General features: G+C 36.5%; 14 protein-coding genes, 1 non-coding gene and 2 pseudogenes across 18 annotated transcripts; 10 read left to right on the top strand and 7 right to left on the bottom strand.

Annotated features, from left to right (window-relative positions):
* Positions 1-18,758: 18,758 nt before the first annotated feature.
* Positions 18,759-18,867, top strand: LOC148294155 (small nucleolar RNA Z279/snoR105/snoR108). Its single transcript, XR_015836917.1, has one exon. It is a non-coding gene; the product is annotated as a small nucleolar RNA Z279/snoR105/snoR108 (small nucleolar RNA).
* An 864-nt stretch (positions 18,868-19,731) lies between these two features.
* Positions 19,732-22,169, bottom strand: LOC110767936 (G-type lectin S-receptor-like serine/threonine-protein kinase LECRK3). The gene has a single exon (XM_021971601.2). It carries the CDS (start codon positions 22,167-22,169, stop codon positions 19,740-19,742), a length of 2,430 nt encoding a protein of 809 aa, XP_021827293.1. The 3' UTR covers positions 19,732-19,739.
* A 943-nt stretch (positions 22,170-23,112) lies between these two features.
* LOC148294154 (G-type lectin S-receptor-like serine/threonine-protein kinase LECRK1) lies at positions 23,113-27,311 on the bottom strand (annotated as a pseudogene).
* An 8,208-nt stretch (positions 27,312-35,519) lies between these two features.
* On the bottom strand, positions 35,520-39,442 carry LOC110767930 (mediator of RNA polymerase II transcription subunit 15a-like; annotated as a pseudogene). Its single transcript, XR_015836563.1, has 6 exons — positions 38,662-39,442; positions 37,000-38,350; positions 36,536-36,881; positions 35,962-36,156; positions 35,784-35,860; positions 35,520-35,659 (listed from the first exon to the last, which is right to left on the bottom strand). The product of XR_015836563.1 is annotated as a mediator of RNA polymerase II transcription subunit 15a-like (transcript).
* On the bottom strand, positions 38,706-41,330 carry LOC148294153 (uncharacterized). Its single transcript, XM_088254959.1, has 3 exons — positions 39,731-41,330; positions 39,534-39,642; positions 38,706-38,736 (listed from the first exon to the last, which is right to left on the bottom strand). Exons 1-2 carry the CDS (start codon positions 40,924-40,926, stop codon positions 39,639-39,641), a joined length of 1,200 nt encoding a protein of 399 aa, XP_088111085.1. The 5' UTR covers positions 40,927-41,330; the 3' UTR covers positions 38,706-38,736; positions 39,534-39,638.
* A 2,593-nt stretch (positions 41,331-43,923) lies between these two features.
* On the bottom strand, positions 43,924-51,675 carry LOC110767931 (nucleotide-sugar uncharacterized transporter 2-like). The gene is made up of 7 exons (XM_088254740.1): positions 51,597-51,675; positions 45,567-45,706; positions 45,188-45,396; positions 45,000-45,093; positions 44,705-44,892; positions 44,414-44,584; positions 43,924-44,322 (listed from the first exon to the last, which is right to left on the bottom strand). The coding sequence occupies exons 1-7, from the start codon at positions 51,673-51,675 to the stop codon at positions 44,031-44,033; spliced, it is 1,173 nt and encodes a 390-aa protein (XP_088110866.1). The 3' UTR covers positions 43,924-44,030.
* Positions 51,676-57,939: 6,264 nt separating this feature from the next.
* LOC110767935 (histone H3.2) lies at positions 57,940-58,661 on the top strand. Its single transcript, XM_021971600.2, has one exon. It carries the CDS (start codon positions 58,037-58,039, stop codon positions 58,445-58,447), a length of 411 nt encoding a protein of 136 aa, XP_021827292.1. The 5' UTR covers positions 57,940-58,036; the 3' UTR covers positions 58,448-58,661.
* Positions 58,662-59,698: 1,037 nt separating this feature from the next.
* LOC110767933 (G2/mitotic-specific cyclin S13-7-like) lies at positions 59,699-62,534 on the top strand. The gene is made up of 9 exons (XM_021971597.2): positions 59,699-59,883; positions 60,364-60,493; positions 60,575-60,635; positions 60,749-60,976; positions 61,060-61,188; positions 61,273-61,521; positions 61,616-61,777; positions 61,879-62,060; positions 62,185-62,534. Exons 1-9 carry the CDS (start codon positions 59,706-59,708, stop codon positions 62,330-62,332), a joined length of 1,467 nt encoding a protein of 488 aa, XP_021827289.2. The 5' UTR covers positions 59,699-59,705; the 3' UTR covers positions 62,333-62,534.
* A 2,476-nt stretch (positions 62,535-65,010) lies between these two features.
* Positions 65,011-67,860, top strand: LOC110767934 (G2/mitotic-specific cyclin S13-7-like). The gene is made up of 9 exons (XM_021971599.2): positions 65,011-65,171; positions 65,653-65,782; positions 65,855-65,912; positions 66,008-66,250; positions 66,354-66,482; positions 66,574-66,822; positions 66,915-67,076; positions 67,193-67,374; positions 67,501-67,860. Exons 1-9 carry the CDS (start codon positions 65,129-65,131, stop codon positions 67,643-67,645), a joined length of 1,341 nt encoding a protein of 446 aa, XP_021827291.1. The 5' UTR covers positions 65,011-65,128; the 3' UTR covers positions 67,646-67,860.
* A 381-nt stretch (positions 67,861-68,241) lies between these two features.
* Positions 68,242-76,186, bottom strand: LOC110767924 (uncharacterized). 2 transcript variants are annotated; one of them, XM_021971587.2, is made up of 18 exons: positions 76,042-76,186; positions 75,869-75,959; positions 75,712-75,765; positions 75,556-75,608; positions 75,404-75,437; positions 75,187-75,277; positions 74,680-74,771; positions 74,222-74,296; positions 73,315-73,406; positions 72,692-72,821; positions 71,818-71,907; positions 71,550-71,615; positions 71,188-71,279; positions 70,489-70,554; positions 70,319-70,385; positions 69,817-69,905; positions 69,341-69,467; positions 68,242-68,744 (listed from the first exon to the last, which is right to left on the bottom strand). In XM_021971587.2, exons 1-18 carry the CDS (start codon positions 76,101-76,103, stop codon positions 68,700-68,702), a joined length of 1,416 nt encoding a protein of 471 aa, XP_021827279.1. In that variant the 5' UTR covers positions 76,104-76,186; the 3' UTR covers positions 68,242-68,699. The 2 variants fall into 2 exon arrangements, with proteins under 2 accessions (XP_021827279.1, XP_088111891.1); XM_088255765.1 differs by lacking the exons at positions 68,242-68,744; positions 69,341-69,467; positions 69,817-69,905 and having other exon boundaries at positions 70,321-70,392.
* Positions 76,187-78,199: 2,013 nt separating this feature from the next.
* LOC110767929 (uncharacterized) lies at positions 78,200-80,551 on the top strand. The gene is made up of 2 exons (XM_088254090.1): positions 78,200-79,583; positions 79,773-80,551. Exons 1-2 carry the CDS (start codon positions 78,200-78,202, stop codon positions 80,549-80,551), a joined length of 2,163 nt encoding a protein of 720 aa, XP_088110216.1.
* Positions 80,552-89,332: 8,781 nt separating this feature from the next.
* LOC110767925 (beta-glucosidase 12-like) lies at positions 89,333-92,983 on the top strand. The gene is made up of 13 exons (XM_021971589.2): positions 89,333-89,508; positions 89,669-89,738; positions 90,335-90,393; positions 90,510-90,585; positions 90,755-90,832; positions 90,940-91,027; positions 91,120-91,375; positions 91,499-91,614; positions 91,744-91,961; positions 92,051-92,082; positions 92,189-92,291; positions 92,373-92,481; positions 92,593-92,983. Exons 1-13 carry the CDS (start codon positions 89,344-89,346, stop codon positions 92,753-92,755), a joined length of 1,533 nt encoding a protein of 510 aa, XP_021827281.1. The 5' UTR covers positions 89,333-89,343; the 3' UTR covers positions 92,756-92,983.
* An 8,857-nt stretch (positions 92,984-101,840) lies between these two features.
* Positions 101,841-103,746, top strand: LOC148294152 (cyanogenic beta-glucosidase-like). Its single transcript, XM_088254739.1, has 7 exons — positions 101,841-101,844; positions 102,322-102,380; positions 102,523-102,598; positions 102,799-102,876; positions 103,014-103,101; positions 103,193-103,448; positions 103,606-103,746. The coding sequence occupies exons 1-7, from the start codon at positions 101,841-101,843 to the stop codon at positions 103,744-103,746; spliced, it is 702 nt and encodes a 233-aa protein (XP_088110865.1).
* A 565-nt stretch (positions 103,747-104,311) lies between these two features.
* Positions 104,312-105,809, top strand: LOC148294151 (uncharacterized). The gene is made up of 2 exons (XM_088254738.1): positions 104,312-105,430; positions 105,804-105,809. The coding sequence occupies exons 1-2, from the start codon at positions 104,312-104,314 to the stop codon at positions 105,807-105,809; spliced, it is 1,125 nt and encodes a 374-aa protein (XP_088110864.1).
* A 2,031-nt stretch (positions 105,810-107,840) lies between these two features.
* Positions 107,841-115,806, bottom strand: LOC148294150 (uncharacterized). 2 transcript variants are annotated; one of them, XM_088255757.1, is made up of 18 exons: positions 115,659-115,806; positions 115,486-115,576; positions 115,329-115,382; positions 115,173-115,225; positions 115,003-115,036; positions 114,786-114,876; positions 114,279-114,370; positions 113,821-113,895; positions 112,914-113,005; positions 112,291-112,420; positions 111,417-111,506; positions 111,149-111,214; positions 110,787-110,878; positions 110,088-110,153; positions 109,918-109,984; positions 109,416-109,504; positions 108,940-109,066; positions 107,841-108,343 (listed from the first exon to the last, which is right to left on the bottom strand). In XM_088255757.1, exons 1-18 carry the CDS (start codon positions 115,718-115,720, stop codon positions 108,299-108,301), a joined length of 1,416 nt encoding a protein of 471 aa, XP_088111883.1. In that variant the 5' UTR covers positions 115,721-115,806; the 3' UTR covers positions 107,841-108,298. The 2 variants fall into 2 exon arrangements, with proteins under 2 accessions (XP_088111883.1, XP_088111884.1); XM_088255758.1 differs by lacking the exons at positions 107,841-108,343; positions 108,940-109,066; positions 109,416-109,504 and having other exon boundaries at positions 109,920-109,991.
* Positions 115,807-117,815: 2,009 nt separating this feature from the next.
* On the top strand, positions 117,816-120,167 carry LOC148294149 (uncharacterized). Its single transcript, XM_088254062.1, has 2 exons — positions 117,816-119,199; positions 119,389-120,167. Exons 1-2 carry the CDS (start codon positions 117,816-117,818, stop codon positions 120,165-120,167), a joined length of 2,163 nt encoding a protein of 720 aa, XP_088110188.1.
* An 8,781-nt stretch (positions 120,168-128,948) lies between these two features.
* On the top strand, positions 128,949-132,594 carry LOC148294148 (beta-glucosidase 12-like). The gene is made up of 13 exons (XM_088255349.1): positions 128,949-129,119; positions 129,280-129,349; positions 129,946-130,004; positions 130,121-130,196; positions 130,366-130,443; positions 130,551-130,638; positions 130,731-130,986; positions 131,110-131,225; positions 131,355-131,572; positions 131,662-131,693; positions 131,800-131,902; positions 131,984-132,092; positions 132,204-132,594. Exons 1-13 carry the CDS (start codon positions 128,955-128,957, stop codon positions 132,364-132,366), a joined length of 1,533 nt encoding a protein of 510 aa, XP_088111475.1. The 5' UTR covers positions 128,949-128,954; the 3' UTR covers positions 132,367-132,594.
* Positions 132,595-133,467: the final 873 nt, after the last annotated feature.

The raw sequence follows: 133,467 nt of genomic DNA, 5'->3' as shown, positions 1-133,467 counted from the left end.
GCTCAATGCTTATACATTAACACTCCCCTTTAAGCTTTGAGCTGATATAACTCCAAGCTTATCTATGAGATAGTTGAATCTGTCCTTGGGCACAGCTTTGGTAAATATGTCTGCCACTTGATCTTTGGTTGGACAATATACCAGATCAATAACACCCTGCTGCAGAGCATCCTTGATGAAGTGATATCTCCTGTCAATGTGTTTTGTCCTTTGATGAAACACCGGATTCTTTGTGATTGAAATAGCAGAAGTGTTATCACAGTTTAGGGTAGTTGCTTCTGTTTGCAGCTCACCAAAATCCTCCAAAACAAATCTGAGCCATATAGCTTGAGTTGTGGCTTCAGATGCACTTACATATTCAGCTTCAGCAGTTGAGAGTGCAACACAATTCTGCTTAACAGAAGCCCATGAAAAAACTCCACTGCCAAAAGAAAAAGCATAGCCGGATGTGCTTTTGCTATCTTCAATAGAACCTCCCCAATCACTGTCACAGTATCCAATCAGCACTGCCTTCTTGCCTTTCTCATACACCAAGCCATAGTCTATTGTTCCCTTTACATACCTTAGCACCCTCTTAGCTGTTCCATAGTGTTTATTAGAGGGACCATGCATATATCGTGCTAGCAAACTTGCAGCATACATCACATCAGGTCTGGTGGCAGTGAGGTATAATAAGCTTCCTACAAGCTTTCTATAGTTCTCTTCATCAGCAGCACCACTTCCATCATCCTTGATCAACTTGTCTGTAGCCACAAGTGGAATGGAAACCGATTTGCATTCTTTCAATCCAAACTTATCCAACAAGGAAGAGGCATACTTCCTTTGATGAATAAAGATGCTAGTTTCGGTTTGGATCACTCCCATTCCAAGAAAGTGGTGAAGTAGGCCCAAGTCTGTCATCTCATACTTCTCTTTCATATCTTTCTTGAATTCATCTAACATCTCTTGATTGTCTCCTGTGTATACTATATCATCCACATAGATGGATACGATTAGTATATTGCTTTCTCCCCTTTTCTTGGTATAGAGAGTAGCTTCACTCAAGCTTTTCTCAAACCCACATTCTGCAAAGTAGCTGTCTATTTCTCCATACCAGGCCCTAGGTGCCTGTTTTAACCCATAGAGAGCCTTGTGCAGCCTATAGACTCTGTCTTCTTTGCCTTGAACCACAAATCCCTCAGGTTGCTCAACATACACTTCTTCTTGCAGCCTTCCATTTAAGAATGCTGACTTGACATCTAGTTGGAATAGCTTCCAACCCTTTTGTGCAGCAAGAGCTATTAAGGTTCGGATTGTGTCCAATCTAGCAACCGGAGCAAAAGTCTCGTTATAATCAATTCCTGGTTTCTGCACATATCCCTTAGCCACTAATCTTGCCTTGTTCTTTTGCACAGAACCATCTAGGTTTAGTTTGGTCTTGAAAACCCATTTCACTCCAATAACTTGTTTGTCACTTGGTCTGTTCACAAGTTCCCAAGTTCCATTTTTCTCAATCATAGATAGCTCATCCTCCATTGCTTTTATCCATGACTGATCCTGAGCAGCTTCTTCATACCTCTCTGGTTCCACAATGCACAGATTGCATTGTGTTAGAATATCACTGATGTTTCTCCATTTCACTGGTGTATGATCATAAGGAGCTGTGATCTCACCAGTTTCTTGGATATTCCTTTCCTGTTCAGCAGCCTGAGATGGAATGCAAGGACTGGAACAATTGTTTTCTGTCTCTGTCACTTTATGGAGGTTGGAACCATTCACAATACTTGATTGTTCCTGAGTAATTGTCACTGCAGTAGGTCTCTCTGGCTGCTCTTTCCAGCTCCAAGTCATGCTTTCATCAAACACAACATCTCTTGATAAAATCAGCTTCTTAGTGGAGGGATCAAACACTCTGTACCCTTTCTCACAAACGGCATATCCAACAAATACTCCTTTGACACTCTTAGCATCTAATTTCTGCCTTGTTTCTGCAGGTATATGAACATAACAAAGTGATCCAAAGACTTTGAGATGTCCAATACCCGGCTTTCTGCCACTATATGCTTCAAATGGGGTCATATTCTCAAGTGCTTTGGTAGGTGATCGATTGAGAAGATATACTGCTGTGTGAACAGCTTCTGCCCACAGGAAATAAGGCATATTCTTCTCATGGAGCATTGCCTTGGCCATTTCTACCACAGTTCTGTTTTTTCTCTCTACTACCCCATTTTGTTGTGGGGTGTAGGCTGTGGTTAACTGCCTTTGAATCCCTCCTTCCTCGCACAGTTTGCTAAATTCACTAGATGTGAATTCTCCCCCCCTATCACTTCTCACACACTTCACTTTGAGCCCACTTTGTAATTCTACCATCGATTTAAACTTTCTAAAATAGTTTATTGCATCAGATTTATAACGCAGAAAATAGACCCAAGCCATCCTTGTGCAATCATCAATGAGGAGCATAAAATACCTGTTTCCAGCTATGGATTCAGTCTGCATTGGACCACACAGATCTGTATGTATCAGATCAAGAGGTTTTCTTGCCCTCCAAGCTTCTTCTTTGGGAACCCTGTCTCTATGTGTTTTCCCAATTGACACCCTTCACACACACCCTTGGTTTCTTCTATATGTGGGAGACCATGAACCATTTCTTGATCTCTCAATTGTTTGAGACTTCTCAGATTTAGGTGCCCCAATCTCTGGTGCCAAATCCAAGTGCACTCTGTCACATTTGCCTTCAATGCAATGTGATCATTTTGCATTAGAGATAAGGGATAGCATCTGTTATTTTTCATTCTGACCTTGAGAACCATTTTTTCAAGTGACGGTCCATCAAAAATGCAGCACATACCTCCACCAAAGAGCAAATAATACCCATGCTCATCCATTTGCCCAACACTCAACAAATTTTCTTTCAGACCAGGCAGATACATAACCTCCTTGATGTATTTCCTTCCTGTACTTGTATCAATCATCAGAGACCCTATGCCAGCAACATCCACCAACTGTCCAGTAGGCATTTGTACCTTGCCAGTGACATTTTCCCTTACATCAACTAGCAAGTCAGCATATCCAGTCATATGGTTGCTGCACCCACTATCAATGTACCAATTCCCATTCATTTTCACTTCAGTAGTGGCACTGTTAGCATAAAACAGATTTCCATTCATTTCAGGTTGATTTACACAGTTTGCCTTTTGAGTAGCCTTTCCTGCTGTGCATTCCCTAGCAAAGTGTCCAAATCTATCACAATTAAAGCATTTAGGCTTCCCCTTATACCTACACTCACCAAAGTGAAATTTGGAACACACCTTGCACTGTGGTTTGACAGTATCCTGATTTGTTTGCTGTGGTGAGCTTAATCTGGAATTTGGTGCAAAATTATTCTGCTGAGACCTTCCCTTTGATTCCCATGGTTTCCCCTTAGGATTCCAATTCTGTTGAGATTTAGAGCCACCAGACTGAGAGTTGCTCTTGTTATGCTGCCCTTTTGAATTCACAGAGAAAGAGGCAAATGCCCTTTCAGTTGTGTTCACATTATGTAAATCAAACCTCTGCTCTTGGCTTTTCAAAATAGCTATCACTTCCTGCAATTCTACCGTCTCCAAACTTTTGGTATTTTCAATAACCAAGCATATAGGATCATATGGCTTACTCAGACTAATTAACACTTTCTGAACAAGTCTTTCATTAGACAGAATCTCACCAAATGTTTTCATCTGATTTATCAAATCATTTAGCCTAGTCAAATAGCCAGATAAGGTTTCATCATCTCTCATCCTAGCATATTCAAACTCACGCCTCAAATTTTGTAGTTTTACAGACCTTACCTGATCACCACCATGGTATTCTCCATACAGCAAATCCCAAGCCATTTTTGCTGATTCAGCATTAGCAATTCGTGGGAAAATCTGGTCCGAAACTGCAGTTTGAATAATGCCCAGTGCCTTAGCATCTTGCATATAGACAGCTGCTGTTTTCTCATCAACTTCCTCTTCTGAGCTTCCTTCAACCTTCTTCTTCTTTGGATCTGAGATCGAAATCCCCTTCTCAACCAGCTTCCATAGCCCGTGCGACTTGAAGATCGTAGTCATTCGGATTCTCCAGAATTCGTAATTCTCACCGGAGAAGATCGGTGTTCTTACTTCAGAACCACCAGACCCAGCCATTGCTAATCTCAGATAACCAAACCCCGATTTGTTTCAGATGTCAAAACGAGCTTCAATCGATCTCCACAAACTTGAGTGAGCACTGATTAGCTTGATTCCACAGATCTAAGAAAACGCCCAAATCAATTGATCGAACCTGGCTCTGATACCATGTTAGAATAGACAGTATTATCAGATTAAGAAAATGAAGGAGAAGAGGCAGAGAAAGAATATGCAAAAATCGCTCAGCTCAGCTCTCTAAGTCAGAGAGAGGCTTTTTGTATATATCAGTATATTGAACACGCAACAAGCACTGTGCTCTTAACCGTTAGGCCTTAGCTGTACACTCACACACAACATCTCAGCCTTACACTTGTCATCTTCTAGGACAAACTGATTACATCCAATTAAAACAGGGCTTACTTATTCTAACTACCAATTAGCTCAATGCTTATACATTAACATGGGAGGCCTCCATAGCCGTGAATCAATTCTGGCTTTCATCAGGATGTAACTAACACTTCACATATCAGAAGAGAAGACATAATTTTTTCTTTTTCGTATTATACAATACATAACACAAACTTGATCACACCAAACTTAAAGGAATTGAGATTTCAACACTACCTCCATGCCATTGTTATAGCTTTTCTTTCTCCACTTCTGCTGAAGTCGTCCGAAAATTTTGTCCCCTTTTGTGTCTTCTTGTCTCTATTATTTTTCGTGTCCTTCCTAGTTAGTACTAATGCAAGTAGTTTGAGCTGCAATGAACTCAATAACCAATCATAAATTAAATCACCTGCAGCAAGACAAAATGCTTAACTGCAAAATGTTTAACTAAAAGAGCAATTAAATTGTTTCTAATTCTGGGTCCTACAAGAAATTTGTACTTATGCTCTTGTTTTGCCGTCCTAACAATAAAAAGACCCTCTCACAGTCACCGAGCTAACAGCCACATACATTATGGCGCTAAAATGCCAACAACAAAAAAGTATTCTTCTTCCCTTATGCAGGACATAATATTATGGTTGGATAGCAAAATTCTTACTAGCCATCATTATCACCAATTTAATTTGTTCTAATGTATGTGCATTCGGAAAACTCTAGAAGATGAGTCACTACATGCATTGGAGTGTATATGAAGAAGTGTGGCTTTATTGCTTTGCAGAGGTTGTGATTCTTCCGACGATCATAATACGGCACATATCAGAAAATGAGAACAGCAACCATAACCAATTTTACAAAAGTCTAGAAGATGGAACACGTATGAAACAAAACTCAGTTTCTATTATGTATGTTTTGAATGTTTTACGTACAGTGTCTAAGTAACTATGAATAGTATACTATCTTCAAGCAGGGTTCTTCAACTGACATATTTTTCATGTTTGGCTCCAGAAATCCAGTTGTAGAACCTGCAAATTGATACTTTTGATACGAAAGACTTATCTCTAAGGTGCCTCCTCTGCTTTTCATTTTCTTTGCATATTCACAGGCATTATTATTCATTAATATTGTCAAAAGATCTCTAAGAGGCCCAAACATTTAGCCACCAGGATCTCTTTAGGAAGTTAGCAGCGCAACAATCTCATGAGTACTATGTGTACAATACTTCGGAAAATTCAGCCACCATATTAAAAAGATTCAAGACATAATATGTTCACATCCAAACAAAACTTATGAGTACTGTGTACAATACTTCGGAAAATTCAGAGCAACAATCTCATTTAACAATCATTGGAACAAAATATGAGACAAAAATATATCAAGAATATGAACCGCCTTTTCATGAGGAACTCAGAGCCGCTCCTTCACCTTCGACTCAAATTAGGTGGTGTTTTGGCAACTATCAACAATACATGTAGTCCACCCTACAACTCTTCTTGCAACAAACTATAAATAAACTTATGCCTCTTAACTAAACTCTTAACTTAACTATACATGTAGTCCACCCTACATCTCTCCCGACGAAATTTCGTCGGCATAAGTAACTTTCGTCGGGAGATGTCTAATCCGACAACGTATTGTCGGCATAGACTCTGCCCGACGAAATTTCGTCAGGAGAGATGTTTTGTTTTTAATTGTGAAAATATAAAATTAGTTTCTTTACTTTTGTTTTTTGGCCAACTTCTTTAGTTTCAACTATGTCATTAAGTAATATCTTAGCCTTTTTCATTTCGGTATATATTATTTGATTTTTTTTTTCTTGAGAATAGTATAGCCGTTCGGCTATACTAATTTTGACACGTGGCGCCTAATCCCAAGGAGGGTCATCCTTATATTTATACATACTTGGTTTTTTATTTTCCTTTTTGTTAAAATAGTATAGCCGCTCGGCTATACTATGTGCGGCTATACTCTGTGTTAGTGTTTCTTCCAAAATAGTATAGCCGTGCGGCTGTACTCAAAATTATAATATTTTAAAGTTTTGCCCTTTTACTTTTTTTCATTTGGATCCCTCTTTTTTAATTACTTGGATTAGTAGTTGTGTTTTGAGTTATTATTTACTTAGTGAATATTAATGTAAAAAAATATAGAAAAATTGAACTACTATTTATTAAGTAATATAATTCACGAAGTTAATGAAAGTATTTGATACTAATTACTTACTAAAGAAATAATAATTAAAATAGAATTACTAATTTAACTAATTAGATAAGGCATGATATTATTTAATTACTAAAAATACATTTTTTAAAGATTAATTAACCTAAACATACTAAGTTTATATTCTTTTTTTTTTTTAAAATCTCTCCCGACGAAATTTCGTCGGCATAAGTAACTTTCGTCGGGAGATGTCTAATCCGACAACGTTTTGTCGGCATAGACTTGCCCCGACGAACTTTCGTCGGGAGAGATGTTTTGTTTTACTTTTTGTTTTTAATTGTGAAAACATAAAATTAGTTTCTTTACTTTTGTTTTTTGGCCAACTTCTTTAGTTTAATATATGTCATTAAGTAATATCTTAGCCTTTTTCATTTCGGTATGTATTATTTGATTTTTTTTCTTGAGAATAGTATAGCCGTGCGGCTATACTAATTTTGACACGTGGCTCCTAATCCCAAAGAGGGTCATCCTTATATTTATACATACTTGGTTTTTTATTTTCTTTTTTGTTAAAATAGTACAGCCGTTCGGCTATATTCTGTATTAGTGGTGTTTCTTCCAAAATAGTATAGCCGTGCGGCTGTACTCAAAATTATAATATTTTGAAGTTTTGACCTTTTACTTATTTTCATTCGGATCTCTCTTTTTTAATTACTTGGATTAGTAGTTGTGTTTTGAGTCATTATTTACTTAGTGAATATTAATGTAAAAAAATAAAGAAAAATTGAATTACTATTTATTAAGTAATATAATTCACGAAGTTAATGAAAGTATTTGATACTAATTACTTCCTAAAGAAATAATAATTAAAATATAATTACTAATTTAACTAATTAGATAAGGCATGATATTATTTAATTACAAAAAATAATTTTTTTAAAGATTAATTAACCTAAACATACTAAGTTTATATTCATTTATAAAAATAAAAAAATCTCTCCCGACGAAATTTCGTCGGCATAAGTATCTTTCGTCGGGAGATGTCTAATCCGACAACGTTTTGTCGGCATAGACTTGCCCCGAAGAAATTTCGTCGGGAGAGATGTTTTGTTTTACTTTTGGTTTTTAATTGTGAAAATATAAAATTAGTTTCTTTACTTTTGTTTTTTGGCCAACTTCTTTAGTTTAATATATGTCATTAAGTAATATCTTAGCCTTTTTCATTTCGGTATGTATTATTTGATTTTTTTTCTTGAGAATAGTATAGCCGTGCGGCTATACTAATTTTGACACGTGGCGCCTAATCCCAAAGAGGGTCATCCTTATATTTATACATACTTGGTTTTTGATTTTCTTTTTTGTTAAAATAGTATAGCCGACCGGCTATACTTTGTGTTAGTGGTGTTTCTTCCAAAATAGTATAGCCGTGCGGCTGTACACAAAATTATAATATTTTAAAGTTTTGCCCTTTTACTTATTTTCATTTGGATCTCTCTTTTTTAATTACTTGGATTAGTAGTTGTGTTTTGAGTTATTATTTACTTAGTGAATATTAATGTAAAAAAATATAGAAAAATTGAATTACTATTTATTAAGTAATATAATTCACGAAGTTAATGAAAGTATTTGATACTAATTACTTCCTAAAGAAATAATAATTAAAATAGAATTACTAATTTAACTAATTAGATAAGGCATGATATTATTTAATTACTAAAAATACATTTTTTTAAAGATTAATTAACCTAAACATACTAAGTTTATATTCATTTTTTTTTAAAAAAAATCTCTCCCGACGAAATTTCATCGGCATAACTAACTTTCATCGGGAGATGTCTAATCCGACAACGTTTTGTCGGCATAGACGTGCCCCGACGAAATTTCGTCGGGAGAGATGTTTTGTTTTTAATTTTGTTTTTAATTGTGAAAATATAAAATTAGTTTCTTTACTTTTGTTTTTTGGCCAACTTCTTTAGTTTAATATATGTTGTTAAGTAATATCTTAGCCTTTTTCATTTCGGTATGTATTATTTGATTTTTTTTCTTGAGAATAGTATAGCCGTTCGGCTATACTAATTTTGACACGTGGCGCCTAATCCCAAGGAGGGTCATCCTTATATTTATACATACTTGGTTTTTTATTTTCTTTTTTGTTAAAATAGTACAACCGCTCGGCTATATTCTGTGTTAGTGGTGTTTCTTCCAAAATAGTATAGCCGTGCGGCTGTACGCAAAATTATAATATTTTAAAGTTTTGCCCTTTTACTTATTTTCATTCGGATCTCGCTTTTTTAATTACTTGTATTAGTAGTTGTGTTTTGAGTTATTATTTACTTAGTGAATATTAATGTAAAAAAATATAGAAAAATTGAATTACTATTTATTAAGTAATATAATTCACGAAGTTAATGAAAGTATTTGATACTAATTACTTCCTAAAGAAATAATAATTAAAATAGAATTACTAATTTAACTAATTAGATAAGGCATGATATTATTTAATTACTAAAAATACATTTTTTTAAAGATTAATTAACCTAAACATACTAAGTTTATATTCATTTTTTTTTTTTAAAATCTCACCCGACGAAATTTCGTCGGCATAAGTAACTTTCGTCGGGAGATGTCTAATCCGACAACTTTTTGTCGGCATAGACTTGCCCCGACGAAATTTCGTCGGGAGAGATGTTTTGTTTTTAATTGTGAAAATATGAAATTAGTTTCTTTACTTTTGTTTTTTGGCCAACTTCTTTAGTTTAATATATGTCATTAAGTAATATCTTAGCCTTTTTCATTTTGGTATGTATTATTTGATTTTTTTTCTTGAGAACAGTATAGCCGTTCGGCTATACTAATTTTGACACGTGGCGCCCAAGGAGGGTCATCCTTGTATTTATACATACTTGGTTTTTTATTTTCTTTTTTGTTAAAATAGTATAGCCGATCGGCTATATTCTGTGTTAGTGGTGTTTCTTCCAAAATAGTATAGCCGTGCGGCGGTACTCAAAATTATAATATTTTAAAGTTTTGCCCTTTTACTTATTTTCATTCGGATCTCTCTTTTTTAATTACTTGGATTAGTAGTTGTGTTTTGAGTTATTATTTACTTAGTGAACATTAATGTAAAAAAATATATAAAAATTGAATTACTATTTATTAAGTAATATAATTCACGAAGTTAATGAAAGTATTTGATACTAATTACTTCCTAATGAAATAATAATTAAAATAGAATTACTAATTTAACTAATTAGATAAGGCATGATATTATTTAATTACTAAAAATACATTTTTTAAAGATTAATTAACCTAAACATACTAAGTTTATATTCTTTTTTTTAAAAAAAAATCTCTCCCGACGAAATTTCGTCGGCATAAGTAACTTTCGTTGGGAGATGTCTAATCCGACAACGTTTTGTCGGCATAGACTTGCCCCGACGAAATTTCGTCGGGAGAGATGTTTTGTTTTACTTTTTGTTTTTAATTGTGAAAACATAAAATTAGTTTCTTTACTTTTGTTTTTTGGCCAACTTCTTTAGTTTAATATATGTCATTAAGTAATATCTTAGCCTTTTTCATTTCGGTATGTATTATTTGATTTTTTTTTCTTGAGAATAGTATAGCCGTTCGGCTATACTAATTTTGACACGTGGCACCTAATCCCAAGGAGGGTCATCCTTATATTTATACATAAATGGTTTTTTATTTTCTTTTTTGTTAAAATAGTATAGCCGCCCGGCTATTTTCTGTGTTAGTGGTGTTTCTTCCAAAATAGTATCGCCGTGCGGCCATACTCAAAATTATAATATTTTAAAGTTTTTCCCTTTTACTTATTTTCATTCGGATCTCTCTTTTTTAATTACTTGGATTAGTAGTTGCGTTTTGAGTTATTATTTACTTAGTGAATATTAATGTAAAAAAATATAGAAAAATTGAATTACTATTTATTAAGTAATATAATTCACGAAGTTAATGAAAGTATTTGATACTAATTACTTCCTAAAGAAATAATAATTAAAATAGAATTACTAATTTAACTAATTAGATAAGGCAAGATATTATTTAATTACTAAAAATACATTTTTTAAAGATTAATTAACCTAAACATACTAAGTTTATATTCATTTTTAAAAAAAAAAAACTCTCCCGACGAAATTTCGTCGGCATAAGTAACTTTCGTCGGGAGAAGTCTAATCCGACAACTTTTTGTCGGCATAGACTTGCCCCGACAAAATTTCATCGGGAGAGATGTTTTGTTTTTAATTGTGAAAATATAAAATTAGTTTCTTTACTTTTGTTTTTTGGCCAACTTCTTTATTTTAATATAGGTCATTAAGTAATATCTTAGCCTTTTTCATTTCGGTATGTATTATTTGATTTTTTTCTTGAGAATAGTATAGCCGTTCGGCTATACTAATTTTGACACGTGGCGCGTAATCCCAAGGACGGTCATCCTTATATTTATACATACTTGGTTTTTTATTTTCCTTTTTGTTAAAATAGTATAGCCGCCCGGCTATATTATGTGTTAGTGGTGTTTCTTCCAAAATCGTATAGCCGTGCGGCTGTACTCAAAATTATAATATTTTAAAGTTTTGCCCTTTTACTTATTTTCATTCGGATCTCTCTTTTTTAATTACTTGGATTAGTAGTTGTGTTTTGAGTTATTATTTACTTAGTGAATATTAATGTAAACAAATATAGAAAAATTGAATTACTATTTATTAAGTAATATAATTCACGAAGTTAATGAAAGTATTTGATACTAATTACTTCCTAAAGAAATAATAATTAAAATATAATTACTAATTTAACTAATTAGATAAGGCATGATATTATTTAATTACAAAAAATACATTTTTTAAAGATTAATTAACCTAAACATACTAAGTTTATATTCATTTTTTTTTTTAAAAATCTCTCCCGACGAAATGTCGTCGGCATAAGTAACTTTCGTCGGGAGATGTCTAATCCGACAAATTTTTGTTGGCATAGACTTGCCCCGACGAAATTTCGTCGGGAGAGATGTTTTGTTTTACTTTTGGTTTTTAATTGTGAAAATATAAAATTAGTTTCTTTACTTTTGTTTTTTGGCCAACTTCTTTAGTTTAATATATGTCATTAAGTAATATCTTAGCCTTTTTCATTTCGGTATGTATTATTTGATTTTTTTTCTTGGGGTTATTCGCAACAATGGTCCCTCAACTATACCCATATTTACAGTTTGGTCACTCAATTCAATTATTAGTTGTAGAGGTCACTCAATTAGGTGTTTTGTTGCACCGTTAGTCCTACCGTCAAGTCTCTCTAACGGTAGGGACTAATGGTGCAACACAACACCTGATTGAGTGACCAAAATGTAACTCCGAGTATAGATGAGGGATCATTGCTACAAATAATCTTAACTGAAAAGTCACATTTGCCCATCAATAATTTAAGAGATGCTTGCCACGTCATCATTTTAAACAGAAAAAGTAACTGACTTGACGGTAGAACTAACGGTGCAACAAAACACATAATTGAGTGACCTCTGCAACTAATATTTGAGTTGAGTGACCAAAGTGTAACTTGGGGTATAGTTGAGGGACCATTGCTGCGAATAACCCTTTTTCTTGAGAATAGTATAGCCGTGCGGCTATACTAATTTTGACACGTGGCGCCTAATCCCAAGGAGGGTCATCCTTATATTTATACATACTTGGTTTTTGATTTTCTTTTTTGTTAAAATAGTATAGCCGCCCGGCTATACGCTGTGTTAGTGGTGTTTCTTCCAAAATAGTATAGCCGTGCGGCTGTATACAAAATTATAATATTTTAAAGTTTTGCCCTTTTACTTATTTTCCTTTGGATCTCTCTTTTTTAATTACTTGGATTAGTAGTTGTGTTTTGAGTTATTATTTACTTAGTGAATATTAATGTAAAAAAATATAGAAAAATTGAATTACTATTTATTAAGTAATATAATTCACGAAGTTAATGAAAGTATTTGATACTAATTACTTCCTAAAGAAATAATAATTAAAATAGAATTACTAATTTAACTAATTAGATAAGGCATGATATTATTTAATTACTAAAAATACATTTTTTAAAGATTAATTAACCTAAACATACTAAGTTTATATTCATTTTTAAAAAAAAAAATCTCTCCCGACGACATTTCGTCGGCATAACTAACTTTCGTCGGGAGATGTCTAATCCGACAAATTTTGTCGGCATAGACTTGCCCCGACGAAATTTCGTCGGGAGAGATGTTTTGTTTTTAATTGTGAAAATATGAAATTAGTTTCTTTACTTTTGTTTTTTGGCCAACTTCTTTAGTTTAATATATGTCATTAAGTAATATCTTAGCCTTTTTCATTTCGGTATGTATTATTTGATTTTTTTTTCTTGAGAATAGTATAGCCGTTCGGCTATACTAATTTTGACACGTGGCGCCTAATCCGAAGGAGGGTCATCCTTATATTTATACATAAATGGTTTTTTATTTTCTTTTTTGTTAAAATAGTATAGCCGACCGGCTATATTCTGTGTTAGTGGTGTTTCCTCCAAAATAGTATAGCCGTTCGGCCGTACACAAAATTATAATATACTAATTTTGACACGTGGCGCCTAATCCCAAGGAGGGTCATCCTTATATTTATACATACTTGGTTTTTTATTTTCGTTCTTGTTAAAATATCGGCTATACTCCGTGTTAGTGGTGTTTTTTCCAAAATAGTATAGCCGTGCGGCTGTACCCAAAATTATAATATTTTAAAGTTTTGCCCTTTTACTTATTTTCATTTGGATCTCTCTTTTTTAATTACTTGGATTAGTAGTTGTGTTTTGAGTTATTATTTACTTAGTGAATATTAATGTAAAAAAATATAGAAAAATTGAATTACTATTTATTAAGTAATATAATTCACGAAGTTAATGAAAGTATTTGATGCTAATTACTTACTAAAGAAATAATAATTAAAATAGAATTACTAATTTAACTAATTAGATAAGGCATGATATTATTTAATTACTAAAAATACATTTTTTAAAGATTAATTAACCTAAACATACTAAGTTTATATTCTTTTCTTTTTTTTTAAATCTCTCCTTACGAAATTTCGTCGGCATAACTAACTTTCGTCGGGAGATGTCTATTCCGACAACTTTTTGTCAGCATAGACTTGCCCCGACGAAATTTCATCGGGATAGATGTTTTGTTTTTATTTTTGTTTTTAATTGTGAAAATATAAAATTAGTTTCTTTACTTTTGTTTTTTTTGCCAACTTTTTTGTTTAATATATGTCATTAAGTAATATCTTAGCCTTTTTCATTTCGGTATGTATTATTTGATTTTTTTTCTTGAGAATAATATAGCCGTCCGGCTATACTAATTTTGACACGTGGCGCCTAATCCCAAGGAGGGTCATCCTTATATTTATACATACTTGGTTTTTTATTTTCTTTTTTGTTAAAATAGTATAGCCGATCGGCTATACTCTGTGTTAGTGGTATTTCTTCCAAAATAGTATAGCCGTTCGGCTGTACTCAAAATTATAATATTTTAAAGTTTTGCCCTTTTACTTATTTTCATTTGGATCTCTCCTTTTTAATTACTTGGATTAGTAGTTGTGTTTTGAGTTATTATTTACTTAGTGAATATTAATGTAAAACAATATAGAAAAATTGAATTACTATTTATTAAGTAATATAATTCATGAAGTTAATAAAAGTATTTGATACTAATTACTTACTAAAGAAATAATAATTAAAATAGAATTACTAATTTAACTAATTAGATAAGGCATGATATTATTTAATTACTAAAAATACATTTTTTAAAGATTAATTAACCTAAACATACTAAGTTTATATTCGTTTTAAAAAAATATCTCTCCCGATGAAATTTCGTCGGCATAAGTAACTTTCGTCGGGAGATGTCTAATCCGACAACTTTTTGTCGGCATAGACTTGCCCTGACGAAATTTCGTCGGGAGAGATGTTTTGTTTTTATTTTTGTTTTTAATTGTGAAAATATGAAATTAGTTTCTTTACTTTGTTTTTTTGCCAACTTCTTTTGTTTAATATATGTCATTAAGTAATATCTTAGCCTTTTTCATTTCGGTATGTATTATTTGATTTTTTTTCTTGAGAATAGTATAGCCGTTCGGCTATACTAATTTTGACACGTGGCACCTAATCCCAAGGAGGGTCATCCTTATATTTATACATACTTGGTTTTTCATTTTTTTTTTGTTAACATAGTATAGCCGCTCGGCTATACTCTGTGTTTGTGGTGTTTCTTCCAAAATAGTATAGCCGTTCGGCTGTACTCAAAATTATAATATTTTAAAGTTTTGCCCTTTTACTTATTTTCATTTGGATCTCTCTTTTTGAATTACTTGGATTACTAGTTGTGTTTTGAGTTATTGTTTACTTAGTGAATATTAATGTAAAAAAATATTGAAAAATTGAATTACTATTTATTAAGTAATATAATTCATGAAGTTAATGAAATTCAGGGCAGTTGATGAAATTGTGTTGTTTCCATTGGTGGTTGGGGTCAGCCTTGTCAAATCGATAAATAGGACAACACAATATTGAGACAAAAATATTACTGCCTGCAACTACACAAGAAGTCCAACGAGAGTGTCGAATATATCCAAAAGTTGGGGATTCGGGTAAAGTCGCCCAATTCCCCACATTTGGGTCAAACGTCTCGAACCCCCCTGTAAAAGGATCCCGAGCCCATGTTTTTAAACAGAGAGTAGAGAGCACATACAATTTGCCGTCATGTTGCGCCACATGGGGACAAGACTTCCCTCGTTGAAGGGTACTGTTGTTGAACACGTCGCAGGGGTCTTTGATTGGGTCGTTGGGATCCTCAGTCTCAAAGACATACATATCTTTACTTGGACATGATCGGTACTTGTAGCCGTCGTATATGCTTTCACAACCGCCTGCCAAAACTATTTTGGATCCGAAAGCACCTATCCCCATATCGGGGCGAAGACCTTGACCAATTATATAAACCCCCAGTTGTTTGATATTTACCTTGTGAAGACCAAAATCACGCAAACGCAGCGCTTGAATAGTATAAGAAACCATACCTTGCTGATTATACTCACCGAAACACAAATACAGGGTCTTATCAACGCCCGCCGCTATCATCTCCTTCTGGTCCTCCTCCTCCATATCACCGCCTAGCCTAGGTTTGCCTAGGTTTTCGGATTGGACGGATGAAAGTTATCTTTTTTTCTAATGGCGGTACAATAAAAGGATGCGTGCTTTGCTTGCTTTCTTTCTTGTGATAATTGAGTAGAGGGATATTTATATTGATTCTTTAATTAATTTAGGTTTGGATTAGGAGATCCCCTTTTATCAGGAAAACTAGTTTCCCTTTTTCCACTGGGAAAACAAATCAGTCTTCGCTTTGAGGAGGAGGGGTTCCATTATCAAGTTAGAATTTTATTACTTTTTCAAATGTTAGCAAATAATTCAGGAAGTCACTTTAGTATCCTCTTAAATTGTTTCTTTTCCTATTGCAGATCCATAAATTCCTAAGAACCTCACTTCATCGGCTCATGAAAGAGGAAGCATATATAAAAAGCAAATATAGGAAATCTGTGTTATGCTATATGAAACATTTGTTTGTTTTTTGAGCAAAGATGCAGTCAAACAAAGTATATGAGAATTTTCAGGTATATTCAGATATGTCATATATGCTCAGATGTCCTAGATATGTATTCTTATTCATAAAGAAGTACAAAGATGTGTTAACCCTAAATACAATAGGAAATAAATACAAATTACAATAGGAAATAAATCTCAATTACAATATATAAGATTAAATAAATGGGTAAGTGACCAAAATCTTAACTAAGTAAGCACTCACCTCAACAAAATCATGAGTCTACTTAGGTGAAATTCCAATTAGAGCTATTATCTTATTGTTTTCTTTTGAGGGAAGAATCAATTTTATTATTTCCTGGGGTTAAATTTATCTTTGAAGATTGTTCAATGACCTATAAACGCATCGTTAATATAAATCACATCGTTAATATTAACGCACAGAATTTGTTTTCATCAACTGAATTGATTTTGGGGTTAAATTTCATTCTTTTTATTTTTTGGTGTGAAACAAAATAGGTTTGCAAACCTCAACTGAATTATGTACAAGAGCCTCTTTGTTAATTAGATTGAATCATAGCCAGTGAGGTTCAGCTGCGGTGGTTTGGCAGCAATTTTCCCCCCTCTCCCCCACATTGGCACCCAAGTTCGACGCTTGATATTGGCAAAACTTTGTAGAGAACCAATTTAACTGATATACCCCCTCCCCCTCCCAACGATTGGGAAAAAAAAAAGATTGAAATCATACTTTTATAAACTATAAACGCACTTGAGTTTGTACCAACATGATAGTTGGTGGTAGTAGAAGTGGTGAAATCATATCTTGTGAATAAAATTAATACATCTATCAAAATCTCTGGGGGGAAACAAAGATTTGTTATGGCGTAAAATTAGTCTATTATCAAAAGAAATCCACCACTTTTTGTATTTCCTTTAAAATCAATGAGTTTTTTAATACACCCAAACTTTTATGAAGTCTTTTAAAGTTGTGATTGAATACATCCAAATTTGAATGAAGTTTAAAAAGTATGAATTGAATACACCTAAAATTTTAAACTTCTTTAAAATCTTTTAACTTTTAAAATCTAAATTGAATACACCCCCCTAAAGCTTCTCGCTCCGCCATCAGAATAGGGCAGCTTTGATTCTCTCTGGGTTCCTCTGTTCGAGAGATAGGGATTTATATTTATAGAGATTGTTTAATCAAATCCAGTTAGAATTAGGAGATTGGCTTTCATCAGGAAAACAAATTTTCTTTCCTTTCTTGTAAATTATATCTCCACTAATTGTTGATCTTTCCCTTGGTCACCAAGACTTGTATATATCTTCTATTTATTTCTACATTATTTATTTAGATTATTATAAATAAACCCAATCCTAGGCATGTATTTATAAAAAAACCCACACACTATTTAAACATAGAAACACACCCAAAATCAACCCCAAAATCAACAATTGTATATTTTTTGGGTGTGTTTATAAATGAGTTTTGAGTGTGTGTAATGATGGGTTTTGGGTGTGTTTATAAAGTGTTTTGGGTGTTGGGTTTTTTTATAATTTCAGCCCCCATTTTGGGTGTTTTAGTGAAACCCCCTTATTTATTTCCTATTAAAAAAATAAATATTATACCCATAAATATACAAAATTTTACAACACATGTAAACCAAATCATGCTTTATTGCTTTTAAGTTACAAGGCGTTACCAAGTGGACATGAATTAGACAAAAACTAATGTGGTAATTTCATTCCGGGGTTTTAATGGGGTAATTTTGTTTTGTACATGACGTGTGGTTGTCCCATTTGACATTGGTAGATATGGGACAATTTTGGATCTTTGACTCGTTGATGATCGTGACATGGTTGAAATCTCCAAAATCAAACGTTACTACTCTAATTCCAAACTTCATCTTAAATCAATCCTTATTATATATAAATCCAAACATTGAAATCTTTAGTTGCAAGAAATTGAAATGATAGAAATCTAAATTCCGTTATTTTAAAATTCTATGTAATTTTCAATTTCTTCATCCAAACGGAGAGCAACTAAATTATGTACAAGAGCCTCTATGTTAGTTACAATGAATCGTACTTTTTATAAATGCGCTTGAGTTTGTACCGAATAATATATATATATTTTTTTCTGCCAAAGTGTTTGTTCCAAAATTAAATGGTTAGAAGTTAGAACCAATGTTATAAAAGTGTGGACGATTAAAAGTGTAAAAAAACACAAATTAGTTTGTATTATTTATGTCTCGGATGTTTACATATACGTACAGTGTCTAAGGAACTATATATGCATACCATTTCAGTACAAAATGAAAATGGAACAAGATACGCATGAGTTACAGTAATTAGAGAGAGTAACGGGGTGAGAGAGCAGTCCCACATCGACGTGGAGATAGAAGAGAGGTCGAAATGGGTTGTATAAAAAGGCGAAAGGAAGTTGAAAGAAAGCATGATCCTTCAGGCAGAAACGGGATGTGATGAGTGGTCAGTATTCGCAATAATTATGCGAGAGATGGGTGTCCGCCCCAAAGCCTGGTTACGACAATTGGGCACCCTAATCTTTGTACCATCTGATCCCTATTCTCTCAATAAGCACCAAACACTAATTCAGTTTTTAAACTTTTTTTTTTTTTTTTTTTTCTTTTTCCATTTTTGTTTTGGAAAATAATATTTTGTTTTGAGTTGCAAAGTTTGTTGCTTTGTATTGATGAATTACATGCATTTTTTTTCTTTTTTGTTTTCATCTCAATGAACAATGAGTGGTAAAGCAAAATAGGGAAGTGAAGCTTCAACTGTATTCCTTGAAGCATCAGCATGAAATGAGAGGGGTTTTTTATTTTTTATTTTTTATTTGTTGGAAGGCGCCAAATGGCAACCAGAAAAACTCAAAACACCAGAGAACCTTGTTTGTGTTCTCCCTCAAATACCCAATAAGTCCGAGAAGATTCTTCTTGTGGTGTGTTTTGGCCTCTGACTTTAACCTCAGCTAGCTTTCTTTAAAGTTCAAGCACAAATTTCTAACATGTTGGCAGTAACAGGTCTGGGAATTGGGTGGAATCCCTGTGGACTGGAGACGTAAAAGAGGCACGTAATTGAATTTGAGAATTGTATTGTCTGACTTCGAAGAATTTGAATAATTTTCATGTATGAATCATGAACTGCTTATTCTTTGAGTTTCTGCGCTTGACCATAACTGAGTCAGATGATTAAATAAACACGGGGGGTTTAAACTTTTTTTTTTTTTTATAACTATGTTCCTGATAACACTATTACTTGTCTGATATAGCAAGGTGTCATGAAAGCATCATTTGCAATGTCTGGAAAATACTTTATACAGCAGAAATGAGAAAAAGAACAATTCCGAGATTTAGTTGACACACTAAGGACTATCTGGCTGACCATGGTGGTATTGAGTCCACGATCAGAGACAGAAATATAGATATCCAGAAATCAATAATAACTGCGATCACTCTGATTGACATATAATGAGGATGGATTTGGTGGGACAGAGACTTCAATAGTTCCTTCAAGCATCTGTGTGACATTCTTCATGGTGGGTCTTAGTGATGGATCCTCTTGAATGCACCAAAACGCGATCATCGCATACTTCTCCATCATCTTGATGTCACCTATTTCCTCACCATTATCATTCTCCAATAACAGGTGTAGTGTCTTTTTCTTGTAGCAAGCATAAGCCCAATCAGCTAGTATCATTTGATCTTCATCCTCTATTTTTGGTTCATAATGCTTCCTGCAGCAAATTATCTCTAGTAACAAAATGCCAAAGCTATAAACATCCACCTTCACTGTGACAGGAGAGCTTTTGAACCATTCAGGGGCCATATACCCTTTTGTTCCCCTGAATCTAGTAGTTGTTCGAGTTTGATCCGTTTGCAAAAGCTTGGCTACTCCAAAGTCAGCAATTCTTGCAGTGAAAGAGTCGTCTAGAAGAATGTTTTGAGGCTTAATGTCACAATGTATGATTTGGCTGCTACACTCTTCGTGCAAATACAAGAGCCCTCTTGCAGTTCCTAAGGAAATTTCCCTTCTTTGATCCCAGCTAGGCATTGACTCTCCAAAGAGGAAGCTTGCTAAAGAGCCATTGGTCATAAACTCATACACAAGAATTCGGTGCTGCCCTTCGTTGCAGAATCCTAGTAGCTGGACCAAATTTCTGTGATTTGTTCTGCCAATCGCACTCACTTCAGCTTTGAATTCCAAATCATTTTCTCTGACCATACTGTCCAATCTTTTTACAGCAACAGATCTTCCATTATCGGATGCTAAAACTCCTTTAAAAACTGTTGCAAAAGCACCACGTCCTAGTTCTTCCTTGAATTTGTTGGTAGCTTCTTTTAGCTCCATGTAAGTGAAACATTTCAAATTAATGCTGTGAACAACTGGATAAAGTTTACTCACCTTTGCTTGCTTAGAATAGATGTGAGAAGCAAACAAATAGGTTATTAGAGAAACAATCAAATAGCTTATTATTATCATCAACACTGATCCAACGAGGATCAAAGCCGAATTCTCTTTCTTTCTTGCACGTGGGACTTCTTGTCTATAAGTAGAATTGTCTATCCGTACTTTGATCAGGGATATCCAGCCAACGCCCTTGTCGATCCTTCCATTTGAAAGGGGAATTCCCTTCTTCAAACAACCCCCAGTCGCTTTGTCAAAAACGGCAACGGCACAGAAACAATCACTTAGGCAACTTTGCCTGCAAAAATCCTCATTTACTTTCAGAAAATGCTCATAATCTCCATTAGGCCAATCTGTGTATAGCATCTCTTGAAACCCGAAATGATGTGTTTCTGGTGAGGTTTCATCGCAATTTTGGGGAACGAAGTTTTGCTTGCATCCTTTGCGCTCATCATTTGTATCAATGTATGTGTAATTCTGTGGGCACTGGCAAATAATTTGTCCTTCATCCTCATGTTTACATAAGCTGTTGAAACCACATGCACCACCACCTATTTTTTCCGAAATTGCAGTGCAGATATTTGGAGGTTTGAAGGACACAGTGGACCAATTCCTGGTCCCCTTTCCCACACTTGAGCCATTGCTTTTGGGGTAAATATAGTGCCTCAAAACTCCATCAAAATCAAGAGTTGCTCTCTGGTAGTAATCGTGCATTGAAACCTCCTTGTTTGATACCATGCTAAGTAGGCTTCCATTAATGTCTGTAAGGTAAATATAGCCAGACTCATTGAAGATGACTTGAAAGCCAACACCCTCAGTTTGGGTTGCCCAGTAACGAAAGTTAGGAGATTCGAATGGAAAATTTGCTGTATAAAGAGCAAGAATCCCCTTAGACTCTAGAGTAAACAGGAACCTTCCTTTTGAGTAATTTGTTTTCGTGTAGCTACCGTAGAGTGTGCTGTTTCGGTTTAGAGTCTGTGTTGGTAGGATTGTATCAGTTGGATGATTGAAACTCTCCCACAAATTGATTGAATTTCGGTTGGCCAAAACGAAATTTCCTGAATCAAGCATGGCTGCATAGGCAACCCCAGTAGCAGCAGCCTGCTCAGCAATGAACATTTGTGTGCCATTTGCAATATCATTCAGCATAAACTGGCCATCTGCAGTGAGTTCAACTGTAGATCCTTTTTGCACTAGATTGTTGCCATTGGCTGACCATACAATACTTCTTTCGGGAATCTTGTTAAACCAGATGGCTAGTATGAAGCCGCCATCATTACCAATCTTTTGGAAACCGAAAGCAAACTCCCCAGATGGTGAGAGCCAGGAAGAGTTATCGTCCTGAGCGGTGAGGGCTGAGCCTAAAGATATGTTATTGTAAGTTTGAGAAGTTGTGTGAAATGGCATTTGTAGAAGGGTAAGTAGAAAGCATAAACAATATGGTAGTTGAAACGCCATGGTAGGAAGTTAGATGAGTTAACACTGAAAGAGTAGTCTATGAACACCATTTCCATAGTAATGTATATGCCAATATTATGAAAATATTTTTCTTCGTCCAGCTTTGCAAATCACCTATATTCAATCCATTAAAATCATCGAGTATATGTATACATTAATGTCAACGACAATCCATTAAACAGAGACTTGTTTTCATATATCTGGCTTCTCTTACTAATGAAAAAAGTCAGCAGGATTGCTTGGCTTCCAATGTGCCAGACAATATGTTAACTTAAAGAACAACGTTTGATGTATTTTTATTTGACATCTTAATGGCAATCTCTGGTTTGTGTGTATGCGCCAATCGATGCTTTGTTTGGCAGATTGACAAACTCTTGAATTATATAATGATTTCCTACAAGATATAGATGGTGTTGCCTGCTTTGTTTATCTTTCACCGCCCTTTTAAATTTCTTCACACAATGACCTTCGTCACTATTGGCTTGTCTGAGTTAAATAAGCGTGTTGTATGATGTATTTTAGTACTTTTTAGATGCATATTAAAAATAAAAAAATCATGCAGAGTCTTTGAGATTTCAGATGGTGTTATGGATAGTTCAAAGCTTAAAAGATCAAGCTATGTTGTCACTTAAACATAAAAAGTCCCCGGTATATTGAGACCTGGGATTATTTGAACAAATCTTCTGTAAGATTATTTGTACAAATCTTCCTCAGAAAATTAGTCTACCCCGTGTAGTTGAATCTTGAAGCCAGGAAAATTATTTATAGAGCAGAAAATTTATTACTAATTTCAAAGCAAAAATGTGGGGAATAATAAACAAGAATATTTCTACATTTTGTTGACACAATAAGGACGATAGGACTAAACAAATATTGGTGGTTTTGAGTCCTTCATGATCAAACACACACAAAGTTTGATATCCGAAATCAATTGTTTTTATGATCACTTAGATTGAACATATAATGAGGATGGATTTGGTGGTATTGAGACTTCAACAGTTCCTTCAAGCATTTGTCTGACATTCTTCATTGTGGGTCTTACTGATGGATCTTCTTGAATGCACCAAAATGCGATCATCAAATATATTTCCTTCTCATTGATGTCTTCCTTTGCCTCCTCATCATCATCAATCTTCAGTAACGAGTGCAGTTTCTTTTGTTTATAGCAATGATATGCCCAATCAGCTAGTACCATTTGATCTTCATCCTCCATCTTTGCTTCATAGTTCTTTCTGCAGCAAATAATCTCTAACAGCAAAATTCCAAAGCTTTAAACATCCACCTTCGCCGTTACAGGCAAGCTTTTGAACCATTCAGGGGCCACATACCCTCTTGTTCCCCTGAATCTAGTAGTGGTTTAAGTCTGGTCGATTTTCAAAAGCTTGGCTACGCCGAAGTCAGCAATTCTTGCAGTGAAAGAGTCATCTAGAAGAATATTTTGAGGCTTAATGTCACAATGTATGATTTGGCTGCTGCATTGCTCATGCAAATAAAAGAGCCCTCTTCCTAAGGCAATATCTCTTCTTCTGTACCAGCTTGGCCTTGAGTCTCCAAAGAGTAAGCTTGCTAGAAAGCCATTGCTCATAAACTCATATACCAGAATTCGATGTTGCCCCTCATTGCAGAATCCTAATAGTTGGACTAAATTTCTGTGATTTGTTCTGCCAATTGAGCTCACTTCAGCTCTAAATTCCAAATCATTCTCTCTAACCATAGTGTCCAATCTTTTGACAGCAACACATTTCCCATCATCGGATGCTAAAATTCCTTTGAAAACTGTTGCAAAAGCGCCACGTCCTAGTTCTTCCATGAATCCATTGGTAGCTACTTTCAGCTCCATGTAAGTGAAACATTTCAGATTAATGCCTTGAATGACCGGGTAAAGCAGACTCACCTCTGCTTTTCTGTGATAGATAATGCACAAAACAAGCAAATAGGTTATCAATAGTAAGAAGAAGTTGAGAAACGCCGAACTACCTAGGAGCACCTGTTCAATGGCGATGAAAGCTGAATTATCATCCTTTCTTGCATCTGTAGAATTGTCTCTCCTTATTTTTATTAGAGCTTTTGAACCAACAGTGGGGTCAATCCTCCCGTTAACAAGAGGAATTCCCTTCTTCCAACAGTCATTGTTTTTTAAAATGACAACTGCACAGAAACAGTCATTTAGGCAGCTTTGCCTGCACCAATCCTCACTTACTGGCTGAAAATGATCATAATCAGAATTAGGCCAATCTCGGTTTGGCAGTACTTGTAAATCAAAAAGATATGTTTCTGGTGAGGTTTCATCACAACTAAGATGCTCATCTTATATTAGATTTAAAGCAAGGTTCGGTGATCGGTGGGTGATAATACGACTACCTCCTAGTTTAGCCTTTGTTGAAACAAAAAATTCACAAAAAAATTTGGATTGTGTTTGGCTAAGCCCACGTCCAACAAGCTCATCTAATATAGATGATAAGTGTTTCAAAACAAAAAAACAAAAAAAACAAGTAAAGCCAATTATCCAATAGGCTTTCCAAGTTTCAAAGACAAGGGATAAAACAATTCAAAGGTGGTAATCGGGCGTATAGCTAGGCGGTAATCGGGCGGCAAGCAGGGGCCTAGTACCTAGAGGAGTAATCAGGGCCTAGGCCTTTCTCCTTTATATATATATATATATATATAATTATTTATAATTATTTATAATTATAAATTTATACCAAAATCATGCAAAATAAAATGATATATAAATTAGAGACCTAAATTAGAAAGTACCATAATTTATATAAAACATGGGGGAAAAGTTAAGCATAAAGCATATAATAATACTCTATTACTCAATTAACATATTCGTTACAAATATTATATTGCAACTTTTGGGTATAGAATAGACCGAAAGGGTTTTTGTTTGTTGGGCCCATAAACAATACGTATAGCTTAATAACTCCAACCCACCAAAACGATACGTATAGCTTAATAACTCCTACCCAACAAAACGATGCGTAGAGCGTATTCCATTAGGTCATCTTCTCCGCGTTACCACCTGGTGCTGCCGCCCCGCAAGCTCGTGGAGCAGATCCAGCCAAATCTTCTTCGCTTAGTTTACCACATGGTGCCGCCTAAAGCTCTCAGAAATGAAGGATCCGCCCAGGCACCTAGACCCGCCCAGGCCACGCCTAGGCCGATTTTTTGAACACTAGCAGCATATGCATGTGTATGATATTAAAACACCAATTGGTAGGAAATGGAAGGTGATGAATGATTCTGACACAGACAATGTACCACATGAATATAAATTAATGCCAAAATATGTCATGGGCAGAGTGATACAGAACTCGTCACAGGCAGAGCTGGAATGCTGGATAGAAGAGCTGGCTATTCCCTTGCATTAATATATATGTAGAGAGAGAGAGAGAGATGGTACAATACCATTCATGTTCTGCATATTTTATGGTTGATTGTACAATGCATCCCATGACTGATAGAATTCATAGTTTCTGTAACTTATATTTTGTATTTTGGATCTGTTTGGGAGAAAGGAAAACAAACTTAGATGAGAAAAAGAGAGAGAACGTTGCTCTGAATTTAGAAACTGAAGAGTGTGTACTGTTCATTCTATTTCACTAAGCAAATATATCTGTTGAGGAGAGAGAGAAGAGAGATTCTTCTCTAACTGCCTTTACACAAGATTTGATCCTAGCGGTTAAAACTATCATCCTATGAGATGATTACATCTGTCACAATCTAACACAACACTTAAGAAGCCACTTGGACTATGATCCAACGGCCCATACAACCAGCAGAAATAGCATTTAAACTAAAAGAATAAAATTCAAACTGAGAAAAAAGCTTTGGCGCCAAGGACTCCAGCTCAAAGGGTTATACATCAACACTCCCTTCTAACCCTTTGGCTGACTTTACTCCAAGTAGATCTCTGAGATGCACAAAACGATCCTTGGATAAAGCTTTGGTTAGGATGTCTGCAATTTGATCTTCAGTTTTGCAGTAGATTAGCTCAATCTCCTTTGCTTGGATAGCTTCTCGGATGAAATGAAACTTTCTGCTAATATGCCTAGATTTCTGATGAAAGACAGGGTTCTTTGCCATTGCTATGGCAGAGGTGTTATCACACAAGATTGGTGTGCCTTCCACTTGCTCCTCTCCAAAGTCTTCAAGCACAAACCTTAGCCATTTAGCCTGTGATGTTGCTTCAGCAGCACTCACATATTCTGCTTCTGCAGTGGACAGAGCTACTGTATTTTGTTTAATTGAAGCCCATGAGAACATACCAGATCCGAGAGTGAATGCATACCCTGAGGTACTCCTTCTGTCATCTTCACTTCCTGCCCAGTCACTGTCACAATACCCTATCAAGGTGGCTGCCTTCCCCTTTTTAAACTCAATTCCATAATCCAGTGTGCCCTGAATGTATCTCAAGACCCTTTTGGCTGTTCCCATGTGTTTCCTAGTAGGATTGTGCATGAATCTAGCAAGCAAACTAGAGGCAAACATTATGTCCGGTCTAGTAGCTGTCAGATATAGCAAGCTGCCTACAATCTGCCTATATTCACTCTCATCTGCCATCTCACTTCCATCTTCCTTGCACAACCTTTCACTTGCAACCAATGGAGTTACCACAGATTTACAACCTTTCAAACCAAATTTCTCAATCACTTTCATTGCATATTTATTCTGATGAAGAAATATATGCTTATCTGTTTGTACTACTCCTATGCCAAGAAAATGGTAGAGTAGTCCAAGATCAGTCATCTCATAATGTTTCATCATGTCATTTTTGAATTCTTCAAGTAGCTTTGCACAACTTCTAGTATAAACAATATCATCCACATAAAGAGAGACAATAAGAATACCTAAACCTTCATCAGTTTTGATATAAAGTGTAGCTTCACTAGGACTTTTCTTGAATCCTGCTTTGTTGAAGTAGGAGTCAATCTCATCATACCAGGCCCTTGGGGCTTGTTTTAGTCCATACAAAGCCTTGTTCAGCTTATACACCTTGATTTCTTCATTCTCCTTCACAAAACCCTGTGGCTGCTCCACATATACCTCTTCCTTTAAGACTCCATTCAAAAAAGCAGATTTGACATCCAGTTGGTACAGATTCCACTCCTTCTGTGTGTTCGGTTCATTTTTACACATGATTTTTCATGTTATTCACCCACTATTTTGAGTTAGTTCTTGACATTTTATAGCTTTTTACTTCCTTTTTGTGTTTTCTTAGATTTTACCTTGGTTGGAATGAAAATGAGCTAAAAGTGCATTATTAGTTATAAATTTTGTTTTTGTTCATTTTCGTAGGTCAACTTCTTGGCCTGGGATCAACATGCTCTAGTGCTCGGATGAGGTCATGATCTTCATGAGACTTGTTCCAATGGATGTTAACTACAACATATCCAAATTTGAGCTCCATTGGACAAGTATTGCCTATCCAACCAATCCAGCATGTTACCACAGCTCTGGAAATCCGGAATTGGCCAGCTTTTACCTCCATTGTGTCATCTTGATTATTCTTGTTACCATAACACTTGGTAACAAGAATTTACCTTAGTAGATGAGATATTTTCTGAAGCATTTGGCATCTTTGTGAGGACAAGGCTTCATCATTTGCAAGGGGACAAGAAGACAATGGGTGAAGACTTTGCATTAGAATACTAAAAGTAAAGCTGGAAAGGAGGAGAGAGGGAAGCATTAAGGAAGTGCAATCTGATATTGGAGAGGTTTTTCAACGGGGGTATTGGATGATTCCATCATTTTCCACAATTGAGCAGCAGATTGGAGAGCTAAAAAGCTAAGGAAGGAGAAGGAGGTGCAGCCGAGGAAGAAGGGGGAAGACTTCCACCATTGAAGACTTCAAGCTTTCATCATTTCCAAATCTGTAAACTCTTTCTAGTTATATTTCGAATTTGTGTTTGAAATGATTATGAGGAACTAAACTCCATAGCTAGGGCTTAGGTTGAAGCCCTAAACATGATTACCTTATTGTTTTGATGCTTGAGTGTATGAATTTCTAGATATTGTTGATGAATTCCAATTCACCAAATTAATCTATCCTTGATGTGTGTTTTTCCTTGGTTGGCCATCTTTGAAAGCATGCTTCTTGAGATTGTTGGGATTATGTGTATCTTCATGTTATCCTAAGCAATAAATGGATGAAGTAAGAATCATCCATGTGAATTGGTTTCTTGAATACCTAATGTAAACACCATGCTATTAGGATTCTTGTGATGTTCATATTCTCTTTGAACTTAATGGGTTCTCCTTGTAATTGAATCGAAGTACGAACCATACCTAGGTTCGGTTATGGGGAGGGCACAAGTATTGTAGCACGAACCATGCACTTTACGTATATTAGAGAGAATCAATGCGTCTTGAGCCACGACCCATGGTCTTGATTGCGAACATCTTCATCAATACATTTAGAATTCATCACTTGAGTATCCATGAACATGGGTAGAATTGTTTAGGGTGGATTCCGAAACCCTAGTGTTTGTTACAATTTGTTTCCACTTTTTGATAATTCATCTCTGCCATTCTCATTTAATTTCAAGGTCCATTTACTTTCATGCAATAGAAATAGGTCACTTGAACCAAACCAAACCCCCCCCCCCCCCCAATGTGTGTGTGAGTTGTGTGTTTGATACGTTGTGTGTCTTGTTTACTGAATTCTGTTTATTTTCGTAACTGTTTTGGACTTTTGGTCCGCGTTGTGTTCTTCGTTTTTGTGTGCTGAATCTAACCGTATAAAGAACTTGAATTTTGGACAAACGGTTGGAAAGTTATAAGTCAAAAACTGGACAGAGGTCGAAACTGAAAAACAGAGTTTCGACTCTGTACTAAAACGACCGGTCTCCCTGTTCATACGACCGGTCGCCAATCACTGTTCACGACCGGTCGCACTGTTTATTTTCACTGTTTATGGTACTGTTCACAGGTGATAAATAGGTGATAAAAGGGTGATAGAAAGTGTTGTTTGTGTTTTTCTCTAGTTTTCTTGTATTGTTTCATTTCTTTTACAATTCTTTACTCATTTTTAGTTTCCATTTTGCTTTTGTGGTGTGTCAATTAAGTGTTCTTTACGTACTCAAATTAGAACTTATAGGAAGCCGACAAGTTCTTCGTGGGATCGACCCCGTACTTACATAATCTATACTTCATTAGATTCGTGCACTTGCGGGTATTTTTAATTGGTTGTTTGCACATTAATTTGTGTCCTTTTAGGAATGCAACACTGTGCAGCAAGAGCAATCAAGGTTCTAATGGTGTCTAACCTTGCCACTGGGGCAAAGGTTTCATTGTAATCAATCCCATGCTTTTGTGAGTAGCCTTTAGCCACTAAACGAGCCTTATTTTTCTGCACAGTACCATCGAGATTAAGTTTGGTCTTGTAGACCCATTTTACACCAATGACAGGTTTATTAAAAGGTCTTTCAACAAGCTGCCAAGTGTTATTCTTCTCTATCATTTCCAACTCAGCTTCCATTGCCTTTCTCCATGACTCATCTAGATCAGCCACATCAAAATTCTCAGGTTCCACAATGCACATATTGCACTGAGCCATAATGTCATTAATACTTCTCCATTTCTTTGGTGTATGATCCATAGCTTGAGAACTTCCACCAATGCTTTCATCCTGCAAAGTAGTAACTTCATCTATTTGTGTTTGTGTATCCAAGCTTTGACTTGGTTCATCTTGTAATGTGATTTCTTCATCTATTTGTCGTGGTGTATCCAAGTTTAAACTTTGAGCACAATCTTGGTTTTCAGTAGGCACACGAACTATCATTTCTCCTTCTCTAGCATTCTCCCATTTCCATAAACCATTTTCATCAAATTGCACATCTCTGGACAGAATAACCTTCCTAGTACTTGGATCAAACAGCCTATATCCCTTTTCACAGAGACCATAGCCTACAAAAATACACTTGTGACTATTTTCTTCAAGCTTATGCCTCAAAGCTGAAGGAATAAGCACATGACAAGGAGATCCAAATATTTTTAAGTGTGCAATTCCTGGTTTTCTGCCAGTATAGGCTTCGAATGGTGTTACCTTCTTGAGAGCCTTGGTGGGACATCTATTCAGCAAATAAACTGCAGTATTTACAGCTTCTGCCCAAAATTCATAAAGTATACCTTTCTCATGCAACATGGATTTGGCCATTTCCACCACTGTTCTGTTCTTCCTCTCAGCTACTCCATTTTGCTGAGGGGAGTATGCCACTGTTAACTGCCTTTGAATGCCAGATTCTTCACAGAACCTGTTAAATTCTCCAGATACAAACTCTCCACCCCTGTCACTTCTCAAGCTTTTTATCTTGAACCCACTTTGCAGCTCAGTCATAGCCTTGAATTTTCTAAAACACTCCAATGCACTTGACTTGTTTCTAATGAAATACACCCATGACATTCTAGTGCAGTCATCTGTAAAAAGCAGAAAATACTTGTTTCCAGATAATGATTCTGTTTTCATTGGTCCACAGATATCTGTGTGAACCAATTCCAAAGGACTTGTTGCTCTCCAACTGGATTCCAAAGGAAAAGAGTCTATGTGCTGCTTACCTTGCATACAACCATCACAAACCACTGAAATCTGCTCCAAATGAGGTAAGCCATGAACCATGCCTTGATTTTCAAGCATTTTTATGCTCCTTTCATTTAAGTGTCCCAACCTCTTATGCCATGTCTGCAAGCAGTGTGAAACACTTGTTCTCAAAGCCATATCCCTTGCAGGTATCATTGTAAGTGGAAAACATCTGTTGTTTGTCATGTGCACCCTCACAATCAGATTTTCCAGTGACTGATCATCATAGACATTCACCATATTTCCTCCAAACACAAGATCGTATCCATGCTCCATCATTTGCCCAACACTAAGCAAGTTTTCTTCAAGACCAGGTACAAGCATTACTTCATGAATGTGCTTCTTACCCAACTTGGTTTTGATCACCAGAGTTCCTTTTCCAGCAACTGGAACTATGGAACTACTTCTCCAGTTCCCATCTTCACCTTAGAGGTCAAATCCCTTTGAATATTCACTAAGAGTCCCTCATCTCCTGTCATGTGGTTACTACAACCACTGTCAATATACCAAGAGTGATTTACCTTCACATCAGTTGCAGCATTACACACATAAAACAAAGCACCAGTTTCTTCCATTTCATTTGCATAATTCACCTTATGTGCATTCTTATTTCCATTGCAGTCTCGGATCATGTGTCCAAATTTTCCACATCCATGGCATTTAGGCTTGCCTTCAAACCAACATTTGCCATAATGTAGCTTATCACAATGCTTACAAGCTGCTTTGTTTCCATCATTAGGCTTCCAACTTTTCTGAAAACTCTGATTTCCAGAAAAACTTTCATTCTTAGACTTCTTTTCTTCAATATTCAGACTAGCAAAGGCCCTCTCTGAAGAGTTCTCAGTGTGCCTATCCAATCTGAGCTCAAAGCTCTTCAAGGAGGCAACCACCTCTTGAACTTCAAGAGTTTCAAGGTCCTTAGAGTGTTCTATCACAGAGCATATAGAATCATATGATTTTGGCAGACTAAACAACAGTTTCTGCACAACTCTCTCCCTAGATAATTCCTCACCATAACTCTTCATTTGATTCAACATATCAAACAATCTAACAAGGTAGACAGATAGAGATTCACTATCCTTCATGCGAGTATATTCAAATTCCCTACGCAACCCTTGCAATTTTACATTTCTTACCTGTTTATCTCCTCTGAATTCCAGCTTCAGAATATCCCAGGCACCCTTTGAGGTCTCCTTATTCACAATCCTGGGGAATAACTGATCTGAAACTGCACTTTGGATCAATCCAAGTGCACGAGCATCCTTCATCAGAATCTGAGCCATCATAGATTTCTCAGTGTCCACAGCCTCCTCTTTCTCCTTCTTCAGATCTTTGAACCCATTCTCGACCAAATCCCACAGACCATGCGATTTCAGAATAGTCTTAATCCTAATACTCCAGAATTCGTAGTTTTCTCCATTGAAAACTGGTGTTCGAAGCTCAGCTGCTCCCGATCCTGCCATATTAGACACCTAGATTCAAGAACTCGCCACTTTGATCTTCGAATCAGCTCAACGATAGCTCGGATCGAGCTTGATTCTGAGGCCATGATAGAATTCATAGTTTCTGTAACTTATATTTTGTATTTTGGATCTGTTTGGGAGAAAGGAAAACAAACTTAGATGAGAAAAAGAGAGAGAACGTTGCTCTAAATTTAGAAACTGAAGAGTGTGTACTGTTCATTCTATTTCACTAAGCAAATATATCTGTTGAGGAGAGAGAGAAGAGAGATTCTTCTCTAACTGCCTTTACACAAGATTTGATCCTAGCCGTTAAAACTATCATCCTATGAGATGATTACATTTGTCAAAATCTAACACAACACTTAAGAAGCCACTTGGACTATGATCCAACGGCCCATATTACAACCAGCAGAAATAGCATTTAAACTAAAAGAATAAAATTCAAACTGAGAAAAAAGCTTTGGCGCCAAGGACTTCAGCTCAAAGGGTTATACATCAACAATGACATTGTTACCGAATTGAAGATACTCATGCTTTATATTATAAGTAAAATATAGGGGCTGATGGGGTTTGTGATCCGGTGGTGGGGAGACAATGCATAAACATCGCTGATATAGTTTTTGGATACATATCGAAATCACGTTGTGACTGATTCAGCTGTGAAGAGGATGAGTTGCTCTTGTCACCCGAACCGTGCGCAGAAGACGAGGAGGTGACATGAGCTTCATGAATGAGGTTAGAAAATACCTTGCCTCTACGAAGGATGTCAAGAAGGCAATGAACAAGGCCTTCAAGGTCAAGGAAAGTTAGGGAACCGACAAAAACCATGAAACTCCAGCTGTGATCAACATGTTGAAAGAGTTAGATGCAGTAGCTGTTGCTGTGTTTGAATCCTTGTTGTCCTTCATAGCTGGTTCAAAATCGAAGTCAAGCAGTTGCTCATTAGTTTCCAAGCCAGTGCAGCCCAAAAGAGTATCTTGTGAGGGTGAGGAAACTGCAGATACGAATGAACTTGAGAAGGTGGATGCTGCATTGAATGCCCATATTACTCACGAGTCTAAGAAATCTGATTACGCAATGCAAGTTGAGAATGTGCAAATTTGGCTCCAGGATTTGGCGGCAAACATTCAAGATATAGAAGAGGGACTTGAGTGCCTGTTCAGGCGCTTGATAAAAACCAGAGTCTCTCTTCTCAACATTTTCAACCATTAGGGATGAAAATCATCCAATTTTGTAGACATTGAAACTTGTATATGAAAGAGATGTATGTGTATTTTCTCATCAGATCCAAAACAAATATACTCCTTTGACACAAAACATATATGTTCTATGTCTCGCTTTGTCCATCTTTTTTAATTGTGCAATCCTGATAACAGATTAAACAAAAAGTTAATTCAATTTCCCATGCATAAATAACTCATCATACAAAAAGTTAAACAAAAAGTTAATTCAATTTTAGGGTAGACATACTGCTTTAAAACTCCATTATATTCAAGGGTTGCTCTTTGGTAGACATCTTTGAATGACTGTGTGGTGGGTTGTAGTATATCCGCAACCTTTGTTCCGTCTTTGTCTGTAAGGTAAACAAAGCCAGACTGGTTGAAGAATACCTGAAAGTTTCCGACAATTTGAATTGACCAGTAAGGATAGTTAGGAGAATCAAGTGGGAAATTGGTTGTATAAAGTGTAGGAGTTCCATTAGAGTCTAGTGTAAACATGAATCTTCCTTTAGAGTAACTTGTTGGCGTATGGCGGGCAAGGAGTGTGCTGTTTTGATTAAGTTTTTGTGTGGGGAGGATTGTATCAGTCGGATGATGAAAAGACACGTGGGCCCCTATTCGCTAGGCTGGTCCTCGTTTTTTTTTGTTTTTTATAAATAGTATCGCCCTGTGGCTATACTCAGTTTTTAAAATGTTTTTTAAAAATTAGTATAGCCGCGCAGCTATAATGTTTCTAAACACGTGGGCGCCTAATCGCTAGGCGGGTCCTATTTTTTTTTTTAAACATAAATAGTATAGCCGCCCGGCTATATGCGGTGTTTTTTCATTTAAAAAAAAGGGATAGCCGCGCGGCTTTACTCGACACCTTTTAAAAAAAATGTTGTTTTAATATATATATATGTGCCGGGATCCTTTTTTTCTTTTAAATTTTTTCCTCGATTTTCTTTTATCAATAAGAGTAGTTTAAAACATTATCCATTATCCAAAATGGTCTTCCTAAACCGCCTGCTTAGACAAATTTTAGGGAGGAATTGAAAAAATACAACTGCAACCATGCTCTCTATCCACCTCCTAAAATAGGGAGACCTCTAGGAGCTCCTAAATCTGAGGAGAGAGAAAGGACTCCTAGTGGCTCCCTATAATTTAATGTTGCTTTGTTTTATGCATATTTTAAACTTTTAATTAATGCAAACTATTTTTTTATATTATTTTGTATAGAGATAGATCAATTATATTGAATTAAAAAATAATTATAGTATTTATGACTCTCTAAACTAAAGAGTATGATTAGAGTTCAAATTTTATAGAGAGCTCTTAAAATAGCTTTTGTGTATTTTCAGCTAAATTTTAACCAAAAAATAGTGAGCATGATTGTAGATGCTCTTAAACATAAACATACTTCTTTATAGAGAGCCTGTGCAACTGACATTGCATTGCATCCTTTTGCTGATTCAAATAGAAGAGAAGGTGTTCCAAATTTTGTTATCAAGTGCTACACGGACTCCAAAACATCCTCTGCCCACCCTAGCACATATGCACCTGGCCCCGACCACGGCCCCAAGCCCGGACAGATCGGATAGGGTCCATCCGATCTGACCACAAGAAGGTCCTCACTCAGATGAAATTCTTCTTATTTCTCCAGGGATATCCATCTTATAGAACCACCAGGGGAAGGGGATGGGAATATTGATACAATTTGTCACAAACAGACAGCAGCCAACTGCATATAATGGGGCATTTTCAACCCAACGAAACATACAGAGATCACAGATGATTTACAGTATCCAAACTACAACACACATATGTTACCTAGGATAAATCCAACAAGAACAACCCCAACATTATTCACTTTGGAAAATCTGGCCATATACAAAACATCACAAGTTCCTCCTATACATGCCTTGCCTATAGACTATCCAAAAACTGCTTCATCATTGCAGCAAAACAGCAGTAGATAAATTATGTATCACGGTTATCATAACAACCCTTGGAATAGCTTTTTTCAGGTCTGAAGAAAGATTATCAAGCAGCACTCAAGCAGTTCTCCCATGTCCCATACTTTGAGCTAAAACTGCCTCCACCACTCTGCTGCGCATGCTCGGAAATGACTGCACGTGCACAAACATCCCAAGTCCTTGCTATCTCCCCAAGGGACATGGGTTGTGAAATGCTTCGTAGAGAGATGCTAAACTTTGACTTTGCCTTTACAGAAAGATCTTCATACTCCTTACGGTCAAAGCAAAACATTAAAGTCAAATTTATGCTGAGAATTCTCAGTAAGAAATGCCACATCTCTTAGTTTATGTAACAGCAGCAGCAGTATGTAAAGTCGGATTGCTTATTTCCTCACCTGACTTCAACTGGAAACTTGTCCAAGAGTATTGGAGAGCAGTTGGGATAATTCTTGGGAACAAGCAGTCTTAATGGCTGAATCGGTGACCGCACCATATTAAAGACAAGTAAATACAAGAAATATCAAAATCATGAACACAGGTAACAAGTCATTAAATTCACGTTTGAGAGCCCACCATTTGTGCTGACGCGTACTGCGATTTCAAGTTTGGACTGAGAGCCACAGCATCAAACGAGCACTTGACAATGGTTCCCTCACCCCCTTCAGCAGCGGCTGCACTAGGATCAACATCTTCATCACTGATATCAACAACTGTGTCGATAAGCCGCCGATTTATTTCTCTTATTTCTTCCAAAAGAGCATGATTAGCCTGCAAGATAAGCCACATAATTAATTATGTCCACTGAAGAAGCAGGATTAAGGTTGGTTCCGCAATTTCCTGATCCAATAATGAATCTCTCTCCCCGGAGAGGAAAAAAAGAAGAGAACATTATTCCCTCAAATGTCCCTTTTTTTTTCTTCTTAAGCACAATAACTTTATTCCCAAAAAGTTGCTTTTCTTCTATAATCTAACAACAATGCAGCACCTTAAACAGTGGACTCACAGTTAACATCTACTGCCCATCTTTATAATATTAAAATATAATAAAAGTATTCCAAAGAGGCAAATGCATCATCTCAAAATGTGCGAAGGCAGGCAACTAGTTTTCATTGCTTGGTGAGTATATACCACAACAAAAGTTTAATACCTCAATCCTTGGCCTCTTGATACGAGATGTTGCAGTTGACTCCAGATCAGATGTCTCTGAACTGGTCAACTGCTTAAAACTATCAATTCATGCTGCCAGCTGAAGACACAACATTTAAGGGCACGGCACTAGTGTAGCGCCTCATTTTCGTAGTCCCAGTTGTTCCATCATGGGTTATAACATTTCTTGCTTGCAGACGACACTTTGTCATGGCAACCAAATTCTCACCAACTGCAGCTCTAGATCCATTACCTGGTGCTGACCCTGCTATCCTATCAATCATACTGACTACCGAGCCAATGTCACTAACAGAGGCACTTAATGCATTTGGTGACATCGATTTCACCTGAAAGATACAATTACAGAAATTTTATCCAACCGAGGGGATTTGATGAAAACAAGAACTTAGAATGTATGTTCTGAAACATCATTTTAACCACTCCGAGAGAATCAGCTTTACTAACCGCTAAGCGTTCGAGAGGCTGCTCTGTAACACTCGACTTGCCAGAAATAGTTGACAAAGCATTAACATGAGTATCTGGTACGCTAAATTCAGCAAGCAAAGGAGAGGCTGATATCCCAGGGGTGCCAATGGCAAGGGACTGGACCTGCGCTCCGACACCAGTTGTTTATTGATGTCCGACATTCCCAGCATTTGAGAGTGAGGAAGGTTTCTCAGAATCCCCCGGCATAGGGGACGGGGCCATGGGAGTTGATGGAGATGGGATGACAAAAGGTGAACTAGCAGTTTGCAATGGGGTTCCAGCTTTTGGGTGAGTCAGTAAATTTTGCTGGTCAACTTGGGGAGAAGAATGCTGCGAAATTTGTGGAGATGCAGCCTGAAGGAGTTGGTTTGTAGGAAATGGAGATCCTGATTTCAACTGCGGATGAGGATAAGCACGCTGGCCTGCAGAGAGATGTTGCTGAAAAACCCCCGGCTTTACACCCATCCCCTCATCTTCAAGTCATTTACATCATTCATTTGATGAAGCTGTGGCATTTGCTGTTGGTGCGCCTGCAACTGTGCTGGAAGCTGCTGCTTTGCTTGCAGTTGTAACTGCTGCTGCTGTTGATGTTGCAGTAACTGCTGCTTCTGCATCAATTGCTGCTGCATCTGTCGAAGTTGAAATTGTTGCTGAGTTGATTCTGAAACATTTGATGCTCCTGCTGTTGTTTCAAATGCTGGTGTTGAAGCATACCAGAATTTGATTGAATGGAATTCATGTTTGCCTGTAGCATATTAACCCCACTCTGTGATGACAAGGCATTCATATTTGCTTGTTGGGGAGCACTAACAGGAGTTTGTTGGTTACTTCCCACAGGAACCTGCTGCAATGAGTTCAGTGCATTTCCTTGTCCTGAATCCATGTTGGAACTAGGTGGCAATGAATTCATCATGTTCTGCTGTGCTGTTGAAACCCCAGATAAAGCCGACACAGAACTTTGCTGCAAGCTCGTCATATTGCTCTGCTGCATTGTTGCCACAGAACCTTGCAAGTTCATTGATTGCAACTGTGGGTTCATTTGATTTTCATGAGATTGCACTTGAGTAATTTGAGATTGTGACTGCTGCATGGAGTGCATATGCGGTGGGGGGAGCTGCCCTTGCTGCAGAGAAGAAACTGGCTTCCAAGGTCTATTTGTATTAACAAAATTTACTATCTGCTTTTCGTATAAAACCAACTTGCCCTTCAAACCAGGTGAAATGCTACTTTTGGAAATCTGTAAGACTGATATGAGGCGCTCTAACATGGTCCTGAACATTTTCAGTTTGTCAAGCTGCTCTGATTTTGGTTGCTGTGGAAGAGAATCATGCTGGCAAACAGAGAGAACAACATATATGACGAGTAAGCAAAAAAACCAACCAATATTAGAAGTAACAAGATTTTGTAGCAAATAATATCATTGGCCTTGTAACTAAAAAAGGTAAAATATTATTGGCACTGTTGGTGGGGTAATTGTCCCATGTAGACAGTATACATGGCTGGAATAAGTAAAAGGTAGATCCAGTTGGAGGGATCTATCATCGACCATCATCACAATATCCTTGAAGAGAAAGGCTGCTCAATGGTAAATGTTGAGCAACAAAAATTGTATAGGGGAAAAAAAATGAAGTGATTACAAACCTGCTGAAGTTTAGTAGCAATTTTCTGATACATTTCACTTAGTTCGGGTAAGTACATCTCCTTCATGACTTTGATCTGCAAAAATCGAGTCAGAAAGGCAAAGATGATTAGAAAGGACTTTGTTGTAGCTACATGCTTGCAGATACCATAATATCACCAGATTTCTTTGTTTCGTAGTAGCTCATGCATCTATAAGTTTTCCTGTCCAATGCTTCAAAATACAGTGCCAACGGAAAAGAGCTCATGCATGCAACAATGAATTTGGAAAGTATGACTTCATGCATGCTTGTACATAAGGAATGGACAGTTCAGATAGAGCCTGAATACAATCCCTACCAAGACAGCCAAACCTACACTTACTTCCTTTTTAATAATATAGTAATATGTGAATGTAATCTTCTTTCTACTGAAAATAATAGAAAATTTGATTTTCTACCCATGCACAATGTATATGTATTCCTACCGATATTTACTGTTATCCCAGCAAACCCTGCCGTCAATTCCCTTTTCAATCCTATATCGCATGTGAACGACATTTTCCTGAAAAGTGTATTCCTAAGTTATATTACCTGCTATGCCCTTTTTTCTATACTAAACCATGCATTTTTATATATTCCTATATGATCACCAGTATCTACCCTTGTTACAGCAGTTAATTACATTCCCCACAAATCCGGTATATAATCCCTACACAAATAGCCAAACCCCAAATTGCGCCTTCTCTTTCTTTCTAATCTTATATCCAACGTGAATGCCATTTAATGGACAACAAGTCAGGGCATCTTACTTTTTGAAAGACGGTGACAATTCAAGCACTCAGTCATAAGAATGAAAAAACAAGGTAAAAGATCACAGTATTCTTAGAATATTACATTCTCCATAAAAACCAAATAAAGTTTCACATTTCTCAAACAGAGTCATTATCAAAGATTTCATACACCATTTGAGACTGCACCATTTGAGAGGAGTGCTGACGTTTACCTGTTCCATTGTTTAGCAAAAATATATCAAATTCCAAAAGAGAAAAACCAAACCAGAAAGAAACAAATAGTGAGTGAACGAAACTTACAGCCAAAAGGCACCATACAGGGATATTTTAGTTGCATTTGAAGACTTGGCATCGAGTAGAAATCTGTGCCGACTATAAGAACCCGGTTTGATGGTTAACAAGTCTTTACTCTCTGAAAGTTGAAATTCCAAGCTTACCATAGAAATCCGCATCTTCCTCTTAGCGTCGCCTATGAACCCCAATCCTTTGTCGATAGACAATATAACACATATATCTTGACCTCCTAAATGGACAATCCTATAATCTATGCAACAAGCAAACGAAGGTTTAGTGGGTAAATTACACAGGGGCAGAGGTGGAATAGGTGTTAATGATGTGAAGTCCTTTGACATGACATAGGCAAGCAAAGTTGTGCCCTTCCATTTATACCAACGAACAGGCTCAGGCCGAGGAGGATAAGGAGGATAATCCTCATCGGAAGAGTTGCAGTCGTACTCGTCGCAGCAACCCTCGTCTTTGAATTTATCAGTATCTATCGAACATGAGAAAATCAACCAATTTCCGTCACTCATTTCCAGCGCTAAACTATTTTCATCTAATACATATGGCAATGCAGTACAGTTGGTAAAAGAGTGCTCTTTCCATGTTTGGCTGGTATCAGCCATGTCAAAGCGGAAGATGCTAGACAAAGATGACACAAAGATATTATTGCCTACAACAACACAATTGGTGGGGTGTTTAGGGTGGCGTTTGTGGAAAAATGGGGGTTCGGGCAAAGTCACCCATGTGTTAAGTTTTGGGTCGAACATCCCGAACCCCTCACCTTTTAACAGGGAGAGAGCATATAAATTGCCCTCGTGCTCTACCACGAGGGGCTGAGTCTTCCCGTGTTGAAGGGGCTGTCTCACATCGGGTACATGTAAACTCATATTCGCAGTGTCAAACACATAAACGTCTCTACACGGATCTGCTATGAAAAAATTTTGTAATCCATCGAATTGCGGTTGAATGCCGCCTGCCAAAATGATATTGGAGCCGTAGACACCAAATCCGACAAGTACGGGAGCAGCAACAAATCCGACAAGTAGGGGAGCAGCCATATGTGATTCTGCCATAAGTTGAGGCGCATGATTCTCCAAATGAATGGCTTGAATAAAGTAATCAGCCCAATGGATCTGAGAATACTCACCGAAACATAAATAAAGAACTTTATTCGGCTTATAAGGCGGACCAGGGCAATCCTCCAGCTTCTCCATACCTAGCCTAGGTTTTCCGCACGATACAATGATAGCGTTTGGGAGTGCTTAAGAGAGGGATCTTAGCCGAAAGAAGAAATCAAGATGGATACCTGGATTAATGGACTTGGATCATTGTTTTCGATCTGCAATCTTAGTTTCTCTTGGATCTACAAGATGGAATGAGGAGAGAGAGAGAGAGAGCTGAGAAGAAACGAAGAGGTTGAGAATCTAGACAGAGCCGAAGAGGAAGACAGAGTTGGAAGAGTGAAGTGGGTGCGGCGCTAGGTTTAGACTGATCTGAATATGATAATGCTTTTGGGTTCTGTCAAGCACTTTTCTTGTATGAGAAAGGAAGATGTGATAATTCCGGGTCGGTTTGGGATATAAATCATCCTTCCTCTTCGCTTTGGTTCTGTTTGGGTACAAAGTCGACCCATTGGGCTTATGAACTCTAGCTGCTGCCAGTTTATCCTCTTCTTTATTTTTTTCTTTTCTTTTTGCTAATCTTTTCTATTTTCCCTTCGTCTCACGCCCGTACTTCAAAATTGTAGGCGTTTGGTTTGCAGGCAAATTAGTTTAGAAAATAATTTAATTTCTTATGTTTGGTGACATATGAAATTAAATGAAACCCTCCAACCCACTTGAATTTCATTTTCCTTTCGCATAGGTGATTAAAAAAAAGGAGCATTAAATATGTTTTTATGATTACCCCAATATGGTTTTTTTAATCCAAACTATATTTTACTTTAATATAATCTACACTACAAGGAAGAAGATTCAAACTCGGGTAGAGAACACATTCGCTCTAGCTAACTTGGCTAAGCCCATATCTGCCCGCCCCAATATGTTTTTGTATAATTAAAAAAATATATATTTTTAACTCCTATAGAAATCAAACACAAATAGCTTCCTCAACGTTACTAAACATGAGGAAGGAGTCTCCATTTCTCATCCATTTGGAAAATAAATGAGAGTGAATTTCTTTCAGCGGTCCAAATGCAGCCGTAGAACATATAAGTTTTAATAGGAACCAAAAAAAAAACGAAAAGATTCATATCTCCATTTTTTCAATAAACAATTTATATCCCCATTCTCTCCCTTAAAAGGGGGAAAAAAACAAATTAACGAACGGCTTCACATTGTGACAGTTCACAATCTTAGTTTCTCTTAGATCTACAAGATGGAATGAGGAGAGAGAGAGCTGAGGAGAAACGAAGGGGTTGAGAATCGAGATAGCCAAAAGAGAAATGAAGAGGATGACAGTCACAGAGCCGAAGAGGAAGACAGAGTTGGAAGTAGGGGTGGGCACAGTTCGAGTTGGACCGGTTTTTGCCTCAAATTGGAACCGATTTGGTACTATTCATTCGGTTTGGATCGGTTCGGTTTTAATTTAAAAAATTTCAAAAACTCTCCGATTTGGGCTGAACTAGTTCCGGTTCGGTTCGAGTTGAACCGGATTATAAAAATTATATTTTTTAAATTATTTTTTAATACAATTTTCAACTGAAAATTTATTTATTTAGACTTGAAAATTAACAAATTATTCAATTTCATATAAAAATAAATATTAAAGTTAGAAAAGAGAGATATTTTGAAATTGAACTTGAATAAATATTAGTTATTAAATTAAAAATATAGCATTAAATATAAATAAATATTAAAATTATATATTTTTTAATTTGATCGATTCGGTTCAGCCCGGTCCAATTTTTTAAGACATGAAATCGAATCCAAAACTGGTCCAAATTGGTCCGGTTCGATTTTTGACCGGTTGTTGACTTTTTGGTCAACTCGGTTTTTTTCCGGTTTGGTTCAGTGTGGTTTGGCTCGAATTTTCGGTTCACCGGTTTGAGTGCCCACCCCTAGTTGGAAGAGTGAAGTGGGTGCGGCACTAGGTTTAGACTGATCTGAATATGATAATGCCTCTTTTATATAGAGGGTATTGGGCTGTCTGACCTAAATGGCTATTGGGCCTTTCCCTTTATTTTTTTTTCCAGAAACAAGCACAGCCCCTAACGGCTATATAAATATGGGCCTAACGGGCCGGGCTTTTGTGGGTGGGTCGGGCTGGGCTTTCTTGGGCTTAATCGGGCCGGGCCTATGGGCGGGGCTGGGCTTCAAACACCCAAGCCCAAGCCCAAGCCACAAAATAACGGGCCAGGCTAGTGTAAGGCCCATTGTGTGCCGAGCCATGCTTTTTCTCGATGGGCCGGGCGGGACCCCATTGGCCCATAAGCTCGCGGGCGAAATGATGACCCCTAGGTAAACATAAAAAATCAGCTTTAAAAAAAAGGGAAATAGCTCAAAATGCCACTCATTTTATAATTTTTTGTGAAAATACCACTCCTCCCCCAAAAATTTAAAGGGTCTCTTGGCTCCGTCTCTCTCTGTCGCTCAGCTCTCTTGCGTAGCTCTCTCTCTCTCGTGTAACTCTCTCTCTCTCTCCGATGCAGTGGTCTTCCTCCCTCAGTGGTGTCTGTTCATCCAAGCTTTACCTCCACGGTTCATATCCATAAGGTACTGTTCATCATCCTTTTATTTGAAATTTGGGGTTTTTGTGAATTTGGTTTAGGGTGTATGGATTTCTATGAAATTGGTTTAGGGGTTTCTTCGAAATTGGTTTAGGGTTTATAGGTTTCTATGAAATTAGTTTAGGGGTTTCTTCAAAATTGGTTTAGGGTTTAGGGATTCCTTAGTACACCACATCTTTCTTACCATTTAATTCTACTGAGCGTTGGTTTTTAGATGCTTGTATTAACCACAAACTTGCATTCTCTTTCGTTAAGTGGAATGAATTAGAGACCTCACCAATTTTTGCTTTCTAATGTCACACCTGTTTACTATGACAGAGAATGTTGAGTCATAGTTGTAACTGGTATGCAATGTAACTTAAGTGGTTAAAGACCATTTCATGTGTTCGATTTCCTCCTCACGATATCACTTGCATACAGAAAAAGGTTGTAATTGGTGTAAGAGAATTTCCTTTTCTATTTTGTTTCATTTGACGACTGCATGAGTAAAAATGGTTTGTAAGCCTGCTTGGTTTAGAGTTTAGACAACAGTAGTTGTTGTATCTTCTCTACATCTCAAACACACAAAAATGGTTTGTAAGCCTGCTTGGTTCACACAGCAGTTGTGGGGTTGGTGGTATCCTCTACATCTGACTCTACACGTTCTTCGTCGGTGGCTTTTGGTTTTAACGTCGGTAAGCTTTGCTTTGGGAGCTGCATGCTCACATTGTCTTGCGACTTTTGCAGGTTTAGTGATGTGTAAACAGACATTCCACAGAGGGCTGCAAGAGCCCCGCAAATGCTCACAAACCCAGGATCCGAATTAAATATAAGACAGCCCCCTAGTAGTATCACACAAGTCTTGAACTGTCCAAGAACAACATGTGAAGTCGCTGAGGTTGCCCTGCATAAACAGAACAAGAACTAGCCACTTCAAGCCAGTTCCAGTGAGGTAAAATGAGGTACAAAAGTTGTCTTTGTGACAAGAGACTCACCCAAGTGCCAAAGCTCCAGACCATTGGAGGAGAAAACCAAGGAGTGCTGATATAAGAATGGCTGTTGTGTTGTTGAAATCCCATTGGAAAAGTAGAACTCCTGGTGGATCCAACCATGGCATCAGAGCTAGTAGGAAGAATATTGTGACTGGCGTTGTCTTCCACATCAGCCTACACTTCCACATCAGAAACTGTCATTCTTTCTTTCTTATAGGGTATATTATTTGACCGATTTGCTTCACTAAACATCTTTAAGGAGGAGGTATTTAAAGAAAGAACTCTAATTCTTACGCGAGCGCCGTCCAATTGGCTTGCTGTTGCAGATTAGACCATAAGATTTTGTTTATGGCACTTGGGACTATCCATGCAATTGCAATTAAAGCACCGAACACATTGAACTCCACGTCTGTTACGGTTGCTATTGCCACACCTGCTGAGACAAAGCCAAAACCTGCACAACCATGACTTCCGATGATTATCTGCATAGAGATAGGAAATCGAAACGAGAACAGAAGTATGGTTCTTTGAACCTGAAAAAAGGTACGAAGGTTAACAAAAGAAATGGGGCAAAAGTATTTTGACTCACCTTGTTAAAAGAAATGGTTTTCCTGAAGAGAATGAAGTCAGCAGAAACAATGGTAGGAGTGACAGCAATTTTAGCCATCTGGTAGAAGCCAACACTGCAACAAGCAGAAAGGTGAGGAAGCCGAACAATGTATGTTTGTAACAAGTTAGTACTACATACAAGATGCAAGAAAGCTAGCAAGGAAGGACCTGTTATGCTTTAGGCTTATATTGGCAAGACCTGAGGCAAAAGCCATGACAGCACCTAAGGAGAAGATAGAAGAGAAAGGAGTAGTTTTAGACGGAGGAGCAACTGGAAGAATTGAAAGTGTCTTGAAAATGGCAAGAAGCAACCATGATGTCACATAATGGATCAATGTGAGAAAGATTGGGAACTTAAATCCAACTCTCCCCATTACCTGGAAGCAGAAATGCAACTTGAGCATAAGATTGTTAAACAAAATGATTAAAATCAAATGGAAAATATTCCCAACAAAAAATCTTATGGACCTTGTAAAATTGCTAAAGCATACTATCTAAAAAAAAGTAGGTAAGAAGAGAAGGACAAGGCTCTGACTAGTTTGTTTGCCAGGATAATCCCCACAGAGACAATGAAATTGAAGGTCATAGCCACGACTGGCCCACAAAACCATTGCTGTTGGCGCTTGGCGCCTTCTGACGTTCGAATTTCATTGTAGATAGAACCTCTGAGTTCTTCCAGTGCTCGACCTGATAATTAGGAATATCAGAACTACAAGAACCTGAAGAAGTAGAAAAGATAATTTTCATTTTGTGGTTTCCAAAAGGGTTTAATACACACACATTTTCCTTGCTTTTCATTTTGGTGAGCCCTGCAGATTGTTTCAGTATTCACATGGACTGAGAAAAGAAACAATTTCTTGTATACTATCAAACAAATCAAAGCATTCAGGCAATAAAACCTCTTTTATTGATTTATTTATATGTAATAAAAACTTGAAGCTATCCAAATTATCTTGGTACAAAATAAATCAGAAAAACCACTGTAGTTGCAGCACAAACAGAATGAACCAAGTTCAGCTTCAACAACTCCACAAGCAATACGTATCATTGATACGGTATCAAAGAGGAAAACCCAGATACCCGGAAAACAGTGTTCATATTTTCACTCAATAAAAGAACACAAAATTAAAGAGAAGCCATAGCCACAGTACATTACAAAACAGAGCCAATCAAAAAAGAAATATAATCATATAATGATAATGGTGATGATGCCAAATATAGTGTAATTGAGAGAGTTGAGAATGTATAACAAGATAGGTTTTGCAGAGAATTCAAATCTGCCAATTGAGTTTCTTACTTAGTGAAGGGTTAGATATACAAGTATACAAGGTGATTATTAGTTACAAACAATGCACAAGACATGGAGGGAAACATGGAGAGTTTCCATCCCTAAAACAAGGAATATGAAAACAAGGAAAAGTAACAAGGTGGTAGACAAGCCATTTAGGGATGTCTATGTTTTGTCTTTGACTTTACTAACACTCCCCCTCAAGTTGGTGCAAAGATATCACGCATGCCCAACTTGTCCAGTGAGTCATGGAAAACTTTACTTGATACGGCCTTCGTCAAGATGTCAGCAAGTTGGTTTTCCGAGTTTACAAATGGAAACTTGATTATACCCCTTTCTAGTTTCTCTTTGATGAAGTGTCGGTCGACTTCCACATGTTTGGTACGGTCGTGTTGTACTGGGTTATGTGCTATCTCGATAGCTGATTTATTGTCGCAGTACAAGTTTGTAGCTTTCAATGGTTTAATTCCCAGATCCTTCAGTAATTTCCGTAACCAGAGCAATTCACAAACTCCTTGAGCCATTCCCCTAAATTCTGCTTCAGCACTTGATCTAGCCACAACTTTTTGCTTCTTACTTCTCCAAGTGACTAAGTTGCCCCCCACAAATGTAAAGTATCCAGAAGTAGAACGTCTATCTGTGATGGATCCTGCCCAATCCGCATCTGTGTATCCTTCTGGGTTCATATGTGTATGTTTGGAGAATATCAACCCTTTGGCAGGGGCAGCCTTCAAGTACCTCATGATCCGAGTTACTGCATTCATGTGTGCCTCACTTGGTTGATGCATAAACTGACTCACCATACTCACAGCATAAGCTATGTCGGGGCGTGTGTGTGATAGATAAATCAGTCGCCCAACCAATCTTTGATACCTTTCTTTGTCAGTGGGTGCTTGGTCTGGATACATCCCTAACTTGTGGTTCTGCTCAATAGGTGTGTCAGCTGGCTTACAATCAAGCATTCCAGTTTCTGTTAACAAGTCTAACACATATTTTCGTTGGGATAGAAATATGCCATGTGTTGATCTAGCAACTTCTATGCCAAGAAAATATTGTAACTCACCTAATTCCTTCATCTCAAATTTACTAGCAAGGAGCTTCTGCAGATTCTTCATTTCTTCATTGTCATTACCGGTAACCACCATATCATCAACATAGATGATAAGGGCCGTAAGTTTGTCACCACGACGCTTTAAGAATAAAGTGTGATCCGAGTGGCTCTGAGTGTACCCAAAGCGCTTCATAGAATCTGTGAATTTTCCAAACCAGGCTCGTGGTGACTGCTTTAGCCCGTATAATGATTTTCTCAGCTTGCACACGGTGTTGGGACCAAGTGCCATGGAGATCCCTGGTGGTGGTTCCATATACACTTCTTCTTGCAATTCCCCGTGAAGAAATGCATTCTTTACATCATACTGCAAAAGTGGCCAATCAAGGTTTGCAGCCAATGACATGAGAACACGTACGGTATTGATCTTGGCAACAGGTGCAAATGTCTCTTGGTAGTCAATTCCATATGTTTGTGTATACCCTTTGGCCACTAATCGAGCTTTGTATCGATCTATGGATCCATCAGCTTTGTATTTAATGGTGTATATCCACCGACATCCAACTGGTTTCTTCCCTTGTGGCAACTGGACCATTTCCCATGTAGAATTCTTTTCCAGAGCTTCCATTTCAATCGCCATTGCTTCAGCCCATCTGGAATCTGTTATAGCATCCTGCCACTTATTTGGAACACATACAGTAGATAATTGATTGACAAATGATGCATATGACTTTGACAATCTATGAGTTGAAACATGGTTATTAATGGGATATTTAGATTTGGCAGTAAGGTCAGGACAATATTGAGGCTTGGGTTTTCCTCTAGTGGTCCTAGGTGGGAGAGTGTATGGTATAGCATTAGGTGCTTCGGGAATTACCTCAAGTGTTTCCTCATCACGAGACGACTGGTCCGATGGTTGAGAAGAAGGGGTTGTATTTTGTTGTTGATCGCAGCAACCATTTGAATTGTCTCCTCCGGGATCTTCACCAAATAAGAACGACAATTTTCCAATACCTTCATCGATGTCCAAATTTTGAAGTTCACTGGTGCTTGGCGACCGGTCGCTGGATTCTGTGCGACCGGTCGTTTTGTCACGACGACCGGTCGCTTCTGGATTACGACCGGTCGTTTTGTCACAGAGTCGATCTTCATCATCGCTGGAGCAAGGCGACCGGTCGTGGTCAGTGCGACCGGTCGTTTCAGGAAAGCGACCGGTCGCTTCTGGGTTGCGACCGGTCGTTTTGTCACAGAGTTGATCTTCATCATCGCTGGAGCAATGCGACCGGTCGCTGTGGTCAGTGCGACCGGTCGTTTCAGGAAAGCGACCGATCGCTTCTGGGTTGCGACCGGTCGTTTTGTCACAGACTTGGATATTTTCTTCCTTTTCTTCCTTCTCTTCATTCCTTCTCTCCCCCTGAAGAGAAGGGGGCATAGCAGCTTTAAAGTAGGATAAATCTTCATGAAATGTGGCATCCATAGTGACAAAGAGCTTACGAGTAGGAGGATGGTAACACTTGTATCCCTTTTGAGTTGATCCATACCCAACGAACACACATCGAATGGCACAAGGGTCCAGCTTACTTCTTTGATGAGATGGAACATGAGCATATACAACACAACCAAATATGCGAGGAGGCAGCTTGAGGACTGTAGGAAGAGAGACATGACGAGCCAAGGTGTTCAGTGGAGTTTCAAACTTCAAAACACTACTCGGCACTCGATTAATTACATATACTGCAGAAAGAAGGGCATGTCCCCATAAGTAGTGAGGGACCGATTTATCCAGCATGTAAGCACGAGTAACCTCAAGTAATTGTCGATTCTTTCGCTCTGCGACACCATTTTGTTGCGGAGTGAAAGATGTGGAGGTTTGATGAATGATGCCTTGGTCTCGAAAGAAATGTGCCAAGACATTGTTCACATATTCCCCACCATTATCAGACCGGAATACTTTGATGGAAGCTTGGAACTGTGTGGTAATCATAGCATGAAATTCACGGATTGCAGCGGAAACGTCACTTTTATGAGCTAGTAAATATACCCAAGTCATGCGAGTACAATCATCAATAAATGTAATAAACCATCTTTTGCCATTGGAAGAAACTTTAGCAGGACCCCAAACATCAGAGTGAACCAAATCAAAAGGGAATTCCGTTTTATTATCACTTAAGGGAAAAACAGTTCGATGGCTTTTGGCCAATACACAGGTTTCACACTGAAACTGAGAATGATCTAGGCCACGAAACAAAGACGGAAACAAACGTTGAAGATAGCCAAAGGATGGATGTCCTAGACGACGATGCCAAAGCCAAATCTGATGTTGATTGCGAGCTTGTGAGCTGGAACCTTGAGTATGAGCTGCCCTTGGTGGTGAAGAGACCGTCAAGGAATACAACCCCCCTCTTCGTTTACCATGCCCAATCGTCGCGTGAGTCGTGAGGTCCTGAAAAAGACAATGGGAAGGATAGAATGTGGCATAACAGTTATGTGAGTCAAGTAATTTTCCAACAGACAGCAAATTGCAATTGATGGAGGGAACAAGTAGTGTATGAGATAAAGATAAGGAAGGGGAAAGTGATATAGTTCCTTCACCAGCAACATTAGAGGGGACTCCATTGGCACTAGTGATGTAAGGATGACGAGACTTAGAAGATATTGTGGAAAACATAGTAGAGTCAAAAGTCATATGATCAGTGGCACCTGTGTCAATTATCCATGTAGTGGGTTGTGTACCTGATTCGGAGTCGGAGAGTAGGGTGGAAGATGGAGAGGCATCGGTAGTTATAACACATGCTGCCTTGGGTGTTTTGTTGCGGGATTTGAAAGCATCCCACCACTCAGGATAACCATGAAGCTTGAAGCACTTCTCAACAAGATGATCACCACCACAATGAGTGCACTTCTCAGTTCCCTTTGCATTGTCAGTTTTGGGACCCCGGGGGGGAAGTCCGGAGGACGTACGGTGTGGTGGCCGATATGGCTTGACCGCCATTGCACTCCCACCGCCAAGCATGGAAGATTGGCGATTATCTTCTTCTACCACTAGTGCATAAGCTTCAATGACTGCTGGAAGCGGATTCATGGCAAGAATCCGACTACGAACGGAATCAAAGTTGGGATCGAGTCCTCCCAAAAAATCGTACACACGTTCCACCTCAAGTGCTTGTTGGTGAAGAGCCACATCATCGGGATTGGTATGTTTGCAGGGACGGAGGCTGTCAATTTCCTGCCATATTATGTGTAATTTTTCGTAGAATACATTCACAGGTTCACCACTTTGAGAGGTGGTGACTGACTGACGACGGAGTTGGTACAACTTGGAGCTATTCTGTGTGACAGTATATGTCTTCCGAGCTGCGTCCCACACCGCATAAGCCGTTGAGCAGTGATCAAATAAGGCACGTACATTTTTGGTCATGGAGTTGAGGAGCCATGACTGCACCAAACAGTTGTCTTCATCCCAAGCTTCATAGCTAGGATCATCAATGGCAGGGGCAATCTTTTTACCATTAATGAAACCAGCCATACGACGAGCAGTGATGGCCAAGCGAACACTACGAGACCATGCAGGATAGTTGGACCCATCCAACTTATCAGGAGTAATTGGAGAGTAGTCATGAGAGGACCGGGGTGGTGGTGGTGTTGTGGAGTCGATCTTGGTGGAGTCGATTTTAGAGGAGTCGTCCGTGGAGTCGTTGATGGAGTCGTTGGTGTCACCCATGAGGTAAGTATATAAAAGGATGTAGAGGAAGAAATAGCTTAAAACTTCAGCAAACAAGAGCACAAAAAGGGCTTGTGATCAAGACCAATTTTGAGGCAAGGCAAAGTATGAGGTAGGAATAATATAACAGCAAATTATGGGCAAGGATAGGTAGAGATTTAGGCAAGAACAAGGTTATGCAGAGGCAACCAAAATCGATTGCTCTGATACCATGCCAAATATAGTGTAATTGAGAGAGTTGAGAATGTATAACAAGATAGGTTTTGCAGAGAATTCAAATCTGCCAATTGAGTTTCTTACTTAGTGAAGGGTTAGATATACAAGTATACAAGGTGATTATTAGTTACAAACAATGCACAAGACATGGAGGGAAACATGGAGAGTTTCCATCCCTAAAACAAGGAATATGAAAACAAGGAAAAGTAACAAGGTGGTAGACAAGCCATTTAGGGATGTCTATGTTTTGTCTTTGACTTTACTAACAGATGATGCAGCTCACAGAATGCATGTGTTGCCAAACCTGCTTCTCCTGCATCACTGTCTTTTCGTTTCACAAACTTCTTAACTTCGTTTCCCACCAATGAATCCAACAGCCCCATATGCCAATGATCTAACAGAGGCACCAATCAATATGGCATCACGTAGCCCTCAAAATCATCAGCAAAACAAAAAGCAACCCATTAAAAACCAGTTATCCACAGAAGATGAAAAAGCTTCTTTGAATGTTGTGAAGGAGGAGAAACTTAGTTGCATTGCATTAGAGTCCTTCAATCCTACAAACACTCAAAAGACTGTTTTTTTTTTTCTTCTTCTTCTTTCTTTTTGATAATGGAATTAATAATGTACAACAAAATAATAATGAATATTGAAGAAAAGGAGTTTGTTACGTTTTAGGACATCTTGCTTAGTTTGCAATGTTTGTGAGCTCCAAGTTGGGGAGACAGGCGGGTGAGAATAACAGTCTTGATGGGTGTAGAACTATCAATTGATGTAGGTTACCTGGGAAGTTAAGGAAACATGAAAGAGATTTTTATGATCAAAGAAATAGTCAAAGATTCAAGTACATGTGCTTGAGTCACCGCCAAGTAGTGAGAGCGATGGAGTGATCATAATCTCATGGCCTAAAGTATACGTTAGATATTATGGATATTAACAAACTATAGGCATCTTCATATAAATATTAATTTGGTATAGTTAGCTTCACCTACAAATCATTAAATCCTAATCATGTAAACTATTATTAGAAGCAGCAGAGGTCCATTAGTTAATTAACTAATTAATGGGTCTTTCTAAAATAATATAAAAGTTTAGTTAGAAATAGTTTGCGATAAGTTACGTGCAAAAGGAAAATGGTATCTTTTAATTTAAGCCAAATATGAATCTTTTGGATAGATGATAAATCATTTCCCTTTAAATATCACATGGTGCATTCATCTCATTTAAGTCAAGTCCATTACAATGTTTTCTATTTTTGATTCATGTATGGTAATTAATTGTGGGCATTATGCGTTGGTGCATGTATGGCTAATTAAGAAGGCTATTCTATACATGGAGGATTGTTCCATGAACACTATGTAAACCCTTCACCCCTTTATGGAATAAACGGACAAGAATTTGAGTGAGTTTTCATAGCCTTTGGCTTTCTAGAAGAAGGAGTTCTTCTAACTTCCCGACTCTTATCTCTTTGGGGGATTCCTTAGAGTGGCGAGTTACCGACCCTCGAGTCTCACTTGTGTTTTCTCACTTAATCTCTGCAAAATCCGGTGTCAGATTGGTATCAGAGTTTTTCCCGTTCATGGCTGGAAGGCGTGGAGGTCGAGGAGGTCGTCAACCTCAGAATCGACAAAATCCACCAGTTCGTGAAAGATATCTGCGTGATATCGAAGTGGACGATCTGAGGAGACAAGTGCAGCAACTGCAGCAGCGTCTAGAGCGCTACGAACCTCTGGAACATGATGATCCCCATTATGAGTCAGAGAATGAAGCATCGGATGGCGAAGAGGAGTACAACCCTTTTGGTCGTGAACATGATCGAGACTCAAGCATTGAGAACAACCATAGGCATCATGGAAGGAATAATTATTTCCAGCAAAACTTTGGCATCAAAGTTGACGTCCCTGAATTTGAAGGCAAAATGCAGCCAGAAGAGTTCATGGATTGGCTCAACACTGTGGAGAGAATATTTGATTACAAGGATGTGGCAGAAGATCGCAGGGTGAAACTAGTAGCAATCAAATTGAAGAAACATGCTTCAATTTGGTGGGAACATCTCAACAAACAGCGGGTTCGGGAAGGAAAGAGGCGGATTGAATCATGGGAAAAGATGAGAAGAGAATTGAAGAAGAAATTCATTCCAGAAAACTACCGCCAAGATTGTTTCCTCAAGTTTCATAATTTCAAGCAAAGTGATGTGTCTGTGGAGGAGTATACAACAGAATTTGACAAATTACGCATGCTTTGCGACATCATAGAACCAGAGGAGCAAACAATTGCTCGCTATCTTGGGGGACTCCGCTCTGAGATTCGCAACATTGTACAACTACAGCCATATTGGTCTTATGGGGATGTTGAGAAATTATCTTTAAAGGTTGAAAAGCAGATTAAGGAAAGTCGTGGTGGTACCTCAAGATCTTGGCTCAAGGAGGGTAATTCAAATCGAGCACCAATAGCTATTGGAAAACCTGCCTCAGCTCCAAAAACATATGCCTTCTCAAAGCCAACCCGCAAGCAAGAAGGTTCAGCGAGTTCAAGTCGTTCAAACTCAGTTCGTTGTTTCAAGTGTCAGGGATTGGGTCATATTGCATCTGACTGCCCAAACCGCAAGATAGTTTCGTTTGTAGAAGAAAATGAGGAAGAATTCAATGAAGAAGTTGATTTAAATTTGGGTGAGGGACCAAGGTTTGACGAAGAATTAACATATGGTGATGAAGGAGAGAGCTTAGTCATTCGAAGAAGTTTAAATGCAGCCCAAGTGCAGGAAGACAATTGGCTTCGAAATAATATATTTCACACACGGTGTACTTCCCTTGGCAAGGTGTGCAATGTCATCATTGATGGAGGAAGTTGTGAAAATGTGGTGGCTACCACCATGATGGAGAAATTAAATCTTAAAATGATGGAGCACCCACAACCTTACAAGCTCTCTTGGTTGCAAAAGGGGAATGAGGTAAGGGTTAACAAAAAGTGCTTAGTTCAGTTTTCTATTGGGCAAAATTATAAGGATGAAATATGGTGTGATGTTGTTCCCATGGATGCGTGTCATTTGCTACTTGGGAGGCCTTGGCAATATGATAGGAAAGTCGTGCATGACGGGTTCAGAAACACCTATACCTTTGAAAAGGATGGAGTTAAGATTGTTTTGGGTCCTATGAAGTCAGGGAGCAGTCCAAAGCCAATGAAAGTAGATGGAAACAACTTATTGACCAAGTCTGAGTTCTTGATTGCTTTTGAAGAAATTAAGGAAGCATATGCACTGGTGGTAATGGAAGAGAATGAAATGAAGGTTGGGATACCTCCTACATTGCGCCCTTTGCTTCAAGAATTTCAAGACGTCATCCCAAAGGAAATTCCAGCTGGGCTTCCACCAATGAGGGATATCCAACATTGCATTGACTTCATTCCCGGGGCCGTTATTCCAAATAAAGCAGCATATAGAATGAACCCTAAAGACTTCGAGGAGCTCCAGAGGCAAGTTGATGAGCTGTTGAGCAAAGGATTAATAAGAGACAGCATGAGTCCTTGTGCGGTACCCGCACTTCTCGTACCAAAGAAAGATGACACTTGGCGTATGTGTGTGGATAGTCGAGCAGTGAACAAGATAACCATCAAATATCGCTTTCCTATTCCTCGTCTTGATGATCTTCTTGATCAACTCCATGGTGCCACCGTGTTCTCTAAAATAGACTTGCGAAGTGGATATCATCAAATTCGTATGAGACCTGGAGATGAATGGAAAACTGCTTTCAAGACAAGGGATGGCCTCTACGAGTGGATGGTAATGCCTTTTGGGTTATCTAATGCTCCTAGTACTTTTATGCGGCTTATGAATCATGTTTTTAAATCTTTTATTGGACGGTTTGTGGTGGTGTATTTTGATGACATTCTCGTCTACAGCAAAGATCCAGATACACACAAGGAGCATCTTCGTCAAGTGTTCAATGTTCTACGAGAACAAAAGTTGTATGCCAACCTTAAGAAGTGTGAATTCTTGACAAATAAATTGGTTTTTCTAGGCTATGTTGTGTCAGGTGAAGGAATTATGATAGATTCTAGCAAGATTGAGGCTATTACATGTTGGCCTGTGCCAAAGTCGATTCACGATGTTCGAAGCTTCCATGGCCTTGCTTCCTTTTATCGTCGTTTCATCAAGGCGTTTAGTACAATTATTGCTCCGATCACTGAGTGCTTGAAAGAGGGAAAATTCTTATGGACTCATGAGGCTCAGAAAAGCTTTGAACTTATCAAAAAGAAAATGACAGAAGCTCCTATCCTAGTTCTACCAGATTTTTGCAAGGTGTTCGAGGTGGATTGTGATGCTTCTAATGTGGGAATTGGTGCTGTCCTAAGTCAAGAAGGCAAACCAATTGCTTTCTTCAGTGAGAGGTTGACTAACTCTCGCACGAGATATTTGACTTATGACAAAGAATTTTATGCAATTGTAAGGACCCTGGATCATTGGCACCATTATCTCATATCACAAGAATTTATTCTATATTCCGATCATGAAGCTTTGCAATTTATTAATGGCCAACACAAGCTGAATCGCAGGCATGCTCGATGGGTTGAATTTCTGCAAGCATACACATTTCACATTAGGCACAAGTCAGGAAAACAAAATCAAGTGGCTGATGCGCTCAGTAGGCGACATTCTTGCTTGAGTACCATGCAAACAAAAGTGTTGGGATTTGAAGTGATTAAAGAACTCTATGAGGATGATGCTTTTTTCAAAGAAATTTGGTCTGAGTGTTCTATTAGGCCACGTGGCCCATACTTGCTGCAAAATGGGTTTCTTTTCAAAGGAGTTCGTTTGTGTATTCCTGAATGCTCTTTAAGAGATGTAACAAGACATTGGATGCATCTCATATTGCTGATTTATATTTTCGAGAAATTGTCAAGCTTCATGGCATTCCGAAGACAATTACATCTGACAGAGATCCTAAATTTGTTGGCCATTTTTGGCGGACCCTTTGGAGGAAGCTGGGCACAACCTTACAATTTAGTTCCTCCCACCATCCTCAAACGGATGGACAGACTGAAGCAGTCAATCGGAGCTTGGGAAATCTCTTAAGAAGTTTGGTGGGTAAAAATATTCGCCAATGGGATCAAATTTTAGCACAAGCTGAATTTGCTTACAACCGCTCGACAAGTCAATCTACTGGTTCTAGTCCCTTCATGGTGGTTTATGGGAGCAATCCAATAAGTCCCCTGGACTTAGCGCCACTACCTACAAGCTATCAGTTTAGTGGAGATGCAGAAGAGCAAGCTAAAAATATCAAAAAGCTTCATGAACAAGTGCAAGAGCACATCATCAAACAAAATGAGAAGTATCAAAGGCAAGCTAACAAGCATAGGAAGCCAGCTGCGTTTAAAGAAGGAGATTTGGTATGGATTCATCTTCGCAAAGAGCGGTTTCCTCGGGGCAAGCATGGAAAGTTGAAACCACGAGCTGATGGCCCATTTAAAGTACTCCGGCGTGTAGGGGATAATGCTTACAAGATTGAACTCCCAGGAAATTATGGAGTATCAGCAACCTTCAATGTGGCAGACCTTTCTCCGTATCATGGCAGTGAAGACGAAGAGAACTCAGGGACGAGTTCACGCGCAGCGGAAGCGTATGACACCGAATCTGACCTCCTCTAAATATCACATGGTGCCTCCCGAATCTGACCTCCTCTAAATATCACATGGTGCCTCCCAAAAATGGCTTTTGAGCATAAAAGTCAAACTTGTGCCATTAAAAAGTCTCAGCTAAATTGAGAACAAGGGTTTGATCCACATTATAAAAAATAAAAAAATGGTGGTGCCACCGTGCCATAATAATAAGAAGAGGATTATAAAGAAAAAAAGAAGTATTGCTTATAAAATTAGTCTAGACAGCCACCATGAAGTTGCACTTTGAAGCATATTTTTGAGATGGGGGTAACGAATGAGGGGAATCATGCAGAACAATATTTTGCTGCTTAACTTTGTGGGTTCCATTCCATGGCTTGAAATTTACTGTCTAACTTCCTAAGCATAAGCATATCAAAATTACTTGGCAATTGGCATGATTAGTTGGGTGCTTGACCAAGAAAAACAAAAGAAACTATCTATGCCATGACTCATCAAGGAAGAGACCATGTTCGTCTGAAGTTGGAAAGTCCTTTGCAGATGTGGGTTAGATTAGTTGGTGAAAGGCAGCGTATCCGCTCTCTCATACACCATATTCGATTTCCCTGCTCGTAGATTAAAGTAGTTAGAATATTGTTTTGTAAAAATTAAAGTTTGAAAGCCCAAAGTGAGATGCATCGGGCTAGTTTAATGGGGAATGAAGCCCAAATTTCATTATGTTTTTTTCAAAGCAAATCCAACTTTCATTGATCCTTACTGTTCAATCCACACTCGAATACTTGACCCGCCAACTCAAAAATTGAAAAGGAGTGAAAATATTCCGTTGCCGCTAGAATAAACCAATTTTATTGGTCCACTTACAGTGCACACGGATCGCAATCCCTAACAACCTACAACAAATAATATCCACCATTGATAACAATACAAATCAACGCTCCATATCCACCGATCCAAAACTTTCAAAATTTGACCAAAATTTCAAACCCGCCGCTTCTCCACACTCTCACTCTATAAATAAAACTCATCAAAACCTCCCCAATTCACAAATTCATATCGCCCTCCTTTTTCTCTCATTTTCTCGCTAACCAGACACCCAAATCTTTCCATCATTCACATCAAAACCAACTCCAAATGGCTCGTACTAAGCAGACTGCTCGTAAGTCGACCGGAGGCAAGGCGCCACGTAAGCAGCTGGCCACGAAGGCTGCCCGTAAGTCAGCCCCAGCGACTGGAGGGGTGAAGAAGCCTCACCGTTTCAGGCCAGGAACTGTGGCTCTGAGAGAGATCAGAAAGTACCAGAAGAGCACTGAGCTCCTGATCCGCAAGCTTCCATTTCAAAGGCTTGTGAGGGAGATCGCTCAGGATTTCAAGACCGATCTCCGGTTTCAGAGCAGCGCCGTGGCGGCGCTGCAGGAGGCGGCGGAGGCCTACTTGGTGGGTCTGTTCGAGGACACCAATCTCTGCGCCATTCATGCCAAGAGAGTCACCATTATGCCCAAGGACATCCAGCTCGCTCGTCGGATCAGAGGCGAGAGGGCTTGAGGAGATTCAGAGAGCAATTCAGAGAGCAATTTAGGAATTATTTAGTCTATGATGTTTGAACGGCATGTAGTTAGTTGTAGATGTTTGCCTTATGCCTTAGTCTTTGTTTTGGCTTGTGCTGAGACGACAAGTCGTTGAACCATTCAGTTGGGTTTGTGTAATGCGGGGGCGTAATATGGATCTGAAATCTAATGGCTAGTTGGATTTGTGTTGATATTGCTGGGTTCTTGTTTCAATTGTTATTTGTCTTTGCATTTCCTATTTGAATCTCAGCTTGTATTGCCAAATTGATATTTGCACATATGACTACGTTTTTGGCTTAAACATGTCAAAATGTGCCCAAATTTTTTGTTATGCAAAAATTAAAAAAGGGTTCATTTTCACTCAAATTGGGATTATTATTGGGTTGCGTTGGATGACATGAAATGTAGATGGGCCTGAACCCACAAATTACCCAAAAAAAATTGCCCTTTCTAAGCATACAAGTCACGGAAATGTTATAATAAGGGAGGTTGTGGGTGAGGTGATTTAATGAGAGGTTTAATCCCACTACACAACAAGAGAGAAAATATTGAACTTGAACTTTTCTTTTAATGATTGAATGGTTGGATTGAACTCCTTATCAAAATCCCTTTCATTATAGAAGTTCTCGTGGATGAGGGGATTTCAATGAGGGGTTTAATTCCACTATCCAACAAAAGAGAGGAAATATTGGGCAAAAAACCATTTGGGAAAGGCCCAAAACAAATAAAACTTAAGGCCCACGCAGTTGTGAAATTTTTTGCTATTTTTTTTAATCTTTATTCAAACCCTATGGGAAGTTGATTACATCGTTTAATTCATTTTTAGAAACCAAAAATAAATAAATTCGTGAATCCCCCTAGTAGAATTGTCATGTCAAGTGAAACACAAAATAAAAAATAAAACAATCAAAACTGGAAAAAGGAAAAAAAGGAAAAAAAGAAAAAAGAGATACGTACGTTTAATGTGCCAGACGAGACATGTTAATTTTGATGTGGGTTATATGGTAAAACAGCCAAAGTTGTTTGGTGTGTCATATGGCAAATGCCAAATATGAAACTTACCAATTACACCACGATTTTAAACCCTTCTTAAAAATGAATCTTAGCCGTATGCAAAATCCAACGGTCCGGATTTCAAATAAGAAAATATGACCGTTGGGGTTGAAATTTCGACCGTTGGGGCTAACGTCGGTTCGGGAGCTTCAAATAGTGCCCTTTGCTTTGCTATTAGACTCATGAAACAAGAAACGCAAAGCGCAGAGCAAACAGAGAGAGAGAGAGAGAGAGAGAGAAAAGAAGGAGACTTTCCTTGGGGTGAATTTATTGGATCCAGAAACCCTACAAGGCTACAGATCTCATCTCAGCAAATCATGGAGCACGCTAGAGCAGCAGTTCTTCCACAACAACCCAGAGGTATTCACCGATCCCACCTTCTGTTTTTTAAATAGAACAACGATTCTTTCAAATTTCATTTTAATGCCATGGGTACTTTTCTTCGTTTAGCATATTGGGTTTATGTTTCTGCGATAATGCCATGGGTTTTTATAGCATTCATCATTTTTATTTCTGAGATCTTTCGATGTCGTTTTATCTGGGTTTCTCTTGCCTTGATCATTGGTGGGTTGGTTATTCATCTAGATCAGTGCAAGATTTCTTTTTTCCCAAATTTTATTTCATCATTTCAGTTTTTTTGATTATTTGGATATGCCCTTTTCTGTTTCTTTCCCTATTTGTAAATTTGGAACGCAGAATTGATTGGGTTGTAGCGATTTCAGATTTCTTTTGGGGGTTTTTTGTATTTTAATTTCTTTATTTCGGCCATTTTCATGTATTTCTTTCATTCATAAAATCAAGGTTTTTTTATTTATATGTTCATGTTTGTTTTTCTTATAGGAAATGACAAAGTCAAGAATGAAGCACAGAGAAGGAACCGGCGTGTTCTTGGAGACATTGGTAATAATCTTGAGGCTGGTCGTATTGTTGAAGGGAAGCCCCCTGTTCAGATTTCTCGCCCCATAACTAGGTTTATTTCTCTCTCTCTCTCTCTCTCTCTCTCTCTCTCTCTCTCAGGCGAAATTACTAACAAGTTGTACTTGACTTGCAGAAGTTTTCATGCACAACTGTTAGCAAAGGCACAACAAGCACAAGCAGAAAAGAATCATGTGGTAATAATCTTGAACCACTGCTTTTTATCTCTTTCTTTATATAATGAATATCTAGTTTTGAATCTTGAAGTTAATTATACCTGTTCATGGTATTGGGCTTTTTAAATTTGTAGAACCCTGTGCTGCCGGTTGTTGAAGATAAAAAACGAGGTCCTGCCAAGAAGGTGGCAGTGGCTGTAGCTCCCAAGAAGGCAATTGAAAAGCCAAAATCTGAGACTCTGGTTGTTATAAGTTCTGATGAAAGAGTAAAGGATAAACCAGTGAACCAATGCAAGCCAGTAGAAGGGCCTTCAAGGAAGGAAGTCAAGACTCTGACTTCGATCCTCACAGCTCGAAGCAAGGTGAGTTTTGTTGATTTTCTAGCATATTGTGAGAGAATTGCTTCCCTTTATTTGTTGGGGTATTGAATTTTTGTTTGCTGCAGGCTATGGCTGGTGGAGTTAACATCAAGCCAAAGGAAAAGATTGTTGATTTTGATTCAGCTGATGTTAATGATGAATTAGCTGTGGTGGAATACATTGATGACTTGTACCAGTTCTACAAGCTCACTGAAGTATGTTCTTGTTCTCTTCCCCCCTCACTTCAAATTTCCCCTTTTCCTATCACTTCTCTTACTAAAGAAAACTTCCTTGTGCAGGATGACAGCAGAGTTAATGATTACATGGAGTCGCAGCCAGACATAAACCCAAAGATGAGATCAATCCTAATAGACTGGTTGGTAGAAGTTCACAGGAAATTTGAACTGATGCCTGAAACCTTCTACCTGACTGTGAACATAATTGATCGATACTTGTCAAAGAAGATCGTTTCTAGGAGGGAACTTCAGCTAGTTGGTATTAGTTCTATGGTTATAGCATCCAAATATGAGGAAATCTGGGCTCCACAGGTAATGTTCTCTTATTCAGTTGTTTTATGAATTATTCATACTTGATTTCAAACTTGTATCTTTTTTAATCTGAAAATGGGTTCTTGATATGCAGGTCAATGACTTTGTTTGCTTATCAGACTATGCATACACTGGTGATCAGATACTTCTGATGGAGAAAGCAATTCTGGGGAAGTTAGAATGGTACCTGACAGTTCCTACCCCATATGTCTTCCTGTCTAGATACATCAAAGCCTCTGTTTCACCTGGTGAAGAGGTACTTATTTCACCATGACAATATAACCATGAATGCTTTAAGCTCTATTTTTAGTGAAGTAACATTTACTAATTTGATTCTCTTACGTTTTTGTAATGCAGATGAAGAATATGGTTTTCTTTCTAGCTGAGCTCGGAATTATGCATTATCCAACTACTATTCGGTACTCTCCCTCCCTGATAGCTGCTGCAGCTGTCTATACTGCACGTTGCACCCTCAACAAAGCTCCTTTCTGGACTGAAACTCTGAAGCACCACACTGGCTACTCTGAAGAACAGTTAAGGTAATGTCTTCTTCGTCTATATATGTACTAAGTTATAACCCTCCTCAGCTATAAATTATAATTAGCATATTTGCAGTCAATATATACTAATTGTGGAGTCTTGTGTCCTTTTGTCATACAACAGGGATTGCGCCAAGCTCCTGGTTGGCTTTCACTTGAAAGCTGCAGAAAGCAATCTTCAAGCAGTTTATCGGAAATTCTCGAAGCCTGAACATGGTGCCGTTGCTCTTTTCACTCCGGCCAAGAGTTTTCAGTCCTCATCTTCTTCTTGAGCTGATTCAAGTGTTGTGTTTATTTCGAGTCTTGTTTACTTTTTGTAGACAAAAGCACCCATATCCCCATATGTGCAAGTGGTGTTTTTAGATTGAGTAATGAGTATGAGAAGATTCTCACAACCGTATTGTTCTAAAATACAAACATAGTTATGTTTCTGCTGATTCAAATTGTGTATTAGATATAGATAAGATCAGGGCAGAGGCTTAATGGTCCAATTGCTGCAAGCTACTGTTATTCTTTGTATTCTTTGTAAGGAGTTTCTTACTTGGATTTGGATAGAAATAAAAAAGGGTAATGCTGGGCTTACCATATTTTTCATACCACATTCATACCACCTCTCTAATAGAGGTGGAGCCCACCAATACAATGGGGCCCACCTCTATTAGAGAGGTGGTATGAATGTGGTATGAAAAATATGGTAAGCCTAGCATTTTCCAATAAAAAATAGGGTAATGCTAGGCTTACCACATTTTTCATACCACATTCATACCACCTCTCTAATAGAGGTGGAGCCCACCAATACAATGGGGCCCATCTCTATTAGAGAGGTGGTATGAATGTGGTATGAAAAATGTGGTAAGCCTAGCATTTTCCTAAAAAATATTAATGCATTAGAAAACATAGGATTGGAGTAGACTAATACTGAAATATTAATGTTCCTTGTACTGTATACTATGTTGCATGAGAGAGAGACTTTTGTCTAAAATGAACCAAATGAGAAATGACCTGTGAAGTGATGCAAGCAGCAATAATGCAACTGCGCTTGAGAAAGAAGAAATTTATTAAACGAGAATAATATATAGTCAAAATTGAAAATGTTTAAAATAAAAACAAAATACCCACCCTGTTTTCTTACTTTTCATTTTTATTCTTCTCCCATTTCTGTTTACTAATAAATTTAAAATCTAGCATGACTTGACTTCGTAAAATTGAGGACGAGCTCCTCCTTAAAACATTGACAAAGTTTCAACAAAAAGGTATAAAGATATTAAAATCATTTAACAAGTGTCAAAACCACATTGGTTGTAAAATAAAATATACAATATACCTAAAAATGAAAAGACCACTTAACCCTAATCAAAATCACACAAAATGGTCTTAGGAATGAAAAAATGCATGGGTCCCACCTCAAAATCCGTAATCACATCCCCTCAAGATGAGTAATCAGATCAACTAGGGAGGGGTAGTTGATCCGATTCCCATTCCATTTTTCCCTTACTACCTTCCAAAAATACCCTTACCACTTTAAGATAACTACAAAACACCCTAAACCCTAAACCCTAGACAACTAGGGAGGGGTAGTTGATCCGATTCCCATTCCATTTTTCCCTTACTACCTTCCAAAAATACCCTTACCACTTTAAGATAATTACAAAACACCCTAAACCCTAGACAAATAAAAACTCATGTCACTTTTATATTATCAAGATTATGCTTAGGTTATTATTATTTGATATTATTTGAAATTGGTTAGTTTAGCACCACAATATGGAGGAACAACATGGACATAAAACAAAAACTATTGACACTTGTTATGTTCTTCCATCCCATAAAATGAAGAAACCAGACTTTGAAGCCGAAAAAAAAAAATCAATGGTTGTTTATTAATCACCGTTGGAAAAAGCAAAATTTTTCCCTTTTCACCTTGGTTGCTAGCCTCTACTTGTCTTGTTATGCTTCTTATCACCGTGTCATATTTGTTTTTTTTTTTTCCTATTATATTCCTTATATTTTTATATACTAGTTTTTTCATCACTCGTTATATAGTATCTTATATTATTCAATTTGCTTTTTTACAAGTTATTCAAGTGAAAAATATACATTTATATGTGCAGGGCATCTTAGTAATCAAATTAGTTTAGGTTCTAATTCATGAGACTTAGTAAACAATAACAATGGGAATCAACTCTATTCTTGTGCTGATTCCATATGGTTTGTAAACAACTTAATGGGAATGATTCTTCCCATACTAATTCATTACTTCCCTGATTTCTAAATTCCTCAATTCCTTACTTCTTCCATTCTTGGTAAGTAAATGACCCCTTGGTGTGCTCCCAAGTGGTCCTGGGTTCAAGCCCCCATGGTACTTGTGTGTGTGAGTTTCCCCTCTCCCCTTCCTAGTTTTGGCAAAAATCAAAATCAAAATCAAAATTTTAAGAACTTGGGAAAAACAAAACAAAATCTTAAGAAAGAAAAAATGTATTAAATGTGAATAATATATAATAAAAATTGAAAAAGTTTAAAATTAAAAATAAAATAAAAGGAAAAAGAAAAGACCCACTTTGCCTTAAAAATTGAAAAAATGTTTTATTTATGTAAAAACATATCCCCACGTTAGTTTCCACCACCCCTAAATTTCGTTATTTTCATTGTTTCCTATTTCTATTTATAGAATTATATCATCTATTCTATACCATTTTTTATATCAAATTATATTAAATATACCTACGAAAATGAAAAAGACCACTTAACCTGTGCGTGAACACATGCTTATAGCCTAGTATGGCAAATTCCAAATAGGAGTAACTTGCCAATTACACCCATCTTGAAAATCAATCGTAGCCGTATGCGAAATCAACGATCGAAATTTCAAATAAAAAAATTTGACCGTTGGAGCCAACGTGGGTTCTCGAGCTTCAAATAGTGCCCTTTGCTTTACTTTTAGACTCCTGAAACAAGAAACACAAGCGTGCAGAGCAAACAGAGAAAGAGGGAGAGAGAAAAGAAGGAGACTTTCTTTGAGGAAGTCATTAAATCCAGAAACCCTAGAAGGCTAGAGATCTCTGCCAACCATGGAGGACGTTAGAGCAGTGGTTCTTCCACAACAACCCAGAGGTATTCACCGATCCCAGCTTCTGATTTTTGAATAGAACAACGATTCTTTTAAATTTCATTTTGGGTTTTAGTACTTTTCTTCCTTTAGCATACTGGGTTTATGTTTCTGGGATAATGTTATGTGGGTTTCTCTTGCCCTGATCATTGGTGGGTTGGGGTTATTATTCCATCATTTCAATTATTTGTTTTCTTTTTCTTAAATTTGGAACGTAGAATTTATTGGGTTTCTGGTTGTTGGGTTTACTGTTTGTCCTTTTCATTTTTCCTGCTATGATTCTTTATGGTTTGGGTTCAGTCAGTGCCAACTGGGTTTCTCTTATTTGATCGATTGCAGTTATCTCTTGTGGTTGTAGCGATTTCAGATTTTTTTGGGGCGGTTCTTTGTATTTTAATTTTTTTATTTCGTCCCTTTTCATGTATTTCTTTCATTCAGAAAATCAAGTTTTGTTAATTTACATGTTCACGTTTGTTTTTCTCAAAGGGAATGACAAAGTAAAGAATGAAGCACAAAGAAGGAACCGGCGTGTTCTTGGAGACATTGGTAATAATCTTGAGGCTGCTCATCTTGTTGAAGGGAAGCCCCCTGTTCAGATTTCTCGCCCTATGACTAGGTTTCTCTCTCTCTCTCTCTCTCTCTCTCTAATTTACACATGTGCAATTCCTAACAATTTATTGACTTGCAGAAGCTTTCATGCACAATTGTTAGCCAAGGCACAAGCTAAAGCAGAAAAGAACAACGGGGTAATAACCCTTTTACCACTTTTTGTCATGAAATTCTAGTTTTGAAACTAGGAGTTTTTATACCTATTCATGTTTTTGGCTCTTTGAATTTGTAGAACCCAGTACTGCCGGTTCTTGAAGATAGGGCAGCTGCTCTTAATAGAAAACGTGGTCCTGCCAAGAAGGCCGCAGTAGCTCCCAAGAAGGCAATTGAAAAGCCAATATCTGAGACTCTGGTGGTTATAAGTTCTGATGAAGAAGAAGAAAAAGATAAACCAGTGAACCGATGCAAGCCCGTAGAAGGGCCTTCAAGGAAGGAAGTCAAGACTCTAACTTCAATCCTCACAGCTCGAAGCAAGGTGAGTTTAGACGTTCTTTTTGTATTTGTGATGACTTTTTAACACATTGTGAGAGAAATGCTACCTTTTATTTGTTGGGGCATTAAATTTATGTTTTCTGCAGGCTATGGCTTGTGGAGTTGACATCAAGCCAAAGGAAAACATTGTCGATTTTGATTCAGCTGATGTTAGTGATGAATTGGCAGTAGTGGAATACATTGATGATTTGTACCAGTTCTACAAGCTCACTGAAGTATGTTCTTATTCTCTCTCCCCCCCCTCCCCCTCACTTCAAATTTCCCCTTTTCTTATCTCGTCTTACTAAAGAAAACTTCCTTGTGCAGGATGACAGCAGAGTTCATGATTACATGGAGTCACAGCCAGACATAAACCCAAAGATGAGATCAATCCTCATAGACTGGTTGGTAGAAGTTCACAGGAAATTTGAACTGATGCCTGAAACCTTCTACCTGACTGTGAACATAATTGATCGATACTTGTCAATGAAGATCGTTTCTAGGAGGGAACTTCAGCTAGTTGGTATTAGTTCTATGGTTATAGCATCCAAATATGAGGAAATCTGGGCTCCACAGGTAATGTACTTATTCAGTTGTTTTATGAATTATTCATACTTGATTTCTAACTTGTATCTTTTTTAATCTGAAAATGGGTTCTTGATATGCAGGTCATTGACTTTGTTTGCTTATCAGACTATGCATACACTGGTGATCAGATACTTCTGATGGAGAAAGCAATTCTGGGGAAGTTGGAATGGTACCTGACAGTTCCCACCCCATATGTCTTCCTGTCTAGATACATCAAAGCCTCTGTTTCACCTGGTGAAGAGGTATTTAATTCACCATGATTTGTGTGATAAATATTGATATCGAACCATACTTTTAAGCTCTATTTTTAGTGAAGTAACAAATACTAATGTGGTTCTCTTAACTTTTTGTAATGCAGGTGAAGAATATGGTTTTCTTTCTAGCCGAGCTCGGAATTATGCATTATCCAACTACTATTCGGTACTCCCCATCCCTGATAGCTGCTGCAGCTGTCTATGCTGCACGTTGCACCCTCAACAAAGCTCCTTTCTGGACTGAAACCCTGAAGCACCACACTGGCTACTCTGAAGAACAGTTAAGGTGATGCCTTCTTCTGTATATAACCTTCCTCAGTTATCAATTATATTCGGGTATTTGTAGCTGTGAGTGGGGAAACAGATGTGGTTTATATTTACTAGTTCGATTGTGTTCTTTGTCATACAACAGGGATTGCGCCAAGCTCTTGGTTGGCTTTCATTTGAATGCTGCAGAGAGTAATCTTCAAGCAGTTTATCGGAAGTTCTCAAAGCCTGAACATGTTGCTGTTGCTCGGATCCCTCCTGCCAAAAGTTTTCTATCCTCATCTTCTTGAACTGATGAAAGTTTTGTGTTACTGAGTCTTGTTTACTTTTTGTAGACAGAGCATCCATATGCCTAGTGTTGTTAGATTGGGTATGAGAAGATTGACCGTGTTGTTTTAAAATGCAGTACGTCTATCTTGTTTCTTGGGTCATGTATATCCTTAGCTCTCGGATTTGTCATTTTTTCAACAACATCCAACAATATAAGCCAATTTTAGTGTTACTATGATGTCTGTTCAAAGTTTAGCCTGTGAACACCAAACTTGGTGCAATCTTTTTCTTGCTGCAATTTCAATTTAGATCATACAGGTTCAATTAAGATCATTCAATTTCAATTTAGTCGTAAATAAATAAGGTGTGATGGCTGGGAGAAGCACTAGGCCAGTTCAGAGTACAATGCCAATCATTACCGGGAAAGTTATATTGCTTGCTTCAAAATTTTTGAATACTTTCTCATTATCATAAAGAGTGTTTACTGTTTAAAATTTCATAATATAATACCACCAAGGGCTGTTGCTCATTCTCTCTCTCCTACGCACACATACAAATCGGTGATCCATATCTCTACTTCAAATGTACCAGAAAATGTGAGATTGTTTTCATATCATAAATGAATGCTTTTTATGTCATTATGTGAAAAAAGATAATGTCACTATTGTCTGTAAGGTTCCTTTGATCTCAGGATACCGTAAAAGAACTGAAGTACACAACCCTAAACCATACACAACATCCAGTTACTACTGTCTATAACAATCCTGCAATCTCAAAATACCCTAAATTACTGGAGTACAACACAGAACTATAAACCCTATATACAATGTCCGGTTAGACCACCGAAAGCACCTCTAGTCTTCCTCTGGATACAAGTAACCCATGAGCTGACAAATTATCACTAAATACATTACTTCAAAGCTCATGAGTGGAAGAGAAAGTTGCTTTGCTCACATTTACATATATATTCTGAACTGTGAAAACTGTAGGAGCCCCAAGGTTAAGCGCATAGCAGTTGTTTCTTGACCACTCAACATTTCTGCTCACACTGGTCCCGGGCTTCAGTTGGTCACCTTAACTTGACTTGTGACTTTGAGAAATCATGAGCAAAGATGAATGCTGAAAGCAATAATCCATAAGTATTAGGCCTTTTTATTCTATGAGGGTGTGTGAATATGAAACTCATTGAACCACTACAAAGTAATGAATGAAGGGTCGGTAGTTTAGACAGCTTCCAACATCTAAGTGAACCATTTTCCTTCACAACCAGCTACCTAAACACAAAAGACCCTTATCTTGCATAAACACAGCTTCACTTAATTTCATTTTTATATCCCAACAGTTTCACCATAACAACGGCACTTTTATTTGTACATTCCTGGTAAGTGTCAAGCTCCACTATTCAGTCAAAATAGTGAATGCTTCTTAATCTTTAAGACCAACCCAAATGGAGAGTCAACAAGGCCACTGGAATTTGCCACACCACAAACCTTTTCAAAGTACTACTCTATTCACATTTAAACCTTTTTCAACCAGGCACTGGTTGGGATTTTGCTTGCACTTATGTATCTCATGAAACCAAATGCACAGATCTAGTAAGTCCAATATGCACATGCATTTGTATAATTGAAGTAGAAGCCATGTCATAGGATTTTAATAGAACCTTAAGGGTTTGAAAAACATGGATATAAAAGTAGGTTTTCGAGAATACAAACCCTTGTTCCAGCTATGATGGTACTGTTGAGGGGATGAACTGCACATGCAGTAACTCCTTCAGACAATTGAACAAACCTGTTTTGCTTATCTTGTTTCTTTACCCCAGAAAGACTCTGTACATCCTCTCTACAACATTAAGCAACAAAAGGAACATGTCTGTAAACATAAATGCATAGGAAAGTAAACAACTGCATGTTCACACACAGATGTGCAAAGACAACAGGGCCAAACTGAAACCAAAGAATTATAGTTGAAGGGGAAAAGGCCATCAAAGTAAATACCACCGCATCCAGAGGGAAATAGTAAATTATAAGTTGGGCATCAACATAATAAATAATCTACTAAAGGGGGGAGGGGGTCCAGACTTGCAGGAGAGCTTTTAAAATACTAAGAAAGTTATGATCTGCTGATTCAGATTATGTATTAGACTGCATGGCTAATCAACATACTGCAAAAGTTCTAAGGAGTTTCTTACTTGTAGTCCACATGGCTAGGAGAGCTTGAATCTGGATAGAAATCCAAAATATGAATTCCATTGTCGGTTGATGATCCAACCACGTAGATCTGCATTAGAGAACATTGGAGTACAATCTCATACAAGTGGCTAGACATTGCAGAATTAAATTGAAGGCCAAGAAAATGAAAATATCATAGGATTGTTACAGGTACCATACCAACAAGTTTAATCAACCAAATGAGAAATGACTCAAAGCATGCAAGCAGCAATAATGCAAACTTTTCAATCAATATGTGAAAATGAAATGTGACTTCGCAATACTACCCCATGCATTGACCACTGAGCAGGACCCAGCGATAGAAAAACTTCTCATTAAACAAATACATTTTCATCCAACTGACACTAGAATATGAATTTGTCCACATAAGTGAGGTCAATGACTGTAAACTAATGCAAAATGACTAAACAGGAAACCTGATGCAATGCAGTTTGAAATATAAAACAAAACATTGTCCCTTACCGAATTTATTGGCAGCCATGAAGGTTTTCTCAAATATAACAGATCAGCTGACACGCCAGGATCATTTCTACTCCCTCAAAATGAACAGGATAGAAATAGATAAATTAAACACAAGGTGCTAATGCTTCCAATGTTAACGCAACAAATTGAATGCACAAAACATTACTTACAACCAAGCAGGTGGAGGACAATGAATATGCGTAACTTCAAAATTGTAAACATCCAAAACACCTGACCTACATTAAACAAGGTATTAATTCATCATCAGTGTTGTCGCAATAAAAGTCAATGATAAAGCATTCAGTTTATTAGATTAGCATATTCAATAGGCAATTAGGCATGATCTTCACAATTATTAGTGAGACTTCCTTTGATTCCAATAAAAAGATACAATAAACATAATGATGCCTTGGTGATTTGGCAGCATGCTATAAAGTGACTCCTAATTCTGTCTGTTCCAGTTTCATCAAAATCCATTTTCATATTCCAGATCAGTTACTGCTGTTCACAAGTTACTTTACCCTCAAAAGAATTGGTATAATTCAAGCATGTATTCCTATTGTTTTGTAGGGTACATCTCCTTTCGATTGTAGACCAATATCTCTTCTAAATAATATACTTTCTTGAAAAAAAAGTTAGCAAGTGTCAGACAAATGCAGCTGTATATATTCAGAACAGTACCCCCAACCCATCAGCTTGACCCATATGGTTATTAACCTACCCCGTATTGAGTTTTTTATTGTTAAAGTAACATAGAAACTTAAGAAATGACCACAAAAAAAACGAGGAATAAGATTAACGAACCATTGTTTACCAAAAAAATAAAACAAAGGAATCATGACCTACTGCACAGTGATAACAATACGTACCAACCATCATCAAGATGGAATGCCAATTGGTGCGGGCAAGATGGATCAATATTAATGGAGTGTATTTCCTTAGAAACAATGTCTGATTGTGCCTGAAAAATAATGAGAATATTTAGTAGTGTAAATTGAAATATGCAAACCATGATATTTATGTAACATAGATATGGTACAATAGACCGTACTGTCTACATTACTAATATTAATGTGTTAATGGCTTTTGTCTCCAGTGAAGCAATATGAGAATACGCACAAATATAGTGTTTACAACTTACAACAAGGTAACATGCATAAAGACAATACTTCGTATGAATTAACACATTTTTTTCCAAAATCGTTGTGTAAATAGTAAACATATTTGATACCTTCAGAGGCCCAATTTTCTCTAACATTGACGATAACTTCAATGAAGTTAGAGGCAGATGACGTATCTATATAAACAAAAACAAAATAATTATTACTATCATTTTTCAAGAACATAAATATACCAATCAAGTTCAATATTTTGTCAAGATTGCCTGGGCATATTAGCCGTGACTGCTAGGAAAACTGTTTAGGGTGCTGATGTTTAGTTCTTGTTATTTCTATGAAGTTAGAAAATAAATATATGTAAACAAAATAAGAACCCCTTACTTCTTTATTACTCTGAAGAGCAGAAGACGTTCTTCCACCACGAAGATCCCATACATAAACAAATCCATGCTTTCCAGCTCCAAAAATGATCTGAAAAAAAAGTTGTTCAAATTCCTTTAGAAGATAAAAAAATTTACTCATGGCAGGAATACACCTAGTAGATTATGGGAACAAAAGCATGAAAATACACCAAAATGTTTTTAGAAACTAGGACATGAGAGACACCATACAAAGTTTATGTTAGTTACTAATGAGTAAATTAAACAAGATGTGCAGAACAAGTAACTAGATATTACAGAGCACATCTTTCCAAATTCAAGAGCTTTAAATGAGACTTCCCAATATATTTTCTTATGTACAACTAGTTAGCTTTGGTCTTTCCATGAATCTGTTTCATGTTATATTTGCAGAAAAACTATGAGAAAACGGCCTCATATAAGGCACTAAAGAGTACATCAACACTAGTTCTGATCATTTAGAACCTTCCAATTTCCACTATTATGCAACTACTCTGATGATCTACCATTCTGGATCAGCACAATATAAAGAAATTACCATACCCTCCAAATTGATGACTGACTTCTTGGGTTTAAGCAAACATCTTGCCACTTTAACACCATGTTTTTCCTAAAAGATTTTTAACCCATATATAACTTAATAACTAGGATATAAATTTGAACGATCAATCCTCATTCATAACCATGATCAGTTCTACTTATTGACCCATACTTACGTTGCTATTAAATACTAGGTTCTTGACACAAAGAAACAAAGCGTGGATACATGTCTTTCCTAATGACTTGCGCATATCTCAACTTCTGATAAATACGTAAAGATAGAAGATTGAACAAAAAGAATGTGAATTATTGCAGACCTGATCCTCTGCATTTAATTGTATACTATTAAGGGTGCCACGGGAATCCGTTGTAAGTTCAAGACATGGAAATGTACTCATTCTTCTGTCCCATACATTGATTACACCATATGTATCAGAAGCCAGTATCCTAAAATGACCATAAAATAAAAAGGAAGCCTGCCTTAGAAAGAATATATAACTGATAGAAGCAAGAAATATATTCCATAAGTCACAAAATGGTCAAACAAAAGGGGGGGGTTACTTTATACCAGCTCTGAATAGTGAAAGCATACAAATTTTGCACTATGTAGATTAAGGCAACACAACTCACTACTACCCCTAGTGAACTAAAACAACACCTTTTGCAAAGTAGTACATATTATTAAAATGGAAAAGACAGGCATTCCTATAGTGCATGAGAAGTGGAGGAAGGTATGATACTTCGAAATTTGTACATGCACAAATGAACTTATTCGGTATGGTTTTCTGAAGCAGTCTGTTCAAATATCATTCAATCTCGATTTTAGATTAAAGAATAAATCACATAAATCTAAAAATGAGTTATTCATCATCATCTCTACCTGTGATTTTAGAAATAAATACATATAAATGAATAAAGGGTATATCTTTATTTCACCAACCTGGAATCGTCAAGTGAAGTAGAAGCAATATCAGTAAGACCTTTATGAATATTAGACCCAAGAACAGAAACACTAGGTCTTGTTCTTAACACCTGGACCGAAAGGTGAGGAATAATTATCATAATAACAAAGAGAAAGCCATACCAATATATAACCAGCATATTATACATAGAATGTCGTACTAATACATACCCAACACACTAGACAGATTTGACAGAAAAAGCTAAGATAAAAATGTGATTAAGTTGTCTGTTTGATACAATCCTTAACCTGTTCGGATGTGGGCCAACAATTGTTTTTTACTATTAACACTCCCCCTGACATGTGGGTTCCCTCCACCATGAGAGCCCAGCGTGCAGAATTTAACTTAATTGAGGGGTTTTGCCATTGTGAAGGGATTCGAACTCAGGATCTCTCGCTGTGACTGACACCATGATGAAGTTGTCGGTTAACTACGATTCTCAAAAAATTGAGCTGTTAGGATGTGGGCCAGGAATTGCTCTATGTTCAAACAAGATGACAGGTGTCAACAGAAATGTATGCTTTAGAAGAGCTCATCAGATATGAAGGTTATAACCTGACTAGAACTGGAAATCTGGAAATTGGGTCCCCTAACTACATTGTTCTCATTTAAATCATGCATGTGTTAAGTACGTTTTAAGCATGTGTTTGTGCGCTTCTAACACTCTAAAGTATCTATTAACCAAAAAAATCAGGGTTAGGTGATTTTCACACTAAAGTAACATGAATACCCAGAAACAAAACAAAACACATATATATAATAACACGATGGAAAGTTGACATGATGTATATAATGAGTTCCCATTGGAGCAAATTAGCACATAAATTTCCAAAGAGAGTGCAGCACTAAAAGCATGCGTATGATGAAAGAGAAAGAGAAACTTACATTGGATGGTTTAGAAGAGATATAACCAATATCAAATATAAGTACTTCATTCCTTTTCATAGATGTGCAAACAACCTATATGAACAAATTTGGCAAATCTTAATGTAAGAACAAATCAATCCAGGAGAGATAATTAAGCCAATTTAAAACAAATCAACCTTGATTAAGGGTTTCTAAACTAACAGAACAACATACTACAAAATATAAAATACATTTGTTTTCAATTACGCAGAATACGAGCATGTACACAGTGATACTACCAACCCCATTGATCATTCATATAAAAAAGAAGTAATAGCCTGAAATTATGCATGCTTAGGCATATCGGAAGGAAAAAAGAATAATCAGCCAGGTTCTATATCTATATAGTTCTCTGGAGTCACAACTGAGAAAAATGAAGCAGCCATATTGCCTTTACAATATCTATAACAATCGTATAAATTGTATTGAACTCAGACCTCATCTTGGTTAGCAAGATTCCACCGGACAAAGTCTAGTTGTTGAGGTAAAGAAAGGTGCACCACATGTTTTGCTTCATCTTCTTGCAAGCCTGGCAGGAAAGAGGTGTAAAAAAAGCCAAATAAAAATTGTTTTGATGAGCAAAAGAGCCAACCCTTACTTTACAAGCATGCTTATATAAATTCCATAAGCACTACAACTTTACAAATTAAAATGGTCTTGTTTTTCTTCCTTCATTAAACATTCAATATAAGCTCAAGGTTTGGCCTGTGTAAATAGAAGAGGTGAACAGCAGTAACATCAGTAGCCAAAGTTATGCCCAGGAAAACCTCAAACATGCATGAATGTAAAGGTTTGCACATTAAAATTGTATCCATTAGTTTAGTGCACTGTTATACAAGTTTAGCAGACGATATATGCATCACTCTTGTAATAAACTTGGAAATTATGAACTGATAAAATATATGCCAAAACAAGGAATAACAAGCCGTAATGAAGGAACTTACATAGCAAAGGTTCATTACTCTGGCAATAAAGAGTTTCAAAATCATGCACTGTTAAACACCCGGATTTTGTCACAGATACCAGGTATATTCCCTAATATATAGGGGAAAAGAGGAAATGTAAATACAAGAAAAGGAAGTGAAAAGTAAAAGCAACACGCACACATGCACACAACATACAAAATAAAACCAAACTAGCAAAAGCACTGAATGTATTTACCTTTCTGTCAAAATCAAGTGCAGAGATCCCTTGCCTGAAAAAAAATCTGATTGAGCAATCTTTTCTACTACATATGAAACACAAACAATAACACAGACACACACACACACACACACACACGTATATATATATGTATGAGGATAATTACTGACTTTCCAATTGACGGTTGGTCATACAAAAATGCGCCATTGTCGATCCAATTCAACTACAAAATTAAAATCCCACAAACAAAAAATCAAAATTTATGGGAAAAAAATATAAAGAAGAAGTAAATGATGATAACAAACTGGGTGTTTAATATTGCATACATGGGTTTGACACGGTCCACCATTGATGTGGTACAAATGCGGAAATGCCCTCAGCTATATCAAACAGAAAATACATAAATCAATCAAGCAAGGTACTTGTAACCTTTAGCTAACTAATTGGTAAACTCAGTAATGGAAAAATGAATTAATGGGGCACCTCAGAATAGGATTCCATGAGCAACCCAGAGACGGAATGGCGGTAATTGGGCTCGAACCTTCCGTTCAATTCGATCAGGCTTCGACTCCATCTGTGCCCAAAACAACAAAGCCCTCAATTTCAAATTGACAATAAAACATAGAAATTGAGAAGGGTTATCGATTCGCATTTACCTTGGAGGGGGTTTGCTGGGGTTTTGAGACGAGGGCTTCTGAGGAACTAGGTACTTGTCCATCAGAGTGTTCAGAGTGAGAATTAAGGTTTGAGTTTTGGGGCTTAAAGGTCGTTTTTTTTTCGGTGTGGGTTTGCTTTTCCCGCCATTTCGTCTTATGTGTCACAGTGTATGCTAATTGCGCGCGCTCTCTAATAGGTCGGGTTTCGGGATCGGATCAACCAAATTCATACCCGGGTGGGCATTTTTTTAATATCAAAGACAATTGGTATCAAGTTTATTGTTATTACGAATTCCTGATGATTAATGATTCCCAAAAAAATAAAAACACAATTCATGATGATTAAGAGTAAAAGTTATTTTTCTTTTAGTTTTGTTGGCCTTTTGTTTTCTTGATATCATGCGAACTCAGGGTTGATATATTGAGATCCTCTTCTTTTTTTTTCTTTTATTCTAATGAATGAGGGAGATTCGAACTTGAGACATCTTTCGACTTTATAACCATCAGAATCAGACTAAAAGCTATTTGGTCATTTGCTTGGCCTTAAAAGTTTACCTATTTTATGCAATTATCAATTTAAAAATAAAAACTGTTAATAGGAAAATGCTTCTAAAACATTGGTAAAGTACTTTGTGGGAGCAATTTTCCCCACAAGAATATTCGCCCAAGATTCCTTCGTCTTCTCCGCTTCTCTTTCTCCCTGCAAAACGAATCGGAGTAAGAAGACCACACCCGGGGGGTGTTGGCCAAAGGTCCTCCGATGCCTAAGTTAGGTTGGGTGTTTCAAGGAAAATCGGGTGACCGGAGCCGTGTGTGGTGGTCGGAGCCTTGTGTGAGAGAGAGAAAGAATATGAAGGAGAAGGGTATATGAGAAATAATTTATGCAGAGTTTCAGTAGGGATTCAGACGTACCTCCATCCTTATGTGTAGCCAATATTTATAGAGGGTCTCAGAGGCTTTAATTGGGCGAGGTTGGTGGGGTTGGTGTACTTAGGGGTTAGGGATTTAATCAAATCCCTAATTAAGATAAAAATCAAAGAAATCTAATTTAAATCAAATAACCTCCTAATTAATTCAGATAATTCCCAATTTAGGCTAGGTAACTCCCAATTAGGTCAAATAATTCCCAAATTGGTTGGCCTAATTATTTGACCTAAAGTGAGATATTTTGCTTCCACATACTTGGCATAATCCAAAAGGCCAAATCTGCATGCCTAACCCCAGAGGCGAATCGACGTTGGGACAAGAGGGGTTCGACGACCCCTTGGATGGCTGGAAAATTGGCTTGGGAGTCCATGAAAGCCCCCTTGGCTGCACACCAAGTGCTCGACGAAAGTCCCAAGCGAGCTCTTCCTCTGCTGCTGCGCATTGCGAGTGCTGCGCTGCGCTTTAATTTTTTTTCAAAACCAGCCTTGCCAAACGACGTCGTTTGGTCCAAGGCTAGTCAAATTTTTTTTAATTGACCTGGCCTCAAAACGACGTCGTTTTGGGCCAGGTTTAAATTTAAAAAAAAAAAAAACGAACAGCACCCTTACCTACCCGATCTGCACAGCACCTCTCCAAACCCTTCATCCAATTTCTCATCTCCAAGTCCAACCCTCTCAAACCCTAACCTCCCAACCTCCTCCTCCTCCATCAAGTCTTCGCCGGTGCCACCTTGTGCCGCCGTCCGCCGCCATTTTTCTCAACTACAAGCAAGTAAGCAAGGCAAAAGAAATATTAATAAAATTATAGTGATAATATATATTGTTGAATTGATATTGGTATTTTTTTGTTGTTGTAATGAAATTTATGGATATGAATCTGTGGTTTGATGGATAATGTAGATTGATAGTTTATGCTTGATTGATAATATGAATTCATTGAGTATATTGAATATTAATTGATAGTTGATATGATAAATTGGTACATATTGAATATTGATTGATATGGGTTTAGGGGGTAATATTGATGGGTAATAGATTGATTGAGTTTATGCTTTATTGAGTATATTGAATTTTGATTGATATTTAATATAATAATTTGGTATATTGAATAGTGATTGATATGGGTTTAGAGGGTATATTGAATATTGAGAGTGGGTTATTGACATTTTCATATTTATATGATAATTTGGATAAAAATTAATGATTGATTGAATTAATTGATTTGTAGATTTATGGAACGATTCTTTAAAAGAAAATTATCTACGGATAGTTCTTCTCCGTCTAATCCGGGTAGTTCAAATGCAAGACCAATTGAAGTAGATGAGATATTAGCTAATCTTCAGGCAGACCCTGGACTAAGAACTAGAATGGCGGATTATAGTCCTAATATTCGGGATGAGATCCGAAGGGCATATCTACAAAAGGGACCTTGTCAACCTAGAAGTTATAAATTCCCACAAACTAATCAATCAGGAATTAATAGACGCTTCATTGCTCAGTGGTTTGATGTGCATGATTGGTTGGAATATAGTATTGCTAAAGATGCTGCGTTTTGTCTTCATTGTTATCTCTTCAAATCTAATTTTGATCAAGTGGGTGGTGATGCATTTACTGGGGTTGGCTTTAATAATTGGAAGAAGGCGAAAGAAAGATTTAACCTTCATGTTGGACCGGTTGGTAGTGTTCACAACCAAGCTAGAGAAGTTGCTTACAATTTGATGCATCAAATTACACACATTGAAAGGGTTGTGATCAAGCAAACAAATGAAGCTCGCATGGCTTATCGCACTTGCTTGAATGCATCACTTAAGTGCACTAGGTATTTGTTGCGACAAGGTCTTTCTTTTCGTGGTCATGATGAAAGTGCTCAATCAAGTAATAGGGGGAATTATTTAGAGCTCTTGCAATTTCTTGCGGATCATGATGAAAAAGTGAAGGATGTTGTGTTGGAAAATGCCCCGGGAAATTTAAAGTTAATAGCTCCTTCAATTCAAAAAGATCTTGTCAATTCTTGTGCTAAAGAAACCATTGGCCTTATCTTGAGTGATGTAAAAGATAGATATTTTTCAATAATGGTGGATGAAGCACATGATGTTTCAATAAAGGAGCAAATGGCGATGGTGCTGCGTTATGTGAATGACAAAGGACAAATAATTGAAAGGTTTGTGGGGGTTCAACATGTAACTGACACTACCTCAAGTGCACTAAAGGAAGCCATTGATGAATTCTTTTCTTCCGCGAATTTGAGCTTTTCCAAGCTACGAGGACAAGGTTATGATGGAGCTAGTAATATGAGAGGTGAGTTCAATGGCCTTAAGACAAGGATTTTGAGAGAACAACCTTGTGCATTTTATGTTCATTGCTTTGCTCATCAACTTCAACTAGCTCTTGTTGCGGTAGCAAAGAAAAACATTGATGTCAACTCTTTTTTCACAACGGCTAATACATTGGTTAATGTTGTTGGAGCATCTTGTAAGCGTCGCGATGCACTTAGAGCACAATACCAAGAAGAGCTAGTGAAAGCTTTTGAAAGTGATTGTCTTATAACGGGGCGAGGCTTAAATCAAGAAACTAGTCTCAAACGTGCCAGCGATACAAGATGGAACTCACATTATGGTACGTTGATTAGTATCATTTCTATGTTCCCATCTGTGGTGAATGTGCTTCAAATGATTGTTGATGATAATCCTAATGATAGTTCGGGTGAAGCCTATAAGTTATGGAGAGAAATACAATCTTTTGAGTTTGTGTTTCACTTATTTTTAATGAAAGCTATATTGGGAATAACAAATACTTTGTCTCTAGCATTGCAAAAGAAAGATCAAGATATTGTGAGTGCTATGAGTTTAGTGAAAATATGCAAGGAAAACCTGCAGTTTATGAGGGATAATGAGTTTGAAGAATTGGTTGAGCAAGCATCTTCGTTTTGTGACAAATACGATATTACAGTTCCTACCATGGATGAGGAATATGTAATTCCAGGGAGATCAAGGCGTAATGCTCCAATGAAGACAAATTATCATCGTTATTGTGTGGAGATCTTTATTCATGTAATTGATGGGCAACTTGCAGAATTAAATGATCGCTTCAACGAGGTAAGTACTGAGTTACTTACTTGTTTGGCATGCTTGAGTCCGAAAAATAACTTTGTAGCTTTTGACAAACGAAAGCTAGTTCGTCTTGCTCAATTTTATCCTCATGATTTTTCGGATCGAGACTTATTGATGCTTGAAGATCAACTTGGTGTTTATGTTCATTATATGCGTTCGATTATGGATTTTTCTCAATTGGAAGGGATTAGTAGTCTTGCGGAAAAAATGGTGGAGAAAGGAATGCATGAAATATTTCCTTATGTGTATTTGCTTCTTACATTGGCTTTGGTTTTACCGGTTGCAACTGCTTCAGTGGAGAGGGCATTTTCCGCCATGAATATTATTAAAAATCCACTTCGCAACAGAATGGGAGATCAATGGTTGAATGATAGCTTGATTGTTTACATTGAGAGAGATGTTTTTGCTTGTATTGATAACGAAACTATAATGCAACGTTTTCAAAATATGAAAACTCATCGTGGACAATTGTAACTTGTATTATTGGTTTTGTTATGAATTATGAATGGAAGTACTATCTTTCTATCTTTTTAGCATTATTTTCGTTGTAGAAAAATTTTGGAACTTTTACACTAAGCCCCCTTGGCCGTATAATCCTGGATCCGCCACTGCCTAACCCCTTACTGCCTTACACCAACAGTACATATTCTAAAAACAGTTGAGCTAAAACCAATAAACCTTTGTATGAAATGACTGTTTAATGAAGGAAATTGAAACTGTGTGTGTATATTTTGGTCTCATTACACATCATTGTTGAATTTGCTAACTACCATATAGATAAGCACGAGTCATGAGTGGATGGCCCTGGACCTCGCGGACTATTTATTCGGGTGGCAACAAAACCTTGGTGTGAATCAGAAATTAGATGAGTTGGTGGCAAGCCTGCATTGCTCCCAGTTGATTGTGCATCAATTCAGTTGAGCTTTCCCTGTAAGGATGCTTAGAGAGGAGGCCACCAATGCTTCAGAGTGTATTAGGGTGTACTAGTGGTATTTTTGGTAGTTAAATAGGGTATACTTAGTTAATTTTACATTTTGATTTAAATATTAGGGTTTACTTAGATCATAAGGTGTACTTAGTTAATTTTAGGGTTCGTTTAACAACACTCAATCAATTAAGTGGTGATCAAGCACTCAAAACATTAAGAATGGTAAAAGATACTCAACATGGAAAATAATATCAAATTAACATAAACTCAGAGATAAGGTATTCATGGCTAGGCTACATCGTGGCCCTAGCAAAAGGAAATTAGAACATGATAAACTATCGAGAATCACAGAGAGGTTGATGGTAGACATCAGGGTGAACTCGAAAACTCCCAAAAAGCTCCAAGGTGGCCGGCGGTAGCAAGACTTCTCTTCGCAAGAATTGGGTATTTTCGGGTAGTGAAAAGTATGGATCCCCTCTATGAGGCCAGCCCTATGCTATTTATAATACACAAATCCTTAACCTAGTTACAATCAAATACTACCAAAAATAGGTTTCCTAATATCTCTTTGATTTCTTCCCCAAATTCCACAAGGATTTGACCAAATTTCCTCCTTTAAGCTTTGACCGGTTGATTGGCTTCTAAGAAACATCTTCTTTGTCTCCAATTAATCCTTGCCACACATCTTAATAGGTGTTGAGTCCAATTTGACAACTTTTCGTCCAATTCATCTAATTAGGGATCAACTACACATTCTCACAAACATATATGTAAAAAAAAAAAATAATCCAAGAGAATCAACAAATAAATACTACCCAACAATTTAATCCAAGGGAATCAACAAATAAATAAGTAAAAGAGGCATAAAATATATGTAAAATATGGACTTATCACATACCTTCAAATATCTGCGCCTCAATTTCGGAAGAGACAGGAGGCGGTGCATGTGGGTTCAACAGCTTATGTAGACATGATGATCAAGGACCAAGTTGTCACTGCCCCAATGGTTACAGCTTTATTGATCCAAATGATGTTCTGAAAGGATGCAAACAGGATTTTGTTTCACAAAGTTGTGATAAAACGTCTCAAGAAACGGATCATTTTCATTTCGAAGCTATGCAAAACACGGATTGGCCTAATTCTGACTATGACCATTTTCAGGAGGTATCTGAGGATTGGTGCAGGCAGGAATGCCTTGGTGATTGCTTTTGCGCTGCTGCCATTTTCAAAACCAATGAGTGTTGGAAGAAGAGAGTTCCGCCTTTGAACGGGTTGATTGACCTCAGTCTTGGTACAAAAGCTTTGATCAAAATGAGGAAAGACAATTCTACTTCAAAAAGAAAGATACCTCAACTTTGATCCTCATTGGAGTGCTCCTCAGTAGCATGATGTTTATGAACTTTTGGAATTAGCAATACCAATTATCTAGAGAATTTGGAATGTTTCAGTACATGTATTTCGTATGCATCAAAGTGAACCGAACTTGACAAGCCTTGTCTTAAGATGTTTAAGATAATGTTATGTATTGAGTTTACTATTTCTGATTGGTTTGTGACAGTACTATTTACTGGAGGAGTTCATATCCTCCATATAAACACCCTTTGCTAAGAAATTTTTTGTATGGCTAAGTTCCACCATGAAGAATGTCAAAGAGTTGCTTGAAGGAACTGCTCCTTGCTCATTATAACTTCAATCTATATGCATGATTTCCGAATTACACCAGCTCCATAATTGTCATGTAAATCTCTATCTGATATGTGCCTTCAATGGTTAATTTTATGTTGCAGAAGTACTGTCTTTTAAACTGAACCACCATGGAAAAACTTGCCTGGACTGAAGAAACAAAGAGAAGACTATGGGTTCAGAGCAAGGGCCTCTCATGCAAACCACTTGGAAATTCACAAATGAGCACAGAATTGTGTTTTTTTAGTTGTGTTAATATGCTAGCCTTCTGATAACATAGAACAAGTATACTGCAGTCACTAGATTTTTGTTTCCCAACAGAATCTAAGCTCAACTAACGTAGGTAAACTAAAAACTGCAAATCCAACTACTGCTAAATCAAATTTTATTGAAAAGAATGTACTAGACTTCAATTATTAAATGTCTGCAATGAGGGGCATCATTCTGCATGAGTTAAGAGCGATGCCGCTTTAGCACGCTTTCTCTTTGAAGAGTCAAGACCAAACTAGTACCTAAGAGGCAAACTGCCTTTTGAATAGTTTGCAAACGACTACTAGAACCAGAGGAGCTAAAGGCTTTGTGGCCCCTGAATAGTTCAAAAACTGTCCCACAGTGAATTTGGATGCTTACAGCTATGGAATTCTGTTACTAATTGACATTGTAATATATTTATGTAAATGACATCAAAACTTTTTCAATATCCAAGCATAATAATTCACACTTTCACACCTTTACAATCACCAGCATGATGATGCCCAAGAAAACAAGTTGCTTGAAATAATATAATAATAATAATAATAATAATAATAATAATAATAACCCAAACAAAAAGCTATCTTCTTTTCTTTCTAGCATCAAGGAACAAACACAAATTACAACTTGGAAGACTTCCATTTTTGAGACTTAATATTAAGTTCCAACTTCATGGTGGATGTCCATAAGAATTCTCTAAGCCAGAGGCGGTTTCTTCTGTTTCGGTATGGGTATATATTTAGTAATAAAAAACAATTACTTGCATAGGATTTGCTTCTTGGAGTTGAGCATTTTTCTCACTGTATATACCTGTCACTATTTAGTGGCCTCTTAAACTAAAGACAAGATTTTTTGTTGGACATCTTAAAAATATTTTAAAATACAACTTAGAAAATGATTATAGCCCTCAGACAAGAAAATAGTGGCAAATTACATTGTATGGAGATAAGGATTATGCTTTTAAACCACTGAAAAAGACTTGTGAAATGATCCAAAAATGTCAAATGACCACGTCTACACCAACTGTTTGTTTTCTAAGACAGTTCAACTAAAACACCATCTACTTCCATATTTAATTCCTTGACCTCCATGTTTATAGAGTGTTTGCAATCAGGCAAAACGTCACTTTTGGTCCCTGTGGTTTACCACTTTTACCATTAAGGTCCCTGTGGTTTCAATTTGATCATTTTTGCACCTGTGGTTTTTAATTTAAGCAATTCAAGTCCAATCTCCAATTTCTGTCAAATTAGGTTAATTGCTGTTACTTGTTGAAGGGCATTTAAGTCCAAAAACAAGAAAGAGAGAGGAAGAAAAAAAAAAGAGGAAAAAGATAGGGGAAGAGAAGCCGTCAGCCACACAACCAGCCCACACGTCAACCACCACACTCTCCGCCCTCTCCTCAACCTGATATTTCATTAATATCAGAAATAATTAAAGAAATAAAGATGATGAGTTGTAGCAACATGATGAGAAGGCATTTGGAGTTGCAGGGTCCAAGGCCTAAACCTCTTGTGGTGAGCAAGAATTCAAAGCAGGAGATGAAGAAGAAGAAGAAGCAGCAGCCGATTTCGTCAAATCCAGTTATAGTTTATCTGATTTCACCAAAGGTTTCATGTGCAGCCTCAAGAGTTTATGGATCTCGTGCAACGGCTTACCGGAAATAATAATAATAATCAAGGTAAATTAGTTGGCCATGGATGCTAGGTTAAGAAATTTGCTTTGCTTCTGAGTTCTTGGTCTTGCTCTTTCTTCTTAGTGTGCTTATTGTTTGATCATCCATGAAGATGGTCACTTCAGTGAGAGCCAACAGAAGCTCAACACAGATTACTTCTTGCATATAGATATTTTACACTACAGCTTTTGACTTTGATGGATATATATATACCATCATTTTTATATTATTTATATGTTTTCGTATTGTGAATTTGCAGTATTAATTGATCAGGTTGATTCTTGTGTGAATGTCATTCGAGCTCGGTGGATTTTGAAAACCGTTTCTTCCTACCAACCCAGCCCAGAATATTTGGAATGCCATACACTTGAAAAAAGACCATATTCTATTATAGAAAACTGATAAATTTCTTATATATGGTGGTTGTGTGGCTGACGGCTTCTCTTCCCCTATCTTTTTCCTTTTTTTTTTTTTTTTTTTTTAAATCTTTCTCTCTTTCTTGTTTTTGGACTTAAATGCCCTTCAACAAGTAACAACAGTTAACCTAATTTGACAAAAATTGGAGATTGGACTTGAATTGCTTAAATTGAAAACCACAGGGGTAAAAATGATCAAATTGAAATCACAGGGACCTTAGTGGTAAAAGTGGTAAACCACAAGGACCAAAAGTGACGTTTTGCCTAAATTAATATATGAATGATAAGCATGCACTAATGACTTTTTGTTTGCGAATCCGTATACAAATCTATTTGCAATCTTTGCTTTGAAAAATCAAGCAACTCAAGACTGGTTCAAATGGAGATGCAGTCACATCTTTTAGAGATAAACTCTATATCATTTTATTTATATAAACAAACCTAAAAAATGACAACTAGCCTTATTTAATTTTGATTGTTAAATTACTTTGATATCCTATTGAGTGTTTTGGGTATATTTATGAGGTTTTGAGGCTGTGCTTCTTTTAAAAAATTGATGACAATTTTGTAATTTATAAGAAGTTAAAAGCCTCTTTGTTGTGTTGTAAATGGGCTTTGCATGTGTTTCTAAAGTCCATTTCATATAGGGTTTTTTTTTTTATAATTTGAGCTCCTATAATTAATATAATAGTGAATCTCCCAATCTTTTATGGCTCTCAACTAATAGACTTTCACATACTCCGCCCCTTTTCCCCTTGTTAATAACAAAGTTTTTCTCCCTCTTTGAACCCATTTTGCTCAGGTGGCTGTTCAACGAAGTAATATCTCAACTAATTTAGTAAAAGAAGATTATCTTTAACAATTTTCTTAGATGACAAAATTTTTAGCTTTAAATGATCTCTTTTTTTTACTTAAAAGTGTATAAAATATATTGCAAAGGTTTCTTTCATTGCCAAATTTAAGAAAGAGAATGGTGGTTTCTTACACGCATTGCCAAAGTGTCTTGGATGTTCGAATATAAGACTACTGGTATGTCAAGGGCCTTTTTCATTGGGCTACATCCCATTGACTTTTGCAAAGGTTTCTAATTACTGCGAGGATGTGAAGAAATGTCTTAGAAAGTTAAAAAGACCTTACATAGGCTTATGGAAGGAGTTGGGCTACTACTCCCCATTTTTGCATGGACTCATAAAGAGTTGGGTTACTCCACTCATTACTAATTGGTTTTGGGGTGGACGAAGCCAAACGTGCACCAAGTTATAGCTACTCCCTTACATTATTGAATTGTTTATTATATATAGGGCTTCTAAGATGTCCATTTTTATCAAGATGTAATGAATGCAGTCCACATGCTTTCCCTTTTCAATTATAGTCCATTCTCACCAAGTAATCAATTAGTATGTCTATAATTTTTAAAGAATTTACAGTATATGCCATTATCATAAAAAGGAATTATATGAAAACACTTTTCTTAAAATTTGGTGTTTCTATGTATGTGTGTGTGCGTGTTTCCTTATATATGACGTTTCCTCTTTTATATATATATATATATATACCTGCCTTACAAGTAATTTTTTTTTTCTTGAGTTTTCTTAAGTAATTTTTTCTAGAGTTTCATATATATACATACATACCTGTCTTCCAGGTAATAGGTTTTTTTTTTTTGTGGTTTTCCAAAGCAATTTTGTATGGAGTTTCATCTCAATATGAGTTTAAAGATCCATAACCAAGGTACTATATGAGTTCAATTACCTGGGCTAGAGGGTATAACTACCTATACTAGAGGTAACTTATGGATTCAATTACCTTGACTAGAGGTAATTTATGGATTTAATTACATGCACAAGAGGTGTATGCATAGGTACCTTACCTATTGTTAATGTATGAAGTTTCCATTAACTCTTATTACAAATTTTAAGGTCGGTATACCTTGGGAAATTTTCAAAATTCAATTCAATTCAAATCAAATATGATAATTAATGTCCTACAAATCAATAACTTGCCAGTTTTACAAATCCATAATTTACCTTATTTGTATTTTAGGGGCATAATTGGAACAAAAAAATAATTATCAAATAAATTAAATAAAAGTAAACATCAATAAATTGAAAAAGGCATGTAATCTTAGGTGGTACAAAAGTCAAAGGACTTGGATCAATAACAACTTCTGTGTGGATCACTCCCAATATCTCTCATCATAATTTTCTATTATATATATTACTACAGTACCACACTTCAATTACCCCATTTGTATATGCATGTTATATATATTGCGTCATATGATTTCCCCGATCTTTCCACTCACAATATCACCGTTGAAATGACATAATTTGGGAGCCTCAAGAAAACAGAGGGCGTTGAAGATGAGATCCCCAATTTTTATTTTCTTTCTTACAATTATATATATTTGTCTGTTACTTACTATATGCAGGAAGATGTGGGGATTATGAAGAATATAGGGTTAGATGCTTACAGGCTCTCTATCTCATGGCCCGGACTATTACCAAGTAAGCTAATCATCCTAAATCAGTCCTTTTGTATAACATAACACCTTCATACAAGCTACAGCCAGTGCATAATATGTAAATATACAGAATTTCTTAACTTGTTAGCTAGATACGCATTTCGATATAGCAGTGATTCAATTCAATATATTAGCTAGATAACAACAAGACTTGTGTGAAAATTTTCACATCGATGAAACTGCTGCTTGAACAAGTCTACAATAGCTAGCGTATAAATTTAGCTCAAAGTTATGGCTTCCATAATAAACAGTAATAAATAAATAAATATATATATATGCATGGTAAGCATGGAGTTTTGACTTTTTGTTTGCAACTCCAGAGACAATTCTGATAGCCATTTGCTTTTCTTTGAAAAATGAAGGAGCTCACGACTGCTTCAAATGAAGATGAGATTAAATACTTTATGGCGTCAAACTAAATGGACCTTCACATATTCTGCACCCCTTTTCCCGTTGTTGATAACAAAGTTTTATCCCTCCCCATTGACCCCATTCTGGTTTGATGGCTGTGTTTCAACAAAATAATATCGCATACGATCTTACTAAAAGAAAATTATCTTTAGCAATTTGCTTAGATGACAAACGTTTTAGCTTCTTTTTTTAAGAAAGAGAATTCATTCATAAAACCAAAGGCATACAAAGAGCAACACGATACAGTGGTCTCATTAAAACCTTCCTATGACAACCTCATGGGACAAACCCTAAAGAAGGAAAGAGTACCACACACGTCATAAACTAACAAGAGAGTCCGATTCAAGAGAAATTATAGAATAATACGGTATCACCACATCCGCTAGTAATACTTCCACTCAAATATTGCCATGTATTTTTTTAAAATATAAAATATAAATGTTTTTTCAGATGGACATTGGGTCTCAATTTTACCCTTTAGAACAAAATTTTAAGAAGAGAAAAAAGAGAAGACGACGACTGCCGCCAAGGTTTGCAGTAAGTCTACCCTTTTCTGCCGCCCCCTCCCATCTCTTCCTTCATCTAAGTTTCTCTCCCTCTTTCTCTCTCTCTCTCTCTGAATCAATTTATTTAATAGTTTTCTTTTATCATCACATTCCATGGGGCCCAACCTTATCTCTGCATATCAAAAATTTCTTAGGGCTTCTTAGTTAAGTTTTCTATACAGATCTTTCTGGATATGTGTTTCTCGGATCTTCTCAAAATTGGATAAAGAGCACTTGGATATGGAGGTTTTGAGAGGAAGAGGTGGAGGAGTGGGACTGCGAAGCGGATAGAGGTGGGAGGGTAGCACGGAGGGAGACTGTGAACTGGATAGAGGTGGCTGTGGCACAATCTTTTTAAAATCTTTTATTTTTATTATGAAGGGTAAAATTGAGACCTAATGTCTAGCTGGAAAAACATTTAAATTTTCTTTAAAAAAAATACACATGTCAATATTTGAGTGGAAGTATCACTGGCTGACGTGGTGATACCGTACCATTCTATAATTTCTCCCGATTCAAGTCACTTATTTAGCTTTAAATGACCATTTTATCGTACATCTAATAAAATAAAAATATATTGCAAAGGCATCTCATCACGAATCTTAATAATCAATATTACTTGTTTATCACGAGTCTTAATAACCATCATAGAAGAATTTCTAAAGATTTGGAAGGACCTGATCAGCACACCCTGTTAATTCTAGTTGTGTTTACAAATGCATTATTGAATTGTTTATTATATATTGTGCAGTACGCATAGCTTCCTCTATATAAAGGACATGCAATATGCAAGGAAGAGCCAACTTATAGATCACCAAAAGCCCCTTAATTAGTTATGCCAATGCAATTAGGGTCTTTGCTCTTCGGTCTGGTGCTAGTAATTGGCTTTTCATTGCAAAGTAGCGAAGCTGCTACAGATCCACCAGTTGTTTGTGACACTATCAACAGGACCAATTTTGAAACAGGGTTCATATTCGGCGCGGCTTCATCATCTTACCAGGTCAGTTTCTTAAAGAGCTTAATTATCATTTACTTTGCTGTTCGTATGATTAATTAAGTTTAATTTTCTTCCAATGCCAGAACAATTAGCATCCACGCATGAATATTTTGACCTCTTTACTGTGTACGTACTCTTACGTATATTTGTGTGTACGTTTCAGTATGAAGGTGCTGTCAAAGAAGATGGTAGAGGACCAAGCATATGGGATAACTACACCCACCAATATCCAGGTATGTCTCTCATCAAACAATCCATTAGAGTTTAAATATGAAAATTGAACTAACTCAATCTGCAGGCGTCATTCTTTTTTCTGTTTGCTTTCTCCAAATCGCATGCGTTCTGCTTTCGTATGAGGCTTTGGGGCATCCAAATCATTAAGACCGAAACACTGTGGATATATATATAATAGAAAAAATTCCATCACCATAGCTAGCTAGCTAGGTTCAGAATTCAGATGAAGGAAACACAACATGAGGATACAAAATTCCATAAACCGGGTTCGGCCTGGATGCTTAACCTTTCCTGATGAACACCAATGGGACACTAGATGCCTTAATGATTTGGATGCACGGATTACAAGTATATGGAAAGTTTTAATGAGTAAATCTCGAAGGAAACCAATTTTAATTCTTATATTATTTTTCTCTCGTATCATAACATTACTTCATGTATTTATTATAATAATAATTTACCATGGACAATCCACACATGGCAAGCTTTTAATATAGAGGTGATGCCCATAGTGAACAAGTTGGTATACATGCATTATAGAGTGCATGATATTTCCCCGTTCTAAAGAGTCAAAATTTTCTATGGTTAATTGCAGAGAGAATTCAGGATGGGAGCAATGCGGATGTTACAGTTGATCAATATCACCGCTATAAGGTTTTAAAATCACATAATTTGTGAGCCTTAAGAAAATATAGGGGATCAAAGATGAGATCCTCAATTATTATTTTCTTTCTCATAGTTATATATATCTTGTGTGTTATTATGTGTAGGAAGATGTAGAGATCCTGAATGATACGGGATTGGATGCTTATAGGTTCTCTATCTCATGGTCCAGAGTGTTACCAAGTAAGTTTTTCTATACAATGTAACCAACATTATGAAAAGAATTAATTAAAAGAATTGAACCAAATTATATATATTATAGTCAAATTTCAAGGGCTATTTTTTTAACTTTAATTTCAACTGGTAGATTGAGTTGTTTTTTTTATTATTGTCTTGTATCTCTAATTATTAGATGGAACACTAAATGGGGGCGTGAACGAGGCTGGAATCGAATATTACAACAAACTCATCAATGAAACCCTAGACAAAGGTGAATCATCTCACCTTAAAGGATCAATGATTGATATGCCTCGTAAAATACCATTTAATCAATTTAATTTGCTTTTACTTATTGTGTATGTATATATACATATATAGGTCTAAAGCCCTTTGTGACAATCTTTCATTGGGATCTTCCACAAGCTTTGGAAGAAGAATATGGTGGTTTCTTAAGCTCTCAAATTATGTAAGTGATAAATTCTATTATCAGTATAATATTCATTATTTAATTAAATAAATATTACCATAACATATACATTTTGAAATGTGTACATACAGTGAGCATTTTAGGGAATATGCAAACCTTTGTTTTGAGAGATTTGGTGACCGAGTAAAGTACTGGATCACATTGAATGAGCCATATACCTATAGTGACATGGGTTATGCAACCGGGACGTTAGCACCGGGACGATGCTCTGATTGGCAGCAATTAAACTGCACTGGCGGAAATTCTGCTATTGAACCATATTTGGTGACACACAACCTCCTCCTTGCTCATGCAACTGCGGTAGACTTGTACAAGACTACATATCAGGTCCGGTTAATTATTACATTTTGGTTAGAATATTGGGTCTTAACTAAGGAAATTAATACTTTGTAAAGATTGTACCTTATATTTTTGGCTCTAAATCAACTAAAAGCTAATGTTCCCGTGTAGGAACTTCAAAGTGGCGTGATAGGGATAACACTACTGTCACATTGGTTTGTGCCAGCTTCTAATGCAAAGCACAATACAAATGCGCAATTACGAGCTTTGGATTTTATGTTTGGATGGCAAGTATATTAATATTAATTTATATACCAACTCAAGTATTTAAATCCTTATTTATGAAAATAAAATTTACTAGCTAGTATAACTTGTATAATAGTTTGTTAATGGTTGGCACTTGCATGTTTTTTAAGGTTCATGGACCCAATTACAAGTGGCCACTATCCGCACAGCATGCAAGTTCTTGTTGGTCGTCGATTACCAAGATTCACGAAAAAACAATCCAAGTTGCTAGCTGGGTCATTTGATTTTCTTGGACTAAATTATTATACTACTTACTATGCAAGCTATGCAGGTCACAACAATTCTGTAAACGCAAGCTACATAACAGATGCTCGCGTTAATCAATCACGTAAGTACAAAGTGAAAAACATAATTACTTGGAACAATTTAAGTTTCTTAAAAAATTTGATTCTGATATTCATATATTTGTTGTGGCAGCGGAGCTTAATGGGGTTCCAATTGGTCCACATGTACGTATCAAATTAATTTTTTTAGGTAGCATAATATGGAAATTAAGATTTCCCACATGCAAATGTAACTCCTAAAAATCTTACTTTTCTTCAAATGGGGCTGCAGGCTGGTTCAGACTGGTTATATATTTATCCGAAAGGAATTTACGAACTTTTGCTCTACGTAAGGAAAAAGTATGATAGTCCACTCATTTACATTACGGAGAATGGTAATTATTTTTTAACCTTTATTTATTACATCAATGTTTCAAAACACATTTTAAGACTACTTAAAGCACATTATATTGTAGGCGTTGATGAGTTGAATGATCCCACACTATCACTTGAGCAAGCCCTTAATGATACCGTTAGAATTGACTACTACCATGACCACTTCTGTTATGTCCAAGCAGCAATCAAGTAAGTTTTTTTGTTAAAAAGTTATTTAATGAAGACTATGTTTGGGTTATTGAATCCTTCCATTGATATTAACACATTTGGTTTTATTTGTCTTTGGATCTTTGTCTACAGAAACGGTACTAACGTGAAGGGATACTTTGCGTGGTCATTACTAGACAACTTTGAATGGAGTTCTGGATTCACTGTTCGATTCGGTCTTTATTATGTTGATTACAAAGACGGACTAAAAAGGTACCCAAAAAAGTCGGCACTGTGGTTCAAAGGTTGGCTCTAGAAGTGAAGAAATCCGATTAGAGTTATTGTTGGTCTTGGTTCTACATTTGTATTTCCTTCAATAAAGCAGATGCTATTGTGGACAATAATGTGAGGGATGTCAAATTTGTTTATACAAAATTTGAATCCCAAAATTATAATAAATTTTATCGAACATAAGTTCACTGTATAAGCAGCTTATTTCCGATGAAGCAAAATCATTCAATACTATTGGCTTGAAAACTTTGATTTCCTCGCCTTGGTTTTCAATTCTTCTCCTCTTCTCTCTCTCTCTCTCATGAACCACGTTACTCAGCAAAACGTGTGTGTGGACTATACAAGTCTGCCTACCAAGACAAACATGACGCACTACTACCAAAAACACTTTGCTCGATGAAATAAGTTTGTTGCGCAAAGTACTATTTCGTCACGCAAAACCTGCGCAACAAAATTTTGGTCGCTCATTATCCGTCGCGCAAAGCTCGTGAAGAAAGGGTTTGCACGATGAAAAATAATCTTCGTCGCGCAAAGCTACTTTGCACGACGAACCCTAATGTTGCGCAAATATACTTTGCGCGATGAACTTTAACGTCGCGCAAAGTATATTTGCGCGACATTAGGGTTCGTCGTGCAAAGTAGCTTTGCGCGACGAAGATTATTTTTCATCGTGCAAACCCTTTCTTCACGAGCTTTGCGTGACGGATCAAATTATCCAATATATATATATAATATTCAAAATGTACACATAAATTAACAAAGTACAATAATAAAATCCTAATACAAGCCTATTGTGGTGGTAGGCGGAGGATATGTTTAGATAGCGTCCTAATCCTCAACTTTAGCCGTCAAAGTCTCGACGATTCCCTACAAAAAAAAAAAACAAATATGGTCAAATAACAAAAAACTAACATAAAATAATAACAAAAAATTAGCATAATCTCCCCTAAAATTGTTATACCCCAAATCCAACCCAAACTCCAATCCTCACCCTATACTCAACCCCAAACCCCACACAAACTCAAAACTAACTCCAAAAACACATATTAATGAAAAAAATTTAAAATTTGGAGAGAATATACCCTTTGGTAAGATTGAGAGTGAGTGAGAATGAGAGGGAGAGAATTAGAGAAGATAGTGAGAGAGAGATGAGAGAGTGAGTGAGAGTGAGAGATAGTGAAAAGAGAGATGAGAGATTAAGTGAGAGGAGTGAGTGTGAGAGAAAGGGTCGGATTTGGGGAGAGGGAAAGAGAGAGGAGAGGTAAGAGTAGAGAAAGAAATTGAGAAAATGGTGGAGTTATTTTGGTTTTAAAAACCGAATCACTTTGCACGACGAATTGTTGGTCGCGCAAAGTTTTGCCCGACCAAAAAATTCATGCGTCCCATTTTTGGTACCCGCCCAAATTTTTAGAGTTTTGCACGACGAATTGTTGGTCGCGTAAAGTTTTGAGAGACGAAAAATTGGTTCGTAGCGCAATATTTATAAAAATATTTGTTATGAATAATAAAAAATAAAATTATTTTATTTTACGATTTAAAATATAAATAAGGTTTAGGCAACCAAATGTGTTTTCGTCGTGCAAAGAAAATAATAAAAAATAAAGAAATAATTTAGTTTAACAATATAAAATATAAAAATAAGTAAATAAGGGTTAGGCGACGAAATATTGATATTCGTTGAGCAAAGTTTTCAAAAAATAATAAAAACTTATGAAAACAACTATATCTTAAGATTTATAATGTATAATTAAATAAAAAAAATTAATTGGTTTGCCCGATGCATGTTTACATTATGATGTCATGCTATTGGTTTTTGCACAACGACCCCATTGTTATATTTTTTATAATAAAAAATTATTATTATAAAGTTTACTGAAAATGTGACTTTACTCTCTTCAAATTCAATTTTTTTTTTTACATAAAACCCACAATAATATATTTTTCTAACAAAAACCCAATCCTAACTACAATAATAAATTTAAAGCTACTAATAAATATATATACTATTCAATTTCTTAAGTGTTATACGTACAAAATAAATAAATTTAAAGCTACGTAATAAATAAATATATATATATATATATATAAATTATCTTATGCAGACATCCGGACGTTATTATCGTGCGGACGCCATGTATTTTGTACTACCCCTCTCTGCTTTCCTGCCTATTTACAATAGAATCCGCACGATAATAACGTGCGGACATCCGGATAAGAGAATAACTATATATATATATACAAACACACCATTCAACGATCCAACCATCAAACTTGTTTGTTTATACTTTGAGATCGTATACCCCAAAAATTGCAAAAAACAAACATTCAGAGATCTAGTAACCGGACAAAACTTTTCGACGGTTATAAATGAAAAATCACGATTTGACGGTTATTTTAACTCTGATTTTGATGATTTTTTACAGCTACACTCCTTGACCCTATATGAATACAATGATTGAATTTGATCTTCAATTTAAAATATTTACACTAGTGGATACACAAAATCTTATGTTATATTTAACGAAAGTATAAATAAACTCTTAATTGTTAGTGAATATATTATTTTGATGGCATACGCATTCTATGAAACTAGTTTCAACGATCCAACCGTCAAACTTGTTTGTTTATACTTTGAGATCATATACGCCAAAAATAGGAAAAAATAAACATTCAAAGATTAAGTAATGGGACAAAACTTTTCGACGGTTATAAACGAAAAATCACGATTTAACGGTTATTTCAATTTCGATTTTGATGATTTTTTACAGCTACACTCCTTGACCCTATATGAATACAGTGAACTAATTCGATCGTCAATTTAAAATATATATTTTCTAACAAAAACCCAATCCGAACTACAATAATATATTTTTCTAACAAAAATCCGATCCGAACTAAAATAATAAATTTAAAGCTACTTAATAAATATATATATTGTTTAATTTCTTAAGTGTTATGCATACAAAATTAAAAAAACAAAAATAAATTGGTTTAGGCGACGAAATATTTGGATTACGTCATGCAAATATTTTTAAAAATATTTTTTTTATTTTTTTTATTTTTGTAAAGACTTTGCGCGACGAAACACACTTCGTCGCGCAAGACTTTGTGCAACGAAGTTTAGTATTTCATCGCGCAAAGTCATGCAAAGATTTTAAAAAATAATTTTTATTTTATTAATTTTTGCAAAGACTTTACGCGACGAAACACACTTCGTCGCGCAAGACTTGCAACGAAGTTTAGTGTTTCGTCGCACAAAGTCATGCAAAGATTTTTAAAAATAATTTTTTATTTTATTTATTTTTGTAAACACTTTGCGCGACGGAGTTTTGAGTTTCATCACGCAATGTTACTTTGACCGACGATGTTTTGTCGTCACGCAAAGTGACTTTGTGCGACGATGTGTGTTTCGTTGCGCAAAATTTAGTCACGTAAGATTTTGAGCGACGAAGTTTTGAGTTTCGTCGCGCAAATTGACTTTGAGCGATGAATTGTGTTTCATCGCACAAAATTTGGTCGCGCAAAGGTTTTTTTTAACTAGTGACGACAAATGGATCATTATAGTAAAAATTAACATACAACAAATAATTAAATACGTTTTAATTTGTTTGTCCATCTCAAAAAGAAAAAAGATTCTATTTGTCGGTATATAGCATATCAACTTCAAACGGACATGTACACGTCTTATTATATATTTTTTTATTTTTTTATTCAACGGCCACGAATTCAGATTTTATAAACATTTTCTCAGTGCAATTGAGGTAAGGAAAATTCAAAGATTATTTGTCCCATTATATATTTTATTAACTCATAACTGGAAAATTAAGAACAACTAGACACACAAGTTACTCTTAAAATTATAAAAAAAGAAATTGATTTGTTTTATTGACTGTGTTTTTACCCTTAGGAGGTGTTTGGATCACAGAGAGGATTCATATTAAAATCAATTTTCATTTCTCTTTCTCATATTCGGTAATGTAGGGAAAGTAACTAGAAACTATCATTCTATTTCATTTCCAATTACACCCTAAACTATGCTTGGTTAGATTTCCCATCGCATTTTTAATTGTTAATGGGGGAATACGGTGTAAAAAAAAATACAATTAATTATTGTGAGGAAAATCAAAAGGAAACCTAAACTTGATAGAGGGTTTTATTTTTTTTTCCCCTCATTTTTCTAGAGGTCATAAAATCGTTCCAATTTTGAACTTACCAAGTATGGGAAAGAAACGCATTTTCTTGCAAATCAAACTCCTCCTTAATAATCTTATAACAATCTCTAGCTTCGAGAAAAACTTCACAGGGACAATTTTTAATCTTAATACATCTTAAATTTATTTTAGTTGTTTATCATATTTCCTAGTATCATGACGTGGCATGGTTATGTTTTAATTTATTTTTTTGTTTTGTCTAAGTTGAGGAAGTTTTTAAATTTGAGAGGCTGTGAAGATTCAAAGTTTCGAATTTTCAAAGTCTAGTGGTGATTTTATATGAAGAGACTAGATCCCAAATCCAGACTACATAGATACAAAGCTTATCTGCTGGCACAAACATTTTTAATTGGGATATTTAGTCATATACTCATTTTTAGCACAAATGATACAGATCAACCTTACACCATTTAATTTCTATAAACAAACCCAAAAAAAAAAATAACAGCTGGGATGGCCCTATTGAATTTAATTTTGATTATTAAATTACTTTGATGCCTTATTAAGTGTTTTGGTTTTTTTACAAGGTTTTGGGGTTTGGCTTGTTTTAAGAAATCGATGACAGTTTTGTAATTTAAAAAACGTTAGAAGCTCTTTGTTATGTTGTAAATGAGCTTTGGGTGTGTTTCTAAAGTCTATTTCATATACGGTTTTTTATATATATATAATTTGGACTCTTATATTGGATATAATAGTAAAACTCCCTTTTTAATTCTCCGACCAAGTTGTTTTCAAGAAATAATTTTTTTTTTCTATTTCTTACAATAATTGTTCTAGAAGGGTGACCACACCATTTTCAAAAATTTGTCTGACGCTAGTAACCATATGTCATCCTACAATATCTAGCGTCAAAAAGGATAAAATCATATGCCTTCCACAACAAATATAAGATAAACATGTAGTGATGAATTTTATTTTTTTGGTCAATCTACAGAAAATTCTCAAAGCTTTTTTTTGTTGTTGTTAATTTCTTTGAAAATTCAAGGAGCTCATCAAGACCATTTCAAATCAAGATGAGATCAATTTTATGTCATCCACTCCCTCGCACGTTTTTTAATTATTACTTGGTACCTGGTAGTTGCAAATGCGAGACACTATGTCATCCACATTCCCAATTACTTGGCACGAAAGAAAAAAGTCCAATATCGAACATTGTCATCATATGTGTTGTCAATATCAATACTTTCAATGGGAAAAAAAGGTCATGGCACCCAAATTAAACACTTTTTGTTTGATCATAAGTTAAAGTCTATGATTGAAATCAACAATTAATACTGGAAGCTTCAATTCCAGTATTTTGCACCCGAAGATTATCCTTGATTTCAATTCGGGGATTTCCGTCTTCTTGAATTGGGAGAGATGACCGCTCTAATTAATTCATTACTAACCAAGATAGAATATGGACATCTGTTGCACACACCTTTCACTATAGTTGTTGCTAGTACTGGAGAAACCTATAGTGAAGGATCGCAGAGTGCTTAGGGTCTCACCCAGCTCTCTTATTGATTTTCAGGGTTAATTAATTGTTTTGCTTGTATTTGAGAAGTGTTGGTTGATTGTGTGTTGATGACTAGTAGTTGACTAGTTATATCTTAGAATAGGTTCATTAAGAGTTTTGTCAGTGTCTAATTAGTTTGTTGGGAGAGTTTATTTACGCCTTCCACCTAGGTGCCAATTTCATCTAATATTTGATTGAACAAGTCTTATAGCTACCGTGGAAAGCCTATCCTACAATATCTAGGGCCAAAAAGGATAAAATCATATGCCTTCCACAACAAATATAAGATAAACACATGCAGTGATGAATTTTATTTATTTTTGGTGAATCTACAGAAAATTCTCAAAGAATTTTTTTTTTTTGGGTTAATTTCTTTGAAAAGTCAAGGAGCTCAAGACCATTTCAAATCAAGATGAGATCAATTATGTGTACCTTTTGGTTTTCATGGCCTCACAAATGGACTTTCAGCCCCTCTCGCTCGCACGTTTTTGTATAATTAATTGGTACCCCTAAATTAATTTAATTTGAGTGGTGATTTCCTCACTCCAATTTTATCCATTTACACTCCATTTCATAACTAAAAAAGGAGTGTAAGTGGATAAAAAGTGAGTTGGGAAATCATTACTCTTTAATTTTACCCATATTCCAGCAATACATGCTAGTTGCAAATGCGAGACACTGTGTCATCCACATTCCCAATTGGAGTACTTGAAACCTACTCTACGACATAATTAAAGAAGGAAAATGGTCCCAATATCGAACATTGTCATCCCATATATGTGTTGTTTAAAGATGAACACGTCCCATATCAAAAATTAAAGTTTCTCTTTCTCCGGTACAAAAATTTTCATGATACATTTCTTTGAGAACCAATATCATGATGAAAATAGAGAAGTCACTACAAAAACATTATCTTTCCTGACTAAAGATCTCGCGACAAAGAGAATGTGTCGGGACAGGTAGCTTGTCCCGACAAACATTAACCTTTGTCTGGAAAAGTTGACTCTTACTTGGCAAAGTGTCATCGAAAAATACCTTCTTACATGGCAAGTGTCGTCTAGGTCACACCTTTGTCGCGAAGGGTTGACACTGAGCCAGCGAAGTTAAACCTAATAAAAACTAATAAAATCATATTGTCAACACCAAAATCATCTCAACATAAAATTCAACTCAATATGATGTAATTTTTTCGTGTTATATATTTATTAAGTCAAAATAAACATATCACTAATCGGGCCGAGTTCGAAAATGAGGATAACAATATAGTGCACAATTGAGGATATTTAAAATTCGTGAATCCCCATACCTGCTGCGATTTTCCCCCTAAATCTTCTGTCATTAGAGCACTTCCACCTATTTGCCATAGTAAAAGGTAAGGGGAGGCAAGGGCTGTTACTATTCATATGAATAGTGACAGCCGTTGCAAAAGGCTTGTGGTGTTTTCACCAATTGTCATGAAAACTACTATTCACATGAGATTTGAGGAGAGGACCCAGCCGGCCGGGTAGGGATTTTTGCCATCCGTACTAGCAAAACTTCAACATAAAAGTATTACCTCTATATATCTAAGATTAAATGATGAAGTGTATGATTAATCATAAAGGATGAATTGACCATTGTATGTATGGCGTGTCTTCACTTTATACTTCATGAATTATTTATTTACAAAAGTTGTCTTATCCGAAGACTAGTCTTATTTTATCAGATGTTGTTTTATCGGATATCGGAATAATAGTCTTGTTGGACTATTATATGTATTCGTCCATGTCACCTAATTGAAAAATACCCATTTATTTATAATTGTTTATTGTCCATTAATTTTTCATCCTCTATATATAAACGCCATGCCAGGCAGAGCCAAACTATCTAAATCACAAAAACTCCCAGTTATGGCAATGCAATTTGGGTCTTTAAAAAATTAACGTTTTTAAAAACTATCTAAATCACCAAAACACCCCGTTAATTTTTCATCCTCTATATATAATTGTTTAATTAACGTTTTCTTTTGCATCGCTTTCTTTAAAAATTAAAAAATAAAACTTCAAGTTTTCTTTTTATATCTGGTAATGCCTTTCCCTCTATTGGTTTCTATTAAACTTTAGTTTATGGATTCAACTGCGGTCTTTTTGCTTTTTGCTTTCATAATTAAGTCAACATAACCTTTTCGGAGACTACTTAATTATATATAATTAAGGGTATACTAATGATTTGCCCCCTGAACTTATACCATATTTTCAATTAACCTCCTATCCTTTTTTTTTTAGAAAATTAAGGATATGAACTTTTTTTTGGCCAATTTCCCCCCTGCCGTCCAAATCCGCAACATTTCATCCAATTTGCCGTTAACTATGAGGGTAAATAGTATTTTTGTATGTTAAAATAACCCTAAAATTGGATGAAATGTTGATGATTTAGACGGCAGGGGGGAAATTGGCGAAAAAAAGAAGTTCATATCCTTAATTTTCTAAAAAAAAAAGAATAGGGGGCTAATCGAAAGCAAGGTACAAGTTCAAGGGGTATTTCACTAGTAAACCGTATAATTAATTAAATATACGTTTTCCAATGTCTAAACAGGCCAAAGTAGTGGCCTTACTTCATGGAAATTACGTATTTTTGACTTACAGTTAAGAGCTTCATTACAATAGGACGCAATTAAGTAAAGTATTAATTTGTTAATTAGTTTCAAGACCTTCATAATACCAGTCTTTTCCAGCTATAATAAAAAAATTATAGTAGGGGAAAAAAACTAATTAACAGGTATCAAAGGGGAATATATCTATATATAAAAAACAAAAGGCAGAGAATGGTGAAACATTCAAAATACCATAAAATACCCTTAGTTAATACAAACATTAAGAATTAAAATTATTAATTAAATGAGGATAATATGGTAAATTCATACTTTTTCATATTAAAAAAATTAAAATTAAAAGAAAAATCAGATAATGAATCCAATTTTTATGGAATACTACCAATTATCTTTTTTAATTCTAAAATAAATTTTTAATTTTAAAAAAAAGACCTCTTCCAGGCGCGAAAGCGCGTGCAAAGAGGCTAGTGTGAATGAAACCAGAAACCAAGTGGAAGTTTTATTAAAAATAATAATTATATTGTATAATAATCATACCCTCTTTAAAATATTTCTTCTTAAATCTGTTTTTCTTTTCTTTGGTTATTCATTATATTATATAACCTAAAAATAGTTTTCAGCACCCCAAGTCAAGGCCCTAAAATAGTTTTCTCAGTATGGTGCACCAATCTTCTAATACTTATATATCAAATAAATATTTTTTTTTCGCTTATAAAAAAATGGAATGTGATTTGTATTATCCTTCATCCAAAATCGTCTAATAATGTCTTTTTATTCCGTTATCATTTTTTAATTAAATGGTATTGTGAAAATGAGTGTTTGTATCATTAAGATATTTTGGCAGACTCCATTCGTCTTTCGATTTTATTTTAGGGCTTTTCACAAATAGGTTCATTCTAATATGATATATCATTTTTTTTAATTAGAAAATGATAAGTTGTTAATTTTGAGTTTTTCTCTCCAAATATGCTATATATGAATTTTTATATAATATATCATGCTAAAATGGGCTTACTTATAAAAACATATTTATTTTATATGACTAGCTAAAGAGGCAGAATGTATGGAGTTTCATCTCAGAATGATTTGGTGTGCGAATTGAATCCAGCCACAGTTTATTAAGTCCACTACACCAAGTCTAGGATCTAATAAGAATTTTCTTTGACCGATTCTAATACCACTTCTTAGTAGGCTTAGTTAGAATGAAGCCTCTTACTTTTCTTTTTCCCATAACACAAACACAAATATCTATATTTGGCGATCTATAATTAAAACTTTCTGTATATTTGCAGAAAAAATAAAGGATGGCAGCAATGGAAATGTGGCGAATGATGAATATCACCGCTATAAGGTGTTCAAAGATCACATGAACTTTATCTTCTAGACCTCAGGGAGACTAAATTTTTGGGACTTAAGCAAACACATGACATTGAAAACATGAGATCCATAACTTTTAACTTCTTTCTTAAAATATCTTGTGTTATTATATATAGGAAGATGTGGGGATTATGAAGAATATGGGATTGGATGCTTATAGGTTCTCTATCTCATGGTCCAGATTGTTACCGAGTAAGTTGATTCATATTTGGTTGCAAATTTGGGATTTGAACTTAATTCTTTTTTGCCTTCTACAATACACTAGTCTCCTTGTGTTTTTGTTGAAGTAATGTGGCTCTATTGTGAAACCAATAATATAGTTTAACCTGTTTTACTTCAATTTCTATTGTAGACAAGTTTTCCTTATTTGCTTGTTTTGTTCTAATTATTAGATGGAAAACTAGCTGGGGGCGTTAACAAAGAAGGAATCAAATACTACAACAATCTCATCAATGAACTCCTACGTAATGGTAATACAACTGCCTAATCTCGTATATCATCTCACCCTAATTACAGCAAATATATAATAAGAGTTAATGTGCGCACTCATAAGAGACATTTGATCAAAACCTTAATTTGCTTTTATATTGATCATGTATGTATATAGGTTTAAAGCCATTTGTGACACTCTTTCACTGGGATCTTCCCCAAGCTTTAGAAGACAAATATGGTGGTTTCTTAAGCCCTCATATTATGTAAGTGAACGACCATCAAGTTCAGTGTACACTACTATGATGTATGAAATTCAAATCCACATGCAATATTGATTTTTAATTTTTCCTACAGCAATCATTTTCAATACTATGCAAAACTTTGTTATAAGGAATTCGGAGATCGGGTAAAGCATTGGATCACATTAAATAAGCCATGGACCTATAGTACTGGTGGTTATGTAGGAGCGGGTTTGGCACCAGGACGATGTTCTGATTGGCAAAACTTAAACTGCACTGGCGGAGATTCGGCTACTGAACCATATTTGGTGGCACACCACTCCTTACTTTCTCGTGCAGCTGCTGTAAAAGTGTACAAATATAAATATCAAGTCCTCTTTAACTCATTTTTATTTATTTTTGACAAAATTCAGTCCTAATTGAGATTAAACGTGTTTAATTCACTAATATTAAGTTGTACAATGGGATAAACAAATATAGTACCTTTTGCGTGGTCTAATCAACCAAATCAATGTTTAAAATGTGCAGGCATCTCAAAAGGGCGTGATAGGGATAACACTAGTGTCACATTGGTTCGTGTCGGTTTCTAAGGCAAAGCAGCCTAAAAATGCTGCATTACGATCTTTGGATTTTATGTTTGGATGGCAAGTATATAAACTCAGTGATTGAATAAAACAATTTTGGGCTAAAAATACTTTTAACTAATCTTAAGTTCGCATTTGGAATTTCTATTGTTGACATGAGTCTCCTAATTAATCAAGGAGATTTATTTCCTTGATTAATTAAGGGATTTACTTTCCTTCCATCTAGTTGACAAATCTGTGTATAATTAGGATATACTTTCCTAATTCCTGATAGAATCTTATTCCTTGTAAAGCACTCTGTAAACTCATATATATACCTCCTTATGGAGAAGAATAAATCATTTGAACATATTGAAAACCCATATTCATATTTTAGCATGGTATCAGAGCAATCGATCCTAGGTTGTCTCTAAATCCTCGTATCGAATTTCTTGAAACCCGAATCCCTCGTATCGAATTCCTTGAAACCCGAACCCGTATCCTCGTATCCTGAATCCCGTATCCTCGTATCTTGAATCCCGCAACCCTAAACACATATCTGACACCCTAAACACGAATCCGAAACCCTAAACACGAATCCGAAACCCTACACACATATCCGAAATCCTAAACAGTTTTTTTTCCTCGTATTCTTCAATCCTTCCGCTGCCATGGATATTGTTTCCAAAACCACCGACTCCACTTCCTCAATCCCCCAAATTGTTACTATTCAAAGTGACAACGCTCCGTTTCCTACCGGCATCACCTTGACAGAGACCAATTATGCCTTATGGTCTCAGGTCATGGAATTACGTATTGCTAGCCGCGAAAGATTGGGGTACCTCACCGGCGACACTCCACGGCCCTCTAAGGCCTCCTCCACTTACAGCCAATGGTGTACGGAGAACTTTAGGGTCAAAGGGTGGCTCATCGACTCCATGTCTCCAGACTTGATGGGTCGGTTCATCCGTTTTAGTACCGCCAAAGAAATTTGGGATGCCGTGAAAAAAACCTACTTTGATGGGGGGGATGAAACTTTTTTGTTTGATCTCAACAAACGGGCGTTCACCATTAAACAGAATGGTGCTCCCGTCCACAAATACTACAGCCAGCTACAGACCATCTTTCAGGAGATTGATCATCGCACTCCGAATCGCATGCACTGTGACGCCGACGTCACTGAGCACCAGACTGACCTGGATCGTCTTCGTGTTCACCTTTTCCTTGCCGGGCTCGATCCTCAGTTTGATCAAGTCCGGGGGGAGATCCTGTGCAAAGACCCCAAATTGGACCTTGACCAAACTTTTGCATATGTACGTCGTGAAGCGCAACAACGACTGACCATGACCAGTACTCCAGACACTGCGGTTCTGGCCACTCAACGTCTGAGGGGCCCTCCGCCCTCTACCGGTGGCGCTTCTCAGACTCAGACCACAAGCTCTCATCCGGAGACCAAATGCACTCATTGTGGTGGGAGCAAACATACTCGTGCTCGCTGCTATGAACTACTTGGGTACCCGGATTGGTGGGACCACTCCAAAGCTCCTTGCAGGAATAAGAGCAATTCACTCCACACATCTTCCGTCATAGATCCTGCACCAGCCCCTGCCTCTGCCTCTGTAGCTATATCAGGTACCCAAGGTTATGTTTTGCATAGTTCCTCAAAGAAACATACATGGGTTATTGACACCGGAGCCACTGATCACATGACCTTTGATCCGGGACAAATTATCTCTCATACACCGTCTTCTCAATCGGTGGTGTCTAATGCCAATGGTACCCCCTTTCCAGTGATTGGGGAGGGTTCCCTCTCTCTCTCTGACCCCCTCACTTTGGATTATGTGTTAATTGTTCCATCCTTACATCATAATCTCTTGTCTGTCGCCCAAATTACTATGGCTTTGAATTGCACCGTAACTTTTTGGCCTACTCATTGTGTTTTTCAGGACATTCTCAGCAGCAAGACGATTGGTTGTGGTACTAGGAGGGGCAAACTCTATTATTTGGACCTGGCATCTGACAGTGAAGCCAGCCTCAGTCAGGCTTTCAAAATTGGGGGGACGAGTGTTGAGAAGAAAACTTCCGAAGTATGGTTATGGCATCACCGTCTTGGACATGCTTTGTTTGGATATTTATAGAAGCTATTTCCTTCATTATTTTCAGATTTAGAGAGTTCTAGTTTTAAGTGTGACATTTGTGAACTGGCCAAGAGCCATCGTGTTCCTTTTCCCTTAAGTTCCAATAAAAGTTTAATTCATTTTTCCCTTGTTCATTCTGATGTTTGGGGCCCTTCTAAAGTTACCACTCCCGGGGGAGCTAGATGGTTTGTCACGTTTATTGATGATTGCACACGCATGACCTGGGTTTCCCTTCTCAAAACTAAAGGGGAAGTCAGTTCCAAGTTTCAACAGTTTTATCACATGGTGGAGACACAATTTCATACCAGAATCCAGGTTCTTCGGTCTGACAATGGTAGGGAATTTCTTAACCATGATCTTAATGAGTTCTTCCAAGCTCACGGTATCATCCATCAACGCTCATGCCCTTCCACTCCTCAACAGAATGGTGTGGCTGAACGAAAGAATAGACACTTACTGGACGTCGTTCGTGCATCCCTCTTTGGTGCAAATATGCCTCGGTTTTTTTGGGGCGAAGCCGTCCTCTCTGCGGCTTATCTTATCAATCGAATTCCCTCTAGTATCCTCCAATTCCGAACCCCCCTTCAAACACTCCAACACCATGGCCAAATACCTCCCACCCAAAACCTGGAACTCCGCATATTTGGTTGTGTGGTCTTTGTCCACTTACATGATCACCAACGCAACAAATTAGATCCCCGTGCCGACAAGTGTGTGTTCATTGGGTATGCACCTCATCAGAAAGGTTACCGGTGTTATCATCCTCCAAGTCGGAAAGTGTATACTTCTATGGATGTTGCGTTCCAGGAACAAGAGAGCTATTTTTCGGATGCACAGGAGGATTCTTCTCAAAATTCTGAATTTTTTACTTCAGCACTTTTTCAACCAGGTGAAGAGGTATTTAATTCACCATGATTTGTGTGATAAATATTGATATCGAACCATACTTTTAAGCTCTATTTTTAGTGAAGTAACAAATACTAATGTGGTTCTCTTACCTTTTTGTAATGCAGGTGAAGAATATGGTTTTCTTTCTAGCCGAGCTCGGAATTATGCATTATCCAACTACTATTCGGTACTCCCCATCCCTGATAGCTGCTGCAGCTGTCTATGCTGCACGTTGCACCCTCAACAAAGCTCCTTTCTGGACTGAAACCCTGAAGCACCACACTGGCTACTCTGAAGAACAGTTAAGGTGATGCCTTCTTCTGTATATAACCTTCCTCAGTTATCAATTATATTCGGGTATTTGTAGCTGTGAGTGGGGAAACAGATGTGGTTTATATTTACTAGTTCGATTGTGTTCTTTGTCATACAACAGGGATTGCGCCAAGCTCTTGGTTGGCTTTCATTTGAATGCTGCAGAGAGTAATCTTCAAGCAGTTTATCGGAAGTTCTCAAAGCCTGAACATGTTGCTGTTGCTCGGATCCCTCCTGCCAAAAGTTTTCTATCCTCATCTTCTTGAACTGATGAAAGTTTTGTGTTACTGAGTCTTGTTTACTTTTTGTAGACAGAGCATCCATATGCCTAGTGTTGTTAGATTGGGTATGAGAAGATTGACCGTGTTGTTTTAAAATGCAGTACGTCTATCTTGTTTCTTGGGTCATGTATATCCTTAGCTCTCGGATTTGTCATTTTTTCAACAACATCCAACAATATAAGCCAATTTTAGTGTTACTATGATGTCTGTTCAAAGTTTAGCCTGTGAACACCAAACTTGGTGCAATCTTTTTCTTGCTGCAATTTCAATTTAGATCATACAGGTTCAATTAAGATCATTCAATTTCAATTTAGTCGTAAATAAATAAGGTGTGATGGCTGGGAGAAGCACTAGGCCAGTTCAGAGTACAATGCCAATCATTACCGGGAAAGTTATATTGCTTGCTTCAAAATTTTTGAATACTTTCTCATTATCATAAAGAGTGTTTACTGTTTAAAATTTCATAATATAATACCACCAAGGGCTGTTGCTCATTCTCTCTCTCCTACGCACACATACAAATCGGTGATCCATATCTCTACTTCAAATGTACCAGAAAATGTGAGATTGTTTTCATATCATAAATGAATGCTTTTTATGTCATTATGTGAAAAAAGATAATGTCACTATTGTCTGTAAGGTTCCTTTGATCTCAGGATACCGTAAAAGAACTGAAGTACACAACCCTAAACCATACACAACATCCAGTTACTACTGTCTATAACAATCCTGCAATCTCAAAATACCCTAAATTACTGGAGTACAACACAGAACTATAAACCCTATATACAATGTCCGGTTAGACCACCGAAAGCACCTCTAGTCTTCCTCTGGATACAAGTAACCCATGAGCTGACAAATTATCACTAAATACATTACTTCAAAGCTCATGAGTGGAAGAGAAAGTTGCTTTGCTCACATTTACATATATATTCTGAACTGTGAAAACTGTAGGAGCCCCAAGGTTAAGCGCATAGCAGTTGTTTCTTGACCACTCAACATTTCTGCTCACACTGGTCCCGGGCTTCAGTTGGTCACCTTAACTTGACTTGTGACTTTGAGAAATCATGAGCAAAGATGAATGCTGAAAGCAATAATCCATAAGTATTAGGCCTTTTTATTCTATGAGGGTGTGTGAATATGAAACTCATTGAACCACTACAAAGTAATGAATGAAGGGTCGGTAGTTTAGACAGCTTCCAACATCTAAGTGAACCATTTTCCTTCACAACCAGCTACCTAAACACAAAAGACCCTTATCTTGCATAAACACAGCTTCACTTAATTTCATTTTTATATCCCAACAGTTTCACCATAACAACGGCACTTTTATTTGTACATTCCTGGTAAGTGTCAAGCTCCACTATTCAGTCAAAATAGTGAATGCTTCTTAATCTTTAAGACCAACCCAAATGGAGAGTCAACAAGGCCACTGGAATTTGCCACACCACAAACCTTTTCAAAGTACTACTCTATTCACATTTAAACCTTTTTCAACCAGGCACTGGTTGGGATTTTGCTTGCACTTATGTATCTCATGAAACCAAATGCACAGATCTAGTAAGTCCAATATGCACATGCATTTGTATAATTGAAGTAGAAGCCATGTCATAGGATTTTAATAGAACCTTAAGGGTTTGAAAAACATGGATATAAAAGTAGGTTTTCGAGAATACAAACCCTTGTTCCAGCTATGATGGTACTGTTGAGGGGATGAACTGCACATGCAGTAACTCCTTCAGACAATTGAACAAACCTGTTTTGCTTATCTTGTTTCTTTACCCCAGAAAGACTCTGTACATCCTCTCTACAACATTAAGCAACAAAAGGAACATGTCTGTAAACATAAATGCATAGGAAAGTAAACAACTGCATGTTCACACACAGATGTGCAAAGACAACAGGGCCAAACTGAAACCAAAGAATTATAGTTGAAGGGGAAAAGGCCATCAAAGTAAATACCACCGCATCCAGAGGGAAATAGTAAATTATAAGTTGGGCATCAACATAATAAATAATCTACTAAAGGGGGGAGGGGGTCCAGACTTGCAGGAGAGCTTTTAAAATACTAAGAAAGTTATGATCTGCTGATTCAGATTATGTATTAGACTGCATGGCTAATCAACATACTGCAAAAGTTCTAAGGAGTTTCTTACTTGTAGTCCACATGGCTAGGAGAGCTTGAATCTGGATAGAAATCCAAAATATGAATTCCATTGTCGGTTGATGATCCAACCACGTAGATCTGCATTAGAGAACATTGGAGTACAATCTCATACAAGTGGCTAGACATTGCAGAATTAAATTGAAGGCCAAGAAAATGAAAATATCATAGGATTGTTACAGGTACCATACCAACAAGTTTAATCAACCAAATGAGAAATGACTCAAAGCATGCAAGCAGCAATAATGCAAACTTTTCAATCAATATGTGAAAATGAAATGTGACTTCGCAATACTACCCCATGCATTGACCACTGAGCAGGACCCAGCGATAGAAAAACTTCTCATTAAACAAATACATTTTCATCCAACTGACACTAGAATATGAATTTGTCCACATAAGTGAGGTCAATGACTGTAAACTAATGCAAAATGACTAAACAGGAAACCTGATGCAATGCAGTTTGAAATATAAAACAAAACATTGTCCCTTACCGAATTTATTGGCAGCCATGAAGGTTTTCTCAAATATAACAGATCAGCTGACACGCCAGGATCATTTCTACTCCCTCAAAATGAACAGGATAGAAATAGATAAATTAAACACAAGGTGCTAATGCTTCCAATGTTAACGCAACAAATTGAATGCACAAAACATTACTTACAACCAAGCAGGTGGAGGACAATGAATATGCGTAACTTCAAAATTGTAAACATCCAAAACACCTGACCTACATTAAACAAGGTATTAATTCATCATCAGTGTTGTCGCAATAAAAGTCAATGATAAAGCATTCAGTTTATTAGATTAGCATATTCAATAGGCAATTAGGCATGATCTTCACAATTATTAGTGAGACTTCCTTTGATTCCAATAAAAAGATACAATAAACATAATGATGCCTTGGTGATTTGGCAGCATGCTATAAAGTGACTCCTAATTCTGTCTGTTCCAGTTTCATCAAAATCCATTTTCATATTCCAGATCAGTTACTGCTGTTCACAAGTTACTTTACCCTCAAAAGAATTGGTATAATTCAAGCATGTATTCCTATTGTTTTGTAGGGTACATCTCCTTTCGATTGTAGACCAATATCTCTTCTAAATAATATACTTTCTTGAAAAAAAAGTTAGCAAGTGTCAGACAAATGCAGCTGTATATATTCAGAACAGTACCCCCAACCCATCAGCTTGACCCATATGGTTATTAACCTACCCCGTATTGAGTTTTTTATTGTTAAAGTAACATAGAAACTTAAGAAATGACCACAAAAAAAACGAGGAATAAGATTAACGAACCATTGTTTACCAAAAAAATAAAACAAAGGAATCATGACCTACTGCACAGTGATAACAATACGTACCAACCATCATCAAGATGGAATGCCAATTGGTGCGGGCAAGATGGATCAATATTAATGGAGTGTATTTCCTTAGAAACAATGTCTGATTGTGCCTGAAAAATAATGAGAATATTTAGTAGTGTAAATTGAAATATGCAAACCATGATATTTATGTAACATAGATATGGTACAATAGACCGTACTGTCTACATTACTAATATTAATGTGTTAATGGCTTTTGTCTCCAGTGAAGCAATATGAGAATACGCACAAATATAGTGTTTACAACTTACAACAAGGTAACATGCATAAAGACAATACTTCGTATGAATTAACACATTTTTTTCCAAAATCGTTGTGTAAATAGTAAACATATTTGATACCTTCAGAGGCCCAATTTTCTCTAACATTGACGATAACTTCAATGAAGTTAGAGGCAGATGACGTATCTATATAAACAAAAACAAAATAATTATTACTATCATTTTTCAAGAACATAAATATACCAATCAAGTTCAATATTTTGTCAAGATTGCCTGGGCATATTAGCCGTGACTGCTAGGAAAACTGTTTAGGGTGCTGATGTTTAGTTCTTGTTATTTCTATGAAGTTAGAAAATAAATATATGTAAACAAAATAAGAACCCCTTACTTCTTTATTACTCTGAAGAGCAGAAGACGTTCTTCCACCACGAAGATCCCATACATAAACAAATCCATGCTTTCCAGCTCCAAAAATGATCTGAAAAAAAAGTTGTTCAAATTCCTTTAGAAGATAAAAAAATTTACTCATGGCAGGAATACACCTAGTAGATTATGGGAACAAAAGCATGAAAATACACCAAAATGTTTTTAGAAACTAGGACATGAGAGACACCATACAAAGTTTATGTTAGTTACTAATGAGTAAATTAAACAAGATGTGCAGAACAAGTAACTAGATATTACAGAGCACATCTTTCCAAATTCAAGAGCTTTAAATGAGACTTCCCAATATATTTTCTTATGTACAACTAGTTAGCTTTGGTCTTTCCATGAATCTGTTTCATGTTATATTTGCAGAAAAACTATGAGAAAACGGCCTCATATAAGGCACTAAAGAGTACATCAACACTAGTTCTGATCATTTAGAACCTTCCAATTTCCACTATTATGCAACTACTCTGATGATCTACCATTCTGGATCAGCACAATATAAAGAAATTACCATACCCTCCAAATTGATGACTGACTTCTTGGGTTTAAGCAAACATCTTGCCACTTTAACACCATGTTTTTCCTAAAAGATTTTTAACCCATATATAACTTAATAACTAGGATATAAATTTGAACGATCAATCCTCATTCATAACCATGATCAGTTCTACTTATTGACCCATACTTACGTTGCTATTAAATACTAGGTTCTTGACACAAAGAAACAAAGCGTGGATACATGTCTTTCCTAATGACTTGCGCATATCTCAACTTCTGATAAATACGTAAAGATAGAAGATTGAACAAAAAGAATGTGAATTATTGCAGACCTGATCCTCTGCATTTAATTGTATACTATTAAGGGTGCCACGGGAATCCGTTGTAAGTTCAAGACATGGAAATGTACTCATTCTTCTGTCCCATACATTGATTACACCATATGTATCAGAAGCCAGTATCCTAAAATGACCATAAAATAAAAAGGAAGCCTGCCTTAGAAAGAATATATAACTGATAGAAGCAAGAAATATATTCCATAAGTCACAAAATGGTCAAACAAAAGGGGGGGGTTACTTTATACCAGCTCTGAATAGTGAAAGCATACAAATTTTGCACTATGTAGATTAAGGCAACACAACTCACTACTACCCCTAGTGAACTAAAACAACACCTTTTGCAAAGTAGTACATATTATTAAAATGGAAAAGACAGGCATTCCTATAGTGCATGAGAAGTGGAGGAAGGTATGATACTTCGAAATTTGTACATGCACAAATGAACTTATTCGGTATGGTTTTCTGAAGCAGTCTGTTCAAATATCATTCAATCTCGATTTTAGATTAAAGAATAAATCACATAAATCTAAAAATGAGTTATTCATCATCATCTCTACCTGTGATTTTAGAAATAAATACATATAAATGAATAAAGGGTATATCTTTATTTCACCAACCTGGAATCGTCAAGTGAAGTAGAAGCAATATCAGTAAGACCTTTATGAATATTAGACCCAAGAACAGAAACACTAGGTCTTGTTCTTAACACCTGGACCGAAAGGTGAGGAATAATTATCATAATAACAAAGAGAAAGCCATACCAATATATAACCAGCATATTATACATAGAATGTCGTACTAATACATACCCAACACACTAGACAGATTTGACAGAAAAAGCTAAGATAAAAATGTGATTAAGTTGTCTGTTTGATACAATCCTTAACCTGTTCGGATGTGGGCCAACAATTGTTTTTTACTATTAACACTCCCCCTGACATGTGGGTTCCCTCCACCATGAGAGCCCAGCGTGCAGAATTTAACTTAATTGAGGGGTTTTGCCATTGTGAAGGGATTCGAACTCAGGATCTCTCGCTGTGACTGACACCATGATGAAGTTGTCGGTTAACTACGATTCTCAAAAAATTGAGCTGTTAGGATGTGGGCCAGGAATTGCTCTATGTTCAAACAAGATGACAGGTGTCAACAGAAATGTATGCTTTAGAAGAGCTCATCAGATATGAAGGTTATAACCTGACTAGAACTGGAAATCTGGAAATTGGGTCCCCTAACTACATTGTTCTCATTTAAATCATGCATGTGTTAAGTACGTTTTAAGCATGTGTTTGTGCGCTTCTAACACTCTAAAGTATCTATTAACCAAAAAAATCAGGGTTAGGTGATTTTCACACTAAAGTAACATGAATACCCAGAAACAAAACAAAACACATATATATAATAACACGATGGAAAGTTGACATGATGTATATAATGAGTTCCCATTGGAGCAAATTAGCACATAAATTTCCAAAGAGAGTGCAGCACTAAAAGCATGCGTATGATGAAAGAGAAAGAGAAACTTACATTGGATGGTTTAGAAGAGATATAACCAATATCAAATATAAGTACTTCATTCCTTTTCATAGATGTGCAAACAACCTATATGAACAAATTTGGCAAATCTTAATGTAAGAACAAATCAATCCAGGAGAGATAATTAAGCCAATTTAAAACAAATCAACCTTGATTAAGGGTTTCTAAACTAACAGAACAACATACTACAAAATATGAAATACATTTGTTTTCAATTACGCAGAATACGAGCATGTACACAGTGATACTACCAACCCCATTGATCATTCATATAAAAAAGAAGTAATAGCCTGAAATTATGCATGCTTAGGCATATCGGAAGGAAAAAAGAATAATCAGCCAGGTTCTATATCTATATAGTTCTCTGGAGTCACAACTGAGAAAAATGAAGCAGCCATATTGCCTTTACAATATCTATAACAATCGTATAAATTGTATTGAACTCAGACCTCATCTTGGTTAGCAAGATTCCACCGGACAAAGTCTAGTTGTTGAGGTAAAGAAAGGTGCACCACATGTTTTGCTTCATCTTCTTGCAAGCCTGGCAGGAAAGAGGTGTAAAAAAAGCCAAATAAAAATTGTTTTGATGAGCAAAAGAGCCAACCCTTACTTTACAAGCATGCTTATATAAATTCCATAAGCACTACAACTTTACAAATTAAAATGGTCTTGTTTTTCTTCCTTCATTAAACATTCAATATAAGCTCAAGGTTTGGCCTGTGTAAATAGAAGAGGTGAACAGCAGTAACATCAGTAGCCAAAGTTATGCCCAGGAAAACCTCAAACATGCATGAATGTAAAGGTTTGCACATTAAAATTGTATCCATTAGTTTAGTGCACTGTTATACAAGTTTAGCAGACGATATATGCATCACTCTTGTAATAAACTTGGAAATTATGAACTGATAAAATATATGCCAAAACAAGGAATAACAAGCCGTAATGAAGGAACTTACATAGCAAAGGTTCATTACTCTGGCAATAAAGAGTTTCAAAATCATGCACTGTTAAACACCCGGATTTTGTCACAGATACCAGGTATATTCCCTAATATATAGGGGAAAAGAGGAAATGTAAATACAAGAAAAGGAAGTGAAAAGTAAAAGCAACACGCACACATGCACACAACATACAAAATAAAACCAAACTAGCAAAAGCACTGAATGTATTTACCTTTCTGTCAAAATCAAGTGCAGAGATCCCTTGCCTGAAAAAAAATCTGATTGAGCAATCTTTTCTACTACATATGAAACACAAACAATAACACAGACACACACACACACACACACACACACACACACACACGTATATATATATATATATGTATGAGGATAATTACTGACTTTCCAATTGACGGTTGGTCATACAAAAATGCGCCATTGTCGATCCAATTCAACTACAAAATTAAAATCCCACAAACAAAAAATCAAAATTTATGGGAAAAAAATATAAAGAAGAAGTAAATGATGATAACAAACTGGGTTTTTAATATTGCATACATGGGTTTGACACGGTCCACCATTGATGTGGTACAAATGCGGAAATGCCCTCAGCTATATCAAACAGAAAATACATAAATCAATCAAGCAAGGTACTTGTAACCTTTAGCTAACTAATTGGTAAACTCAGTAATGGAAAAATGAATTAATGGGGCACCTCAGAATAGGATTCCATGAGCAACCCAGAGACGGAATGGCGGTAATTGGGCTCGAACCTTCCGTTCAATTCGATCAGGCTTCGACTCCATCTGTGCCCAAAACAACAAAGCCCTCAATTTCAAATTGACAATAAAACATAGAAATTGAGAAGGGTTATCGATTCGCATTTACCTTGGAGGGGGTTTGCTGGGGTTTTGAGACGAGGGCTTCTGAGGAACTAGGTACTTGTCCATCAGAGTGTTCAGAGTGAGAATTAAGGTTTGAGTTTTGGGGCTTAAAGGTCGTTTTTTTTTAGGTGTGGGTTTGCTTTTCCCGCCATTTCGTCTTATGTGTCACAGTGTATGCTAATTGCGCGCGCTCTCTAATAGGTCGGGTTTCGGGATCGGATCAACCAAATTCATACCCGGGTGGGCATTTTTTTAATATCAAAGACAATTGGTATCAAGTTTATTGTTATTACGAATTCCTGATGATTAATGATTCCCAAAAAAATAAAAACACAATTCATGATGATTAAGAGTAAAAGTTATTTTTCTTTTAGTTTTGTTGGCCTTTTGTTTTCTTGATATCATGCGAACTCAGGGTTGATATATTGAGATCCTCTTTTTTTTTTTCTTTTATTCTAATGAATGAGGGAGATTCGAACTTGAGACATCTTTCGACTTTATAACCATCAGAATCAGACTAAAAGCTATTTGGTCATTTGCTTGGCCTTAAAAGTTTACCTATGTTATGCAATTATCAATTTAAAAATAAAAACTGTTAATAGGAAAATGCTTCTAAAACATTGGTAAAGTACTTTGTGGGAGCAATTTTCCCCACAAGAATATTTGCCCAAGATTCCTTCGTCTTCTCCGCTTCTCTTTCTCCCTGCAAAACGAATCGGAGTAAGAAGACCACACCCGGGGGGTGTTGGCCAAAGGTCCTCCGATGCCTAAGTTAGGTTGGGTGTTTCAAGGAAAATCGGGTGACCGGAGCCGTGTGTGGTGGTCGGAGCCTTGTGTGAGAGAGAGAAAGAATATGAAGGAGAAGGGTTTATGAGAAATAATTTATGCAGAGTTTCAGTAGGGATTCAGACGTACCTCCATCCTCATGTGTAGCCAATATTTATAGAGGGTCTCAGAGGCTTTAATTGGGCGAGGTTGGTGGGGTTGGTGTACTTAGGGGTTAGGGATTTAATCAAATCCCTAATTAAGATAAAAATCAAAGACATCTAATTTAAATCAAATAACCTCCTAATTAATTCAGATAATTCCCAATTTAGGCTAGGTAACTCCCAATTAGGTCAAATAATTCCCAAATTGGTTGGCCTAATTATTTGACCTAAAGTGAGATATTTTGCTTCCACATACTTGGCATAATCCAAAAGGCCAAATCTGCATGCCTAACCCCAGAGGCGAATCGACGTTGGGACAAGAGGGGTTCGACGACCCCTTGGATGGCTGGAAAATTGGCTTGGGAGTCCATGAAAGCCCCCTTGGCTGCACACCAAGTGCTCGACGAAAGTCCCAAGCGAGCTCTTCCTCTGCTGCTGCGCATTGCGAGTGCTGCGCTGCGCTTTAATTTTTTTTCAAAACCAGCCTTGCCAAACGACGTCGTTTGGTCCAAGGCTAGTCAAATTTTTTTTAATTGACCTGGCCTCAAAACGACGTCGTTTTGGGCCAGGTTTAAATTTAAAAAAAAAAAAAACGAACAGCACCCTTACCTACCCGATCTGCACAGCACCTCTCCAAACCCTTCATCCAATTTCTCATCTCCAAGTCCAACCCTCTCAAACCCTAACCTCCCAACCTCCTCCTCCTCCATCAAGTCTTCGCCGGTGCCACCTTGTGCCGCCGTCCGCCGCCATTTTTCTCAACTACAAGCAAGTAAGCAAGGCAAAAGAAATATTAATAAAATTATAGTGATAATATATATTGTTGAATTGATATTGGTATTTTTTTGTTGTTGTAATGAAATTTATGGATATGAATCTGTGGTTTGATGGATAATGTAGATTGATAGTTTATGCTTGATTGATAATATGAATTCATTGAGTATATTGAATATTAATTGATAGTTGATATGATAAATTGGTACATATTGAATATTGATTGATATGGGTTTAGGGGGTAATATTGATGGGTAATAGATTGATTGAGTTTATGCTTTATTGAGTATATTGAATTTTGATTGATATTTAATATAATAATTTGGTATATTGAATAGTGATTGATATGGGTTTAGAGGGTATATTGAATATTGAGAGTGGGTTATTGACATTTTCATATTTATATGATAATTTGGATAAAAATTAATGATTGATTGAATTAATTGATTTGTAGATTTATGGAACGATTCTTTAAAAGAAAATTATCTACGGATAGTTCTTCTCCGTCTAATCCGGGTAGTTCAAATGCAAGACCAATTGAAGTAGATGAGATATTAGCTAATCTTCAGGCAGACCCTGGACTAAGAACTAGAATGGCGGATTATAGTCCTAATATTCGGGATGAGATCCGAAGGGCATATCTACAAAAGGGACCTTGTCAACCTAGAAGTTATAAATTCCCACAAACTAATCAATCAGGAATTAATAGACGCTTCATTGCTCAGTGGTTTGATGAGCATGATTGGTTGGAATATAGTATTGCTAAAGATGCTGCGTTTTGTCTTCATTGTTATCTCTTCAAATCTAATTTTGATCAAGTGGGTGGTGATGCATTTACTGGGGTTGGCTTTAATAATTGGAAGAAGGCGAAAGAAAGATTTAACCTTCATGTTGGACCGGTTGGTAGTGTTCACAACCAAGCTAGAGAAGTTGCTTACAATTTGATGCATCAAATTACACACATTGAAAGGGTTGTGATCAAGCAAACAAATGAAGCTCGCATGGCTTATCGCACTTGCTTGAATGCATCACTTAAGTGCACTAGGTATTTGTTGCGACAAGGTCTTTCTTTTCGTGGTCATGATGAAAGTGCTCAATCAAGTAATAGGGGGAATTATTTAGAGCTCTTGCAATTTCTTGCGGATCATGATGAAAAAGTGAAGGATGTTGTGTTGGAAAATGCCCCGGGAAATTTAAAGTTAATAGCTCCTTCAATTCAAAAAGATCTTGTCAATTCTTGTGCTAAAGAAACCATTGGCCTTATCTTGAGTGATGTAAAAGATAGATATTTTTCAATAATGGTGGATGAAGCACATGATGTTTCAATAAAGGAGCAAATGGCGATAGTGCTGCGTTATGTGAATGACAAAGGACAAATAATTGAAAGGTTTGTGGGGGTTCAACATGTAACTGACACTACCTCAAGTGCACTCAAGGAAGCCATTGATGAATTCTTTTCTTCCGCGAATTTGAGCTTTTCCAAGCTACGAGGACAAGGTTATGATGGAGCTAGTAATATGAGAGGTGAGTTCAATGGCCTTAAGACAAGGATTTTGAGAGAACAACCTTGTGCATTTTATGTTCATTGCTTTGCTCATCAACTTCAACTAGCTCTTGTTGCGGTAGCAAAGAAAAACATTGATGTCAACTCTTTTTTCACAACGGCTAATACATTGGTTAATGTTGTTGGAGCATCTTGTAAGCGTCGCGATGCACTTAGAGCACAATACCAAGAAGAGCTAGTGAAAGCTTTTGAAAGTGATTGTCTTATAACGGGGCGAGGCTTAAATCAAGAAACTAGTCTCAAACGTGCCGGCGATACAAGATGGAACTCACATTATGGTACGTTGATTAGTATCATTTCTATGTTCCCATCTGTGGTGAATGTGCTTCAAATGATTGTTGATGATAATCCTAATGATAGTTCGGGTGAAGCCTATAAGTTATGGAGAGAAATACAATCTTTTGAGTTTGTGTTTCACTTATTTTTAATGAAAGCTATATTGGGAATAACAAATACTTTGTCTCTAGCATTGCAAAAGAAAGATCAAGATATTGTGAGTGCTATGAGTTTAGTGAAAATATGCAAGGAAAACCTGCAGTTTATGAGGGATAATGAGTTTGAAGAATTGGTTGAGCAAGCATCTTCGTTTTGTGACAAATACGATATTACAGTTCCTACCATGGATGAGGAATATGTAATTCCAGGGAGATCAAGGCGTAATGCTCCAATGAAGACAAATTATCATCGTTATTGTGTGGAGATCTTTATTCATGTAATTGATGGGCAACTTGCAGAATTAAATGATCGCTTCAACGAGGTAAGTACTGAGTTACTTACTTGTTTGGCATGCTTGAGTCCGAAAAATAACTTTGTAGCTTTTGACAAACGAAAGCTAGTTCGTCTTGCTCAATTTTATCCTCATGATTTTTCGGATCGAGACTTATTGATGCTTGAAGATCAACTTGGTGTTTATGTTCATTATATGCGTTCGATTATGGATTTTTCTCAATTGGAAGGGATTAGTAGTCTTGCGGAAAAAATGGTGGAGAAAGGAATGCATGAAATATTTCCTTATGTGTATTTGCTTCTTACATTGGCTTTGGTTTTACCGGTTGCAACTGCTTCAGTGGAGAGGGCATTTTCCGCCATGAATATTATTAAAAATCCACTTCGCAACAGAATGGGAGATCAATGGTTGAATGATAGCTTGATTGTTTACATTGAGAGAGATGTTTTTGCTTGTATTGATAACGAAACTATAATGCAACGTTTTCAAAATATGAAAACTCATCGTGGACAATTGTAACTTGTATTATTGGTTTTGTTATGAATTATGAATGGAAGTACTATCTTTCTATCTTTTTAGCATTATTTTCGTTGTAGAAAAATTTTGGAACTTTTACACTAAGCCCCCTTGGCCGTATAATCCTGGATCCGCCACTGCCTAACCCCTTACTGCCTTACACCAACAGTACATATTCTAAAAACAGTTGAGCTAAAACCAATAAACCTTTGTATGAAATGACTGTTTAATGAAGGAAATTGAAACTGTGTGTGTATATTTTGGTCTCATTACACATCATTGTTGAATTTGCTAACTACCATATAGATAAGCACGAGTCATGAGTGGATGGCCCTGGACCTCGCGGACTATTTATTCGGGTGGCAACAAAACCTTGGTGTGAATCAGAAATTAGATGAGTTGGTGGCAAGCCTGCATTGCTCCCAGTTGATTGTGCATCAATTCAGTTGAGCTTTCCCTGTAAGGATGCTTAGAGAGGAGGCCACCAATGCTTCAGAGTGTATTAGGGTGTACTAGTGGTATTTTTGGTAGTTAAATAGGGTATACTTAGTTAATTTTACATTTTGATTTAAATATTAGGGTTTACTTAGATCATAAGGTGTACTTAGTTAATTTTAGGGTTCGTTTAACAACACTCAATCAATTAAGTGGTGATCAAGCACTCAAAACATTAAGAATGGTAAAAGATACTCAACATGGAAAATAATATCAAATTAACATAAACTCAGAGATAAGGTATTCATGGCTAGGCTACATCGTGGCCCTAGCAAAAGGAAATTAGAACATGATAAACTATCGAGAATCACAGAGAGGTTGATGGTAGACATCAGGGTGAACTCGAAAACTCCCAAAAAGCTCCAAGGTGGCCGGCGGTAGCAAGACTTCTCTTCGCAAGAATTGGGTATTTTCGGGTAGTGAAAAGTATGGATCCCCTCTATGAGGCCAGCCCTATGCTATTTATAATACACAAATCCTTAACCTAGTTACAATCAAATACTACCAAAAATAGGTTTCCTAATATCTCTTTGATTTCTTCCCCAAATTCCACAAGGATTTGACCAAATTTCCTCCTTTAAGCTTTGACCGGTTGATTGGCTTCTAAGAAACATCTTCTTTGTCTCCAATTAATCCTTGCCACACATCTTAATAGGTGTTGAGTCCAATTTGACAACTTTTCGTCCAATTCATCTAATTAGGGATCAACTACACATTCTCACAAACATATATGTAAAAAAAAAAAATAATCCAAGAGAATCAACAAATAAATACTACCCAACAATTTAATCCAAGGGAATCAACAAATAAATAAGTAAAAGAGGCATAAAATATATGTAAAATATGGACTTATCACATACCTTCAAATATCTGCGCCTCAATTTCGGAAGAGACAGGAGGCGGTGCATGTGGGTTCAACAGCTTATGTAGACATGATGATCAAGGACCAAGTTGTCACTGCCCCAATGGTTACAGCTTTATTGATCCAAATGATGTTCTGAAAGGATGCAAACAGGATTTTGTTTCACAAAGTTGTGATAAAACGTCTCAAGAAACGGATCATTTTCATTTCGAAGCTATGCAAAACACGGATTGGCCTAATTCTGACTATGACCATTTTCAGGAGGTATCTGAGGATTGGTGCAGGCAGGAATGCCTTGGTGATTGCTTTTGCGCTGCTGCCATTTTCAAAACCAATGAGTGTTGGAAGAAGAGAGTTCCGCCTTTGAACGGGTTGATTGACCTCAGTCTTGGTACAAAAGCTTTGATCAAAATGAGGAAAGACAATTCTACTTCAAAAAGAAAGATACCTCAACTTTGATCCTCATTGGAGTGCTCCTCAGTAGCATGATGTTTATGAACTTTTGGAATTAGCAATACCAATTATCTAGAGAATTTGGAATGTTTCAGTACATGTATTTCGTATGCATCAAAGTGAACCGAACTTGACAAGCCTTGTCTTAAGATGTTTAAGATAATGTTATGTATTGAGTTTACTATTTCTGATTGGTTTGTGACAGTACTATTTACTGGAGGAGTTCATATCCTCCATATAAACACCCTTTGCTAAGAAATTTTTTGTATGGCTAAGTTCCACCATGAAGAATGTCAAAGAGTTGCTTGAAGGAACTGCTCCTTGCTCATTATAACTTCAATCTATATGCATGATTTCCGAATTACACCAGCTCCATAATTGTCATGTAAATCTCTATCTGATATGTGCCTTCAATGGTTAATTTTATGTTGCAGAAGTACTGTCTTTTAAACTGAACCACCATGGAAAAACTTGCCTGGACTGAAGAAACAAAGAGAAGACTATGGGTTCAGAGCAAGGGCCTCTCATGCAAACCACTTGGAAATTCACAAATGAGCACAGAATTGTGTTTTTTTAGTTGTGTTAATATGCTAGCCTTCTGATAACATAGAACAAGTATACTGCAGTCACTAGATTTTTGTTTCCCAACAGAATCTAAGCTCAACTAACGTAGGTAAACTAAAAACTGCAAATCCAACTACTGCTAAATCAAATTTTATTGAAAAGAATGTACTAGACTTCAATTATTAAATGTCTGCAATGAGGGGCATCATTCTGCATGAGTTAAGAGCGATGCCGCTTTAGCACGCTTTCTCTTTGAAGAGTCAAGACCAAACTAGTACCTAAGAGGCAAACTGCCTTTTGAATAGTTTGCAAACGACTACTAGAACCAGAGGAGCTAAAGGCTTTGTGGCCCCTGAATAGTTCAAAAACTGTCCCACAGTGAATTTGGATGCTTACAGCTATGGAATTCTGTTACTAATTGACATTGTAATATATTTATGTAAATGACATCAAAACTTTTTCAATATCCAAGCATAATAATTCACACTTTCACACCTTTACAATCACCAGCATGATGATGCCCAAGAAAACAAGTTGCTTGAAATAATATAATAATAATAATAATAATAATAATAATAATAACCCAAACAAAAAGCTATCTTCTTTTCTTTCTAGCATCAAGGAACAAACACAAATTACAACTTGGAAGACTTCCATTTTTGAGACTTAATATTCAGTTCCAACTTCATGGTGGATGTCCATAAGAATTCTCTAAGCCAGAGGCGGTTTCTTCTGTTTCGGTATGGGTATATATTTAGTAATAAAAAACAATTACTTGCATAGGATTTGCTTCTTGGAGTTGAGCATTTTTCTCACTGTATATACCTGTCACTATTTAGTGGCCTCTTAAACTAAAGACAAGATTTTTTGTTGGACATCTTAAAAATATTTTAAAATACAACTTAGAAAATGATTATAGCCCTCAGACAAGAAAATAGTGGCAAATTACATTGTATGGAGATAAGGATTATGCTTTTAAACCACTGAAAAAGACTTGTGAAATGATCCAAAAATGTCAAATGACCACGTCTACACCAACTGTTTGTTTTCTAAGACAGTTCAACTAAAACACCATCTACTTCCATATTTAATTCCTTGACCTCCATGTTTATAGAGTGTTTGCAATCAGGCAAAACGTCACTTTTGGTCCCTGTGGTTTACCACTTTTACCACTAAGGTCCCTGTGGTTTCAATTTGATCATTTTTGCACCTGTGGTTTTTAATTTAAGCAATTCAAGTCCAATCTCCAATTTCTGTCAAATTAGGTTAATTGCTGTTACTTGTTGAAGGGCATTTAAGTCCAAAAACAAGAAAGAGAGAGGAAGAAAAAAAAAAGAGGAAAAAGATAGGGGAAGAGAAGCCGTCAGCCACACAACCAGCCCACACGTCAACCACCACACTCTCCGCCCTCTCCTCAACCTGATATTTCATTAATATCAGAAATAATTAAAGAAATAAAGATGATGAGTTGTAGCAACATGATGAGAAGGCATTTGGAGTTGCAGGGTCCAAGGCCTAAACCTCTTGTGGTGAGCAAGAATTCAAAGCAGGAGATGAAGAAGAAGAAGAAGCAGCAGCCGATTTCGTCAAATCCAGTTATAGTTTATCTGATTTCACCAAAGGTTTCATGTGCAGCCTCAAGAGTTTATGGATCTCGTGCAACGGCTTACCGGAAATAATAATAATAATCAAGGTAAATTAGTTGGCCATGGATGCTAGGTTAAAAAATTTGCTTTGCTTCTGAGTTCTTGGTCTTGCTCTTTCTTCTTAGTATGCTTATTGTTTGATCATCCATGAAGATGGTCACTTCAGTGAGAGCCAACAGAAGCTCAACACAGATTACTTCTTGCATATAGATATTTTACACTACAGCTTTTGACTTTGATGGATATATATATACCATCATTTTTATATTATTTATATGTTTTCGTATTGTGAATTTGCAGTATTAATTGATCAGGTTGATTCTTGTGTGAATGTCATTCGAGCTCGGTGGATTTTGAAAACCGTTTCTTCCTACCAACCCAGCCCAGAATATTTGGAATGCCATACACTTGAAAAAAGACCATATTCTATTATAGAAAACTGATAAATTTCTTATATATGGTGGTTGTGTGGCTGACGGCTTCTCTTCCCCTATCTTTTTCCTTTTTTTTTTTTTTTTTTTTAAATCTTTCTCTCTTTCTTGTTTTTGGACTTAAATGCCCTTCAACAAGTAACAACAGTTAACCTAATTTGACAAAAATTGGAGATTGGACTTGAATTGCTTAAATTGAAAACCACAGGGGTAAAAATGATCAAATTGAAATCACAGGGACCTTAGTGGTAAAAGTGGTAAACCACAAGGACCAAAAGTGACGTTTTGCCTAAATTAATATATGAATGATAAGCATGCACTAATGACTTTTTGTTTGCGAATCCGTATACAAATCTATTTGCAATCTTTGCTTTGAAAAATCAAGCAACTCAAGACTGGTTCAAATGGAGATGCAGTCACATCTTTTAGAGATAAACTCTATATCATTTTATTTATATAAACAAACCTAAAAAATGACAACTAGCCTTATTTAATTTTGATTGTTAAATTACTTTGATATCCTATTGAGTGTTTTGGGTATATTTATGAGGTTTTGAGGCTGTGCTTCTTTTAAAAAATTGATGACAATTTTGTAATTTATAAGAAGTTAAAAGCCTCTTTGTTGTGTTGTAAATGGGCTTTGCATGTGTTTCTAAAGTCCATTTCATATAGGGTTTTTTTTTTATAATTTGAGCTCCTATAATTAATATAATAGTGAATCTCCCAATCTTTTATGGCTCTCAACTAATAGACTTTCACATACTCCGCCCCTTTTCCCCTTGTTAATAACAAAGTTTTTCTCCCTCTTTGAACCCATTTTGCTCAGGTGGCTGTTCAACGAAGTAATATCTCAACTAATTTAGTAAAAGAAGATTATCTTTAACAATTTTCTTAGATGACAAAATTTTTAGCTTTAAATGATCTCTTTTTTTTACTTAAAAGTGTATAAAATATATTGCAAAGGTTTCTTTCATTGCCAAATTTAAGAAAGAGAATGGTGGTTTCTTACACGCATTGCCAAAGTGTCTTGGATGTTCGAATATAAGACTACTGGTATGTCAAGGGCCTTTTTCATTGGGCTACATCCCATTGACTTTTGCAAAGGTTTCTAATTACTGCGAGGATGTGAAGAAATGTCTTAGAAAGTTAAAAAGACCTTACATAGGCTTATGGAAGGAGTTGGGCTACTACTCCCCATTTTTGCATGGACTCGTAAAGAGTTGGGTTACTCCACTCATTACTAATTGGTTTTGGGGTGGACGAAGCCAAACGTGCACCAAGTTATAGCTACTCCCTTACATTATTGAATTGTTTATTATATATAGGGCTTCTAAGATGTCCATTTTTATCAAGATGTAATGAATGCAGTCCACATGCTTTCCCTTTTCAATTATAGTCCATTCTCACCAAGTAATCAATTAGTATGTCTATAATTTTTAAAGAATTTACAGTATATGCCATTATCATAAAAAGGAATTATATGAAAACACTTTTCTTAAAATTTGGTGTTTCTATGTATGTGTGTGTGCGTGTTTCCTTATATATGACGTTTCCTCTTTTATATATATATATATATATACCTGCCTTACAAGTAATTTTTTTTTTCTTGAGTTTTCTTAAGTAATTTTTTCTAGAGTTTCATATATATACATACATACCTGTCTTCCAGGTAATAGGTTTTTTTTTTTTGTGGTTTTCCAAAGCAATTTTGTATGGAGTTTCATCTCAATATGAGTTTAAAGATCCATAACCAAGGTACTATATGAGTTCAATTACCTGGGCTAGAGGGTATAACTACCTATACTAGAGGTAACTTATGGATTCAATTACCTTGACTAGAGGTAATTTATGGATTTAATTACATGCACAAGAGGTGTATGCATAGGTACCTTACCTATTGTTAATGTATGAAGTTTCCATTAACTCTTATTACAAATTTTAAGGTCGGTATACCTTGGGAAATTTTCAAAATTCAATTCAATTCAAATCAAATATGATAATTAATGTCCTACAAATCAATAACTTGCCAGTTTTACAAATCCATAATTTACCTTATTTGTATTTTAGGGGCATAATTGGAACAAAAAAATAATTATCAAATAAATTAAATAAAAGTAAACATCAATAAATTGAAAAAGGCATGTAATCTTAGGTGGTACAAAAGTCAAAGGACTTGGATCAATAACAACTTCTGTGTGGATCACTCCCAATATCTCTCATCATAATTTTCTATTATATATATTACTACAGTACCACACTTCAATTACCCCATTTGTATATGCATGTTATATATATTGCGTCATATGATTTCCCCGATCTTTCCACTCACAATATCACCGTTGAAATGACATAATTTGGGAGCCTCAAGAAAACAGAGGGCGTTGAAGATGAGATCCCCAATTTTTATTTTCTTTCTTACAATTATATATATTTGTCTGTTACTTACTATATGCAGGAAGATGTGGGGATTATGAAGAATATAGGGTTAGATGCTTACAGGCTCTCTATCTCATGGCCCGGACTATTACCAAGTAAGCTAATCATCCTAAATCAGTCCTTTTGTATAACATAACACCTTCATACAAGCTACAGCCAGTGCATAATATGTAAATATACAGAATTTCTTAACTTGTTAGCTAGATACGCATTTCGATATAGCAGTGATTCAATTCAATATATTAGCTAGATAACAACAAGACTTGTGTGAAAATTTTCACATCGATGAAACTGCTGCTTGAACAAGTCTACAATAGCTAGCGTATAAATTTAGCTCAAAGTTATGGCTTCCATAATAAACAGTAATAAATAAATAAATATATATATATGCATGGTAAGCATGGAGTTTTGACTTTTTGTTTGCAACTCCAGAGACAATTCTGATAGCCATTTGCTTTTCTTTGAAAAATGAAGGAGCTCACGACTGCTTCAAATGAAGATGAGATTAAATACTTTATGGCGTCAAACTAAATGGACCTTCACATATTCTGCACCCCTTTTCCCGTTGTTGATAACAAAGTTTTATCCCTCCCCATTGACCCCATTCTGGTTTGATGGCTGTGTTTCAACAAAATAATATCGCATACGATCTTACTAAAAGAAAATTATCTTTAGCAATTTGCTTAGATGACAAACGTTTTAGCTTCTTTTTTTAAGAAAGAGAATTCATTCATAAAACCAAAGGCATACAAAGAGCAACACGATACAGTGGTCTCATTAAAACCTTCCTATGACAACCTCATGGGACAAACCCTAAAGAAGGAAAGAGTACCACACACGTCATAAACTAACAAGAGAGTCCGATTCAAGAGAAATTATAGAATAATACGGTATCACCACATCCGCTAGTAATACTTCCACTCAAATATTGCCATGTATTTTTTTAAAATATAAAATATAAATGTTTTTTCAGATGGACATTGGGTCTCAATTTTACCCTTTAGAACAAAATTTTAAGAAGAGAAAAAAGAGAAGACGACGACTGCCGCCAAGGTTTGCAGTAAGTCTACCCTTTTCTGCCGCCCCCTCCCATCTCTTCCTTCATCTAAGTTTCTCTCCCTCTTTCTCTCTCTCTCTCTCTGAATCAATTTATTTAATAGTTTTCTTTTATCATCACATTCCATGGGGCCCAACCTTATCTCTGCATATCAAAAATTTCTTAGGGCTTCTTAGTTAAGTTTTCTATACAGATCTTTCTGGATATGTGTTTCTCGGATCTTCTCAAAATTGGATAAAGAGCACTTGGATATGGAGGTTTTGAGAGGAAGAGGTGGAGGAGTGGGACTGCGAAGCGGATAGAGGTGGGAGGGTAGCACGGAGGGAGACTGTGAACTGGATAGAGGTGGCTGTGGCACAATCTTTTTAAAATCTTTTATTTTTATTATGAAGGGTAAAATTGAGACCTAATGTCTAGCTGGAAAAACATTTAAATTTTCTTTAAAAAAAATACACATGTCAATATTTGAGTGGAAGTATCACTGGCTGACGTGGTGATACCGTACCATTCTATAATTTCTCCCGATTCAAGTCACTTATTTAGCTTTAAATGACCATTTTATCGTACATCTAATAAAATAAAAATATATTGCAAAGGCATCTCATCACGAATCTTAATAATCAATATTACTTGTTTATCACGAGTCTTAATAACCATCATAGAAGAATTTCTAAAGATTTGGAAGGACCTGATCAGCACACCCTGTTAATTCTAGTTGTGTTTACAAATGCATTATTGAATTGTTTATTATATATTGTGCAGTACGCATAGCTTCCTCTATATAAAGGACATGCAATATGCAAGGAAGAGCCAACTTATAGATCACCAAAAGCCCCTTAATTAGTTATGCCAATGCAATTAGGATCTTTGCTCTTCGGTCTGGTGCTAGTAATTGGCTTTTCATTGCAAAGTAGCGAAGCTGCTACAGATCCACCAGTTGTTTGTGACACTATCAACAGGACCAATTTTGAAACAGGGTTCATATTCGGCGCGGCTTCATCATCTTACCAGGTCAGTTTCTTAAAGAGCTTAATTATCATTTACTTTGCTGTTCGTATGATTAATTAAGTTTAATTTTCTTCCAATGCCAGAACAATTAGCATCCATGCATGAATATTTTGACCTCTTTACTGTGTACGTACTCTTACTTATATTTGTGTGTACGTTTCAGTATGAAGGTGCTGTCAAAGAAGATGGTAGAGGACCAAGCATATGGGATAACTACACCCACCAATATCCAGGTATGTCTCTCATCAAACAATCCATTAGAGTTTAAATATGAAAATTGAACTAACTCAATCTGCAGGCGTCATTCTTTTTTCTGTTTGCTTTCTCCAAATCGCATGCGTTCTGCTTTCGTATGAGGCTTTGGGGCATCCAAATCATTAAGACCGAAACACTGTGGATATATATATAATAGAAAAAATTCCATCACCATAGCTAGCTAGCTAGGTTCAGAATTCAGATGAAGGAAACACAACATGAGGATACAAAATTCCATAAACCGGGTTCGGCCTGGATGCTTAACCTTTCCTGATGAACACCAATGGGACACTAGATGCCTTAATGATTTGGATGCACGGATTACAAGTATATGGAAAGTTTTAATGAGTAAATCTCGAAGGAAACCAATTTTAATTCTTATATTATTTTTCTCTCGTATCATAACATTACTTCATGTATTTATTATAATAATAATTTACCATGGACAATCCACACATGGCAAGCTTTTAATATAGAGGTGATGCCCATAGTGAACAAGTTGGTATACATGCATTATAGAGTGCATGATATTTCCCCGTTCTAAAGAGTCAAAATTTTCTATGGTTAATTGCAGAGAGAATTCAGGATGGGAGCAATGCGGATGTTACAGTTGATCAATATCACCGCTATAAGGTTTTAAAATCACATAATTTGTGAGCCTTAAGAAAATATAGGGGATCAAAGATGAGATCCTCAATTATTATTTTCTTTCTCATAGTTATATATATCTTGTGTGTTATTATGTGTAGGAAGATGTAGAGATCCTGAATGATACGGGATTGGATGCTTATAGGTTCTCTATCTCATGGTCCAGAGTGTTACCAAGTAAGTTTTTCTATACAATGTAACCAACATTATGAAAAGAATTAATTAAAAGAATTGAACCAAATTATATATATTATAGTCAAATTTCAAGGGCTATTTTTTTAACTTTAATTTCAACTGGTAGATTGAGTTGTTTTTTTTATTATTGTCTTGTATCTCTAATTATTAGATGGAACACTAAATGGGGGCGTGAACGAGGCTGGAATCGAATATTACAACAAACTCATCAATGAAACCCTAGACAAAGGTGAATCATCTCACCTTAAAGGATCAATGATTGATATGCCTCGTAAAATACCATTTAATCAATTTAATTTGCTTTTACTTATTGTGTATGTATATATACATATATAGGTCTAAAGCCCTTTGTGACAATCTTTCATTGGGATCTTCCACAAGCTTTGGAAGAAGAATATGGTGGTTTCTTAAGCTCTCAAATTATGTAAGTGATAAATTCTATTATCAGTATAATATTCATTATTTAATTAAATAAATATTACCATAACATATACATTTTGAAATGTGTACATACAGTGAGCATTTTAGGGAATATGCAAACCTTTGTTTTGAGAGATTTGGTGACCGAGTAAAGTACTGGATCACATTGAATGAGCCATATACCTATAGTGACATGGGTTATGCAACCGGGACGTTAGCACCGGGACGATGCTCTGATTGGCAGCAATTAAACTGCACTGGCGGAAATTCTGCTATTGAACCATATTTGGTGACACACAACCTCCTCCTTGCTCATGCAACTGCGGTAGACTTGTACAAGACTACATATCAGGTCCGGTTAATTATTACATTTTGGTTAGAATATTGGGTCTTAACTAAGGAAATTAATACTTTGTAAAGATTGTACCTTATATTTTTGGCTCTAAATCAACTAAAAGCTAATGTTCCCGTGTAGGAACTTCAAAGTGGCGTGATAGGGATAACACTACTGTCACATTGGTTTGTGCCAGCTTCTAATGCAAAGCACAATACAAATGCGCAATTACGAGCTTTGGATTTTATGTTTGGATGGCAAGTATATTAATATTAATTTATATACCAACTCAAGTATTTAAATCCTTATTTATGAAAATAAAATTTACTAGCTAGTATAACTTGTATAATAGTTTGTTAATGGTTGGCACTTGCATGTTTTTTAAGGTTCATGGACCCAATTACAAGTGGCCACTATCCGCACAGCATGCAAGTTCTTGTTGGTCGTCGATTACCAAGATTCACGAAAAAACAATCCAAGTTGCTAGCTGGGTCATTTGATTTTCTTGGACTAAATTATTATACTACTTACTATGCAAGCTATGCAGGTCACAACAATTCTGTAAACGCAAGCTACATAACAGATGCTCGCGTTAATCAATCACGTAAGTACAAAGTGAAAAACATAATTACTTGGAACAATTTAAGTTTCTTAAAAAATTTGATTCTGATATTCATATATTTGTTGTGGCAGCGGAGCTTAATGGGGTTCCAATTGGTCCACATGTACGTATCAAATTAATTTTTTTAGGTAGCATAATATGGAAATTAAGATTTCCCACATGCAAATGTAACTCCTAAAAATCTTACTTTTCTTCAAATGGGGCTGCAGGCTGGTTCAGACTGGTTATATATTTATCCGAAAGGAATTTACGAACTTTTGCTCTACGTAAGGAAAAAGTATGATAGTCCACTCATTTACATTACGGAGAATGGTAATTATTTTTTAACCTTTATTTATTACATCAATGTTTCAAAACACATTTTAAGACTACTTAAAGCACATTATATTGTAGGCGTTGATGAGTTGAATGATCCCACACTATCACTTGAGCAAGCCCTTAATGATACCGTTAGAATTGACTACTACCATGACCACTTCTGTTATGTCCAAGCAGCAATCAAGTAAGTTTTTTTGTTAAAAAGTTATTTAATGAAGACTATGTTTGGGTTATTGAATCCTTCCATTGATATTAACACATTTGGTTTTATTTGTCTTTGGATCTTTGTCTACAGAAACGGTACTAACGTGAAGGGATACTTTGCGTGGTCATTACTAGACAACTTTGAATGGAGTTCTGGATTCACTGTTCGATTCGGTCTTTATTATGTTGATTACAAAGACGGACTAAAAAGGTACCCAAAAAAGTCGGCACTGTGGTTCAAAGGTTGGCTCTAGAAGTGAAGAAATCCGATTAGAGTTATTGTTGGTCTTGGTTCTACATTTGTATTTCCTTCAATAAAGCAGATGCTATTGTGGACAATAATGTGAGGGATGTCAAATTTGTTTATACAAAATTTGAATCCCAAAATTATAATAAATTTTATCGAACATAAGTTCACTGTATAAGCAGCTTATTTCCGATGAAGCAAAATCATTCAATACTATTGGCTTGAAAACTTTGATTTCCTCGCCTTGGTTTTCAATTCTTCTCCTCTTCTCTCTCTCTCTCTCTCATGAACCACGTTACTCAGTAAAACGTGTGTGTGGACTATACAAGTCTGCCTACCAAGACAAACATGACGCACTACTACCAAAAACACTTTGCTCGATGAAATAAGTTTGTTGCGCAAAGTACTATTTCGTCACGCAAAACCTGCGCAACAAAATTTTGGTCGCTCATTATCCGTCGCGCAAAGCTCGTGAAGAAAGGGTTTGCACGATGAAAAATAATCTTCGTCGCGCAAAGCTACTTTGCACGACGAACCCTAATGTTGCGCAAATATACTTTGCGCGATGAACTTTAACGTCGCGCAAAGTATATTTGCGCGACATTAGGGTTCGTCGTGCAAAGTAGCTTTGCGCGACGAAGATTATTTTTCATCGTGCAAACCCTTTCTTCACGAGCTTTGCGTGACGGATCAAATTATCCAATATATATATATAATATTCAAAATGTACACATAAATTAACAAAGTACAATAATAAAATCCTAATACAAGCCTATTGTGGTGGTAGGCGGAGGATATGTTTAGATAGCGTCCTAATCCTCAACTTTAGCCGTCAAAGTCTCGACGATTCCCTACCAAAAAAAAAAAAACAAATATGGTCAAATAACAAAAAACTAACAAAAAATTAGCATAATCTCCCCTAAAATTGTTATACCCCAAATCCAACCCAAACTCCAATCCTCACCCTATGCTCAACCCCAAACCCCACACAAACTCAAAACTAACTCCAAAAACACATATTAATGAAAAAAATTTAAAATTTGGAGAGAATATACCCTTTGGTAAGATTGAGAGTGAGTGAGAATGAGAGGGAGAGAATTAGAGAAGA

Source organism: Prunus avium, chromosome 6, assembly GCF_965620075.1.
Source record: "Prunus avium chromosome 6, drPruAviu1.hap1.1, whole genome shotgun sequence".
Taxonomy (NCBI): domain Eukaryota; kingdom Viridiplantae; phylum Streptophyta; class Magnoliopsida; order Rosales; family Rosaceae; genus Prunus; species Prunus avium.
Note: the sequence above shows the minus strand (reverse complement) of the source record. Positions and strands in the feature narration are given on the sequence as shown.

Excerpts from the sequence above, each read along its gene's own strand:
- LOC110767936 (XM_021971601.2), bottom strand. The coding sequence starts at position 22,169 with ATGGCGTTTCAACTACCATATTGTTTATGCTTTCTACTTACCCTTCTA.
- LOC148294153 (XM_088254959.1), bottom strand. The coding sequence starts at position 40,926 with ATGGAGAAGCTGGAGGATTGCCCTGGTCCGCCTTATAAGCCGAATAAA.
- LOC110767931 (XM_088254740.1), bottom strand. The coding sequence starts at position 51,675 with ATGGGGCTGTTGGATTCATTGGTGGGAAACGAAGTTAAGAAGTTTGTG. Across the intron at positions 45,397-45,566 it reads TCTCTGTGGGGATTATCCTG|GTAATGGGGAGAGTTGGATT; the intron begins GCAAACAAACTA and ends TTCTGCTTCCAG. Across the intron at positions 45,094-45,187 it reads ATAAGCCTAAAGCATAACAG|TGTTGGCTTCTACCAGATGG; the intron begins GTCCTTCCTTGC and ends TGCTTGTTGCAG.
- LOC110767935 (XM_021971600.2), top strand. The coding sequence starts at position 58,037 with ATGGCTCGTACTAAGCAGACTGCTCGTAAGTCGACCGGAGGCAAGGCG.
- LOC110767933 (XM_021971597.2), top strand. The coding sequence starts at position 59,706 with ATGAAACAAGAAACGCAAAGCGCAGAGCAAACAGAGAGAGAGAGAGAG. Across the intron at positions 60,636-60,748 it reads AAGCAGAAAAGAATCATGTG|AACCCTGTGCTGCCGGTTGT; the intron begins GTAATAATCTTG and ends TTAAATTTGTAG. Across the intron at positions 61,189-61,272 it reads AGTTCTACAAGCTCACTGAA|GATGACAGCAGAGTTAATGA; the intron begins GTATGTTCTTGT and ends TTCCTTGTGCAG.
- LOC110767934 (XM_021971599.2), top strand. The coding sequence starts at position 65,129 with ATGGAGGACGTTAGAGCAGTGGTTCTTCCACAACAACCCAGAG. Across the intron at positions 66,483-66,573 it reads AGTTCTACAAGCTCACTGAA|GATGACAGCAGAGTTCATGA; the intron begins GTATGTTCTTAT and ends TTCCTTGTGCAG. Across the intron at positions 67,375-67,500 it reads TACTCTGAAGAACAGTTAAG|GGATTGCGCCAAGCTCTTGG; the intron begins GTGATGCCTTCT and ends GTCATACAACAG.
- LOC110767924 (XM_021971587.2), bottom strand. The coding sequence starts at position 76,103 with ATGGACAAGTACCTAGTTCCTCAGAAGCCCTCGTCTCAAAACCCCAGC. Across the intron at positions 75,960-76,041 it reads CCCAGCAAACCCCCTCCAAG|ATGGAGTCGAAGCCTGATCG; the intron begins GTAAATGCGAAT and ends TTTTGGGCACAG. Across the intron at positions 75,438-75,555 it reads GACCAACCGTCAATTGGAAA|GCAAGGGATCTCTGCACTTG; the intron begins GTCAGTAATTAT and ends ATTTTTTTTCAG.
- LOC110767929 (XM_088254090.1), top strand. The coding sequence starts at position 78,200 with ATGGAACGATTCTTTAAAAGAAAATTATCTACGGATAGTTCTTCTCCG. Across the intron at positions 79,584-79,772 it reads AAGATGGAACTCACATTATG|CATTGCAAAAGAAAGATCAA; the intron begins GTACGTTGATTA and ends CTTTGTCTCTAG.
- LOC110767925 (XM_021971589.2), top strand. The coding sequence starts at position 89,344 with ATGCCAATGCAATTAGGGTCTTTGCTCTTCGGTCTGGTGCTAGTAATT. Across the intron at positions 90,833-90,939 it reads CAATGAAACCCTAGACAAAG|GTCTAAAGCCCTTTGTGACA; the intron begins GTGAATCATCTC and ends ATACATATATAG. Across the intron at positions 91,028-91,119 it reads TTCTTAAGCTCTCAAATTAT|TGAGCATTTTAGGGAATATG; the intron begins GTAAGTGATAAA and ends GTGTACATACAG.
- LOC148294152 (XM_088254739.1), top strand. Across the intron at positions 102,599-102,798 it reads ATGGTCCAGATTGTTACCGA|ATGGAAAACTAGCTGGGGGC; the intron begins GTAAGTTGATTC and ends TCTAATTATTAG. Across the intron at positions 102,877-103,013 it reads CAATGAACTCCTACGTAATG|GTTTAAAGCCATTTGTGACA; the intron begins GTAATACAACTG and ends GTATGTATATAG.
- LOC148294151 (XM_088254738.1), top strand. The coding sequence starts at position 104,312 with ATGGATATTGTTTCCAAAACCACCGACTCCACTTCCTCAATCCCCCAA.
- LOC148294150 (XM_088255757.1), bottom strand. The coding sequence starts at position 115,720 with ATGGACAAGTACCTAGTTCCTCAGAAGCCCTCGTCTCAAAACCCCAGC. Across the intron at positions 115,577-115,658 it reads CCCAGCAAACCCCCTCCAAG|ATGGAGTCGAAGCCTGATCG; the intron begins GTAAATGCGAAT and ends TTTTGGGCACAG. Across the intron at positions 110,879-111,148 it reads AGAAAATTGGGCCTCTGAAG|GCACAATCAGACATTGTTTC; the intron begins GTATCAAATATG and ends ATTATTTTTCAG.
- LOC148294149 (XM_088254062.1), top strand. The coding sequence starts at position 117,816 with ATGGAACGATTCTTTAAAAGAAAATTATCTACGGATAGTTCTTCTCCG. Across the intron at positions 119,200-119,388 it reads AAGATGGAACTCACATTATG|CATTGCAAAAGAAAGATCAA; the intron begins GTACGTTGATTA and ends CTTTGTCTCTAG.
- LOC148294148 (XM_088255349.1), top strand. The coding sequence starts at position 128,955 with ATGCCAATGCAATTAGGATCTTTGCTCTTCGGTCTGGTGCTAGTAATT. Across the intron at positions 130,005-130,120 it reads ATCAATATCACCGCTATAAG|GAAGATGTAGAGATCCTGAA; the intron begins GTTTTAAAATCA and ends TATTATGTGTAG. Across the intron at positions 131,694-131,799 it reads GGGTTCCAATTGGTCCACAT|GCTGGTTCAGACTGGTTATA; the intron begins GTACGTATCAAA and ends ATGGGGCTGCAG.